This window comes from Panthera tigris, chromosome D2, assembly GCF_018350195.1.
Source record: "Panthera tigris isolate Pti1 chromosome D2, P.tigris_Pti1_mat1.1, whole genome shotgun sequence".
Classification (NCBI taxonomy): Eukaryota; Metazoa; Chordata; class Mammalia; order Carnivora; family Felidae; genus Panthera; species Panthera tigris.
Genome location: NC_056670.1, coordinates 13,880,131 through 14,024,309, shown reverse-complemented (window position 1 = coordinate 14,024,309; position 144,179 = coordinate 13,880,131). Strand labels below are relative to the sequence as shown.

General features: G+C 43.2%; 2 protein-coding genes and 1 pseudogene across 5 annotated transcripts; 1 reads left to right on the top strand and 2 right to left on the bottom strand.

The window, feature by feature from the left end:
* Window positions 1-23,271: 23,271 nt before the first annotated feature.
* Window positions 23,272-24,170, bottom strand: LOC102972377 (annotated as a pseudogene).
* Window positions 24,171-33,340: 9,170 nt separating this feature from the next.
* LOC102971891 (cytochrome c oxidase assembly factor 6 homolog) lies at window positions 33,341-43,067 on the top strand. Of its 3 annotated transcripts, none has more exons than XM_007086025.3 (4): window positions 33,341-33,380; window positions 36,353-36,489; window positions 37,166-37,325; window positions 42,716-43,067. In XM_007086025.3, the coding sequence occupies exons 3-4, from the start codon at window positions 37,182-37,184 to the stop codon at window positions 42,809-42,811; spliced, it is 240 nt and encodes a 79-aa protein (XP_007086087.1). In that variant the 5' UTR covers window positions 33,341-33,380; window positions 36,353-36,489; window positions 37,166-37,181; the 3' UTR covers window positions 42,812-43,067. The 3 variants fall into 3 exon arrangements, with proteins under 3 accessions (XP_007086087.1, XP_042816430.1, XP_042816431.1); XM_042960496.1 differs by lacking the exons at window positions 33,341-33,380; window positions 36,353-36,489 and adding exons at window positions 36,520-36,671; window positions 36,881-37,028; XM_042960497.1 differs by lacking the exons at window positions 33,341-33,380; window positions 36,353-36,489 and adding an exon at window positions 36,520-36,671.
* A 6,828-nt stretch (window positions 43,068-49,895) lies between these two features.
* On the bottom strand, window positions 49,896-139,847 carry TARBP1 (TAR (HIV-1) RNA binding protein 1). Of its 2 annotated transcripts, XM_042960071.1 has the most exons (30): window positions 138,864-139,847; window positions 133,150-133,247; window positions 131,575-131,644; window positions 129,199-129,347; window positions 128,248-128,300; window positions 126,635-126,732; window positions 123,342-123,477; window positions 122,648-122,744; window positions 121,407-121,496; window positions 115,275-115,416; window positions 109,630-109,729; window positions 108,483-108,655; window positions 102,383-102,480; window positions 98,558-98,719; window positions 92,047-92,234; window positions 91,316-91,577; window positions 91,009-91,197; window positions 89,517-89,707; window positions 89,026-89,097; window positions 87,229-87,349; window positions 80,210-80,320; window positions 76,437-76,586; window positions 69,312-69,398; window positions 60,914-61,110; window positions 56,599-56,680; window positions 54,561-54,732; window positions 51,472-51,663; window positions 51,169-51,293; window positions 50,603-50,739; window positions 49,896-50,291 (listed from the first exon to the last, which is right to left on the bottom strand). In XM_042960071.1, exons 1-30 carry the CDS (start codon window positions 139,801-139,803, stop codon window positions 50,123-50,125), a joined length of 4,851 nt encoding a protein of 1,616 aa, XP_042816005.1. In that variant the 5' UTR covers window positions 139,804-139,847; the 3' UTR covers window positions 49,896-50,122. The 2 variants fall into 2 exon arrangements, with proteins under 2 accessions (XP_042816005.1, XP_042816006.1); XM_042960072.1 differs by lacking the exon at window positions 76,437-76,586.
* Between the last annotated feature and the right edge of the window lie 4,332 nt (window positions 139,848-144,179).

The window sequence follows — 144,179 nt, the reverse complement described above, 5'->3', positions numbered from 1 at the left end:
TTTCCTTTCTTGTGGTGTCCTTGTCAGGTTTCAGTATCAGGATAATGTTGGCCTCATAAAATGAGTTTGGAAGTATTCCCTCTACTTTGTGGTTTTCAGTTTTGGGTTTTGGAGGGGGGGTTGTTTTGTTTTTGTTTTGAAGAAGGAAAAGGATTAGTATTAATTTAGTCTGAATGTTTGGTAGAATTCACCAGGGAAGCCGTCTGGTCCTGGATTTTTGTTTGTTGGGAGATTTTTAATGACTCATTCAATCTCCTTACTAGTAATTGGTCTATTAAGATTTCAATTTCTGGGGCACCTGGGTGGCTCAGTCGGTTAAGTGTCTGATCTTGATTTCGGCTCAGGTCACGATATCATCATGGTTTGTGAGTTTGAGCCCCGCATTGGATTCTGCGCTGATGATGCAGAGCCTACTTGGGATTCTCTCTCTGCCTCTTCCCTGCTCTCTCTCTCTCTCTCTCAAAATAAATAAATAAAATGTAACCTTTTAAGATTTCAATTTCTTCATAATTCAGCCTTGGTAAGTTGTATATTTCTAGGAATTCATTCATTTCTTCCACATTGCTTAATTTGTTGATGTATAATTGTTCTTAGAACTCTTATGATCCTTTGTATTTCTGTGGTATTATATCATCGGCTCTTTCATTTTTTATTTTATTTATTTGAGTCCTCTTTTTTTCTTGGTGAGTCTAGCTAAAGATTTTTCAGTTTTGTCTTTACAAAGAACCAGCTCTTGGTTTCATTGATCTTTCCTATTTTCTTTTTTGCCTCTATATTATTTATTTCTGCTCTGCTCTTTGTTATGTATTTCCTTTTACTAATTTTGAGCTTCATTTGTTCTTCTTTCTCTAGTTTCTTGAGATGTAAAATTAGGTTGTTTGAGATTTTTCTTGTTTTTTTTTTATCTTAATTCCAGTATAGTTAACATACAGTGTATATTATCTCCAGGCATACAATATAGTGATTCAATAATTCCATACATCACCTACTGCTCATCACGGCTAGGGCACCCTTAATCACCATCACCTATTTCCCCTATCCACCTCCCTTGTGTTAACCATCAGTTTGATCTCTCTTGTTATGAATCTGTCTGTCTCTCTTTTGTTTTTTCCTTTGCTCTTGTGCTTTGTTTCTTAAATTCCACTTATGAGTAAAATCCTATGGTAGTTTTCTTTCACATCATCTCTATCCATTCATCAACTGAGGGACTCGGGCTGCTTCCATAATTTGCTTATTGTAAATACTGCTGCAATAAACATAAGGGTGCATGTATCCCTTTGAATGAGTATTTTTGTATTTTGGGGGTAAATACCCAGTAGTGTGATTAATGGATCATAGAGTAGTTCTATTTTTAACTTGTAAGGAACCTCCATACCGTTTTCCACAGTGGCTGCACCAGTTTGCATTCCCACCAACAGTGCACAAGGGTTCCTTTTTCTCCATATCCTCACCAATACTTGCTGCTTTTTATGTTGTTGGTTTTAGCCATTCTGACAGGTGTGAGGTGATATCTCATTGTAGTTTTGATTTATATTTCCCTGATGATCAGTGATGTTGAGCATCTTTTCATGTGTCTGTTGGCCATCTGGATGTCTTCTTTGGAGAAATGTCTGTTCATGTCTTCCACTTGTTATTTAAATTGAATTATTTGGTATTTGTTGAGTTATGTCAGTTCCTTATATATTTTTGATACTAACCTTTTATTGGATATGTCATTTGCAAATATCTTCTCCCATTCAGTAGGTTGCCTTTTAGTTTTGTTGGCTGTTTTCTTCACTGTACAGAAGCTTTTTATTTTGATGTAATTCCAATAGTTTACTTTGCTTTTGTTTCTCTTGCTTCCAGAGACATAGCTAGAAAAATGTTGCTATGGCCAATGTCAGAGATGTTACTGCCTGTGCTCTCTTTTAGGATTTTTATGGTTTCATGTCTCACATTTAGGTCTTTAATCCATTTTGAATTTATTTTTATGTATGATGTAAGAAAGTGGTTCAGTTTCTTTCCTTTTTTTTTTTTTTTTTTTTTTGCATGTAGCTGACCAGTTTTTCCCAACACCATTTGTTAAAGAAACTCTCTCTCACTGGATATTCTTTCCTGCTTTGTCAAAGATTAATTGACCATACAATTGTGTGTTTATTTCTGGGCTTTCTATTTTGTTCCACTGGTCTATATGTCTGTTTTTGTGCCAGTACCATACTGTTTTGATTACTACAGCTCTGTAATAGAACTTGAAATCTGGAATTGTGATATGTCCAGCTTTGCCTTTCGTTTTCAAGATTGCTTTGGCTATTTATTGTTTCCATATAAATATTAGAATGGTTTGTTCTAGTTTTGTGAAAAAGTGCTGTTGGTATTTTGATAGGGATTGCATTAAATGTGTAGATTGCTTTGGGTAGTGTAGACACTTCAACAATATTTTTTCTTCCAATCCATGAGCATGGAATGTCTTTCTATTTCTTTCTGTCATCTTCAATTTCTTTCATCAGTGATTTATAATAAGTTTTCAGAGTACAGGTCTTTCATCTCATTGGTTAGGTTTATTTCTAGGTATCTTATTATTTTTGGTGCAGTTGTAAATGGAATTGTTTTCTTAATTTCTCTTTCTGCTGCTTCATTGTTAGTGTGTAGAAATGCAATGAATTTCTGCACATTGACTTTGGATCCTCTGACTTTACTGAACTCATTTATCAGTTCTAGCAGTGTTTTGGTAGAGTCTTCCAGGTTTTCTATCTAGAGTATCATGTCATCTGAAAATAGTGAAGGTTTTACTTCTTCCTTACCAATTTGGGTGCTGTTTATTTCTTTTTGTTGTCTGATTGCTGTGGTTAGGATTTCCAGTACCATAGTGAATAAAAGTGGTGAGAGTGGACATCTTTCTCTTGTTCCTGACTTTAGGGGGAAAGCTCTCAGTTCTTCCCCACTGAGTATGATGTTCACTGTGGGGTTTACATACATGGACTTCATTATGTTGAGGTAGGTTTTAAACCTACTTTGTTTAGGGCTTTTATCATGAATGGATGTTGTGCTTTGTCAAATGCTTTTTCTGTGTCTATTGAAATGATCATATGATTTTTTTGTCCTTTCTCTTATGTATATAATGTATCACATTGATTGATTTGCAAATATTGAACCACCCTTGCCTCCTGGAAATAAATCCCACTTAATAGTGGTGAATGCTTTTTGTAACGTATTGTTTGATTCTGTCTGCTAGTATTTTGTTGAGGATTTTTTCATCCATGTTCATCAGAGATATTGGTCTGTAGTTCTCTTTATTTGGAGTGTTTTTATCTGGTGTTGGTATCAGGGTGATACTGGCCTCATAAAATGAATTTGGAAGTTTTTTCTTCTTCTTCGATTTTTTTTTGGAATAGTTTGAGAAGAATAGGCATTAACTCTTCTTTAAAGTATTTGGTAGAATTTGCCTGTGAAGCCATCTGGTCCTAGACTATTGTTGTTGGGAGATTTTTTTTTAAGTTTTTATTTAAATTCTAGTTAGTTAACATGTAGTGTAATACTGGTTTCAGGAGTAGAATTTAGTGATTCCTCACTTACACATAACAGCCAGTGCTCATCACAAGTGCCCTCCTTAATACTCATCACCCATTTAGTCAGTCCATAGTGATTCAATCTCCTTGCTGGTAATCGGTCTGTTCAGATTTTCTATTTCTTCCTGATTCCGTTTTGGTTGATTACATGTTTCTAGGAATTTATCCATTTCTTCTAGGTTGACTAATTCGTTGGCATATAGTTTTTCATAATGTTCTCTTACAATTATTTGTACTTCTGTGGTGTCGGTTGTTATTTCTCCTCTTTCATTTGTGATTTTGTTTGAGTCCTTTCTCTCGCTCTCGCTCTCGCGCTCTCTCTCTCTCTCTCTCTCATAAATCTAGCTAGAGGTTTATCAATTTTCTTAAGCTTTTCAAAGAACCAGATCCTAGTTTCATTGATCTGTTCTATTGGTTTTTTTAGTTTCTAAATCGTTTATTTCTGCTCTAATCTTTATGATTTCCTTCCATCTGCTGGATTAGAGTTTTGTTTGTTGTTCTTTTTCTAGCTCCTTTAGGTGTAAGGTTAGATTGTTTGAGATTTTTCTTGCTTCTTGAGGTACACATGTACTGCTATAAACTTCCCTCTTAGAACCACTTTTGTGGCATCCCAAAAGTTTTGTACCACTGTATTTTCATTTTCGTTTGTTTCCATGTGCTTTTTTATTTCTTATTTGATTTCTTGGTGGGCCCATTCTTGTTTAGTAACATATTATTTAACCTCCATCTATTTGTGCTCTTTCCAGATCCTTTCCTGTGGTTAACTTCCAGTTTCATAGCATTGTGGTCAGAAAAGATGCATCTTTTTTAATTTGTTGAGGCTTGTTTCATGGCCATTAATTTTTTAATATAATTTATTGTCAAGTCAATATATTAACTAATATACATTGTATACAGTGTGCTCTTGGTTTCAGGGTAGATTCCCATGATTCATTGCTTCCCAGTGCCCATCCCAACAAGTGCCCTCCTCAATGCCCGTCACCCATTTTCCCCTCTCACCCACCACCCTCCCATCACCCCTCAGTTTGTTCTCTGTATTTAAGAGTCTCTTATGGGTTTGCCTCCCTCTCTGTTTGAAACTATTATCTCCCCTTCCCTTCCTGTTAAGTTTCTCAAGTTCTACATATGAGTAAAAACATATGGTATCTGTCTTTCTCTGACTGACTTATTTCACTTAGCATAATACACTCCAGTTCCATCCACGTTGTTGAAAATGGCAGGATTTCATTCTTTCTCATTGCCAAGTAGTATTCCATTGTATATATAAACCACATCTTCTTTACCATTCGTCAGTTGATGGACATTTAGGCTCTTTCTATAATTTGGCTATTATTGAAAGCTCTGCTATAAACACTGGGGTACAAGTGCCCCTATAAATCAGCACTCCTGTATCCTTTGGATAAATTCCTAGTAGTGCTGCTGCTGAGTCATAGGGTAGTTCTATTTTTAATTTTTTGAGGACCCTCCACACTGTTTTCCAGAGCAGCTGCACCAGTTTGCATCAGGGAAATACAAATCAAACCACAATGAGATACCACCTCACACTGGTCAGTGTGGCTAAAATTAACAACTCAGGAAACAACAGATATTGGCAGGGATGTGAAGAAATGGGAACCCTCTTGTACTGTTGGTGGGAATAAGTGATCTATTCAAAAGGATGTTCTATGTACTCTCGAAAAGAATGTGGATTCTGCTGTTTTAGGATGGAATGTTCTGAATATATCTGTTAAATCCATCTGGTCCAGTGTGTCATTCAAAGCCATATTTTCTTATTGATTTTCTGTTTGGATGATCTGTCCATCAGCATAAGTGTGGTGTTAAGGTGGCCCACCATTATTGTATTATTATTGATTAGTTTCTTTATATTTGTTAACTGTTTTATGTATGTGAATGCTTCTGTATTGGGTGCATAAATATTTACAATTGTCATATCCTCTTGTTATATATTCCTTTATTATTATATAGTGTACTTCTTTGTTGCTTTTTACAGACTGTTTTAAAGTTGATTTTGTCTACACCAGCTTTCTTTTGACATCTGTGTTCATGATAAATGTTTCCCCATCCATTCACTGTCAACCTGCAGGTGACTTTAGGTCTGAAATTAGTCTCTTATAGGCAGCATATAGATGGGTGTTGTTTTTTTATCCACTCTGTCACCCTATGTCTTTCTTTTTTAGTTTTGTTAATGTTATTGATTCTTGAGGGATAGAGAGAGACAGAGTATGAGCAGGGGAAGGGCAGAGAGAGAGGGAGACACAGAATCCAAAGCAGGCTCCAGGCTCCGAGCTGTCAGCACAGAGCCCGACACAGGACTCAAACTCACAAACCGCGAGATCATGACCAGAGCTGAAGTCAGACACCTAGCTGACTGAGACACCCAGGTGCCGTACCATATGTCTTTTGATTGGAACATTTAGTCCATTTACTTTCAAAATAATTACTGACAAATATGTATTTATTGCTATTTTGTTACTTGTTTCGTGATTGTTTTAGTAGTTTTCCTCTGGTCCTTTCTTCTCTTTCTCTCTTTCATCTTTTCCTGGTGTTCTTTAGAGATATACTTGGATTCCTTACTCTTTATTTTTTGCATATCTATAATGTGGTTTGATTTGTGGTTTCCATTTGTTTTATATATAACATCTTCTCCATATAGCAGTCTATATTAAACTGATGGTCACTTAATTTTGAGCTCATTCTTTACTCCTCTCCTCTCCATGTTTCAGGTATCATATTTTACATCCTTCAATTTTGTGCTTCTCTTGACTGATTTTTACAAGTATACCTCTTTTCCCCCTTTTATGATGCCTATTTTTCTTACTTTTACTTATGATTTTTGTTTTCCATTCATAGAGTCTCCTTCAACATTTCTTACAGGGCCGGTTTAGTGGCCATTAATATTTTGAATATATTCAACACTTTGAATATATTGTGCCACTCCTTTCTGGCATGCAAAGTTATGGCTGAAAAGTCATCTAATAACCTTATGGGGTTTCCTTCATATGTAACTTTCTTATTTTCTCCCACAACCCTTAAAATTCTTTCTTTGCCATTATTTTTGTCCATTTAAAAAACTATTGCCTTTATGTAAACCTCCTGGGGCTGAATTTGTTGGGGTATCTCTGTGCCTCCTGAATCTGAATCTCTGTTTCCCTCCCCAGATTCAGAAAGTTTTCATCTATTATTTCTTCAAATACATTTTCTGACTCCTGCCTTCTCTGTCTTCTTCTTCTGGGATCCCTATAATGCAAATGTTATTATGCTTGATGATGTCACTGAGTTCTCTAAGTATATTCTCATAATGCAGTATTTGTTTGTCTCTAACCTGTTCAGGTTGATTCTATTCTCCAGGTCATTGCTTCCTGTAGCCTACTATTTATTCCATCTATTATAATTTTTATTTCATTTATTGAGTTGTTAATCTCTGAAATGTTATTTATCTCTTTGTCAAGGGTCTCACTGATATCCTCCACCCTTTTCTGAAGCCCACTGAGACCCTTTATGTCCATTGCTTTAAATTCTCTATCAGGTGTATTACTTATTCCTATTTTGCCTAGGTTTCCTACTGTGATTTTTTCCTCTTCTTTCGTTGAGATATATTCCTCTGTCTCCTCATTTTGCCTGCCTCTCTATATCTGTTTCTGTGTGTCAGGAAAGTCACCTATGTCTTCTGCTCTTGAAACTAGTGGCCTTGGGAAGAAGAGGTCCTGTAGTGCCCTGCGGTGCAGTGTCGCCTGTTCCCCCGAACCTGGCGCTTCAGGGGATGTGTTGCTTACATCCTGCTGTCGTGCCTGCGTTGCTTTTCCTTTCAGTTGCTTTTCCTCCAGATAACCCGCACTGGCCCTCTGCCTGTGCTTGCGCTCTGTGTTGTTAGTGAGACCCAGGCAGGCCGGCTCTGAAGGATGTGACTACAGGAGGGCTCAGAGGCAGGGTGGCAACGTTAGCAAACGTCATTAAATTTGCCAGATCGCCTGAGTTGTGGTGGCCCCTGGGGGCATGATATGCAGCATCAGTGCCTGGCAGCTGAACAGGGTGCATGCATGGCTTTAACAAAATTTGCACCGAGCCCAGGCCCAACGCCAGCAGGCTGAGAGTGGATGGGTCCTCAGCATGGGTGGGGTGCACTGCTAACAGGCTGGGTAGCAAGTGTCTGTGCAGCACTGCCTCCAGCAAGGGGCTCTGTGTTTAGGCCGGGGGTGGGGGAGGAACATGGGGTCTGCTAGCTCCTTTGTTCCCACAGAAGTCCACCAACATGCTCTGAAATCGGTACAAACAGATCTGCCTCTTATTTGCCCCAGGTGTTGTGCAAACTGTCACTTTTTTCTTTCTTCCAAGATTTTATTTAAATACAAGTTATCACATAGTGTAGTGTTGGTTTCAGGAGTAGAATTGAGTGATTCATCACTTACATATAACACCCTGTGCCCATCACAAGTGTTCTCCTTAATGCCCATCACCCATCTGGCCCATTCCCCCACCCACCTCCCCTTCAGCAACCCTCAGTTTGTTTTCTATAGTTAAAGGTCTCATGGGGTGCCTGGGGGCTCAGTTGGTTAAGTGTCCAGCTCTTGATTTCGGCTCAGGTCATAATCTCAGGGTGTGTGGGGTCAAGCCCCATGTTGGATGTCACACTGACAATATGGAGTCTGCTTGTTATTCTCTCTCTCTCTCTCTCTCTCTCTCTCTCTCTCTCCTCTCTGCCTCTCCCCCCAACTCACACACTCGCTCCCTCTCAAAATAAATAAATAAACATGAAAAAGAGTCTCTTATGGTTTGCTTCCCTCTCTGTTTTTGTCTTATTTTATTTTTTCTTCCCTTTCCCTATGCTCGTATGTTTTGTTTCTTAAATTCCACGTATGAGAGAAATCAGATGGTATTTGTTTCTCTGACTTATTTCACTTAGCATCATACACTCTAGTTCCATCCACGTCATTGCAAAGGGCAAGATTTCATTCCTTTTGATGGCTGAGTAATATTCCGGTGTGTGTGTGTGTGTGTGTGTGTGTGTGTGTGTGTGTGTGTGTGTACATATAGCACATCTTCTTTGTCCATTCTTCATCTGGGCTCTTTCCATAATTTGGCTATTGTCAATAGTATTGCTATGAACGTTGGGGTGCATGTGCCCCTTCAAATCAGTATTTTTGTATACTTTGGATAAATAGTGGTGCAATAGCTGGGTTGTAGGGTAGTTCTATTTTTCACTTTTTGAGGAACCTCCATACTCCTTTCCAGAGGCAAATTGTTGCCTCCCCACAGGCTGCTTTCTTCTTAAAGGTGGGGACCCAGCTATCACTCACCCTCCTGTCTTGCCCAGTGCTGAGTCAGCTGACTTTTAAAGCTCCAGGCTCCAAGTCCACTGGTTGTAAAACTCAGGGAGTTCAGCCCCTCTGGTTTTCAAACCCCGTATGGGCTCCCTGGTGTGAGGGGCCATTTCTTTCCCCTCTTCATGCCCCCAGCTCCCTCCCTTCTGAGGGAAGCTCCCAACTACTGTCTCTGCCCTTCCTAACCTGTCAGATGTGGCTTCTTCTCTCTCTTTAGTTGTGGAGTTTGTTGTGCCAGTCGTCAGATCACTTTCTGGTTTATTTACATGAACCTAAGTGATACCTAGTTGTAAACATATGACAAGGTGAGCTTAGGACCCGCCTACTCCACCATCTTCCTAAGCTCCCTTGTTTTGTCTCTTGATGTAGGTATTTATCACTATAAACTCCTCTTAGAACTGCCAAAAGTTTGGTGTTGTATTTCCAATTTCATTTATCTCAAAGTATTTTTTTACTTCTCTTTTGATTGATTTCTTGGTCCATTGGTTATCCACTAGCATGTTGTTGTTCTCCACATACTTGTGAATTTCCCAGTCTTATTGTAATTGATTTCTAGTTTCATACCATTGTGGTTAGAAGAGATGCCTGATACGATTTCAGTCTTCTTAAAATTTTTAAGACTTATTTTGTGGTCTAACATGTCATCTATCCCAGAAAATGCCCCATATGTACTTGAGAAGATGTATACTCTGTTGCATTTGGGTGGAATGTTCTGTATATATCTATTAAGGACATCTGTTCTAAGGTGTCATTTATGGCTGATGTTTCCTTCCTGATTTTCTGTGTGGATGGATTGAAGTAAGTGGGGTATTAAAGTCCCCTACTAAAGTATTGCTGTCTTTTCCTTCTTTTACATCTGTTAATATTTGTTTTATATATTTAGGTACTCTTATGTTGGGTACATAAATAATTCCAAATGTTAAATTCTCCTGTTTGATCCCTGTATCATTATGTAATGGCCTCATTTGCCTGTTATTTACAGTCTTTGTTTTAAAGTCTTATATCAATATAGCTAACCCAGTTTTCTTTTGGTTTCCACTTTCACAAAGTATCTTTTTTCATACCTTCACTTTCAGTCTGTGTGTCTCTCTTATAGGCATCGTGTACATGTGTCTTTTTTTTTTTTAAATCCATTCAGCCACTCTATGTCTTTTGATTAGAGAATTTAATCCATTTACATTTAAAGTGATTATTGAAGCACTCCTGGGTAGCTCAGTCAGTTAAATGTCTTACTTTGGTCCAGGTCATGATCTCACAGTTCATGAGTTCAAGCCCCACATTGGGTTATCAGCACAGAGCCCACATCAGACTCTCTGTCCCCTTCTCTCTGCCTCTCCCCCATTCCTGCTCGCTCACACACACACACACACACACACGCACTCTCTCTCTCTCTCTCTCTCTCTCTCTCTCTCCCAAAAATAAACATTAAAAAAATAAAGTAATTATTGATAGGTATGTAATTATTGTCATTTTGTTAATTGTTTTCTGGCTGTTTTATAGTTCCTCTCTGTTTCTTCCTATTTCTCTTGCTCTCTTCCTTTGTGGTCTCCCCTTTTTAATGTTATGTTTAGATTCCATTTTCTTTGTCTACTGTAGGTTTTTGTTTTGTGGTTATCATGAGACATGTAATACTTATAAGAGTGTGTTTTCAGTTGATAATAACTTAAGTTTTAATGCATTCTAAAGCTCTAAACTTTTATTCTCTTTCTCCCCATATTTTATAATTTTGATGTCACATCTTGCATCTTTTTATCTTGGGTATCCCTTAACTAACTGTTATAGTTACATCTATTTTTACTGTTTTTTTTTTTCTTTTAATCTTTATACTAGATTTATAAATCATTAATGCACTATCTTTACTACTATTTACGTTTACCAGTGATATTTATACTTTCATGTTTTCTTTTTGTTGTTTTTCTCCAGTTTATTTATGTATTTATTTTTTAAATTTTTATTTAATTTATTTAATTTACATCCAAGTTAGTTAGCATATAGTGGCAACAATGATTTCAGGAGTAGATTACTTAATGCCCCTTACCCATTTAGCCCATCCCGTCTCCCACAACCCCTCCAGTAACCCTCTGTCATCCCCAGTGACCCTCCATATTTAAGAGTCTCTTACGTTTTTTCCCCCTTCCCTGTTTTCATATTATTTTTGCTTCCCTTTCCTTATGTTCATCTGTTAATGTTTATTTATTTTTGAGAGAGAGAGAGACAGAGTATGAGTGGGGGAGGGGCAGAGAGAAAGGGAGACACAGAATCTGAAGCAGGCTCCAGGCTCCGCGCTGTCAGCACAGAGCCTGACACAGGGCTCGAACTCAGGAAGGGTAAGATCATGACCTGAGTCAAAGTCGGATGCTTAACTCACTGAGCCACCAGGCGCCCCACTTTCATATGTTTTCTTATTACCAAATAGCACCCTTTCTTTTCAGCTTAAAGAAGTCCCCTTGGCATTTCCTGTAAGGCTGGTTTAGTGGTGATGAGCTCCTTTCACTTTTGCTTGTCTGGAAAGCTCTTTCTTTCTCCTTCATTTCTGAATGATAATTTTGCCTGGTAGAATATTCTTGGTTGAAAGTTATTTTTATTTCAGCATTTTGAGTATATAGTGCCAACCTACTGATCTACAGAGTTTCTGCTGAAACGTCTGCTCATAGCCTTTTGGGGGTTCCCTTTTATGTAGCAAGTTTTTTTTCTTGTTGCTTTTAAGTAAGTTGAGAGATTCTTATGCTCAGGTGACCCACAACAAGAAATGGTCATATCTAACAGGGAGAAAATCAGTAAGGACATAGTTGAACTCAACAATACCATCAATCAATTGACATCTATAGACTACTTCATCCAACAACAGCAGAATACATATTCTTTTCAAGCTCACATGAAGTATTTGCTGAGATAAGCCTCATCTGGACCATGAAACATACCCAAACAAGTTTAAAAGAATATGAATCATCCAATGCCTGTAGTTGGACCACAATGGAATTAGACTAGAAATCAGTAACAGTAAGAAAACTGGAAAATCTCTTAATATGTGGAGATTAAACAAAACACTTGTAAATAATACATGGATCAAAGAAGAAATCTCAGAAGAAATTTTAAAATATTTTATATTAAATGAACACAAAAACAGAATTGAGCAAAATTTATGGAATGCAGCAAAAGCAGTGCATAGAGGGAAAATATCATATTGAATGCAAATACTGAAAAGAAGCACGATCTAAAATCAGTGATCTAAGTTTTCACCTTAGGAAAGTAGAAAAATAAGAGCAAATTAAAATAAGCAGAAAGAAAAAGAATTAGAGTAGAGATCAATAAAATTGAAAATAGAAAATCAACAAAACAAAAATCTGGCTTTTAAAAAAAATAAGTAAATAAACCTCTAGCCAGGCTAACTAAGAAAAAGAGAATTAGGACACTAATTACTATCATCAGCAATAAAAAAGGGGATATTGCCACAGATTCCCTGGAAATTTAAAATTACAATAAAGGAATACTATGAACAACCCTGCCCACAAATTTGGTAATCTGGAGGAAAATGGACCAATTTCTCAAAACACACAATCTGCCAAAACGCACATGCGAAGAAATAGAGAATCTGAATATGCCTATACATATTAAAGGCACTGAAATGATAATTAATAACCATCCAAACCAGAAAGCACCAGGCCCAGATGGGTTCACTAGTGAATTCTACCAAACATTTAAGAAAGAAATGATACCAATTCTCTACAATCTCTTTTGGAGGATAAATACTTTCCAACTCACTGTGAGGTCAATATTATTACTCCTAATACCCAAACCAGGTGAAGACATAAGAAAAGAAGGCTACAGACCAAAATCTTTCATGAACATAGCCTCAAACATCCTTAACAAAATATTAGGAAATTGAATCCAACAATGTATAAAAAGAATTATGCACCATGACCAAGAAGGATTTATCCTAGGTATGCAAAAACATATTCAATGTTTGAAAATCAATCAATGTAATCCATTACATCAACTGTCTGAAAAAAGAAAAAGCATATAGTCATATCAATAGATGCAGAAAATTATTTGACAAAATGTAACAACTATTTATGATAAGAATAGTAGACTAGGAATAGAGGGGAATTTTCTCAACTTGATAAAAGAAAAAAATCATACAGCTAACATTACACTTAATGATGATAAATTCAAATTTTGCCACTAAGATCAGGTACAAGGCAAAGATGTCCCAACTACTCCTTTTCAACATTGTACTGGAAGTCCTTGGTAATGGAGTAAGACAAGAAAAGGAACTACATGATGTACACATTGGTAAGGAAGACCTAAAACTCTGTTCGTAGACAACATGATTGTCTATGTAGAAAATCCAAAAGAATTGACAAACAAACACCACTGGAATACTAATACGTAATTATAGTAAAATTGCAGGATATAAGTTAATAGACAAAAAACAATTGTTTTCCTATATACCAGAAGTAGCAAGTGGAATGTGAAATTAAAACATAATGCGATTTATGGGGCTCCTGGGTGGCTCAGTTGGCTGGGCATCTGACTTTGGCTCATGTCATGATCTTGCAGTGTGTAAGTTCAAGCCCCATGTTGGGCTCTGTGCTGACAGCTCAGAGCCTGGAGCCTGCTTTGGATTCTGTGCCCCCCTCTCTCTTTGCCCCTCCCCCTGTCATGCTCTGTCTCTCTCAAAAATACACATTAAAAATTTTTTTCACACAAAAAAACCCCTAACATAATGCCATTGATATTAGCATCTCCCAAAACTTAATACTTAGGTATAAATCTAATAAAATATGGACAAGATCTACATAAGGAAAACTACAAAACTCAGATGAGTGAAATCAAAGAACTTAATAAATGGAGATATATTTCACGTTCATAGGGTAGGAAGACTCAATATTATCAAGTCATCAGTTCTTCTCAACTTGATCTATAGAGTCAATCTAATTGCAACCAGAATCCCAGCAAGTCATGTCGTAGATGTTGGCAAAATGATTCTAAAGTTTACATGGAGAGGCAAAAAACCCAAAATAGATGACACAATATTGAAGGAGAAAAACGAAGTTGGAGGGCTGATAGTACTTGATTTTAAGACTTAACTATAAAGCTACAAGATCACGTGGCATTGGCAAAAGGGTAGACAAGAAGATCAATGGAACAGAATAGAGAGCTCAGAAATAGATTTATTTATAGAAATACAGTCAACTGATTTTTGTCAAGGACCAAAGGCAATACAGTGGAGCAAAAATAGTCTTTTCAACAAATAGTGTAGGAACGACTGGACATCCATAGGCAAAGAAATAAATCTAGTTACAGACTTTACACAAAAATTAACTCAAAATGGATCATAGATCTAAATGTAAAATGCAAAACTATAAAACTCCTAGGAGATAATATATGAAAAAAATCTAGATAACCTCGGGTATGGTAATGAATTTTTAGATACAATACCAAAAGTACAATCTGTAAAACAAATAATTGATAATCTCGATTTCATTAAATTTAAGAACTTATCTGCAAAAGACAATGTCAAAGAACAGGGAGACAAGCCATGAATTGGGATATAATAATTGTACCAGACACATCTGATAAAGGATTGTTACCCAAAATATACAAAGAACTCCTAAAACTCATTAAAAAAAAAAAAAAAACTAAAAGGACTCAAAGATTTTCATATATACCTCACAAAAGAAGATATACAGTGGCAAATAAGCATACGAAAAGATGTTCCATATCATATGTCATCAGGGAAATGCATATTCAAACAACAGTGAGATACCACTACATGGCTATTAGAATGGCCAAGATCTGGAATACTGACAACATCAAATGTTGGTGAGAAGGTAGAGCAATGGGAACTCTCATCAATGGCTAGTGGGAATGCAAAATGGTATAGCCGCTTTGGAACATAGTTCCACAGTTTCTTACAAAGCTGAACATAAGGCTTACCTTATCATCCAGTCATTGTGCTCTTTGGGTAAGTACCAGACAGTCGAAAGTTGAAACTGTGTGTCCACACAAAAACCTGCACATGGACATTTGTATTGGCTTTATCTGTAATGGCCAAAACATGGAAGCAGCCAAGATGCTGTTCGGTAGGTCAATGGGTAAGCAAACTATGGTCCATCCACACGGTATTATTCAGCACAAAAAGAAATGAGCTATTGGGGTGCCTGGGGGGCTCAGTCGGTTAAGCGACAGACTTCAGCTCAGGTCATGATCTCACAGTTCGTGATTCCGAGCCCCACATCAGGCTCTGTGCTCAGAGCCTGGAGCCTGCTTCGGATTCTGTATCTTCCTGTCTCTCTGCCCCTCCACTGCTCGTGCTCTGTCTCTCTCTGTCTCTCAAAAATAAATAAACGTTAAAAAAAAATTTAAAGAAATGAACTATTAAGCATGAAAAGACATGGGCCTTAAATGGATATTATTATCAAGTGAAGGAAGCCGATCTGAAAAGGCTACGGCTACATACTATATGATTTCAATTGTGTGACATTGTAGAGTAGACAAAACTGTGGAAGCAGTAAAAAGATCAGTGGCTGCCAGGGGTTGGGGGAGAGAGGGATGCATAGGCAGAGCAAGGAGGATTGCTAGGGTAGTGGAAATATTCTGTATGATTTTATAATGATCGATACATGTCATGTGTTTACCCACACCCATAGAATGTAGAAAACCAAGATTGAACCCTAAAGTAAACTGTGGACCTTGAATGATCATTATGTCATCAGTCGTAACCAAAGCACCACTCTGGTTAGTGATGTTGATAATGGGAGAGGCTGGGCATGTGTGGGGGCAGGGTGTAAATGGGAAATCTCTGTACCTTCCTCTCAATTTTGCTGAGAACCTGAAACTGCTCTGAAAAAAGTCTCTCCCCTCCCCTCTCCCCTCTCCCCTCTCCCCTCTCCCCTCTCCCCTCTCCCCTCTCCCCTCTCCCCTCTCCCCTCTCCCCTCTCCCCTCTCCCCTCTCCCCTCTCCCCTCTCCCCCTCCCCCCTCCCCCCTCCCCTCCCCCTCCCCCCTCCCCTCCCCCCTCCCCTCCCCCCTCTCCCCTCTCCCCTCCCCCTCTCTCCCCTCCCCCTCTCCCCTCCCCCTCCCCCTCCCCCCTCCCCTCCCCCCTCCCCTCCCCCCTCCCCCCCTCCCCCCTCCCCTCCTCTCCCCCCTCCCCTCCTCTCCCCCCTCCCCTCCTCTCCCCTCTCCCCTCCTCTCCCCTCTCCCCTCTCTCCCCTCCTCTCCCCTCTCCCCTCCTCTCCCCTATCCCCTCCTCTCCCCTCTCCCCTCTCCAACAAGGAAAGAGATTAGGCTGAACCATACTTCCTCTCCCATCCCAAGTCCTGAAAATGGAGGGTCAGGAGTGTGGAAGAATTCTTGAGAATAGAAACAAGATGGGATTTTACTTATGGAAAGAAAACTAAGCAAATAAAACCGCAACTCAAAACACACTCCAGAGAAAATATAGTCAAGCGTAGAAGCCATCGCTCCTACGTAGCTCCAGAGAAACGCCACACTAGGATGAAAACTAGGCAATGCCTCCTAAGGCAAACAGCTGGGCCAGAGGAAGGCAGGCAGTCACGGCATGTGCCCCTGGGGGTAAGTCCTAGAATGCTTGCTAACCTGAGGGATTAACCTAGCAGGGAAAAACTATATTGGTTTGAGATGGTGACGGGAGCAGAGCTAAGGTAAGCTAACAGGGCCCCCTCAACCCTGACAAGTTGAAGCAGAAATAGAAATGATGCAGCTCTCTCGGGCACACAGTGATTATTCCCTGCAGGAGAAGTTCTGATCCCACATGCAGAATCCCCCCAATCTAAAGAGCCAGGGCACGGGCTAAACCATAATTTAGCAATGACAAACACGAACAGATAGAGTACAAGGTTCACCGAGCATTTATTTAAGCAAACCCGACACTGAAGTCATGAAACCCAGAGGTCAGAAGGACATTCGCAGAAAAAGAATCTATCGAATGAACATAGGAAGTCTTTTTAAAACAAAGCAGGACTAGTATTTTCAGAGGATCGCATAAAATAACAATGGGTTGGTCAGTCACGGGATCCAGCCTTTGACTTTGGGATGCAACCCTAAACATCATCTCTTGTGACTGGGTCCACGTCCTTGAAACAGATCCAAATATGATCCGAAGCCGTATCCGAATGTTATGAAAGCTTTGTGTTGTGCCACTGTTGATATCAGCATGTAGATGCTTTGCTGGGCGGGGAGGACCTGCAGGGCAGAAGCGCTTAGGTTAGAGAAAAAAATAAATTGTCAACTCCTTCTTGTGAGGTACCATAAATGCAATAAATTCTTGTATTACAAAATGTCTTTTCCCAGGAGCGGGGAAAGCCCATTTATTCCCAATTCATGATTTTGAAGACACTCACAATTTAGCGTAATATTCATAACAGTTGCGCTTGGTGACCAAAGAACATTTTCAATGTTAGGCAATTGATAATATTCACAGGTATATGCATAGTGGTCTAGATTTAACACGAGTGAAACATGATACCAACTTGTTACATTGGCAGCGGGGTGAAATTTGGACGCTAAACTTGCAAAAAGCTATAGTATCATAAAAACATTTGACAGGCACCTGGGTGGCTCAGTTGGTTAAGCATCTGACTTTGGCTCAGGTCATGATCTCACCACTCGTGAGTTCGCTCTGTGCTGACAGCTCAGAACCTGGAGCCTGCTTTGGATTCTGTGTCTCCCTCTCTCTCTCTCTGCCTCTTCCCTGCTTGTGCTCTGTCTCTCTCTCTCTCTCTCTCAAAAAAATAAACGCTAAAAAGTTTTTTTGGTAAATATTTAAATTTTGGGGAAATTAAATACAATGTAACTCTTTTCATGACAGTTTTTTGTTTCATAGCCATTGATTATCATTTGCTTCGCCTTTTCAACTTTAATAGATAAGTTTGAGTATTTTAGGATAACTTTACTATGAATGTACTTAAAAATAATTTTAATTTTGGGGCGCCTGGGTGGCGCAGTCGTTAAGTGGCCGACTTCAGCCAGGTCACGATCTCGCGGTCCGTGAGTTCCAGCCCCGCGTCGGGCTCTGTGCTGATAGCTCAGAGCCTGGAGCCTGTTTCCGATTCTGTGTCTCCCTCTCTCTCTGCCCCTCCCCCGTTCATGCTCTGTCTCTCTCTGTCCCAAAAATAAATAAAAAACATTGAAAAAAAAAATTAAAAAAAAATTTTTTTTAATTTTCAGTTCTTTACATGGATTTCAATCTACATTGTTGCAAATGTGTATTTAAATTTTGTACACTTTGAATAAATTACGTTTACTTTTTAACATTGAAGTATAGTTGTTTCAGATGTCTGAGATAGTGATTGGACAATTCTATCTTTACACCATCCCCATCACCTGTCACCACACAAACTTACCATTTATAATGTCCTTACCATCTGTCGCCATACAAAGTGATTACTATATTAGCGACGGCCTTCCCTATGCCATACTTTTCACCCCTGTGCCTTGCGTGTTTTATTACTGGTGGTTTGTATCTCTTAATCCCTTCACCTATTTTGCCCATCCCCCCTCCCCCTCTCCTCTGGCAATCACTAGTTCATCGTATTTGAGTCTTTTTCCAGTTTTGTTTGATTATTCATTTGTTTTTTTTAAATTCCCCACATGAGTGAAATCATATGGGATTTGCCTTTCTCTAACCTGACTATTTTCACTTAGCATAAAACCCTGTAGGCCCATCCATGTTGTCACACATGGCAAGATTTCATTCTTTTTTATGGCTGAGTAATATTCCAGTGTGTGTGTGTGTGTGTGTGTGTGTGCGCGCGCATGTGTGCACATCTTCTTTATCCATTCATCTATCAGTAGACTTTAGTTTGCTCCCTATCTTGTCTGTTGTAAATAATGCTGCAATAAAGGTGAGGGTGCATATATCTTTCCAAATTAGTGTTTTTGGTTTCTTTGGTAAATATCCAGCAGCGGAATCAGTGGATCATATGGTATTTCTATTTTTTAATTTTTTTTGAGGAAACTCCATACTGGTTTCCATAGTGGCTGCACCCTTTACATTCCCACCCATAGCACATGAGAGTTTGTTTCCCACATCCTTGCCAACGCTTGTTATTTCTTGCCTTTTTGATAATAGCCAGTCTGACTGGTTTGAGCTGATATTTTTCTGTGATTTTGTTTTGCATTTCCCCGATGGTTAGTGATGTTGGGCATCTTTTCACATATCTGTTGGTCATCTATATGTCTTCTTTGGAAAAATGAGTATTCAAGTCTTTGGCCAATTTTTAATTGGATTATTTCAGGATCTTTCGGTGTTGAGTTGTCTGAGTTGTTTATGTATTGGATATTAACCCCTTATCATATATGTGATCTTAAAATATCTTCTTGGGTTGGCTCAGTCAGTTAAGTAAGCATCTGACTCTTGATCTCTGCTCAGGTCTTGATCTCACAGTTCATGAATTTGAGCCCTGCATTAGGCTCTGTGCTGCCAGTGCAGGGCCTCCTTGGGATTCTGTCTGTGGTTCTCTCTCTCTCTCTCTCAAAATAAGTAAATAAACTTTAAAAGAAGTGCTTCTTTAAAAAAAAAAAAAGAAAATATCTTCTGCCACTCAGTAGGTTGCCTTTTCATTTTGTTGATGGTTTCCTTTGCTATGCAAATCCTTTTTAGTTTGATTTAATTCCAGTATTTTATTTTAGCTTTTGTTTCCTTTGCCTGAGGAGACATATCAGAAAAATGTTGCTAAGGCTAATGTCTAAAAGATTATTGCCAATATTTGCTTCTAGGATTTTTTTTATGGTTTCAGGTCTCACATTTAGGTCTTTAATTCATTATGAATTTATTTTTTGTGTATGGTGTAAGAAAGTGGTCCAGTTTCATTCTTTTGTGTGTGGCTATCCAGGTTTCCCAACACCATTCATTGAAGAGACTACCTTTTCCTCATTGTATATTCTTGCCTCCTTTGTCATAGATTAATTGACCATATAATTGTGGGTTTATTGCCAAGCTCTCTATTTTGCTCTAGGCCTTCAGTACTGTGTTGAATAAAAGTGGTGAGAGTGGTATCCTTGTATTGGTCCTGATCTTAGAGGAAAAACATTCCGCTTTTCACAGTTGAGAATGACGCTAGCTGTGGCTTTGTCATATATGATGTTGAGATATGTTTTCTCTAAATTCACTTACTTGAGAGTTTTTATCATGAACAAATGTTGAATTTTGTCAGATGCTTTTTCTGCATCTATTGAGATGATCATATGGTTTTTATCTTTCATTTTGTTAATGTGGTGTAGCCTGTTGATTAATTTGAGGATATTTAACTATTCTTGCATTCTTGGAATAAATCCCACTTGACCATGGTGAATCTTTTTAATGTATTGTTGAATTCAGCTTGCTAATATTTTGTTGGGGATTTTTGCATCTATATTCATCAGGGATATTTAACCTGTAATTGTTTTTTGGTTTTTTTGTTTTGCTTTTAGGTGTCTTTATAGTTTTGGTATCAGGGTAATGCTGACCTCATACAATGGATTTGGAAGTTTTCCTTCCTCTTCTATTTTTTGGAATGGTTCGAGAAGGATAGGTATTAACTCTTCTTTAAATATTTGGTAGAATTCACCTGTGAAGCCATCTAGTCCTAGACTTCTATTTGTTGGGATTTTTTTTTTTTTTTTTTTTTGCCAGTTCAATTTCATTACTAGTAATAAGTCTGTTCAGATTTGCTGTTTCTTCTTGATTCAGTCTTGGAAGATTGTGTTTCTAGGAGTTTATCCATTTCTTCTAGGTTGTCCAACTTGTTGGCATATAATTTTTTGTGGTACTGCCTTATAATCCCTTTTATTTTTGTGATGTTGCTGGTTACTGCACCTTTTTCATTTATTTTACTTTATTTTCATTTCTTTTATATTTACTTATTTGAGTCCTCTCTCTCTTTTTCTTGATAAGTTTGTCTAAAAGTTTATCACTTTTGTCACTCTTCAAAGAACCAAGTCATGGTTTCATAGATCCTTTCTGTTGTTTTTTAACCTCTGTTTCACTTATTTCTGCTCTAATCTTTATTATTTTCTTCTTTTTGCTAGCTTTGGACTTGTTCTTTTGCTAGCTCTTTTAGTTGTAATATTAGTTTATTTATTTGAGATTTTTCTTATTTCTCGGGGTAGGCCTGTGTTGCTATATACCTCCCTCTTAGAGCTGCTTTTGCTGCATCCCAAAGACTTTGGACCATTGTGTTTTCATTTTTATTTTTCGCCACATATTTTTAAATTTCCTCTTTGATTTCTTGGTTGACCCATTCATTGTTTATTAGCATATTGTTTATCTTCCATGTATTTGTGTTCTTTCCAGATTTTTTTTTCTTATAATTGATTCCTAGTTTCATGTGGGTGTGGTCAGAAAAGAAACTTGATGTGATTTCAGTTTTCTCAAGTTTATTGAGACTTTTTTGTGGCCTAACATGTGATCTATTTTGGAGAATGTTTCGTATGCAAATGTAAAGAATCTGTATTCTGTTTTGGATAAAGTGTTTTGTATGTATCTGCTAGGTCCATCTGATTTAATGTGTCATTAAAAGCCATTGTTTCCTTGTTGATTTTCTGGCTGGATAATCTATCCATTGATGTAAGTGAGGTGTTAAACTCCTCTACTGTTATTGTATTATTGTTAGTTTCTCCTTTATGTCTGTTAATAATTGTTTTACGTGTTAAGGTGCTTCTATGTTGGGTGTATAGATATTTACAATTGTTATATCATCTTGTCGAATTTTTCCTTTTATCACTATGTAGTGCCCTTTGTCTCTTACTGCAGTCTTTGTTTTAAAGTCTTTTGTCTAACGTAAGTATTATTACCCCAGCTTCTTTTTTTCTTCCATTTGCATGGTATGCTTTTTCCAGCCCTTCATTTTCAGTCTGTACATGTCTTTAGGTGTAAAGCGAGTGTCTTCTAAGCATCACATAGCTGAGTCACCCTGTGTTTCTTTATTAGAACATTTAGTCCATTTACATTTAAGGTAATTGTTGAGATATATATATATATATATATATATATATTGACATTTTGTTAGTTGTTTTCCAGTTGTTTTTGTAGTTCTCTGTTCCTTTCTTTTTATCTTGCTTTCTCTTACTTGATGGCTTTATTTAGTGTTATATTTGGATTCCTTTCTCTTTATTTTTTGCATATCAATTACAGATTTTTAATGTGTGGTTACGATTACGTTCATATATAACATCTTATGTGTATAGCAGTCTATATTAAGTTGATGATTACTTAATTTTGAACACATCCTAAAAGCACTAAAATTTAACCGACCTTCACATTTATGTATAAGATGGCATGTTTTACCTTTTTTTATTTCATGTATCCCTTGATTGATTTTTGTAGATATAATTGATTTTACTACATTTGTGTTGTAACCTTCGTACTGGCTTTATATGTGATTAATCTACTACCTTTATTTATTGTTTGCTTTTACCTATGAATTTTTAAACTTTCATTACTGTTATTCTAGTTATGGTCTTTTCTTTCAAATCAGTGTTCTAACATTTCTTGTAAGGCTGGCTTATTGGTCATGAATTCCCTTTATTTTTGTTTGTCTGGGAAACTCTTTATCTCTCCTTCTATTCTGAATGATAACCTTCCTGGGTAGAGTATTCTTGGTTGTAGGTTTTTTCCTTTTAGCACTTGGAATATATTATGTCATTCCTTCTGGCCTGCAAAGTTTCTGCTGAAAAATCAGCTGATATCCTTATGGGATTTCTTTTCTATGTAACTATTTTCTTTTCTCTTGCTGCTTTAAGAATTCTCTTTATCATTACTTTTTGCCATTTTAATTATCATGTGTGCTGGTATAGAACTCCCTGGATTAATATTGGTAGGGGCTCTCTATGGTTCCTGGATCTAAATATCTGTTTCCTTCCCTAGATTAGGGAAGTTTTCAGATAATATTTCTTCAGATAAGTTTTCTGCCCCCCTTCTCTTTCTCTTCTCCTTCTGGGATCCTTTTAATGTGAATGTTATTGTGCTTGATGATGTCGCTGACTTCCCTTAACCTATTCTCATTTATTTTTATTCTTTTTTTTTCTTTTTGCTGTTCAGCTTGGTTGCTTTCCATTAACCTGTCTTCCAGATCACTGATCCATTCTTCTACCTCCTCTAATCTGCTATTGATTCCCTCCAGTGTTTTTTCTTATTTTGTTATTGAATTCTTTTTTTTTAATTTCAGGTAATTTTTTACTTCTTCAAGTTTATTTATCAGGAGTAACTGAAATAAAAACTGTACTTGAGTCCCATCATCATGGAAATGGCTTTAAGAGAAAACTGGTCAGATGAATATTATTCTCTCCCATTTTCGACCAGTAAATAGTTGCTATTGTTAAATAGCCAACAATCTGTCAAGAATGCTCAAGATATGTTATATAATATTGCATGCCTGTTCACACAGGGGATAAGCTAGGAAATAACCTATGTGAACTTATTGATTTCATCATACAAGACCAGCACAAAAGCACCACCTATGTCTCTGAGGACATTGGACTGTGCACAGTTGACAAAAGCTTTGGCTCCTTCATCCCAAGCAATCTTCCTCCAGCAGTCAAGTGAGCCTGCATACATGATGTCAGTTCATTTGCACCCTGACTACATCATCATATGACGGCGAACAGTGTCAAACAGATAGAATGTCAACCCAGCAGCCACTGTGACAGAATGTGTGATCATCCAGCTGATGAAGATGTGAGTATTGTTGGGATCTGGAAGCATTCCCTTTGCAGTGTCAATAGATACCGAAGTAGGCAACTTGGTAGGTGATGATACCCTACAAAGACACACTAAATGCTTGGCACAGGCCCTTAATCCCATGAGATTTGTAGATCTTAACCAGGCAGCCACTGAGGCCTCTGAATTCCCCTTTAGCTCCAGCTTTGCCACATCAGCTGCTAAACGCATATGGGCAAAATTAAGAGGATACACAGAACACAAGGATATATAACCCCAGCAGCACTACCTGATGCCAGATTCCCTGCAAAGTAGCACCCAAACTGGGTTCTCTTGTCCACACCACCCAGGAAGGTCTGCTTGTGTTTATCTTTGAAGGCAAAGTTGAGAGCCTGGGTAGGAAAGTATCTGATGACATTGGCCAAGTTACCACACCAGGACAGGGCTGCCTGCTCCTTAGGGATATGAGCCATGCAGTCTATAGTGCCCTTGTATTGCTTATCTGTGGTGATTTGCCTACCGGCATGCTGCACCTGCAGCAGCAGCTTGACCTGCTTGATGGGAACTATCGTGGTCTTCGAGATGGCCACGGCCAATTCAGCCACCAGGAAGTCCTTGGCAATGAAGGATACAGCAGCATCTGTCATGCTGAAAGGAAAGAGGAGGGAGGCAACTGCCTGGTTATTGAATTCTTCATCTCTGACTTGTTCTGTTTTATGTTTTCTATCTCTTTGTTGAAGTCCAAGAACTCCACTCTTCTCAAGTCCAGTAAGTGTCTTTATGATCATCACTTTGAATTCTTTATTAGACATATTGCTTATCTTCCTTTCACTTAGCTGTTTGCTGTGATTTTGTCCTGCTCTTTCATTTGGGACATATTCCTCCATATCCTCATTTTGTCTAACTCTCTGTGTGATTCTCTGTATTAGGGAGGCCAGCTTTGTCTCTTGGTCTTGAAAGTAGTGGCCTTGTATAAAAGAGGTACTGTGGTTCCCTGAGCACAATGCCCCCTAGTCACCAGAACCAGATGCTCCAGGGGGCCTCCTATATGCTCTGCATGCATTCTACTGTTGTGCCTGGGCTCCACTTGCCTTCAGCCCAATCTTCTGGAATAACTTGCTTTGCCTTCTTTGGGCCCTTTGGGCAGGGTCTGGTCCGGGCACTATTGAGAGGCATATCTGAGGCCTCTGTGAGCTCCTCAGTGGGTGGGGTCAGAGTTGTGCTAAGTGGTTGCAATTGGCCTTTCTGTTGCAGCTGCAGCTGTACCAACAGCAGGGCTCTCTCCCTGCATGGTCTGCTGAAAGGCTTAGCTGCTGGAACGGCAGATGCACTGGGGTGTGGGGTTATCTCCCCCTCTCCCTCAGACTTTGGAGTAGCACTAGTCCCTGCAGGGGCTGCTTTGGATGGATGACTGGGTGGGTTGGCTGGGAAGGGTCCCCAGGGGAATCCAGGGATAGGTCACGTGTTGCTGGGAATATAGGTGGAGAGTGTTAGGGCTGGTTCCAACCAGCATCTTGCTACCTAGGCTGGGGGAGGGGAAGAGAAAAGGCGCCTACCAGCATTTTTGTTCTTGGAGAAGTCCCCTAACAATCCCTGCCCCTCCAGCACATGCTTTGAGATTAGTAAATAGGTCTTCATGTATACGTATACCCCAGGTGCTTTTCAAGTTGCTGCTTCAGTGCTGTGTTTCAGGCCAGGTGGTTACATATGCTGGCTCTTTAAGGACACAGATTCCATTTCCTACCTCACTCTGACTCTTTTCCAGTTAAGCCTGCTGATTTTTAAAGTACCCAGAGATAAGACCCGCTGGTTTTCAAAGCCAGAAGTTATGGGGACTCACCTTCCCAGAGCAGATCTCCAGTGCCTAGGGTGCCGATGTGGGGTCTGACCCTCTGCTCTCTCGGCTTGTGGTCTCTTACCTGGGGTTTGGTTCCCAGCTGCTTCTCCCCTGCTACCCTTTTCAATGTGGCCTCATCTCCACGATTCACTGTGGAAGGTCTTAACACACTTTCCAGTCTGTTGGGTCTTTGGGTCATTTCCAGAGTTTGTTGCACAAATGTGGCCGTTAGCTCGGTGTGTCTGTGGGATGAGGTCAGCTCAGGATTCTCCTCTGCCATCCTCCTCCATCTCTCATGAAAATACTTATTTAGCAACATAATTTTGCTGAAAAGAAGGCAAGAAAACGCATTTTGTAAAATAAATATATACTTTTGTATAAGTTAGTCAAATACCACTAACCCATTTCTAAGGTCTAAATATTTGTGTCCCCCCCCCCCCCAATTCGTATGTTGAAATCCTAACCCCTCAGGAGGTAGAGCCTCTGGGAGGTGATTAGGTCACAAGGGAGGAGCCTTCCTGAATACTATTCGTGCCCTTATAAAAGAGATCCCACAGAGCTCCTAGCTCCTTCTGCCATGTGGGGGTACGGGAGAAGTCTGACCTGGATGAGGACCCTTACCTGACCCTGCAGGCACCCTGACCTCAGACTTCCAGCCTCCACAACTATGAGAAATGATTTCTGTAGTCTATAAGCCACCTAGTCTGTGGCGTTTTCTTATAGCAGTCTGAACAGATACCCACCAATAGGACTCGCAGATACGCAAGATTTTAATTCATCCATCTTTGACTTTTTGCAACTTTTAGTCATGTAAAAAGTATACCTTTAAATGTACTGTGTAATGTTGCCATGATGAAGCCATACTTATCAAGGTAAAGGATAGAACATATTTTGTTTTCAGCTTGATTCATAATCTTTACTAGCCATATGAACACGGGCTCCCATTTGTTCCAAATTCCTAAAAACAGGCCAGGATAGGCTGCAATAATGTGCAACATATTCATAATCCTTGTGAATGAAAACATATTGCAATCGCCCATTTAAAAACAGATTCTCAGATGAGATTTTAAAATGTCACTGTAGGCTGGGCATAGTAGGTAAAATGAACACAAAATCTTAGGGGAAAAAAGGTAAAAATAAAGGATTGAACAATATATGTACTGAGGAAATGCCACAAAAAAGAAAGATGAGATAATATCAGATAATGTAATATCATTCAAGGCCAGAAATGTTAAACAAGTAAATAGGGACTTCATATTTGTGGAATATAGAATTCTATACACCTAACAAGACAACTGTGAGCTATTAAAATGGTTTAGGAATACAAAAAAGAGAAATAGATAAATACATAATTATAGTGACATACTTTAATATACTTCTCCAAGGAATCAACAAATAATTCATAACAACAGAAATGCATGGGGTTTGAGTGAACAACATAGTGTAAGCTTAGATAATAGATAATGGATTCATAGATATATAAATAGATACATGTATACATATATAGTAGATAGAGTGATGGATTTACCCCGCAGGGGCTATAAATATTACAAACACCCATGGATTCATTTGAGATCTTAAATCAATGCAGCAAGAATGGAATGTTCATACTGGTATAGGACAATGGAATGAAGGAGGTGGGCGCAGATTTCCATTTGGGGAGATCTGATAGGATCTGGTGAGCAAAGACTTGGAGGAAAACAGGTGGTTGGGAGGAAATGTTCCAGGCAGAGGGACTCCAGGGGCCAGCAGGCACAAGGGCTCTAAAGCAGGGAAGTGCTTAGGGAGTTTGAAGAACCATAAGATGGTCCGTAAATCCCTTTGACAGACAGCTCCGGGCCTTTCACGTGTGGGTCTCTCTGCTGCAAATGCCCTCTTTCCCATTCATATCTGGAAAATGTCCACGCACACTTTAAGCTGAGCTCAAAGTTCACGTCCTCTGCGAAGGTCCCCAGCTCTCCCGGGAAAGATGTGTCCCTCTGTCCTTTGCGCTCCCAGCACTTGGCCCGTATGTAGCTCGGTATTTGCATTGATCACCTTGTAGCTTGTGGATTTCATGCCTGACTCCCACCTCCAAACTAGGAACAAAGGAAAGGTAAGGACTCAGCTCTGCTTCCCTGTAGGTCAGGCTTGGTACCTGAGACCTTCAGGAAGTGTTTGTGGATCAAGCAAGGGACGTCCTGTACTAAGCGATGCAAGTCCTCTTTCGGCTACTTGTTTCCTGTCTTGCGTGCAAGTGGCAAGTGTGCTCCTAAGTGCCTTCTGCGGGCAGTGGCAAGGTCTCTGTGCCATGCGGAATAACCGGGAGCTAATCAACCTCTGCTCTGGGTAGAGCTGGGAGGATCAAAGGACAGACGTGAAAGGAGTGGCGAGGGTTAACTGACAGCACAAAATGAATGTGGTGTCCTATCCCCCAGGCTTCTGGAAGGATCTCTGTCAGCTAAGTCTGACAGAATGTACGGGATAGGCTGCTGAGCGGGGAGGAGAAGAGCATCAGGGAGGCAGAGAAGGAGGTGGGTGGAGGGCCGTGAGGGGCCTGAATGAAGGAGCAGAGAGGAATCAGCCTGGCTAGGGTGGCCAGGGGTCGGACTACAGAGACACTGCCCCCTCCCCCCAAGTGGAGTCCAGAAATCAAATAGCTGTTTGTTGTTTGTCAGGGAATGAAGCCACAACATGGCTGCTTCCTCAGGGGGCACAGGGCCAGGTGGCTGGGAGGGAAGATATGGCATTGATACACGAAGCCAGGGGAGCACGCAGAGCTTGGAAGCAACCTGAAGCCAGGACTACGTCTGTGTCACTGAAGCAAACCCAGACCGGTGGCACGGTTGAAGAGATGCCTGCTGATATGTGAGTGGGTGACCGAAAGGGTCAGAATTTGGGCCAGAAAGAGTTGAGATGGGCTCCAGTGATGGAGGGGACCTCATATCCAATGTCCCAGCCAAAGCCAGCCATTTACAATTTTAAGAGACCTGCTTTGCCCCAACTCTGAACAATTATATCCCCTCTTGCTCTGCCTAGAAGGTTCTTCCCTCCTGTAGGAGGCAGGCCAGAAGCACAACCTTTTGTCAAGCACAACTCTGCCCCATACTTAATGTGAGTCTTAGAATTTACGCCTGCCGTCTGTAACTTTGCTGTCCAGCTGCTGGCCGTGTGTGGCTATCGGGCATTTGAAATGTGACTAGTCCAAGTTAAGATGTGTTTAAGTTAATGGGCGCCTGGGTGGCTCAGGTGGTTAAGCGTCCGACTTCGGCTCAGGTCGTGATCTCACAGTCCATGAGTTCCAGCCCCGCGTTGGGCTCTGTGCTGACAGCTCAGAGCCTGGAGCCTGCTTGGGATTCTGTGTCTCCCTCTCTCTCTCTCTCTCTGCCCCTCCCTCAGCTGTGCTCTGTCTCTCTCTCGAAAATAAATAAACATCGAAAAAAAAATTTTTTTAAAGATGTGTTTAAGCTAAAATACATGCTAGATTTAGAAGACGTAGTATGAAGGGCACCTGGGTGGCTCCGTTGAGCATCTGACTCTTGATTTCGGCTCAGGTCATGATCCCAGGGTTGTGGGTTCGAGCCCCATGTCAGGCTCTGTGCTGAGCGTGGAGCCTGCTTGAGATTCTCTCTCCCTCTGCCCCTCCCCTGCTCGTGCTCTCTCTCTCTCAAATAATAAAAATAAAGAAGACTTAGTATGAAAGAAAAGTAAACTACCTGATTAATTACCGGATAAAATGATAATATTTTAAATATATTGGGTTAAAGGAAATATATTACTGCAATTAGTTTCGTCTCTTCCTATTGTACTGTGTTAATGTGGCTACTAGAAACTGTAAAGTTGCAGCCCTATGAAAGGGGGATAATGGAGCTCCTACTTCAGGGGGTGCTTATAGAGAGATTAAATGGGATCATAATTATGAAACGTTTAGCCCAGTGCCTGACAAATGCTCAGAAATGTTTAGCCCAGTGCCTGACAAATGTTTGCCTGAGCAAATGCTCAGAAAAGAGATCACCACGTTATTACTGCAGTATTTCATGGACTCTAATACTCCCATTTTTGTTCCCGCATTTCTGCCTCTTGGACACTTGGATGTGTCCTACAGTTGACAGTAGAGTCCCCAGATCCCAGTTATAAAACATAGTCGTCACCGACTGCCTACCCTTAGCCATCCAAACTTGCGGCGTCAGTGGCTTAGACGAAAATCTGGGAGATCTGAAGGGGGCGCTCTTAACCTCTACCAATCAAAATGTTAAGGGAAGGGGGTGGGCAGAGGGCAACTCCAGCTTGTTGAGCAACATCCCCAAAATAGGAATGAAAACTGGGCGCCTCATACCTACTTACAAAGTGGGCAGCATTGTTCATCACCCTTTTGTGGCTCTGAAAAGTTTTCACAGCCCAGGGAGGCGGGGCGCCTGGGTGGCTCAGTGGGTTAAGTGTCTGAGTCTTGACTTCTGCTCAGGTCGTGATCTCACAGTCGTGAGCTTGAGCCCCGTGTTGGGAGGCTTCCCCAGAGAGAATCAGCTTAAGATTCTCTCTCTCTCCTTTCTTTCTGTCCCTCCCCCATTCTCTCTCTCTTTCTCTCTCTCTAAAAAAACAGCAAACACACAAAAAAACTTTTAAGGGCCAAGAGAAGGGAAGGGGAGAAGATGAGGACTTGCTCAAAGTGCTTAAAAGCATAGGTGGTGAGATTGGTGGAAAAACACATTGGTGACTAGGTCAGAGAGGGACTCCAGGGACTAGAGCTCTCAATATAAAGAAGCTTTAGGAATACAATACCTTAGTCAATTTCTGCTTTTGTTTTCCTTCTTATGTGTGTATGTGATATGATTTTTAAAAATTCATAAATATGCCTAAATAAGTTTACTAAATTTAAGATTAGAACCCTAGTTAAGAAAAAGGAATTGCATTACGGTTTAATTGGGAATGCTTTTTCTTTTCTTAGTGGAACATAAAATAACGGTGCAAATTATTTATAATGAATGCATCTTTGATTTGGTGAAACATGGTATTCTCTTCAAAGGACTTCTCTTCCTTGAAGTCCAAGGTCAAGTGACCTCTCAAATACAACATTAATAACTTATACTTACCTTTTTCTTTGTCCTGTAATACTTCTCTATAATACTACCTATAAAACTTCTTTTTTATGTTTGTTGTTCGTTGTCTCCCTGTTAGAATGCACATTCCACGAGGGCAGGGGTGCTCATCTGTATCGTTCCCTGATGTCTCGCAAGCCCCTAGACCAGCGCCTGGCACACACAGAATAAGCAGACGAGTGAAATCCTTTTGTGTGTCGGGCACTGTTCTGAGTGCTCTGCCGGGATAATTTCATTTAACATTTACAAGCAACCTAAGGTAAGTATGACTATCATTCACATTCTCCGTTGAGGAAACGAACATAGGCAAAGTTCCAGTAACCTGCCCAAGGTCACATAGCTTGTCTTCGGGGGAGGCAGGATTCAAGCCATCTTGGCTCCAGAATCTACACTTTGCTGCCTCTACTACAGCCTATATTTCCCTTCTGGATCGCTTTGGGAGAACTCCTATGTGAGCTCCCACTGTCCTGGGCACAGGCATGCCTCTACCATAGCTCTCACTCCCGTGTGTTAGAGGACAACGTGCCCCCCGTCCCCCACTAGACTGAGCTTCTCGAGGGCTGAGACCTGTCCTCGTTCATCTTTTCCCCCCACAGCCTGGCACTGTGCCTGGCACTGAGCAGGTGCCTAATGTCTATGGAATAAACTGGCTGCGTGAGTACAGAGCAGGAAGCATGACAGAGGATTCATAGGTCCCTGACTGGCAGACGAAAGACTTGTGGAACCAGTGAAAAGGGAAAAACTGTTCTGGAGAGAAGACACCATGGGTCCAGTTTTGAGTTTATTGGACTAATGGAAGGACATACAAGTGGCGATGTCCAGGAGGGACTTGGAAAGAGAAAAGTGGCACAGAGGTTCCCTTAAGACGAAACTGTAGGCTCAACAGATCTTTCTGATAAGAGTGAATCAGCTCGCCAAGGAAAACAGAGCAAAGAAAATGCAAGCACAGGAAAAAATGAAGAAGGAAGAAGGCCAGCGTCTTGGAGAGCAGATCTGTAGTTCACGGGAGGAGAGAGACCAGGGGCTGGCGCAGAGATCGCCGGGAAATTCACAAGGATCTCTGCAGCAACACTCAAGTCAAGGGAGGCTTTCTCCTGTTTGTGTGCCTGCGTAGGTGTCCGTGACACTGGTTGGTACAACAGTGCAGATTATAAATAAAAGTCTGTGGGCAGCAACAGAGAAACAACACATACGCTTTCCGTGCTCCTCCGGGGTCTGTCTGGCCCTGCCCAGCCGTGCTTTGGGGATCGACTTAGCTCAGACTAGAGATACACCCACACGAAGTTTCCTCCGGATGGCAACAGCCAGCACAGCTCTCTTCCACCTGTTCACGCGGACCTCTCTTCGCCCCCTCTCTCCTCCATACACGCGGGGAGACGACACTCCCTTCGTGGCAGGACAACACACGTGAAATCATCTTTTGGCAGCCCCGTTCTCTTCCTTGCCCACAGCCTTCCAGATTTTATGAGGCGAGTCTGGCTTTTGCAGTTCTTAGCCTGTGTCATTTTTGGCTTGTCTTGTCAGCCTCTCAAAGTGTCTCTTTCCTAGTTGTTTTGTGCTCCGTTGGATAAATCGGGCTTTCTCTGTTGGTGAACCACGGACCTCCTTGGAGGTAAGGGTGGGGACCATTACTTTAGTTCATTGAACCTCTTTAGTAATACTTTCCTGACTGGGGGCGCCTGGGGGGGGGGTGGTGCTCAGTCACTTCAGTGTCTGACTCTTGGTATCGGCTCAGGTCACGAACTCACGGTTGTGGGATCGAGCCCTGCGTCGGACTCTGTGTTGACAGCTCAGAACCTGGAGCCTGCTTCAGATTCCGTGTCTCCCTCTTTCTCTACACCTCGCCTGCTCACACTCTGTCTCTATCTCTCAAAACTAAATAAACATTTTTAAAAATTAAGAAATGAAAACTAAAAATTGTGGCATATATCATTCATACAGAAGAGTGAATAAAACATACTTGTACCATTTATTTAAAGAATAATTAGAAAGCAAGCACCCAAGTCCAGAAATAAAACTTTGTCAGCCCTTCAGAAGGCCCCTGTTCACCTCTTCCTTCCGTTAATAGTTTTACTACTCGTCTATGTGTCCCAAACATAGCTCAGTTTTGCCGGTTTTTGAACCTTAGGTAGGTATCTATTCTTTGGTTGACTTGCTTCTCAATACGAGATACATCCTGTTATTGTAAGTGGACTATAAATGCTCCTTTCATTGCTGCATCATGTGTCATAGTATGACTATCCCACGCTTTATCCATTCTATTGTTGATATAAGTTTAGGTTGTATATGGTCTCTAGCTATAACAGACATGTGCGTGTGTAAGTCAGTCTGTAGAAGTGCTGAGCCATAGTGAATGTGTATCTTGAACTTCGCTAGATGGTGCCACACTGTTGTCCAAAGTGATGGCATCGATTTATATAACCATCTGTGTATGAGGATCCTTCTTGCTTCATTCTTCCTAAACTTGTTACTGTCAGATTCTCTAACTAATCACTCTTTGGTCTGGTTGGTGTCTAACAGCATTGCGTTGTGATTTGAAAGTTCAAGTCCGTGGTTACTAACAAGGATATGGGTATTTTATTTTATTGGTCATGTGTATTTCCTCTTGCGTTCTGTGCTTATGTAAGCTTTGGCCTATTTTAAAAACTACATTGTCTCTTTCTTATTGATTTCTAAGTGTTCTTTATATATGCTGGGCACCAATTCTTTGTTTTACAAACTTCTCCCACACCGTGGTTTTGTCTGTTCCACTTGCTTTATGGTATTGTTTGGTAAACAAAAATTCTTCATTTTAATACAAATTTATTGATCTTTTCTTTTATGGCTAAAAATACGTCTTGACCCCTAAGTCATAAAAACATTTTTCCATACAGGCCTATGCATTTTATCTGAAATTCTTGGAGCTGGATGTGTTTTGGAATACAGACTTTTTGGACATTGGAAAGGTACTGTGGAAAATACAATATATATTATTTATGTAACACTCTCAGCAGGAACTGGGAGAGCACCTATAGTCAATAACCAATATTCAAACATTACTATTTCTGCAGCCAAACATGTAATCACCTAAGTACATAAAGAGCCTATATAGGACTATAAAGAGCCTCATGTCACTAAGTCACATTTTCACCTAATGAGTTCCAAATACTTTGGTGTTTCAGAAGTGGGGGATTTTGTAATTAGCACAAAAGTTATGGTAGCCTCATACAGGAAGAATGTAATTATTTCAGAGTTTAGAGGAACTTACTGGTGGAGCTGTGGACCTGGAATTTGTGTGTGAAAATTTTTTACTACTGATTTAAATTATGATTTAGGCAGATTCATATTTCCCACTCTTGAATCAGCCAGCTGTGTTTTGCTTGAATTTGTGCATTTATCTAAATTTTATTTGCATTAAATTGTTTATAACATGTCCTAACTTTTTGGATGTCTATAGTTTTCATTACTGATACCGGTTAACATCCCTTCTTTTATTGTTCAATGCTCTCAGATATTTGTCAATTTTATTAGTCTTTTATTGTGTGAATATTACCATCATGGGCAATTTCAAACCACTAATTTGATGTTAGTGACCATGGAGCTGGGGAGAGGTGTGCACAATTTGCTCTCCTGAGTCAGTACCAACTGTCTCTAGCACACTACTTTTGTTTCCCGTTTCATTTATTCCTGCTCTTAAAATTATTTGTCCTTTACTTTAATTTTTTGTCCTTTTACTTTAAATTTTCTCTCCTTTTTCTAACTCTTGAAAAGGGGTGTTTAGCTAAAAACCTTTTAGCCTTTTTCCTAATATACTTAAGGCTACAAATTTTCCTCTAAGTTCTGTTTTAGCCTCACTCCACAGGCATTGCTGTTGTATTTTATTGTTCAGCTCAAAATATTTTCTAATTACCATTGTGACTCTTTATTTAACTAGGTTTTATATGGACTTGTTACAGTTCTTTAAAAAAATTTTTTTTCATGTTTACTTATTTTTGAGGGAGAGAGAGAGTGCAAGTAGGGGAGGGGCAGAGAGAGAGGGAGACACAGAATCTGAAGAAGGCTCCAGGCTCTGAGCTGTCAGCATAGAGTCTGATGCAGGGCTGGAACTCACAAACCATGAGATCATGACCTGAGCCGAAGTCGGATGCTTAACCGACTGAGCCACCCAGGTGACCCTGGACTTGTTATAGCTCTTTATTGATTTCTAGCCTAATTGTGTCATGGTCAAGAAACACATACCAAATGATTTCAATCTTTAAAATTTGATGAGAGTTGCTTTACAGCTAAGTATGTGGTTGATTTGGGAATCATGCCATGTTTACTTTGGAAAAAATGTACTTTCTGATTTTGGTTGTGTTCAGTGTATATTCATTAAGTCAAGTTTATTAATCATGTTATTCAAATTTTCTATATCCTTATTGACTTTTCTTTTACTTGTCTTATCTTAAAAATCACTGAGAAAGGCTTATTAAAATAACCTAATAGGACTTTATATTTTTTCTTTGTAATTCAGTTAAGTTTCACTTTTATATATTTATTATTAAGTACAAATAACCTTAAATTTTTAAATTTTTTAAAAATTTAAATGTATTTTTTTTTCAACTCACACGTCATCCAAGACCCGTTCTTTTTTCTTTTCATCCTTTTTATATTTCATCAGTCATACTTAGAAGATATTATCTTTATATAAACTATCTTTGATAGACATAGCGTAAAAGAAATGAGTGGCTGCGGTAAAGATAAAGCGTTCCACTATCATCTGAGTCCATTAACTATTACAGAAATACTTCCCATACTGTAGAACATATGTTTGGTAGTACTTAGCTTCACATAGCTGCCCTGAAAATCTGCATATATTTAATTTGGAAAATATCAAACACCTGCATCGAATGCAGAACTGTACATTGTTTATGAGTTTTGTAAGCACTTCAGAACAGGATTAGATGATGCAGGTGGAATATGTTAAGAGAACCAGACAGCAGATGACTGACTGATCTTTATCCATAAACGTGCTTTTAAAGATTCTGCTCAGAGATATTAACTTGTTTATTAGAAAAAGCATACTTTTGAAATATCTGGAGCAGCTCTTTTCATTCTGTTTTAAGATACCTTGGCGTTTGGGGAGTAAAAAGCCACAAGACTAAATCAATATCACAGATATTGATTTTCTCCATTCTCCTGACCAATTTGTGCTACCTTTCCACAAATTTTATATCCAAGTCCACAGATCCTATCTGTAAACTATAATCAGGCTCACATTTTAACTATCACATCTCAGCCGAACGACACTTTGCTTTCACATTCTTTCACTAGATGTCTCCAAATACCAACTAAAAAGACATTTTCTTTGCACAGAAGCAAGCCTCAAGGGTTCAAGGCAAGCTGGTGATGTTGAGAAATGTACCAGGATGAAATCTCAACCAGGGGGCTAGGAGCTCAAAGCCTAGGGTTCGCAGCTTGATGCACTTTTTTGCCAAGTCGTCTGGGTCGTGTCCCTTTCCCTCTCTACCCATCTCTCTTCCCCTCTTTCCTCTCCCCCACCTCCCCTCCCCATCTTTCTCTTTCTCTCTCTCTCCCCCCCCTCTCTCTCTCTCCCTCCCTCCCTCCCTCCCTCTATCATCTCCATCTCTGTCTCTCTACGTATCTCTCTCTAGGAAGCGATGAGTCAGGCTTTTCATCTGTAACACTTTGTCTAGCTCTTATCCCTCAGGGGCAAATTTCCACCCCAAACTGCCTTCTCCCGCAGGGCTGGCGAGTCCAGCCTTCCAGGCGGCGCTGGAGGAAATATACATAGCCATTGATATTTACGAAAGGAGCACAGTTCCTCACAACTTTTAAAAGCTGAGGGGTGGTGGGGGGAGGCTTTACACACCAGTAAGGTTCAGGCCTCTCTGAGCGGTGACAGAGTCACACCCAGCCTCCACCTCCACACCCCCAGGCACCGCCTCCCACAACACCGGAGATCCGGAAGGAAGTAGCTGCAGTACGAGAGAGCGGAGCCGGAAGTCCCGCCTTCCTCGAACCCTGAACGGGATCCCGTAAGGGTCATTCCAAGCTGGAGGGCGGATTCACCGCGTGAGTTGCTTTCTCAGGGTGGGGTGTTCTAACGCCGCTCGAGCCCCAGCGGGCGAGGCGACCCTCCGGCGCCAGGACTCGGCACCGCGCATTCTTCCCCCAGTTTGTTGGGCTGCATGACCCCTGCCTCCCCCCACACCCCCGTCGGTGCCGAAGGGAACCTGGTTCTGGGCGGGTGAGAGGTCAGCGCGTGGTTGGGTCCGGGCGGGCGAGCGAGCGTGGAACGAGGACGCGGCGGTCACCGACTCCGCGCTCCTCGGGCTCCTCTTCTGCAGGCCTGGGTAGCACTCCTGGCCCTTGCGGGGTGATTTTGTCCCCGTGCACTTGTTTGTGCAGAAGTTTGGTTCCATCGGCAACCTTGTAAACTAGGCACTGCTACCCCGTTTCACAGATGGGCAGCAGGTCCTAGAGGATAAATGATCTCCCCTAAGTGACAGCCCCGTGCCAGAGCCGTACTTCTAACTCGGGCTTCCCGAGACCAGGCTGTCACCCAGCAGTGGATGCGGTTCCATGGAGTAGGAGCTAAGCTTCAAAAGCAGGTGTTCTCATGGGATCGTTAATTTAGAACTGATTGATGTCAGTTGCATCATTAAAAAGAGGAGGTGGGAGGGAACTGCGGCGTTATCTGTGAATCGACCAGTTCCTCGTTAATGTCACATGTTATTTCGGCCGACAGCTGGAGCCCACTGGGAATGGCGGCCCCTTCTATGAAAGAAAGGCAGGCTTGCTGGGGAGCCCGGGATGAGTACTGGAAGTGTTTAGATGAGAACACAGAGGACGCTTCTCAGTGCAAGAAGTTAAGAAGCTCTTTTGAATCGAGTTGTCCCCAACAGTGGGTAAGGCACACTCGGATGCGTTTCTCTCCGCTGTTAAAATGCATAGAGCTTACAGGGTGAGTGGTCGATGACGAAATGAAGCCCTGTCCGAGGCGTGTCACGTCTAGTTTCTGTGAGCAGCAGAGAGACCTCTGGTAATCCAGGCGTGTTTTGTGCACTTACATCAGGGAGGCATTTGGGAGATGTTACCTGACACTTTAAAGATCACTGAAAACAAACGTACAGACAGTAACCAAAAATTGTGACCCACTACATGGGTAGGTTTCTCCAGGATCTTAAAGAGTCTTGAATCTTGGGCAAGGGTCGGCAAATTCATGGGCCTAGAGCTACTGTCGGAAATAAAGCATTCCCTGTCGCCCACCCCAAATCATAGGGCCATAAACCCAAAATGCTCTGAGAATGGTTTAGAAAATAGAAGAGGATGCCCTTATGATGGCTTCTGCCACCCTCCGCCCCAGATGCCTCCCCGACAGGCCTTTCCCTGCTCTGTACTGCCTGCCCTTCTGGGAGTGGGTGGAGAGGGGAACTAACATTGAGCTCAGCAAATGGTCCTAAGTGGTGGGCACTCCTGTATCCGCATCCTTTCAGATGGGCGGTTTGCAATGTGTCCAGAGGAGGCATCTGAAGCTTGGGGTATTGAAATAACTTACTCTATTCGTCCGTCAGTGGCAGAACTGCAGTTCGAAGTCAGGCCCCGCTGGCCCATGGCAGATTTGAACCTGAATTTGTCTGTGCTTTTTCACTCCCATCGTGCTGCTGTAGAGTGTGCTAGGTAGCGTGCGAACAGATCATCCTAGAGATGAGACGTGCTTTTAGGGTCTTTGCCACATTTTTAGATGAGGAGCGGGAGGCGTGCGGGAGACCAGGTGGAGGGTCGGGGCGGGGGGGTCCTACCGGAGGGCTGGGCAGGGAGTGAGGCAGTCCGAGAACCTGCTTTAGATGAGCTCCTGGTCAGATCAGCATCATGCCATGTACCTCATGGGATTCCCATGGAGAGTCGATGTCTAACTTGACACACAAACAGAAACCTGATAAATGTGGGGCTTTGTGATCAGATTGCATCATGATTTAGGCAAAAAAAAAAAAAAAAAAGTTATACCTCCCTGGTTTGCCCACTAGCCAGATGCACTGTGAACTCCCTGGTTTAACTAGCAGGTGGGAGTTTGGGCTGATCAAACCCGATTCCTGGAAGGCCCTGATCCCTTTGCTGCCTGTGCTGCCCCCCTTCCCACCGGGCCCTCCGCCCCGTGGTCACAAGGGGTTGCTGAGAACAGGGCAGGACTAGCCCTCCCCCCACCCAGGCGGGTCACAGCTGGGGTGTTGGTTCCGTTCTTGCCCCACCCCCGCATTTTCTCAGGAGAATTTTGTCACTAGACCGGTCTTTTGACAAGTGTTGCCCTGATTTTCCACTCAGATTACGTCTTAATCATGTGGACGTTTGCTGAACAGCCATGTCCCAGACCTCACCTCCAATTTGCTGAATGTCTGGAAATAGAACCCGAGCTTTTCAGACTGGCTGTGGTTCTACAGGTGATTCTGACAGTAACCACCCTTGGGAATCACGGTCTTAGCCCCTGGCAAAGTCGCACTACAGTCCTATTTTTATCCTTTCTCCATGGAAACCCACTGCTTTCTCTCCAACCCAGGGTTTGGCAGACCCTCTCCTTCCCCTACCTTCAGGGCACCTTCTGTTCTCTGCATCATAACGGGTTTTGTGTTGGTTTTTGGTTTTCGTTTGTTTTTACTGCCAGCCAGTTGCTTCTTCATTCTGTGTCCCTTCCATTCTGACCCTGGCTGAATGTTGCAGCCCGAGGGCCAGCCCTCTCCCCAGGTTCCTGTGTCCCGGTCACTCCTCTTATTTACTGAGGAAGGGCTCTGAGCATCTCAGATGTGTTCCTCCTAGCAGCTGTCACCTAGTTTTGCAGACAGGGACCCCGGGCACATTGAAAGGAAATCACCTGTAAGCGCGGAGCCTGGATTTGAGCCCAGGAGTCTGAGTCCAGACCCCACGCTTTCCCCTTCTCCACACGCTGCCGCTTGTGCTTGCCCCGCGACACCGAGATGCCTGAAAGTAGCCTGCACGAGCCTCCTGCTGTTCTTGAACCTCGGTCCTAAGTTTCCGGTCCGTTGAAACGCAAGAGCCCCTTCTCCCTGGGCGCCTTTAGGGTTCACTGCCCTAGTTCCCCCTGCATGTGTAGCAGCCACGCCTTTTGGAACGCCTGCCTACGCGTGTTAAGGTGTGCCCGCTCTCCCGGGGCAGGCTGGTCTTAGTTGGTGCCCGATCTGCAGCTCCAGCTCCGGAGGCACCTGTCGAGCAGTCTAGTTAGATGTTCACAAGCACCAACCTTGCCCTCTGCGTACACAGGACTGAACTCGTCCCCATCCTGTACCCAGCAGGCCTCTCCTCCCGTGCCCCTCACCTCGGTGATGGCCACCTGCATCGACACAGGCCCGGAGAGCAGGGCGTCAGCCTTCACTGCGGGGCGTACTGAAGGAGCATCCTCAGGATGGCAGCGGGACAACACAACGGCCCTGCTGTTTAAGGAACAGCAAGGAGGGAGTAGCGGAGGTCAGGGTCGGAGAGGTGACCGGAGGCCAGGGGCCGTGGCATTTACTCTGAGTGCTGCGAGAAGCCGTTGGAAAGCTTGGAGTTTGGCAGTGAGGCGGCATGAGGAAGGGAGAGGGAGCCAGTGACAAGGTGGCGAGTGGGTTATTGGCGTCTGGGTCTCACAGAGAAAGGGAAGAGCTGGTGGTTGGAGAGCAGGATGCTCAGAATTGGGACTGCGGAAAAGCTGGATTTATTGGGAAGGCCGAGGCCTACACTTTGGTCCTGGGAGGAAGGTTGGGGGACAAGGTCACGGATGAGGTCAAGGAGCCGGGAGGCCTGGGCCACGGAAGGACTGACCTCGCAGACGCTGCCCCCCCCCCCCCCAGCATTAGGACGGGAGTGTTGGTGGAGAGAATGAGCGTAGCCTGCAAAGCCAACCCCAATGCAGGAGGGTGGTGGGTAGTGCAGCAAAATATTGGAATTGACTTCTGCAGCCTTTGACCGTGGTGGCCACTTTCCTGGTTAAAACGGTCTGATTCTGCAGTGCGGTGCTCTTTCTCAGCCACCTCCCGCCTCACCGGAGCGCTCTGTGCAGGTATCAGCTGTTGCAGCCTTACCCCAGTAGCCAGAGTCTAGAAACGGAAAGATGTTTTCCAGAGCGGTGTGGGAGAAGGCAGGGGGGGTACGTGGGCAGGGAGGGGTCAGAAATGCAAGTATCGTTTGGGTCCATCCTGGGTGAGACATTTTTTTTATGAGCTTTATTTTTCATTCAGTCTCGTGAGTACTTGTGTGTCTCTTTTACACTGTAGGACCTAAGGCTTAGAAAGGTGAAGTGACTTGTCCAAGATCAGCTGAGGTCAAGTACGAAAAGGACCTTTGTTACCTAAGAAGCGTGGCAAACAGCTGAAATGCTGTCACCACAACGAATTACTCTTCCCTCTTGCTTTGTGGCTTTTAATGGCGCTCGTCAGCCTAACGTGTGTAACAGGCCCGTGTAAAGTCTCCTGTCGGTTCAGCAGAGGAAGGAGCAGGGATGAGATCCATCATTCTGGCATCATCCGAGAGACCCGATCCCATTATCAATTTCAGATACTGTCTTTTTCGTATAAACCTTTGATACGTTGTAGAAATTCCAGAGCGTTGGCGTTCGCACTGCTGTCCCCTATCTCATGTAGTGGCTTAGAGGATGCTAGCATTTCGCGTACACGGTCCTTCTCGGTAACTGCTCGTTGGCTTACTGGCTTGGAGAGAGAGAGCGCGTGCGCCGTGTCGAGGATCCTGGACTGTGAACCGAGGAGGGGAAGGCCTGGGAAGAGAGCGGTTCGGGCAGAGGGTGGAGCACAGAGGCCTGGAAGTAGAGTGCGCAAGAAAGAAGCGCGTCTAGGAGCTGGAGGGGCTCTGTTGGGCCGGCATTTCCGGGACTGGTGGCACATTCAGGGAGGACAGAGACCAAGCCACGAATGGCCTTGTCTGTCTTGCTGAGGAGTTTGGATGTGGACCTTTAAGCGCAGGGATACCCGGAAGGACCTTCCAGCAAGGGATGGGACCAGCTGTGGGCTGGGGAGAGATCATGCCTGGCAGCAGCACGACAGACGGATCAAGGAGGGTCAAGAACCCAGTTCGGGAGCTGTTGGGACAATCCGAGCTAGAAGGGAGGGCCTGTGCTGTAGCGACGAGGAGGGGGCGGGATCGAAGTGTGGGGGTGCGTATGGGCGCATCCACTGAAGTGTTAGAGGACAGACGCGTTTGAAGCGGCGGCTGGGACCGAGGTGTTAGTAGGACGTCTACGTGGAATTGTCGGTTAAGTGGTTGGCAATGTGACATGTTACAAAGATCTGTTAACTTGCCACAGATGTCCAGACCCTGTCCACTTCTTCCTGTGGGATCTTTAATAAAGAACACCTGTCCCAGCCACCAGGGGTGAATCTGTAGTCTGACAGATATATTAACACATAACCGGGGAGGGAGGCCACATATCAGAGGAACTGTGGGCACCTCACCAACCGGAGGAAAGGAGTCCTCCCCAGGCATAGGGGCAGGATGGAATACAGGCAAAATTGAAATGAAACAGGGCTGCATCTAAACAGGTCATTGTCAGCTCCGGACTGAGAAGGGGACCAAGGGTCCTGTTTTCTTAAAGATGAACATCGTGTTCAGAAATCCCTTGAGATCCTGCCCCTGGGTTGGAAATGAAGGCTGCTGCTTTGTGTTAGATTGCCTTAGATCCTCCAGGCAAAGGTAAGAGGTTTCAGTTTTACTGATAGAACCACTAACAGCAAATTTCTGATAGTCTCTGGTTGCAGAGGACAAGGTTTCTTAGTGAGGCAGAAAGCAGTAGTCCCGTAGCGGGTCTGTCAGGACGTTCTGTGGCTGCGGTGTCCTGGGGAGAAATGGTTTGTGTCTCTCATTCCAGCTGGAGATAGGTTTACATTCTCAGTCTGATTTTCACTTAGGATTTAATTCTTAAATCATTTAGTGGAGCCTAAGGAGGGCTTTTATCAAAAGAACTAGTGTTGTTTATTCTGACAGTGAAGACGTGTAGTATTCTGCCTTTGCCTGGTCTGCAGAGCAGCTCAGATATAGACACGGAGAGTTTTGTGGTTGACCTTGATTTTCTGCTGGAATTTTACTGTTTCAGGATATGGGGCTTTAAGATACTTCAAATTCCCTAGGCAAGAGGAGGATGTAAATAAGAGGACGTCTTTGGATGGTAAAATTTCAATAAATTTCAATAAATGATTCTAGAATGCAAATCACTTATACCACTTACTCAACTAAATCTGTGCGTTTGTTTCTTCTAAACTGCAAAAGTTTCCCTTAACTTCACTTTTTTTCTCAACAGATAAAATATTTTGATAAAAGAAGAGACTACTTAAAGTTCAAAGAAAAATTTGAAGCAGGACAATTCCAGCCTTCAAAACCAACTGTGAAGTCCTAGGCTATTCCTGAACTTGTCAGAAGGGTTGAAACGATTCTCTCTCCAAGCCTCCGCTGACCGCGGCAATGATGGGACTCACCATCGGTACTTGTTCCACACGCAAATGGTCAAGTAACAGATTCCATCATTCACACTATGAAGAGTCGAAATGGTATGAAGTATGCTTAGTTTTAATGTAGTCAGACATCTATATTTTAAGAAAAATTAAAGCCTATTATAAAAACCCATGTACTCTTGTTTGTTTTGGTTGGAGCGTCATGACAGACACAAATACAGGCAGACCTTGGAGATGGCGCACGTTCGGTTCCAGACCATTCGATAAGGCAAAGAGCACAACTAAGCAAGTCAGATGAATGATTGCTCAGGGTACATAAAAGTTACGTTTACACTATACTGAAGTCTTAAGTGTACAAGAGCATTATGTCTAAAAAAACAATGCACGTACTTTAAAAAAGATAACCATCATTTGAGCTTTCAGTGGGCTGTACTTTTTTTTTCCCTGCTGGTGGAGGGGCTGGTCTTAATGTGGACGGCTGATCAGGGTGGTGGCATTCTCTTAAAAGTAATGAAGTCTGCCCCGGGTTGACTCTTCCTTTTACAAGCGATTTCCCGTAATATCTTAATGCTGTTTGATAGCATCTTACACACAGTACCGCTTCTTCCACGTTGGGTGTCCATCCTCTCAAACCCTGCTGCTGCTTTATCAACTAAGTTTCTGTAATATTCTATCGCTGTTTGTTAGCATTTCAAGAAACTCGACAGCATCTTCACCACGGGTGGATTCCGCCTCACGAAACCACTTGGCTCGTCCGTAAGAAGCACCTGCTCGTCTGGTCAAGTTTTAACATGAGATTGCAGCCGTTCGTTCAGTCCCGTCTTCGGGCTCCGCTTCTGATTTCCGTTCTCTCGCTGTTTCCACCACATCTGCAGCAACGCCCTCCCCTGAAGTCCTGAACCCCTCACAGTCATCCGGGAGGGCTGGAGTCAACTTCTTCTAAACTCCGTTAATGATGTTCACCTCTTCCCAGGAGTCATGAATATTCTTCATGGCATCTAGAGGGGTGAGTCCTCTTCCAGGTGTGCTTTGCCCAAATCTTTCAGAGGGGTTCACTATTTCCGGCAGCTCTAGTGTGTTTCTTAAGATTTGGGAGCTGAAATTTCGTGATCCACGGGCTGCAGAATGGATGCTGTGTTAGCAGGCATGCAAACCACAATCTGGGTGCATCTCCAGAGCTCATAGGTGACCCGGTGTATTGCCAATTAGTAATATCGTGAAAGGAAACTTTTTGAGTAGGTTTAAAACCTGCAGTAAAACCATGTTGTAGACAGATGTGTTGTCATCCAGGCTCTGTTCCATTTATTCCATTTATACACATCCATGTATGTGTTCCATACAGCACAGGACTTTATTTTATTATTATTTTTTACTTTATTTGATTTTAGAGAGTGGGGGAGAGGGAGAGAGAGAATCCCAAGCAGGCTCCATGCTCAGCACAGAGGCTGATCCCATAACCCTGGGACCATGACCTGAGCTGAAATCAAAAGTCAGATGCTCAACCGACTGAGCCACCCAGGCGCCCCAGCACAGGCTTTTAGTTAAAGGCACTGCATTTAAAGCTGCGTTAGCCCCTAACGAGACAAGCAGCCTGTGCTTCGAAGCCAGGCACTGATTCCTGCTCCCTAGCTAGAGAAATCGTAGATGGCCTCTTCTTCCAATAGAAGTTAGGCAGTTCTGCCTACACTGACAATCTGTCATTGAGTGTAGCCGCCTTCACTGATCTTGGTAGGTCTGGATAACTTGCTACCTCACTTTATACTTTGAGGTTATAAAGACGGCTTTTCTCCTTCAACCACATGAACCAGCCTCTGTGTGCTTCAAACTTTTCCTTCGCAGCTTCCTCACCTCTCTTGGCCTTCATAATACGGAAGAATTAGGGCCTTGTTCTGCATTAGGCTTCAGTTTCAGGGAACGTCGTAGCTGGTTTGATACTCCCTGCACACCGCTCAGATTTCCTCCATATCAGCGGTAAGGCTGTTTCGCTTTCTTATCCATGTGTTCACTGGAGCAGCACTTTTTAACTTCCTTCAAGGGTTCCTCTTTGCAGTCACAACTTGGCTGTTTGGCAAAAGAGACCCAGCTTTTGGCCTGTCTTGCTTGGCTTTGGACATGTCTTCCTCACCAGGCCCAATCATTTCTGATTTAAGGTGAGATGTAGGATTCTTCCTTTCGCTGGGAGACACTGTAGGGTTATTAACTGGCCTAATTTCAGTGTTGTTCATTCGTTCTTAATAGCCAGTCAGTGGAACAGTCAGAACACACACAGCTTTAAGTTTGCCACCTTCTATGGACACCCTCACGGTGCCCCAGAACAATTACAGTAGTAACGCCAAAGATCACGGATCACCGTAACAAATATAATAATGGAAACGTTTGAAATACTATGAGAATTACTAAAATGTGACACAGAGACATGGAATCAATGGGGTTGGCAACGTGACATCAATAGACTTGCTCAACAGAGTTGCCATAAACCTCCGACGTCTAAAAAAAATGCAGTACCTGAAAAGTGCAATAGAACGAAGTATACCTCTATAGTTCAGATAGTGAAGAAAGTCGGCTGGTGTGTGTCCTGGGAATAAGCATTTTAATATAGGCACAAAATAATGAAGACTGGAAGAAAAAAGTCGAACTTAAAACATAGAGGTAAAATAACAAAGACCATCTATTAAAAAAAACCCTACAGCTAATATCATACTTAATGTAGGAAGATAATACATGCTTCTTCCCTAAAATCAGCCGTAGGGTAAGGAAGTCCCTTCTCATGTCTGTTCCACATTGTGCTGGATTCCTAGCTGCTTCAAAGACAAAAAAGAAAGAGAAAGCATACAAATTGGGAAGGAAGAAATGAAACCGGCTCTACGAACCTAAGACACAACTGACAAATGTGGTAAGTTCACCGTCTTACGTGGGCATGCTTAACTGCTCCCCAAGACAATTTCAATAGTGATGGCAAAGATCACGGATTGCAGATCACCGTAATAAACATTTTGAGAAAGCGTGAAATATTACAAGAATTACGAAAACGTGACAGACACAAAGTGAACCAGTGCATTGGAAATACGATGCCTAAAGTCTTGCTGAACACAAACTTTAGTTTGTGGCAATGATGGTGTCTCTATAGAAAGTCTCAACTGACCAAAAAGCTCCTAGAACCGAGCGAATCTTAGACGGCAAGAAACAAGGTCAGTATACGCAAGAAAATCCTATTCCTGTAGACCAACAATGAATAATTGGAAGTTAAAATAAAAAACATACCATTTATAGTAGCACTAAAAAAATTAAAATACTTGACATAAATCTGCGTATAGGACTGTATCTGAGAACTACAAAGCCCAAACTATTTGAAGTCAGAGAAGATCTAATTAGATATACTGTAGTCAAGATTTAGAAAACTCGTCTTAATTTTCTCAATACTCTTAAATTCTCCCAATTGTTCAACACAACCCTAATCAAAATCCTAAGCTTTTTTGTGTAATTATTGACAAAAGCTGATACTAAAATTCGCATGGAAAGGCAAAGGACCTAAGATAGCCAAAGTAATTTTGAGAAGAAAAAAAGTTTGATGATTCATGTTACGTGATTTCAAGGCTTATTATAAAGGTACGGTTATCAAAACTGGTATTGGCAAAGGACTCCCACTGAACTCAGTGGAACAGAAGAGTCCAGAGAGACACCCACACAAATAAAGTGAACTGAATTTGAGCAAAGTTGCAAGGCAGTTCAGTGGAGAAAGAAGAATGTCAACATGTGGTGCTGGAGAAAGTGTCCTCCCACACACAACAAAGCGAACCTTGACACCACACATCTTACTAAAAACAAACTCAAAATGGATCATAGACCTAAATGTAAGATACAAAACTACAGAATTCCTAGAAGAAAATACAGAGGAATTCTGCATTTTCATTTTTATGTAATGACATCACAAGCAAGTTTTGTAAAAGCTGAAACTGTATAAAAACTAAAAATGCTGCGTGAAAGATACTATTAAGAAAACAAAAAGATAAAATTACACGACTGGGGAAAAAAATATCTACAAATCACACAAAAAATTTGTACACAGAATAAAGTTTTCCAACTCTTGACAAAAATAAATCACCCACCCAAGCGTTAAAAAATGGGCAGATTATGTGAATATTGTTGCGTATCTACTCATAGTGTTGAATATAACATTAGGAAAAGAAGCTCCATGTTAGTAGAGTAATGCAAATTAAAACGAGGATGATCTCTCACACCTATTAGAATGGCTTAAAATTAAAAAGCTGATGGTATCAAGTGCAGATGACACGACCGAACAGAAACTCGTAGTCACTGCTGAGGGGAATGCAAAACAATAAAACCCCTCCGGAAAAGTTTGGAATTTCTTATAAAGTTAAGCATCTGCTTACCTTATGAGCCACCAATCACACTCCTAGGCAGTTCACCAAATGAACTGAAAACAAAACCTGTGTTTATAGCAGCTTCACTTATAATTGCCCAAAACTGGAAACAACCCAGATTCCTACAACAGAGCAGAAAAACAGGTATACCACTCAGCCATAAGAAGGACTGAACTTCTGAGTCTCACAGCAACAGGCACGAACCTTCCATGCATTTTTCTATGGGTAAAAAGCCAGACCCAAAAGGCTATGTGTTATATGCTTCCATTTACAGGATTCTGGGAAAGGTTAAAATTAGCACAGAAAACAGATGAGTGGTTGGGAATGGGGAAAAGGGTCTTCTCTGGCCCTGTGGTGGGGGATTCGTGAGTATGCACTCGTCAAAGCCCAAAGAACTGTGCACGCTAAAAAGTGACTCTGTATGCACGTTAAAATCAGCCAGGATTTTGGAGGGATTCCGGTTTGGAAGGTAGATAATGACAAATGAGTCTACTCGTATTAGAAACATGCCATATACTCACTGGAAGGGATGGCTAAGAGAGGAGCTGACCCATGTGACTTTGAAAAATGGTGATCTGACTGGATCCTGTAAGGCTCAAGACAAAAAGAACTTACAGAAATTGCGAAATTTCACAGGTTCCGGGTTAGCGACTCTCAAAGTACAATAATGAGAAGCATGTGCAAGTCAGAAAAAGCAGTTAAAAATAAGCTGTGTCAGAATTAACCTTGTAGAGCCGGACTGGTGTCCGAGAGCTCTAAGAATTCATGTTTACATTCAGACGTAGATGTTGTATTTCTGTGCACGTGTTGCAAACGCCTAGATTCCTTAGCTCCAGCCGCCGGCAGGGCCTGCAGGGATACTCGGGCAGCAACGGGCACATCTGGAACCAGTGGTCCTTGGAGAAATGTCTGATTCTAGAACCAGGGTGGAGAAATAAAAGGGCCTGGAGCACTGTGTACTGCCAGAGAGTAAGGAAGGTTTAAGAAAAGAAAAAAGAATGGAAGAATGGGAACAGGTCAAAAGGACAGGAGCCAGCCATCCACGCTGATCTAAACAAATGACTGCATAAGAAGGGACTAGTCTTCCTTATAGCAGAATCCCAGGTCATGGATGTAGAAGAAGTGAGGGAGACGGACTCTCGCCGTGAGAACACGGCAGGCAGTACCCACTGACAAGTACTAAAATGAGTGGGCAACACACTCAGGAGCCACCTATCAGCATAGCCTCCCAGGTATCTCTCCCACAGTATTAATTACCATGGTCGTTTTAATAGGTGCCCCCAGCAGAGGTTGAAGCTTATCTTCTACCCTTGAGCGTAGACTAGGCTTAGTGACCCCACTTCTAACAAAGAGACCACGGGAAGCAAAAAACAGCAACTTCACTGAGGAGAACACGGCAAACGTTGCCTTCAACAAATGACCAAGGTGACGGTCGTGCTGTGATGTGAGAACAAGGGCACATCATCCCTGCGGTGTCCTTCCTGAAACCCCAGACGCCTCAGTCCATGAGAAGACGCTAGACCCAAATTATGAGACATTTACAAAATACCTGACCAGTACTCCTCAAAAGTGTCAAGGTCAGGAAAGACAAGGAAAGATGGAGACCCCATCACAGATCACAAGACACTAAGGAGACTTGAAACCCTAAAGCGATGTAGCGTCCTGGAGTGGCTCCTGGGACAGAAAAGAGACATCAGTGGGCAAGTAAGAAATCTGAATACAGGTCAGATTTGTAGTCTGCAGTTAGTGAACGGCACCGTTACCAAAGTTAATTTCATAGTTTGGATAAATGTCCACAGTTGGAGAAGATTCTACTACAGGCATCTGGGCGTTTCTGCAAAACAAAAATTATTTTAATAAACCCACAGAAGGAAACATATATACTGGTAACAGATTCTGAAATTTAGATATTATTAAAAAGGACCCAGACATGGCTGAAGTTCATTGCTGGATGGTGATAAATGATCACCATTAAATACTGAGGTAATTGCAGTATCAAACAAGAGAGAGATCAGAACAAGAGAGAGAGAAAATCAGCCTTCTTGGGCTCCATTCTCACTCTTGGTGATGATGTGCAAGAAAAATTCACGGTCTTTGGGTGGAGAGAGTGGGGAGGGGCAGAGAGAGAGGAAGGAGGGCGGGGCAGAGAGAGAGAATCCTAAGCAGGCTCCGTGCTGCCAGTGCAGAGCCCAATGCGGGGCCTCAAACTCAAGAACTGTGAGATCATGACCTGAGCCGAAATCAAGAGTCACATGCTTAACCAACTGAGCCACCCAGGCGCCCCAGAATACTGTGAACTCTGTGACCAGAAGTAGTATATGAAAAATTTCCCAGAACTTCCTATGAATGATAATGGCCTGTTATCTGAGTATTACGCATTCAGGAGGGGAGCTGGCTCAACATACTGCGAGCAGGTTCCCTCCCTGGGAATAAGGCGACAAAAAAGCAGCAAACAGAGGCTCAGGACTCCTCTCCTGTGCAGGACCTTGGCCTCCACCCCACTGTGCTTCCCGAGGACGTTCGGGGGTGGTGTTTACAGATAAGAGCCGCTGTCATTCTGCCTTAGTCCCATCACTGTCCACATTTCCGACAATGCTAGCCCCTAGGAAAGAAATAAATCTTAAGACACGTTGTTTTATTTCCCAATTGCTTAAAATATTTTATTAAAAACAATGCAATTTAGCTAAAAATATTTATTAAAGGGGACGATATATAGTAATGTATTTAAGGCACATGAAGAAGTTTTGGCATTAAGTTGCAAGAAAAGGAATACAAATTATCCCAGTAAATTTCAGACTCTATTACATTAGCACACGTAGTTTTTAGAAAACGTTTCAAGAGCACCAGTAATCCATCCCCGATAAGGCACAAGCTTCATGACTCGGTGTCCCCATGCTTGAGCAGCTGCTGTCTGGTATACTCCCAGATCAGCAGCGCCCCACTCACATGGACGTTGAGTGAGCGGATAATACCCTGCTGAGGGATTTCCACGCAAACATCCAGCTGCTGGATCAGGTTTGCTGGAATTCCTTCACGCTCGTTTCTGATGAAGAAAAATGAGAGAAGAAAGGTTAGTTTTTGTGTAAGACACTAATTTTTTCTTAGCTATCATGAACGTCAGCATAGAGCCAGATTAACAAAACGAAGTCTGTGGCCCCGGGAAACAACATGGACATTTTAGGGTTGATCTCTGTTCACCTGACCATCCCAAACAGGTGACAGAAAACAAAAACCAGGGGTCTTTCCATAAGCAGGACACGTGAGAAGTCCTGATGTGGGTATAACATCAGGAGTCTCGGTGAATCCTAAGATTTCCGAAGCATTTTCCAGACTGACCGCAACGCATCTTCTTACCCCAACAGGAGCAGAGACCGCTCAGGAAAGCTGTACTGGGTTAGGTCTACACTTCTGGCGGTTTGTTCCACACCGATGACGGTGTAACCTTCCGCTTTCTTCTGTTGCAGAAAATCGATTAGCTGAGGTGGTCTTACCTTAAAGTGAGTTTTAAAACAGAAGAGTAGTAAATTATTCATTTATAGCCTTGTCTGGAGTAAAATCAATTTCATAAAAGTTTTTTTGAAACTCTTAAGTCTTTTTACAAGGAAAAGGAATTATACGCCATAGAAAAGAATTCTCCCCAGCATCATATATATTTATAAAAGTATTCCTAAGAGTGAGTTGCAACTCACAGGACATATGTTACTGAAAAGAATTCTATGTTATTGAGGATCTCTAAAAATACCACAATGTGAAAGATAATTTGGACTAGGAGAACAGGGGGGGCTGTATTTTAAGTTTATTTTAGGCTGTTGAAGGCTGGACAACTGTAAAATACTCCAAAAGGACGGACCCCTGAAGATAGAGGGCTATGAAAGATTTTAGTGAAGAAATATTTTAATAATAAGTTACTTTCTACCCACCTCCACTAAAGGAAGCCACTGCTCGGCCGAAACACTCAGGCACTGAAACTGCTTGTCTCGGGTGCACTGCAGGCTGCCTACTGTGAGCGCCGAGGCCCCGAACACCTCGCAGGTGCGGCACAGTCCTGCAGAACGGGCCGCATTACTGTTTCGCACGGTGCCGCGCTCACTGTGGCCCACATATCCCTCCAAAGCTCCCAAGGACGGTTAAATGTGGAAAAGCCAGGCAAAGTGGCATGGGACTGACTGTAGGTTTTCAGGATCCAGAGATTTTAAGCAACCCCCCTGGAAAACTAATTTTACCTCCTAAATTAGTTGGCTTATCGATGAGTGAGGCCACTACAATCAGTCTGCTAATCGACTTTCCAAGTTTGGCAACACGATCCTGAAACACGAGCTCCAGATCTAAATCCGGAACGTTATTTTTCCACGGGATAATCTTCTTCTGAACATCAGTCCACTCTGACTGGTCATCTGCTTCACCTGAGTTAGAACCTGGGAGGGAAAAAGAAAATAATCCCGTATCTAAAAATCTATTTATTTAAATACACACTTTTTTTTTTTTTTAAGAGTTTAAAATGATAGTTTAGGATGAGATTCATTAACTAAAGAACTTTACTTGGATTGGGACACAACTGCCATTTTCAGTAGTAATTTTAAATGTTCCAATTCAACTCTAACAACCAATACTACATTTCATGAAAATTTAAGATGCACTGTTGTTTACGTTTTAGCATATGCAAACTTAGGAAGCATATTAGTATCCACAGGGTCTCATAGTTTGGTAAGATTTTCACATTTTTTCTTAGAGGTCCATAAAATAATGGTGTATCTTAAAAACAACAGAGTATTAGTATGGAATTTTCTGTAGAAATAGTGTATTCCTGAAAACAAATAGTCTTTATCTTAAATTATTGGACAAGTACTTGGGCGAACTTTTCTAAAACAAAGGATATTCTCCGAAGCGATGCACCGAGTACACAGAATGTTGTTGACCTCTCTCGTGCAGTGTTGTGAGCTGTAGTGCAGGACTGAGACTATCCTTCCAGGCTCTTCCTCAACTGCTCCACTCAACAGTGTTCACTGAACCATCAAGGAGCACTTAGCTCACGGGGATGGAAGAGACACACAAATACTAGAACACGGTACGACACTGAGGGTAGGTAATGTCTGCTGGGGGAGGGAGGGAGGCGCAGAGACCCAGGAAGACTCAAGGGAAATAAGAGTTCGCAAACAGAGAGGGGGAAGGGCAGCACTGACTGTGGGGACGGCGTGTGCATGGGCACAGGACGTGGAACGAAGATGACGGGCAGTGGCAGGACTTTGGTATAAGCTCACAGCCTGCCAGGATGGAACGAGGTGGCTCAGACCATGCGAAGAGCATGAAAAGCATGTAGACAATGATAAAGAATTTACAGGTGGGAGCCATTAGAGGCTGTTAAGAAGGGGGAGAACAGTACTGGTTTTGTGTTTTGGGAAAAACCCCTCATAAAAGTGAGGTGGAAGATCAGCTGGAGCCTTTGTACCAATCCAGGCAAAGACAGAGACAGTCTAAATTAAGGCAAGAGCAGCCAGATCTGGGAGGCAGAATTACCACGATTCAGTAACAGATCAATGTGGCTGGCACGAGGGAAAAGAATGACCTCTGTGATGATCCAGTGACACCCGTAATAGAAAGCGTTTATAGAGGAGGCAAGATTGGGCAAAGAGGGAAATCCAATTTGTGTATGCTGAGTTTAAGGAGTTTATGGTGTATCTGGGTGTAAATGTCCAGCAGGCTCAGGAAAGAGGCCACAGAGAGATACAGATTAGAAGTTCTGCTAACTGGCAGTGGTTCTGCATTGTGGAAATTAATAAAAATGTTCAGGGAGAGCGTGCAGAATAAGGAGACCAGGCCCATGAAAACATTCAGGGGATACGAACACCTAGTCCTGCCACACATACCGCACTGTGATACCCTTCTCCTTACCACACACCAAACAAAACAGACACAGACCTCCTCAGCCTTTTTCCAACCAAACAACACCTGATTTCTCAGCTCCGCTCTGTGGCCCAGCTCAAAACAGCTGCCCACATACGTCGTCCTTGTCTCTCCTCTGTCTCTGCTCAGCCTGCCCTGGCGGGGCCGTCCCCACTACACGGATGAACTAGCTTTTGTTGCCATCTTTTGCCCCCAAATCTCCCTGACTGATGTCCTGCTTTGGGAAAGCCCTTCCTCCAGATCTCTGCTCGACCTGCTCTCCCTTCACATGGGTCTCTGCTCATTGTCAACTCCTGAGAAACGTCTCCTTGATCCTCTGTCACTATCTCTATCTGCTCTGCTCTCATGGTACTGTTTTCATAGGAACGTAAGCTCCTCGAGGGCAGGGACTTGGTCTATATCTAGCACACAGGAGGCAATCGCTAAATCTCTGTTGAAGGAATAAATAAACTTAAGGTGGTAGGTCGAAAAATGTATTCACGAACCATCTAGATAAAAAAATTCTCCAGGCATAGTGACTTAAAATCTAAGGGTGGCACCCCAGTATCTGTACTTTAACAGGCTATCCAAGGGATTCTTGAAAACATTAGCATTTTAGAGAAGTACAGATCTAAGGAACAAAGAGGGGAGCTCCTGAAGGGGCTCAGAAGAGTCAGACTGAGGAGGAAAATCATAGCAAGACGCTAGCAAATACATGCCCCATAAAGGGCAGTCCTTAGACTTTGTGGAGGAGGCGAAAAGACCACTTCTGATTTTCTGAAAGAAGCTTCAGTGGTCGTGGGTCAGGGAGGGCCAGAGCAAGCAGCGGCACTGTGACAAGCGTGGGGACTGTGGACCGTGGCTCCAGTCACTCAGATCAGCTGTGGTGTAAGAAGAGGTGGCATTGGTCCTTGGATGGGAGGAAGAGGAGGAGATGAGCAATGAAGGAAATGAGAAAACGGCCCCAGGGAAGCAGTAAGTGTAACAGAAAGTTGGGAAGACAGGAGAAAGAAGGCCGAACAAACGGGTGAGGTCCAACCAGTCCCCACAAGGGACTAGAATCAAGGGCTCTGCTTTACTCCTAAATGGGCCAAGAAGTGAGATTTCATAATTTGGCCCTTTCTAAAATCTATACTTTTACAGGAATATATATAATGGGAGAGTGATAAACAGTAATAATATTTCAAAAAAAAGAAAAGCTACTAGCCTGATATAATAACGCAATCAGGCTCTCTTGGCTTTTTAGAGCAAAGCTAACAAATTAAAATTGCTAGTTAGTTATACCACGTTTTTTCACAGTCTTTTCTCTAAGCCATCAAGCAGAGTTCACTTCAGTGAAAAGTGGTCTTATCAACTATGTGTTCTCAGTAACTGAACTGAGTAAGCTGAACCAAGTCAACAAGGGGAGGGAAAAATAAAATTTTTTTTTTACCTATGTCCTGCTGAGCCCAGTCACCTGGTTTCCGTTCACAAAGCTGAGTTGGAGAAAGATACCACTGAAATCCTGAGTCTAAAGGAATGTCCGTGAATCTGGTAAATTTACCAATGGCAATCCATTCATCTTCAACAAGGCCTGAGAGGCGTGGAAGGATGTAAAATATGGTCTGAAAAGAGAATGGTAAAATCTCAAATTTTTTTCCTTCAAAAATAACAAAGGAATACATGGTAACATGTCTACAATACAACTTTTACTTACTCTCACTGATGTATTCTCCCAAACTACCACAACGATCCTATTATGTACTTTCATGTACATTTTCTCTTGTAGCAACGCTCTCGACATATTTCTCATCTACTCTAAAGAATCAGGGGATTCATTTAGGAAAGCCTTGAGGGCAGGCACATCTTCCACCCTGGTACTTCTGTGTAATAAACCACTCTGTGCTTGATAAAAGCAAAAAGTGTTCAGTAGGATTGAGCAATACTCATGGTGGCAACATTTAGATAAGTGCTATTTATTGATAACCGAACACCTCCATAAGCGGTCAAAGTCAAGCTCTCTTGATGCCAAATCTTTACTCTTGTTACCACGAGACACATTTGGAATCTAAACTTTGCATTGGCCGTAGATTGGCTGTGACGTTAGGCAAACCACTTAGGCTTTCTTGGCTTCAACTTCCTCATTTGTAAAATGAGGATAAAATCAGGTTCAAATGGCACATCGAGGTGTCTATAAACTGCACGTTATGACACCACTGAACATGGTAATTATTTAGTCATTACATAAACTATCCCCCTTTCCTTTCTTTACCTACGAAAAGAAACAGAACCAGAGAATCATCAAAGGAGAAAAGGCACACACAAAACAGAAGCACGAGTAACAGGCTATGTAAAAATGAAATGACGAACACCTAACAACGCGAAGCCTTCATGCTGGCCCTACTTGTATGAATTTAAACTGGCGTGAGGACCGCCCCACGGTGTCCACGGAGTAGAAACCAAGTACAGTCCAAATGCAGAAAGAGGCGGAATTTGTGAGCCGCTGTGTTATTTACACATACAAGTACAGCTCCTATCGTTCACGGGGTACAGAATACACAGAAAGGAGGCGGTGAGGAGTCGGACAGGGAGGAAGGAAAGAGGGAAGAGGGACTTACTCCTGCTGCAGAACTGAATAGAGAGTGCTGACTTAACACTAGAGAGCTAGTAAGAGTCCTTCAGAAAGATGTCAAACAAAGCATTCTGGGCACTAAAGAACACAGAACAGAGCATGTTAAAATAATTGAAAAATCCTACATTTTTTGCGACGAAGCAACAGAAGCGCACATTAATATTCTGGAGCGAATATCTCACAATATAAAGATTAATATTCTTTTAAAGGCCAGCTTATTAGTAACCGATCCCCCCAACTGCATATGCACAGCAGCTCAAGTTACTGTGGAAAAACCCTAGGTCACCTGTTTTAAATTCAAAGGCAGAACACTGGAGAAAGTGACACGATTGTATTACACACATTTTAATAATCTGTATATTAAGTTCACTCACATGCTAATTGTAATAAACGTGTTTTATGATTCTTAAAATTAAGTGAACACCTTTGGATACAACGAATGCAGGGGTGTGTGTGTGCTAGTCACCCAGCATCGGGAAAATGCGAGTGACAAAGGGACAGATCTTTTTGCTTTCACAAACAGCTTCATCACAGCAAAATCTCACCTGCACAAACGTTCTCACCCATCTCCTTTTAATGTCAGAACAGATTTCTGTTTAGAGTTAAATATTCCCCCTTCCAGTATTTACAAGCCTGAGAAATAGAAAGTGACGGTGACTCGCCAATTTTCACTGCCTATGAGCGAAATGCGAACGAGAGTCATCTACACAAAGTGGCAAAGTTAAACTTAGGACTTTACGCCATGAGGGTGATGCTGTAAGGGGGAAAAATTCACCTCACCCTCCAAGAACTGTGGCAGAAAGGGAGCGCCAGGATTAAAGACACGGTAGGGAATTTACAAACGACACTCTCCACTCACCTCCAGACAATAATCCTTAAGTGGGTGAAATGTTTCAAAAAAGAAATGCTCTTGGATGCGTTGCCAGTTCTTCTTGGCATTCCTAAGGAGTAAAGATACGGTGTGAGGTCCAGACAAGTAAGAGAACTCTGGTGGGGGGCGGAGAGGGGGAATCAATCAGATAATCCTAGGGAGTGCAGAGGTTAGAATGCGCGGAAAATCTTGGGAATTTTATCCTAAGATTTATACACCCCCTGCCTACCTCCCAGATCAACGTACGTCACACAAACTGACACTGAATTTGACATTTTGAAATGAAAGTCAAAGAAATGACTGTTTCACAGTCCCACAACAATGACTCAACAGGACCCGAAGCCAGGTCTCCGCGCTTAAAAATACAGGGATCATTCCCATAGATGGTGCAGAGGCCTGCGCTCCATCAACGCTGATGGGATGCGGAAATGGCTGTCCGCTGGCAGTGACGGGGAGCCCTCACAGAAGCAGCCTGTGACATGTAGCACTTACGTGCTCGGGGCAAAAGAGCTCTAAAAGGGAACCGTGTGAGAAACCTGTCCTTAAAGAGGACAGTCCTCAAGTTCCCACCTGGCAGTAAGCGCTTTTTCTACCGCGAAGATTCACAACGCATGCCAAACCACCAGTGCTCCTAAACCACACAGACAGAATAGGGAAGGTTTTAAAGTCTTAACACATCTGCCACATTTTCAAAGGCAAAGGGGTAGGGATAGAACTCATAACCCAGCTGGTGGCAGGTTGCAGTGTGAATTCGTGATCAACAGCCCATAAGCCAAGTAGTTTCGAGGCTCCCACGCTGGCCTGGCCGGTGTGCCTTCCTTACCCCTCAGAGCCCCCACCCCGCCACCCGCTCTGACAGCCGAGCCTCCGGGCACTGCGGGGAGAGGAGAGAGTTCTCACATCCCGCACCTCCTACCACCTGCCTGCTTGGCTCCCCACCCCAGGAGTCTCCTAGACCCGGGCCCCTGAACTGTCCCCTCCAGGCTCCTCTAGCCTGGTCAAAGGGCTCCGTGTCTTATCTTAAAAAAAGAACCGTACTGAAGCGCCATCAGGTGGGGCTGGAGAGCTAGCCTGAGGCCCACCACATAAGGGGACACCCATGCACAAGGGGATTCCTTTGGGGGGCAGGGAGCCGGGACGGGGGGGAAGGAGATGGTCTTGCCTTTATCTGACACCTTTCTGCACTGTTCAGCTTCCTAACCACAAATCCTTATTTAAAAACAACTAAAGTGGGGCACCTGGGTGGGTCAGTCGGTTGAGCGTCCAATTTCGGCTCGGGTCATGATCTCACAGCTGGTGAGTTTGAGCCCGTCATCTGGCTCTGTGCTGACAGCTTAGAGCCAGAGCCTGCTTGCTTCCGATTCTGTGTCTCCCTCTCTCTCTGCCCCTCCCCTGCTTGCATTCTCTGTCTCTCTCAAAAATAAATAAACATTAAATTTTTTTTTAATAAAAAAAACTGATGTTACCAAAGATAAAATACAAGCCCTCCTTGACACCACATCCTCTACAGCTGTTCTATGACAGTTCACAGAAGAGTTTTGGGAGAGAATTATCCTCTCAACATGGCTGTGTTTTTACCTTCCTCATTGTCTTTTAAAGACATGATGTATTTCAAATATGCAAGTGAAGAAACTAAGCTAATAGGCAGCAATGAGCCCATCACTGGATTTAACATACTATATTGTCCCAACCACTCCTAATCCATTTTAATTTGGTTTCTGCCCCACCAGTGAGGCTACTGAAATGGCTCCCCCTAAATCCAGCGGGTGCTTTTAGGCTCTCATTTAACTTACCTCAAACCTGTCCATTTCTCTACCCCCCAGTAACCTAACACATGACTTCCTCCCATTCTTTTTTTTTTCTTCTAGTTTATTTATTGTGGGAGAGAGAGAGAGAGAGAACGTGAGCAGGAGAGGGGCAAAGAGAGGGAGAGAGAGAATCCCAAGCAGGTTCCACGCTGTCAGCACAGAGCCTGACATGGGGCTCAATCCCACGGCCCTGGGATCTTGACCTGGGCCCGAATCAAGAGTCAGACACTTAACCGACGGAGCCACCCAGGTGCCTCTCCTCCCATTCTCTCCTGCAGTCCCCTGATCTGTTCTTCACACTTTAAAAAATGCAAAAGCAAACCCAGTGATGTCATTCCTGAGTTTAAATAATTCACTCAACAGAAGCCCAACCGGCCTGGCCTCTGCCCCTCGCTTCCTGCACGCGCACTGACCTTGGGCAGACCAGCCCTGTTCAGGGCTCTGAGTGCACCGTGCACACCAGCACACCAGCTTCGGGGCTGCCCAGACATCACTGTCCTCCATTCCTCCATAATGGAAACATCATGTGACTTAGAAAGGCCTCCCCTCACCCACCCAGCCTGGAGAGGCCGCATTTTCTCATCACGATCCTTCCTTTTCCACTGGGGTACCTGCCATGATTTAATTTATTATTTGTATGAGTGTTTACTTGATGTCCCATCCACCTGACTGGGAGCCACACGGAGATGAGAACTGTGTCCACCTGTCCTGCTACTGATGCCCCACAACTCAGCCTGCATTGGTCACAGAACCGATTCTGCCATGTATCAGAAGAGCAGAGATGGTCCGATGCCCAGGGTTCCTTATTCTTATTGGTTAAATCTTCTACCTGGTACGAGGATTTTAAAAAGAATTAAGTTACTTTGTAGAAGAGTGTTTTACTGCTTAAGAAAGGAGCCGACCCAACTGTTTTTAGAAATCAAAACACAGCTGCCCAGGAACTCTGACCAAGATCAACCACCAACCCAAACATCCCAAGAGCAGATGATAAAGCCCTGGTTTCATCATAGAGAAAACCGTAAATGGACAAATGCCTATCCGCACGTAAAATGTATTCATTTCCCTCAAACTTCCTTCCCCTAGGGGAAGGTGGTGTGCTCCCACCCACCCACCCACCCACCGAGGGGAAAGGAGACCTGCAGGACTGCCCGAGAAAGAGGAGGGATTAGAGCTGCCACAACATACCTGGAAAGGTAGGAACTCTAAGCACTGCTTGGTCAGCTACTAATTTTAATGATCAGTCTTTGTCGTGACCAGAATTTCTATACAACGAACTGTGTACAATGTGTCAGAGGTGACCGGCGCCTTCCTTTGCACTTTTGTCCCTCACCTGTGAACCTGCCCTGTGTCCCCAACCTAATTCTCTCTTCTGGTTTTTCCCTGTTGTGTCTCACGCAATTATATTTTAGTATTTGTATTTGCTGAATTGAGTGTCTTCCTCCTGAGACGCCAAAAGCTCCCTCACCCACTCAATCACCTAAATGCCTCTTTTCAACCAATGTATGGGAAGTAAAAGCAGGCAGAAGGGCTATCGGGTACTTTGCGGCCACAGGAGTACCTCAGTCCTGGCCCCACACGAAGCTTCGTAAGGACTCAGTCTTATTTACACCATCTGTTAGCTTGATGGTCAAACAAAGACCCCCCCCCCATATGTTACTGGTTTTCCAAACACTATTTCATGTGCTTAACATGCTGCCTCAAACCTTTATCTGTCTGTTTATAAGAATTTGTGACTATTTTTGAGCTTCTGAAAGAAACTTTTTATGTATTGACTGATATTTCCTGGGTCTCTGGAAGTTATAAAAATCCTGGCGTTCTTGGATAGTGATAATCAATGATAATCAATGATAATGAGGAAACAATAAAACAACAACACTCCCTTAGAGCCGGGGAAACAAGTTCAGATACCAGGAGACAGGATACTCGAGCCTGCCTTTGTGCACTGAATTGAACAGGGCTGGGTGTGGGAGAAGCGGCCTGTATAGAATACTGAGCCGGGTGGCCCCCCTCCCCCATCCTGTACCAGTGGCATTTTATCTGTTCAATACTGAGCCTCTGTGCAGGATTTTGTTTGGGAAATAGAGACACTCGCTTAAAAAAAGGAAAAGAGAAAAGCTTCCATCTTTAATTAGTACACCTGGGCAGTTGGGAGCACGTCTTTAAAGCCAGATTGTTCTGCTTCCCAGCGCTTCTTTGACAACAGAGGATGGGGACATTCAGCTCTACTGAAAAGGAATATCTAAAGGTATGTAAAACATTACTGTAAAATAAAGGATCAAGGATAAGAAAACAACAATGACAAAAAAGGCTGAGATGGAGCTGACCACAATGAGAAGTGTGACGAAACGAGGCATCCCACAGTGCTCTGCCCACGCCTCACCTTATCCGAGCTCCGATATCCACGCATGGAGTGATGACAGGCTAACGAGACAGAGGCACCTCCTCGTCCCCTCTGCTCTACTGGAAGTAAAGTGAAGGGGAGGCGGTCTGCTTACCCTGCTCCAGGCATGTTTTCCACTTGACTAAGACTGGACTCAATAACAGAAGTCAAAGCGTCAAATTCTTCAACGTGCCATGTCTTACACATGCTCCAGATTTTCTTAAGGGCCACTAACGCGTACAGGCGGATACTAAAATTGTGACTGAAGCACCACTGCAGGACGATGATAAAGGCTTGCTTCAGAATTGGTTTCTGAAAAGAAAGGGCAAAGATTCTTCAAATGTAAACCCGGGCCCTTGACTGTAGAACCACAAAGCAGACAGAAGATGATCTGATTTTGCCGGTTCTGCATTAGCGGGGCTCCTCAGACACACCCAGAATGCTGGGGTTCGGGTCTCCTCGAGGGAGAATTTCCTCACAGCTCCAGGTTCCGCTTACAACGCGGCTGCGGTACATCCTCCCCGCACTCCAGCACCAGCGGTACCATGGACAGCACCTCCACGCCAACCCTTACTTTCCCACAATACATCCTCCCCACACTCCAGCACCTGAGGTACTGTGGACAGCACCTCCACGCCAACCCTTGCTTTCCCACAATGGGTGAACGACAGCCCCCATCACGTATGACCTTTCCCTGGGCTGGAAAAGTCAGAATGTTCTCTAAGAGCCCCACTTCTGGTGCACTCCAAAGTGCTTCTGGAGCAAGGCATCTCACACAACGTTCTTTTCCTCCTCGTCTTTGATGTGAATGACTGTTTCCCCAATGGTACTGTTGGACTCGTGGCACTGAGTGGTGGCAGGAAAATTAAAAGGTGGGGAGAAATGTAACAAAGCAGTTTAAACTTCCCTGTAGTCTTTTCCTGTGAATTCACAGACTGTTCTATCTTCACAGCCTGCAGACTTCATGCAATGCCAGTCCCTGATTTCCAAAACCACACAGTTCCACAGATATCGAAAGGCCACAGAAGCGACGTAGATTAACGTGGAAACCAGATGGACTGAAACTTTTAATAAAATATCAGGAGTTACCCTCGCTGCTTCTACCATGTGGATCATCTGTAAAGGTTTGCAAAGCTGCACCTAGCCAAGAGTCCTGAGGTTTCTACTGAAACAACTGTGCTCACAGAAGACTTTTACCAATACGCGGGCATGGTTAACAGCTCACTTCAATTTCCCAAAGCTCCTCAGAGAAGGACAAAATACAGATATATATGATCCTCTTATTTCATTCCTTTATTCAAAATATGGTCAACAGCTATCAAAGGTCACTGTACTGCCAGTATCACATGGACACTGTTGGGATATGTGAAAGTACACACACACGAAACCGTAATACGTAAACGACCCTCTCTGTGTGATGAGCAACCAACAAAGACCATGTTTACGTAGAGCAAAGTGCGGTAACTAGTCAGATGGGGTCCAGCAAAAAGGCATCATGTAGGTTCCCCAACATGGCGCTTGAACTCACGACCCTGAGATCAAAGCCTGAGCTGAGATCAAGGGTTGGATGCTTAACCGACTGAGCCACCCAGGCACCCCAAGGACGAACGAGTTTTAAGAAGAGGAGCAAGGGAGCTGAGGGGCACACCACATGTGCAGCCGAGAAAACCAGGACATGCGGTGTAAATATATTTACTTGGCCAGGAGGAAGATGAAGAGAAGTATCTGGGCGCCAAAGGAAAGAGGCAACTTCCAAATGATACATGATTGGGTATTTAGTTGTATTTTACAAGTTGAAAACCAAGGCAGGTTATCCAAGACAACCAAAACACCATGAGGAGTGAATTTAAAAATTAAAAGAGGGGAAAGAGAATGTTGATTATTAATTACTAATATATTACAGTCCTTTACAATTTTACGAAGCATACACACATGAGCGCCTAACCATGAACACTACTGCTGGTGTTACGTAACCCTGGTGTTTGTAACACGCGCAGCTTCAAACGTGGGTCTTACTATCCACGAGCTCCACATCAGACAACTCGTGTGAAGATGACGTGTACCAGAACAGCATCAGCACAAGGCCCGGCATCCCAGACACGACACGTCCAACACCGAACTCCTGACTTCTCCCACAACCTATGTGGGGTCCTACTGCCTCCACGCCGCCTCCCTTATTCCATGCCAATTGCTCTGACCTCCCAGGCAGGATGAGACCACTCACCTACGGCCCGCACCTGCTGTTTGTTCCCTTGTCCTGGAAAGTGTCCCAGACCCTCGTGTGGCTTGCTCACTCACTGCTTTTGGGTACACGTTCAGGATCACCTCCTTGGGCAGGTCTCCCCTGAACCCACCTCCTGAAATAGCCGTCCTGCCCCAGACACCCAATCTTCAGCCCCTTGTTCTGCTTTTTTCTTCAAAGCCTGTGTCACCACCTGACAGTATCATGTCTATTTGTCATCTCTCCCCGCACCAGAATGATGGTAGAGATGGTTCTGTTCACTGCAGAATCCCCAGGGCCTGGAACAACCCACCAGGACACACAGAAGGCACAGGACAAACACTGGAGGGGGGAGGGGAGGAAGAATTGCTCCAAAGTACCCCTCTGACGGGGCCTGCGGCCAGCTGCCTGCACTATACACCCCTACTCCAAGGTCTGGCTTCTCCCGGCTCCCTCAGAGTTTTCTCCCCTCCCCTCTCATCCCTTCCCCTGCAGCTTCCAAGCCCTCCTCCCAGGCATGGCCTCCAGCCCCTCACTAACCTTTCTCTCCCACCTCCCTAAGTCATGAGAAAGTCTGCGCCTGTTCCAGTCCTCAGCGTGACTTCTGGACCGTCACTTCTCCAACGTCAAAGAAAAAGCCACGGCTTTTTCTACCCAGAGCCACGGCCCACACCTTGTCACAGAACCTGTAACTGTTCTCTTTTCTAAAATCTGAAAATCAGGTATTCCTACCGCTGACCCAAAGCACCTGTCTGCAGTCTCTCTCCTGGCCACCCCTCCTCTTTGCCTCCTGTACTCATGGAATTCATCCGAGTCACAACCTCCTTGTCGCTGAACACTATGGATAAAGCCCTTATCTTTCCTGACCTTTCCAGGGCACCCCACCCTCTTGACCTTTCTCTCCTTGAGAAGACCTCTTCCGATGACCCTTAGAACACCCCATTCTTAAGGCTGCCCCCCTCGTCCTCTTCCTGTTTCTTCTCAATCTCTTCCTCTCCTGTCCCGTAAATGCTGGTGCACCTCTGGGCTCTGTGCTCGGCTTCCTCATTTTCTCAGGCTACACACACACACAGTCTGCATTTGTTTCCATGGCTTCAGTCCATTCACGGTTCCCAAGCTTGTGAGTCACAGCTCCTTTTCTTCTTTTAACCGACACGTTCCTGAGATCACTGTAGATGCACGTGCAGTCATAAGAAATGATAGAGAGACCCCCTGTGCCCCGTACGCTTTGCCCAGCTCCCCCTCCTGGTAACATGTGGCAAATCATAGTACGGTGTCACAACCAGGATGCCGTCACTGACATCACCCATGAATGTAACCTGGATCTCCTCAGTTTTACTGGAATTCGTTTGTGTGTGTGGTGTGTCTGTGTTCGGTCCTACACCATTTTATCACACGTGTGGGTTCACATCCACCATCACGGTCACGATACTCAACAGTTCCGATGTGCAAGGATCCCTCCTGTTGTCCTTTTGTAACCACCCACCTCCTTCCTACGCTCCTCTCCCCACACCCATTTTTTATACAACTGGCACAGGGTTTTGAAAACTACTTGAATTCGGGGGTGCCTGGGTGGTTCAGTGTCCCACTTCGGCTCAGCTCATGATCTCCTGGTTCGTGAGGTCGAGCCCCACATGGGGCTCTGTGCTGTCGCCGCAGAGCCCGCTTCAGATACTCTGTCTCCCTCTCGGTGCCCCTCCCCAACTTGCGTTCTCTCAAAAACACACATTAAAAAATATGTATTTGCATTTTAATCTGTCCGAGGTGAGCTTCTGGCGGCCAGTTTGGCAGAAATGGGTCTTCACCACGGAATCACTGAGGCACCGAAGAAATGGGCGCTCCGCTCTCTGCTGCACCACTAAGCTGGGGGTTACCTGGAGCCCTGGCTACAGGACAGTTTCAAAATAGAGGTTTTTGTGTTTCGGGCGCTACAGCCCAGGGCTCACCAGACACAGAATGTGGTGAACCCCGGCCCACGGCTCCCCGTATCTTCAGCAGGGACACTAGGGCACCCCGGTTCACCTGCAGCCCCTCAACACCCTCCGAGATACACTGGCAACAGCACCCATCTATCCAACACACCGCCCCTCCTGGTCTCGCAGCTGTGGTCCCAAAGCCAGTGACAGCTTCTGAGCTATAGTTCCTATTCAGAGACCTACACGCGGCTGCTGCCTGCCATGCCTATGGGACACCCTGCGGGTGACACACTCATAATCCCATCCACTCATCGCCACCCTCCCCCCATCCTGGTCTACTCTCCTACTACTGCCCTGTTCCAGTGAAAGTCACCACCACCCCTGCCAGCCCAGGTCACTTCCCTGCTTCCCTCCACCAAAGCCATCCTCCAAACTCTGGCGTTTCTCGCTAGCACGTACCCGTCACGTCTATCCACCCGCGACCTCCATGCCACATCCCAGCACCGCTCGAAGCATGAAGGTAGCTTCCCAGAGGTTTCCGGTTTTACCCCCGTGACCGAACCAATCCTACACACCGCACTCACAACACCAAGTCTGCTCATGTCACGTTTCTGCTGGAAGTTCGGCAGCATCTCCCCAGCGCCCTCTGGATAAAGTCCAAATTCCTCCCATACGGAGTATTTACTGTACGTCTACACCACCGTTGAGTTACTTGACCGAGTTCACACACCACATAGGAGGTGGAGCCAAGATCCAATCACAGGGCCCATTCACTCAAGCACTGGGCTCACCTCCTCCACCTGCCTGACAAGGGCCCTTCCGTGCTGGGCCCTGCCCCCCCTGCAGCCCCACCTCCACCTCCACCCCAGCCAGTGTCTTCCGGACCCCGACTGCACCAGGCTCCCCTGCACTAGCCTGTTCCCCTCCCTGCCGTGCAGACCTCTGCGCTCAGCTACGAGACTTGGGAGGTCTCGCCCGCACCCCGCAGTCTCGTGCACGCCGCGCTGGTCTGCACAGATCTGCGTCTTGCCTCCCCAAACCTCCACGGTCTAGTGTTGTGCTTCGTTACAAGAAGCACTAAAACATATTCTGAATGAATGAATGAATGAATGAGAAAAACGGAAGCCTTGATCCCAAACTCTGACAGGTATCAGGAAGGACTAAGGACAACCATGACAGGAGAGAAAGTACCTTCTGTGTTATTTAATCCTCACAAACATCCCGCCAAGTAGATAGTACTGTGTCCACTTTACCTAATAGGAAACCCGAAGGGATCGAGTCCAAACGCCTGCCTTCCCTTCCCAGTTTCTTATGGCTCCTCTATAACCTTAATCCTCACTCCAGGCTTTGTTCAGATTCCCTTAGTCTTCACTGATGTGCCTGTCCTGATCCCGATTGCACCCCGGACACCACGGTACATCTAGTGGTCGTGTCCCCTTACCCTCCTCCCTCCTCTGGGCTGTGACAGCTTCTCAAAGTTTGGTTTTTGACGATCTTGTCAGTTCTGAGGAGCAGTGGGCAGGGATTTTGTGGCATGTTGCTCGGCTGGGCTTTGGGGAATGTTCTTAAAACCTCATGATGAGGCCAGGGTCATGGTGTTTTGGGAGGAAAACCACAGAGGCCATTTTCATCCCATCCTATCAAGGGCACAGACTGTCGTACGACGGACCGCTGTCGTGGGTGCCCCCGCTGCAAGGTCACTTTCCCTTCCACGCTCTAGTCTTCGGAAGGGCATCACCAGGGCAGCCCGCGCTTAAGGACTGGGCGGGTTATGCGCCCCCTCCTTGCGGTCAGTGTCCATGTAAGTTATCTGGACTCTACACATCTGTCTTTCCCATTTGTTTATTTAGTCAGTCATTTATTTCTATCAGTATGAACTCATAGGTATTAAGTTTATGTTTTGGTTGTAATCCAGTATGACTCTACTGTGTTGCTGATCTCAGTGTTAGCAACTGGGAGCGCCTGTGCCCCTCTGCGGACCCACCCCGTGTCAGTGTGTGTGGCAAGCACTTCTTTTCTGGTACTACAAGATGCTCCAGATTTGCCTTGTGTATTGTCTGCCCCAGTTCTAGAATCAGCGGTTTCTCCAAGAAGCCCTGGTTCCTTGTGTGAGACAATGATACTAGAAACCAAGATCTGGGAGTGAGGTACAGATTACTCGTGAGTGCGAAACAAAAATCCAGTAGAATTCTCAACAGGGAAAGGAATGCTTTTATGAACACTGCTCAAGATCCACTGGCATTGCCTGTGACCATTCGCCTTGGCCAAGACTGAGCTACACACCGTTCACACTGGAACACCAGCAACGCCACCTCGTATTAGCCGACGAGGTTTGGACACACCGCACAAGAAGGCAGGACGACACAACGATGTGTGTACTGGAGAAAGGGGTTTTTTATTTTTCCCCCCTCTGCTTTTAATTTCCATAGAACATTTAGGGTTCTGACCTCTGTCCTGTTTGATGGTAGTTCCGAATCTTCTCGGACTACTTAGCACAGACCCATAAGGTTAAGTGCACATATTTCCATACCTTGTGGAAAATGGGAAGTTTTGAGACTGTTTCCGAGAGGTCTTTAAACAAAAACACATCTGTCAATTAAAAATGGACTTTACAACAGACACTGTGAGGGGTGTGGAAACAGACTAACAAAAGTAAACTAGTCTGGTCTTTACTTAGATGTCTCAATTTAGATTTTTTTTTTTTTTTAAATAGAGAGAGAGCACAAGCAGCGGGGAGGGGCAGAGGGAGAGAAAGAATCCAAGCAGGCTCCACACCCAGCACAGAGCCCGACATGGAGCTTGATCCCTGGGATGACCCTGGGATCATGACCCTGGGATCGTGACCCGGGCCAAAAATCACATGTTGAACGGTCAACCAACTGAGCAACCCAGGCGCCCCGAAATGATTATTCTAGTCCGCTAATCAGCATTCCTTCTTTTGGATGCTTAAACGTAAAAAATAAACCTATAATATGTAATATACACCAGGTGCAAACAGGGCTGGGTGGAAAAATAGCCTGTTATTTATAACAGACCTAGCAGGAGATCTTCTAAGATGAATTCATTTTCAGAACTTGCCTGAACGATTCTTGAGCTATTCCAGCCACCCTGCCACAGGACAGTCCCTTGTCTGTCTTACCTCTCGTGGTAGATTGCAAGCACATCTCTTTCCTGCACATATTTAAAATAGAAAGATAACATGTGATGTTATTCGATGCTCGAGCTTGCCTGATCTCTCCAGAAGGTGTTAACACGAGTTTTTACGTGACTGTAACTCACACACTGCCATCTGGCTGACAGACATTGTAAGACACGAGCAATTTTAAGATCATCATGATCTGAGGAGTTAAAATGTGGTGGGGGAAAAGGATGTCAGTCTTAGAACTGATGAAACAGGTTAACAACTGAATTTGATTGCTACCACTGTGTAAGCAGTGTAAAGACAAGAACACAAGAACACTCTGAGAAATTCCAGGAAGCCCTTTCCCCCCGTACTTTTCTTCCACTTTTAACACCAAACAATACTCCTTGTTCGACATACTCAGTTTTCTCGAGTTCACATCTCAGTGTGCTCTTTCCTGTGGGTTCAATAATGCAGAATCTTGCTCTAAATCTTACTGGCAGGTTTTCCTGAATTCTTACCGGCGTTGCCAAATTGATTAACCAGAATTAGCGACGCTCTCTACTGGTCTGTGGGGTACAGCGCTACGGAGACGGCTCAAAGCCTGAGAAAGACGAAAGACTGGCCTCACGCTCCCAACGATGATGACCACAGCTCAACAGCCTTCATGCAAGCTCCTCTGCATGAGCACATGCTCGATAACTATGTCAGTCAAGGAACAGTTAAAGATGCAATAAGAGAATTCCTACCTAAATAATAGTATGTAAATACCGGCATAAAATTGATGACCTATCACTAGAAATTGCCCATTACTTGTCTGCAGATTTAATACAGGCTCAGGCATCCCTCGGTGTGTATGTGTGCAGGTGGGTAACACCTGCCTGCGTATCTGTGTCATACGTGTGCACACTAACGGAGTAGTACAAGGGGAGAGAAGTAGCAAAAATCACAAGAAATACTTACGTTAAAAAAAAATAGTACGGGGTGCCTGGGTGGCTCAGTCAGTTTAGCGTCCGGTTTGGGCTCAGGTCATGATCTCACGGTTCGTGAGTTCGAGCCCTGCACTGGGCTCACTGCTCTCAGCACAGAGCCACCTTTGGATCCTCTGTCCCCCTCTCTCTACCCCTCCCCTGCTCGCTTGCTCTCTCTCAAAAATAAATAAACATTAAAAATATTTTTAAAAATTAGTCCAAATCTATACAATTCTATTTTGATAGACTGCTCAAACTCCTCTTACAGGCACATTTAAACTCACCTTTTCTGGAACATTTTGCGTAATGATGTCCAAATGTGACAAAACTGATAAAAATGTACAAATGCTTGTTTTAAGATTTTCTTCACCCTGGAAAAAAGTCAGATAAATAAAATAGTCATTCAAGGCTCACCGTGGCGTTGTGGGGCCCAGAACAGAGGCGGGATGTGAGGTGGCCGGGCCTGGGTGGGGATCTAGGATGAAAGGAAATAGCTTCCTAGAGCCGAATGCCAACACAACACTCAGCAGACACCACAAGGTTACAAAGGAATTTAACTGTGAAGTAAGCGGTATGGCCAAGGACACACTCACCTCAGAAGAGACGTGGGCAGCACGGGGAGGGCAGGAAGGAAAAAGAACTCATGAGAAGTAAACATGATGCACTAAGTCTGAGGTGATGGGGAGGCAGAGAGATGGGGGGAGGGGGGTGGATGGTAGCAACAGGCTCAAAAGTAAGACAGGACCTTGCAGATGACTTTAGAGCCAGGACAAAAAGCTACATAAGAGTGTTCAACTGGGGTTCAGAAACCTTCCCAATAACAGGGATTTGGAAGAACACAACATTCCAGTAATAATAAGCTGATGAACCCCAGACAGACTGGAAAGGAAAGAGACTACAGACCCTACAGTCCAGAAATTGCTCCAAAGGCAAACAAGATGATTAACCTCTTTATGCACCTGGCAGTTACTGGTCTTCCGTGTGCCAGGGATAATGCCAGAAATCAGGGGAAGCAAAATTAGATAAGGTTCCTGCCTTCAGGGACCTTCGTCTATTGGGGAAGAAGGACAAAATCACCCAATAAAGTAAAATCCCCATTATAACAAGCACTATTTATGTGCTACAAAGACCTCTAATCAGGGGATCTCCAAACCACTCTTCCTTTAAGAAATGACACCAAGGACATGTAGGTGGAGATCTAAAGGAAGAGAAACAGTTCTGTAGATGAAGACGAGAGAGGGCAGTTCCGGTAGAGGGCACAGCTCATGCAAATAGCCTGAGAGCCAAAGGACATGTGACAGAAAAGGTCAGAGTGACACTCGGTCCCATCTGTAGCTGCCAGTGACCCCGGCTCCCCTGTGCCCATGCCCTAACGCAGGCCCCGCCCACCGTCTGAGGCTCGGTCGCACCATCTGCTTTGGCCTGTGCGTCATCAGCGAGCAGGATGCAAGCGGAAGCTGGGGAAGCACATGCACGCCACGACACGTCCTCCTGGGTTGCTCGTTCTGGGAGCCCCGAGCCACCACAGAAAGAGGTCCAGCCACCCTCGCCGGTCAGAAGAAGCCCGTTAGAAGTTCTAGCCCCAGCAGGCACCACATGGAGCAGAAGTGCCCAGCCAGGCCCATGTGACCCAGAATCGTGAAAAATAAAACACTGTTGCCTACACTCATGTGTCCTGGACTGTTCTAGCAACAGAAAACGGGAGACTGTCAGTAGAAGTGTAAGAGCACCTGAGACCCGCAGGCCATTCTGAAGACTCTTGGTCTTTATTCCAAGAGCAATGTTTGAAGCAAGTGGGTAACCTGACCAAATTTTCATTCTGAAAAGACTGCTCTGGCTTCAGCATGGAGAATGGATTCAAACGGAGGCAAGAATGGACGCAGGTGGCCCAGCGAAAGAAGCACTGCACTGGGTCACGGCGGCCTGGACCGAGACAGAATGCTAGAGACAGAAGGGAGGCAAAGGAGAAACCCTTGGGACGGAAGGGCCACAGGAGCTGGTCACGGATCAAGGTTTCTGTTCTGTGCAACTCTATGGAGGGTAGTGCTGTTCACATAGTTGGAAGATCAAGTGTGGGGAAAATTTGAGGCACATGGTGTCAGACATCCAAGTTCCAGATGATCTACAAACATTCAAGGAGAATGTCTGGAGCAGGGTGGGCTGACTTCTTCTGTAAAGGACCAAACAGTGGTCCTAAAAACGTGGTTTTGTGGGCCGCACAGACTCTGTTACAACCGCTGAACTCTGTCATTTGGCACAAATGTGGCCACAGACAGTATGTAAATAAATGGGCAAGGCTGTGTTCCAGTAAAACCATGAGGCCGAACTTGGCTGTAGTTTGCCAACCCCTGATTTAGCACTTAGGGGAAGGTGTCTGGAATCAATACAAATTAGCCATTACATCAGATAAGTGAAACTGTACCTTAGATACACCTGAAACTAGAAAACAAGGAAAAATGAAGGGGGGTTTAAAAAAAAAAAAAAAAGGCCCAGCCTTGAGAAGCACAGACATTTAATGGTTGCATGGGAAGGGAAAGGCTGGAAAGGACACAGGAAAGAGGAAACAGAGGGACGAGAGGAACCTGGAGAGCGTGTCAATGAACCGAAACCAAGGAAGTCATCGAGAGCGTGGATGGGGCCAAAAGAAGAAAGAGCAGGGTGACGACAGACTCTGGACAGTGTCCTCTGCAAAGCGACAGCACTGGACTGCAGGGTCAGCGGGAGGAAGTGGGAAACCCAGCTGTGGAATACGGATGCCCCCTGCAGGAGGTCTGACTACAACACAGGAGTGAGACAGGGGGACCACAGGGGAGGGGCGGGTGGTGCAGTGCAGACATCCATAAACAATGGAGGAGACGTGAGAACATGGAAAGCAATGGAAACCATTTGGTTAAGAAGGAGAGACTGAGTACAGAAGACAGACTGAAAACAGAAGGTTCCTGAGAAGGCAGGGGAAAAGGAGCCAGAGAAAAAGCAGAAGAATGATCTTCAACCAAGATTCAGGTCCTTTATGATACAAGGAGGGAAGAAGTCTCAGATGGATACGGACACAGGCAAATGTGTACCGCTGTGGAGAAGGTAAAGGTATCCCTGTGTGAAGACTTCTGTTTTCTCTAAAAAATAAAAGTTGAGGTCCTTGGCTTCCAATACAACAACAGGTTAGACGGCACGTCATCTCCGGTGGGGTAAACCAACGTCCACCAATGGACCAGCTCCATGGCATGGCTACGGTGCAGCTGTGGGCCGCTCAACCTCCTTTATTCTTATTTTCCAGCTTTCTGGGCATTCTGTCCCTTCCTGATTCAATCAACAGTTGCTTTATTTGCTTACAAGGAATACCCCTGACTGATATCCAGAGAAAGACACCTGAAGACAAGATACAAGGTCTGAAAGCTCTTTATGAAGAGAGAGACTGAACTAAGTGGAAAAACGTCACAGAACTGCTGGCATTGCTGGGGCTACAGGAGAGACAGGATGTGTCAGAAGGACACCAGAGCCAACCTGCCTTTCCTGAGACTTCCTGAGGCAGAGCCTCCCCACCAGAGAGCAGACAAAGTAGACGACGTTAATAAAGCAGCAGACAGGGGAAGCAATTGAAGGGAAAATGATGGAGTGTTTTTCTTAGTTCCACGTACACAAAAAGGGGAAGGAGGAGCCAGACGGGGAATCTCACAACAGCGAAAAAGAACGCAGCTTCAGAAATTAAATGGAGTTTGAATTAAAGCTATGTCATTTCTTACTGGTGTGACAAGTCAATCTCTCTGAACTTCAGTGTCTTCCTAAGTAAATTGTAAGAAAAAGAAACAAAACAAAAAAAAAAAAGAAAAGAAAAGAAAAGCCCGACAGATCTTTCAGGCTGAAGGAGCAGGATGAAGGAGCCCCTGGCTTTAGGGACACGTGGGTTTCAAGCGAGGAGACTGGGAGAAAAGAACGAGAGAAAGGAGATCGATATCAGGGAAAGGTGCTATCATCAGGCCAGGTTTACACGTGGATCGGAAGTGACCCTGTGAGAAAGCCCGGCCGGTGGCTGGAGGGGCAGGGAGCCACACACATGGGTTTAGAGAGCAGGGTGCAGAAAGAGAAGCACCAGGGGCTGAATAAGGATTCTTCTTGTTCTCATACTGAGAGATTTCAGTTTATTCCAAACAATGTGGACGGGGCGTTCTTGTATAGATCTCTTCTCTTCTTTATTAACAAATGTTTGTATTTGAGTACAGCTGACACATCACATTACATTAGTTTCAGGGATTAAAGTTCCTAGTGACTCCACGTGTTTATACATTATGCTTTGCTCACCACGAGTGTAGGATTCTTAAGATAAAACCAAGCGTGAGGGTTGAGGGAAGGAAAGGGAACACATCAAAGAAACAGGGAAGCCATCCATCAACCTGACAGGGAAGGGGCCACATGGTTCACTGCAGCGGACGTCAGCTGTAGAGAAAGCAGGTGCCAGCACGAAACGTAAGGAAGACGGAGACAGAGAAAAAGGCGGTCTGGAGCTGCGTATGAAATCCTCAGTATAGGATTTCTGAAAACGTCGTTGACCACAGTCATTTACGTAAAGGAAGAGAGGAGGGCAAAGTTCACACATCCGAAAGTGTAATTCAGGCATGCCTGGGAAACACCACAGGCTTCAGGCTTGGTTCTGGACCATCCCAACAAAGCAAGTATCACAATAACAGGAGTCAAGCAACTTTTTTGGTTCCCAGTGCATATAAAGGTGACATTTACTAGACTCCATCTACACCAGACTATAGTAGACTATGAAGTGTTTGGTAGCCATTATGCCTAAAAATGCAATGTGCATACTTTAATTAAAAAATACTTCACTGCTGGGGCGCCTGGGTGGCTCAGTTGGTTAAGCGTCTGACTTCAACTCAGGTCACGATCTCGCAGTCCATGAGTTTGAGCCCCGCGTCGAGCTCTGGGCTGACGGCTCAGAGCCTCGAGCCTGCTTCCGATTCTGTGTCTCCCTCTCTCTCTGCCCCTCCCCCGTTCATGCTCTGTCTCTCTCTGTCTCAAAAATAAATAAACGTTAAAAAAAAATTAAAAAAAAAAAAACTTCACTGCTGAAAAATGCTAACCATCACCTGGGCTTTTGGCGAAAGCCAAAAATCACCATAGATCACCATAATAAATGTGATAATGAAAAAGTCTAAAATATGGTGAGGATTACCAAAATGCAAACACAGAGCCCCACTGTGACTAAGTGCTGTTGGAAAAATGGCACCAGGAGACGTGCTGGATGCAGGGTTACCACAAACCTTGCGTTTGTCTGGATCACGGTGTCTGTGCAACGTAACAAAGCAAATCACAACAAAATGAGGGGTGGCTGCAGTAAGGGAAAGATGGCACTAAGACAATGGCTGGACAGAAGAAAAGTCAACAGAAGAAGAATGAAGAATGAAGTCCCCCTAAAATACAAATAAGGATGGGGACAGATGTGACAAAGACAACAATTTCTTCCCCTGAAACAGAAAGGAAGAGTCATAGGGTAGATCTATTTTTAATTTTTTGAGGAACCTCCACACTGTAAAAATTAAAAATAGATCTACCCTATGACCCAGCAGTAGCACTGCTAAGAACTTACCCAAGGGATCCAGGAGTGCTGATGCATAGGGGCACTTGTACCCCAATGTTTATAGCAGCATTTTCAACAGTGGCCAAATTATGGAAAGAGCCTAAATGTCTGTCAACTGATGAATGGATAGAGAAGTTGTGGTTTATATACACAATGGAGAACTACGTGGCAATGAGAAGGAATGAAATATGGCCTTTTGTAGCAACATGGATGGAACTGGAGAGTGTATGCTAAGTGAAATAAGTCATACAGAGAAAAACAGATACCATATGTTTTCACTCTAAGCGGATCCTGAGAAACTTAACAGAAGACCATGGGGGAGGGGAAGGAAAAAAAAAAAAGGTTAGAGAGAGAGGGAGCCAAAACATAAGAGACTCTTAAGAACTGAGAACAAACTGAGGGTTGATGGGGGGTGGAAGGGAGGGGAGGGTGGGTGATAGGCACTGAGGAGGGCACCTGTTGGGATGAGCACTGGGTGTTGTATGGAAACCAATTTGACAATAAATTTCATATTAAATAAATAAATAAATAAAATAGAACAATTATAACTGGACTGTAATAAAAGTTATATGAATGTGGTCTCTCCCCCCGCCTCCCAAAAAAAAAGAAACAGAAAGGAAGAGACAGAAAGATACGTTGAGGAAGAAAGTCATCTCCATTTTCACACAAAGCAGAAAGCAAGGTCATTTGTATTAAGAAAAGGAAGTTGCTTTGGGGAACCAACGAAAACCATTCAGGGCAAGTATTTAGAACTGATGTTTAGAAAGAGTTCATTATTTGCCAGGAGACTGCAATTGTAAACCCTATCACTTATCCGTGCCTTAAAAATGATTTGCAAGATACAAGAAATGTCAGGCTGAGAGGAATGGGGTGGGGGTGGGGGTGGGGGATGAGGGTAGAGGTGAAGTAAGAATGGAAATCAGCGGATATTTGTTCTCAGCTGGTGAGGGGGCTCCCTCCCAGTCTCTCCACTTGGCTTGTGTGGAACTTCCCTACTAAAAAACTCTTTTAAAATGTAAAGACTGCATTTAATTCCTCTATGTTCTTATTTTTTTTTATGTTTGTTTATTTTTTTTTTTCAACTTTTTTTTTTTTTTTTTTTTTTTGGGACAGAGAGAGACAGAGCATGAACGGGGGAGGGGCAGAGAGAGAGAGGGAGACACAGAATCGGAAACAGGCTCCAGGCTCCGAGCCATCAGCCCAGAGCCCGACGCGGGGCTCGAACTCACAGACCGCGAGATCGTGACCTGGCTGAAGTCGGACGCTTAACCGACTGCGCCACCCAGGCGCCCCTATGTTTGTTTATTTTTGAGAGAGAGAAAGAGAGAGACAGAGCATGAGTGGGGGAGGGGCAGAGACAGAGAGGGAGACACAGAGTCCAAAACAGGCTCCAGGCTCCAAGCTGTCAGCACAGAGCCCAACATGAGCCTCGAACTCAGGAGCTGTGAGATCGTGACCTGAGCCGAAGTCAGACGCTCAACTGACTGAGCCACCCAGGCACCCCTCACTGTTCTTATTTCTAAAAACAAACACAGACATTGCTTGGTGAATAAGGATAGAGAAGGCACCCATTTCTCTTGACTTCCCAGTAACATAAGCCTTTTCCATCTTTACTTTGTGGGAACAGAAGACTGATAACTCAGGAGGAATGCCAGGGATCTCTGTCTCTTCATTTAATTCAGATTTTGCAAAACAGAACACAGGAAGTCAATACATCAGGCACAGGACAACTGACAGGCAAAAACACAACTATTAAAATGAAACAAATCTCCCAGCATAGCCAAAATATTTGAATTTCAAAAATTATGAAAAAATCTCTTTTACTTACATAAGAAAAACAATCCCAGAACTTCGGAAGAAACTGAGGAAATTTATGAAGAATCAATATGATAATCCATTCTATAAAATATTTTATGGATGCTTGATTATTGATGAAACCAGCACGGAAAATCTTGTCAATAATTCTATTCAAGAAATTCTGAGAAAAATAAAGTTCATAAATTAAATGGTTATGTTATGGTGATTAACTGTTTTATTTTACTGAGATATAATTGATACATAACACTCAAGTTTAAAGTGTACATCATGTCGATTTGATACACTCATGAGCTGCAATATGATTGCCACCACGGCATGACCAAGGTGGGAACAATTAAGATACAGTCTTGTAGCAACTTCCAAAATGACTATTGGGGCACCTGGGTGGCTCAGTCAGTTAAACGTCTGACTTTGGCTCAGGTCATGATCTCATAGCTCGTGAGTTCAAGCCCTGCATCAGGCTCTGTGCTGACAGCTCAGAGCCGGGGGCCTGCTTCAGATTCTGCGTCTCCCCCTGTCTCTGCCCCTCCCCAGCTCAAGCTCTCTCTCTCTCTCTCCTTCAAAAATAAATAAACATTAAAAAAAATTTACAAAGAAAAAGGCTATTAATTCGAACTTAAATAGTCACCATTAAAAAAAAATAACTTCAAGGGTTTTTTTTGTTTTTGTTTTTGTTTTTTAAATTAAGCTCTACACCCAATGTGGGGGCTTGAACTCACAACCCTGAGATCAAGAGTTGCATGCCTGGGGAGCCTGGGTGGCTCAGTCAGTTAAGCGTCTGACTTCGGTTCGTGAGTTCAAGCCCCACGTCAGGCTTTGTGCTGACAGCTCAGAGCCTGCAGCCTGCTTTGGATTCTGTGTCCCTCTCTCTGCCCCTCCACAGCTTGTGCTTTCTTTCTCTCTCTCAAAAATGAATAACTAAACATTTAAAAGGAGTCGCATGTTGGGGCACCTGGATGGCTCAGTCGGTTGAACATCCGACTCTTGATCTCGGCTCAGGTCAGGATCTCACAGGAACAGGAGTCTGAGCCTGTTTAAAATACTGTACATATTACAGCTCAACACTAAAATGCATTTAAAAAGAAACACTAGAAATGTTTGACTAGGGTAACTGAGAATATTTTGTCTTGGCACAGAAGGGCCCCGAGGACGAGGGGAGTGTTGGGGAGAGGTGGGGGGCACGACAGAGCAGGTGGGCTTGTCAGGAAGAACTCCAGCATGTCTGTTAGGGAGCAGCCACTGCTGAGAATTTTAAGTTCTTGTACCTTGTGGTTGCACTTAACTTTCACACCCATCGTGCAAGGCAGGCCACATGTATTCCCCTGTTGCCCAGCTGGGCACTGGAGTTCAGGGAGGTGGGTGTGAGTTTGAGCCCCACGTTGGGCTCTGTGGTGATGTCACAGAGCCTGCTTGGGATTCTGTCTCTTCTTCTCTCTGACCCTCCCCTGCCTCTGCATGCATGTTCTCTCTCAAAATGAATAAATAAACTTAAAAAAATAAATAAAAAATAAAAATAAAAAGGGCTGCATGCTTTACCGACTGGAACCCTGAAACAGCTTAAAATTTTAAGTAATTATCAGATCTACAATTCTCTAAACAGCAAACCTAAAAACTGTTTACTGAATCATAATGATAAGGTACTTTCCTGGGTACTTTATAATTTGCTTGGACATAAAGTCTATGAGGAAGGTTATTGCTCTGTATTTTCATAGGGAAAAGAAAAGATTCAGAAAAGTTAAATATTTTTTCAAAACCTGGCAGGTGGCAGAATTCAGATTCAAACCAGCATCCATCAAGATGTCAGGGCTTAAAACTTGGAACAGGAAGGACTGATGCCAGAGTCCGCAGGAGGCAAACGAGACCCAGGAGAAGCAGGTCCGGGGCTCCTTTCTCCCTTTGGACTGCACATCACCTGCCCTTACAGCCTCCCCAGTTCTTCTGGCCAAGACCTTGAGCTCCCACATCATCCTCGCTCGCCCCAGCCTTCTTTTCAAAATTGTACTTCCATTTGGGTAAGGGACCATACCTAAGTAGCAGGTAAAAATATGTACACATACATACTTCGGTAACATATAAACACATTTATGATGTATACTTCTTTATTTTAAAGAAGAATCTATCTTCAAAACATTTCTAATTGGCAGAAGAGGAGCAGACAAGCTCATTTGTGGGCCCTGAGACAGCTCCGTAAAATCCGGCTTGGAGTCGGGTAGAGCCGGCTGTGAAATTCCACCCCCATCATTCAGCCGCCGCGTTATCGTGCAGGCAGGTCACCCGCCTCCCTGAACTCCAGGGCCCTGCTAGGCAACAGGGGCACACGCATGGCCTGCCTTGCACGATGGGTGTGAAAGTTAAGTGCAACCACAAGGTACAAGAATTTAAAATTCTCAGCAGTGGCTGCTCCCTCACAGACATGCTGAAGTTCTTCCTGACAAGCCCACCTGCTCTGTCGTGCCCCCCACTTCTCCCCAACACTCCCCTCATCCTCGGGGCCCTTCTGTGCCAAGACAAAAAAAACATTCTCAGTTAACCTAGTCAAACATTTCTAGTGTTTCTTTTTAAATGCATTTTAGTGTTTAACTATAATACGTACGGTATTTTAAAAATCAGATAACATGAAGAGGCCTATGATGAAAATCAGCAGCCCCCACACATCTGCTAAGATTCCTCCCCAGAAAGGACACTTTTAGCCATTTCCTCTTACATTTATCCAAACAATTTACTTGGACATACTTCTGTACTTATAGTTACTTAAGTGTTTATCTCTCACAGATAGAAGGCTTCATAAGTTGTATTAAAAAGGAGTTTGCTATGTTTTTAAAACTCTCTGAAACATTTAAAAGACTTCAGGAGGGAAGACGGGGTGTCTGGTGGCTCAGTGGGTTAAGCATCCAACTTCGGCTCAGGTCATGATCTCGCGGTCCGTGGGTTTGAGCCCCATTATCGGGCTCTGTGTTGACAGCTCAGAGCCTGGAACCTGCTTCAGATTCTGTGTCTCCCTCTCTCTCTGCCCCTCCCCTGCTTGCATTCTCTCTCTCACTCACTCAAAAATAAATAAACATTAAAAAAAAAAAAAAAAAAAAGACCTTAGGAGGGAAGAACAGTAAACTCTGAGATCAGAGGAAAACTTTTTGCATTCAAAAATGCTTTTTAAAATTGTGTGAGATATACCTAACTTTCCAATAATGACCTATTTTCTTAACAGGAATCCTAAGCAAAGATGATCAGAGAAATCAGATTCCATTCACTCTTCCTCAGGGAAGAGAAAAGTAACTGGACAAAGACTGTTGTAATAGATGAAGATCTTGGCCTTGCCTTAGCTGGTTTATATGATCACAGAATTCATGAAATTAAGGGGGGAAAATCAGCCATGGGAAATGACTATCTCATCCAAAACAACAGCACTCCAAAGTAACTTAGCTGTGGGAAACGAGAAGTGAGCGGACCTATATTTTCTAATCAAATGGCACACCAGACATTAAACAGTTACGATGTTATTTACATTAGGTAAGAAAAAAAGAAGAAAAAACATTAAGTAGTGCCATGTAAACTAGTTTCCAATTTATTTCTACGATGCCTAATTGCCTTAGGATTCTTTCCACTAAACAAAAACAGAAACAAAAACAAAATAACAAAACAAATGAATAACTTCAATTTTAAGAACTGAAGAATAAATTTTAAGATTACTTTCTCAGTATTAAAACAGCACATGACAGTTTTTACTATTTTTTGTTCCGTATCAAAATATCATGCTTAAAGGTACCGATGGAATATAAATTATACCTGATCAAACCTGGGGAAAATCACCAGTAGCGCCTGCCATATTCGGTTCTTCACTCTGTGCTGTTGAGAATTCACATAGTATCGGGTTCTGGACTTGGACACCAACTCATCCTGGGGTGGGGAGAGGACAAGGATCACATTACCCACGGAATTTGTGATCAGTGAGAACAAAACCAATGACAACTTCAAATTTAAAAGGTGTCAACAGTGCAGAGGCGCTCATGACCCCTCCCCAAAGGCAGAAAGGAAGGTAAGTAAAGACGCTTTCTTATGAACACTTGATTTCCCTTCAACACCATGAATTTAGTTGCTTTTGTTAATTTATCTGCTTTTCAAGTTAGAAAAGGGATCATAAAACTGCAGTTGGCACAAAAAGTATTTGGAAATATCTGTCTGTGCCTTTGTGGCCACTTTAATGTGGAGATACGGGGTCACGGGGGTGAGGAGAGATGGAGACAGTTGACACGTTTTACGATGCACCAATATACGCGCTTCTCAGCTGCTGCCTCGGTGTCCTGTGGAAGTTTGCGGTAATGGTATCTGCAATTTGATGTGAACACCATCAAGGGAGGGCAGTGCGGTCCACGCCTTCAGCAGACACCAGAGAGTGGCAGCAGGGGGACTCTTCCATTTCTTGCTTGTGATGGTCCGTGCTGTCTAAATTCAGCCAACTGCCAGGCTGACTTTTGTTCTACAACTACTAGTGCTTAGCTGCTGAGTTATGATTGCAATAAAGAGCGTGCTAACATTTTCATGGGGCGCCTGGGTGGCTCGGTCGGTTAAGCGTCCGACTTCAGCTCAGGTCATAATCTCACAGTTTGTGGGTTCGAGCCCCGTGTAGGGCTCTGTGCTGACGGCTCAGAGCCCCCTCTCTCTGCCCCTTTCCTGCTCACACTCTGTCTCTCTCAAGAATAAACATTAAAAAATTTTTTAAAAAAGTGTGATAACATTTTCAAATGTCCTAGCAATGAAAAAGTAGGTCATCTGCTATCTCCAAACCCAGTCATCGAATGTAGACAATCCTCATCTACTTGATAAATTCTGTGATCTTTCTTCACTGATCCCATCCTATGCATGTCAATATGTATACAATTTCATGACAATAGCTAAGTTAACGTAGAGTTTAATGCCTCCTGAGGATGGTTAAGATCTCACAGCCTCCTCTCTTGCCATGATTTCTTTGGGGACGTTTTCTTCTGAAAGAGGTGATTCAGGTTTCACGTCCTACTCAGCCCGGATGCAGCTAAGAATGGAACCATCACTAGGGCGATCACACAGCACGCTGGAGCATCACTGGCCCAGTACACTTGCCACCGGGGCCTCACTGGAGTCACCGTCCTCACTTGGAAGTGCTAACATTCCCTCTTCGGCTCAAAATTTCCTGTCCTTTCACTTGTTCCACTCAATGAACTCTTTTATTCGGAAACATTTTTCTTTTCTCTGCCAGTCCGTCAATCTCTCTAGTTTCTTGCGCCTCCTGACCCACCCTGGGCCCAAGAACAATCTCTACGCTATCTTCAAGAGCACATTCAATTTCTTTCACTACACCCTCAAACCCATTTGCAAATTCCCTACTTTTGAAACAACCCAGTGGTCTTATGTAATCTGATCCTACTTTCAAGTTGCCAGGCACTGCTGAAGAAAAGAAAAATCATCTGCTCCAACCGACTTCATCGAAAGCATGTATTCTGGGCCCTGACCGCCACTAGACCGGTGGTCTCCAAGTCTACAGAGTTTCAGGATCACCTTGAGGGCTCCTTCGAACAGACTGCTGGCCCACCCCCAGAGCTTCTGATTCAGCAGAAGGTGGATGGAGCCCTGGAATCTGCATTTCTAACATGTTCCCTGGTGATTAAAGCTGCCAGTCCAGAGAACACACTTTCAGAATGATTCCACTCATAAATGGAATCGAAAAAAACCAAACCAAAACAAACAAACAAACAGCAGAATGAGAACTCCAAATACAGAGAACTGATGGCTCCCAGAGGGAATGGGGGTGGGGGGCTTGGTGAAACGGGTGAAGGGGAGAGGGAAATACAGGCTTCCAGTTATGGCATAAGTTGTGGAATAAGAAGCAGACCATAAGAATAGCCAATGACATGGTAAGAGTGATGGAGCAGGACAGGTCACAGCTACACTTGTGGTGAACACAGCATAACGTAGAAACCTATCCAATCACTAAGTTGTACACCTGACGCTAATCTAACATCGTGCCAACTACACCCAATTAAGAAAGAATTACTGTGTTCGACCATCATTTTGCTTTTCTCAAGTCTTGTCCCATTCCTATTTCCACAAAAACAAGTTAAAATCTTTCCTACTTTCCCCAAAGCCTTGAACCCGGTCCGGTTTTTTTACTCTGACCATGTGATCTTTCCCACTTCAACAATCCTCCTTCAACCTTCCTCACTCAACTTTCTGTCTCCAGCCTTCATCTTCTCGTATGCGAGGAAGAAAGGTCTTTGGGTTTCCTTCCGAGATTCATCAAATCAGTTTTTTAAAAGTACAATTCTTGCGTTTTGTGCGGGTCCGCTACCCCTTCACTCTACTGCAAACCGGCCCTACCCAGTGGGCTTCCGAAATCTCAGAAATGCCTCCCAGCTTCTCTCCTCGGCGCCCGACCTGCTCTCAGCTACGGTGGATGCCACTGGTAACAGCCCCTAGACACAGCTTGTGGTGGAAAAGAAGAGGCTCTGAGTTTGAACTCGTGCTCTGAGATTAAAGGTTATAATCATGGACAAATTCATAGAGGTTTCTATGCCAAATTTTCTACAGATGAGGTTTTTCTTTTTTCTTTTTTTAATGTTTATTTTTGAGAGAGAGAGAGACAAAGCATGAGGGGGAGGGGTACCGAGAGAGGGGGACAGAGGACCTGAAGCGGGCTCTGAGCTGACAGCAATGAGCAAGATGCAGGGCTTAAACTCACAAACCATGAGATCATGACCTGAGCTGAAGTCAACGTTTAACCAACTGACCCACCCAGACGCCCCCTGTAGACAAGAGTTTTAAATGAGATCAGTCAAGAACACTAGCAACACCAGGCCAACACCATCTAATTCTGCTTCTATTCTCCTTTCTCAGACCTCTTTTTCATGATCTTTCTCTGGTTCTTTTTCCTATCAACATACTTCAAATGTCAGTGTTTTCTAAATTCCCATTTTTAGCCTCCTCCTAGACGTTCTTGTCTTCAAAGTTTCAGCTATCACCAGGTAGGATGGCTTCCATCTCTTTCCTAAATATCATACTCCTGTCTGTTACTGGGTAATTTCACATGGAGGCCCCAACGCAACTCAAATGTCATATACCCAACACTAAGTTACATTCTCAGATTTTCTCGTTCACCTGACCGAAATTGGGATAAGGGACTGAAACACATCAATATGTTTAAGTTAAAAAAAAATAATAATAAAAAACAAAACAAAACAAAAAACATCACTGATCACCATTAGAAGAAACTAGAATACACTAGGAAGCTAATTTAATTCATTATTTTGAAAACTGGTAAGTAACAGGAAAAAAGCAAGCGTTTATCCTGCCTTTCCTATAGGAAACATACCTCAGGGTATCTAAATACTTCATATTTGGGTACACAGGAACTTCAGCCAGTAAATGAAAAAGGAATAAAATAATTAGAGTATCACCATTTTGGGGCGTCTGGGTGGCTCAGCCGGTTAAGCGGCCGACTTCGGCTCAGGTCATGATCTCCTGGTCCGTGAGTTCAAGCCCCGCTTCGGGCTCTGTGCTGACAGCTCAGAGCCTGGAGCCTGTTTCAGATTCTGTGTCTCCCTCTCTCTGACCCTCCCCCGTTCATGAGCTGTCTCTCCCTGTCTCAAAAATAAATAAACGTTAAAAAAAAAAAAATTTAGAGTATCACCATTTTGAAAGAATTAATGGAATGAGACAATTCATCAATGACTAACATCCCAAAAGAAGAGACAGCCAAATACTCTAAGCTTCCTGATGGATGTACACTCTGCTCCACCTCTACCCCCAAAAGGAAAATCAAACCTAAATCTGATCAAGGCTCTAGATCTCAATACCATCTTGTATGAAGCGATCAGAAAAACATCGTAAATGGCACCACAGAAATTCAAACAGCAAAATCCAGTTTGTGGAAGTCTCTACAATGAAAACAATCCGCTTTCTGCCAAAAATACATTCAAGTTTAAAAAGAATGAGGAGGGGTATCTGTGGATGAAAGGACATTAGAGACATCTCAACCAACCGAAGGAACGGACCTTATTTGAGGTCATGTTTCAACCAAACTGACAAAAATGTAAAGCAATCAGGTAGATTTAAACACTGACTGGATTATTTGATAATACTAAGGAATTATGAATTCAGGTGTGAAAATGGTATTGTGGGTGTGGCTAAAAAAAGAATTCTCATCTTTTTGAGATACATACTGAAATATTTAGAAATGAAACTCACGTCTGGGATTGGCTTCAAAATGATGTGTGCTGGGGGGAATGTCAGACCGGACAAGACTGTCCATCGCTGATAACTGGGCCAGGAACTGATCACTTTGGAAGCTACTTTGACAAAATCTTTGCAAGTTCCCAGTAAAAGGTAAGCAGAGAGCTACCCACACAGGCCTCAGTAAAGCCTAAAGAACTAGAAGAAGAAAGAGTGGGCTGCAAAGGCCAGGCGCTCAGTAGCCGCTTGCCCACGGGGTGGCCAGGCCGCCGCGAGCCTGGAGCCAGGCAGCGGGGGCCCGACGCACTCACGGCGTCTCTTTCCAAAGCAGGTCTTCCGTGGCGCCAGGCGGCCCTTGAAGATCTGCCCAGGCGGCCACCACGTCCTCTTGCTCCGGTTCACTCTATCCGTCCATGCACTCGAAACTATGTGCGTGTCCACACACGTGCGTGTCACCTACGATGACACGTTAGACTTAGACACACAGTTGTCTAAGCAGTGACACGGCGGTGTGGAATTCCACCCTCTGTGGCTCCGGCACTTTAACCACGACCGTGTATTAATTCTAACCGAGATCTTCGCTACAACTTCAACCTCCACCTCGGTTTTCAAACGCCAACCGTGTTTCTGCGTCTTCCCTCTAGAAACGACCCTGCCTCCTGGCTCAGAACACAAGCGCGTCAGGCGTTCCCTCCTTTCACACAGACTCAGCGCCGCCCCCCTGCTCTGTTCCCCAGCTCGGAGGACGCGGTGTCCCTCCGGACTACAGCTACCCAGCCCACCCCGGTCTGAGTACGATCCTTTTCCACTGTCTCTAGGATTATTCTTTCATTTTTTATTTTCAAATTACCTTTTTCATGTATTATTTGCTCTGCTCAGTTTTCTTCACCTTCGAAAAACAACTCCTGGGCCTGAGCAAGTGTCTAACATAACTTTTTTGTCTTTACTTTTCCAGCTCTTAAATAAAGCTAATCCTTCTGTTGGACATTAGGGCCAACAGACTATTCAAGGATTTTTTTAAAAATATAGTTCGTGTGCCATAAAAATCACCATTTTAAAGTGTCCAATTCAGTGGGTTTGTGTGTATTCACAAAGCTGTGCAACCATCACCACTGTTTATTCCAGAACATTCTCATCACTCTGAAGAGAAGTCCTGTGCCCATTAGCATTCGCTTCCCGATCTCTCACCCTGACACTGCAGCCACTCATCTATTCTGTCCCTACAGTTTTCCCCATCCTGGACACTTCATATAAATGGAATCGCACGGTATGTGGCCCTTTATGAGGGGCTTCTTTTCACCTAGGACAACGACTTCAAGGTCCACCAACGTGAACCTTCTAAGAGCCAGCCTGGTGGATGCGAAGTGGCTACTCGAGGACTTCACCTGTGTGACCACCCTGGCCTCTCCACTACTATCATCCGCCCGCCCCCCACCCCGATCATTTCCTTCAACATACAAACAACCCCTGACCCACGCCCTCCTCCAGACACCATCCCGTTACCCCCTCTCATCAGAGCGAACTCAAGAGTGCCTCTGCTCATCTCCACTGGCTCCACAACCATTTTCTTCTCAGCCCTTCCATCGAGGCTTCTTATTCTCACCATCCCAGTCAAAGGTCTTTGGAGAGGCGGCCAATGACGGCCTTCTTGCCGAATCCCACGGACGACGGGCATCCTCGTGTCCCTCCACGCCTCCAGCCAGCACTTCCCTCGTGTGGCCTGGGGACCCCAGCCTCTCCCGGAGTCCTCCAGCCTCACTGACAATGCGCCCAGAGTTCCGTCCAATGTCACCTATCAGAGAGACCCTCTCTGACCCTCCAAATAGCTGTCCCTTGTCCTTATTCTGCTTTTCTTTGAAACACTCTTATATCTCATATCACGTATCAGTGTTCACTATGATACATCTGTGTGTTCTATCTGACGGAGTATCCTGCAACTCTAAAGTCTACTCATCCTTCAGGAAACCAGTAAAACACTATTTCCTCAGAGACATGCCCACCGATTCCAACAGTGCAAAGAAGGGAATTTTTACATTAAAAAAGCCCCACTTCCTAGATTGTACCTGACGCTGATCTGCTATGTGCGGAACATAAATGCATGATGAACACTGTTATTTCAGTACAAGTGGCTTAAGTGGGTGCTATGGCCATCAGTTATAACCCAGCTTGGCCCAGAGGTGACAAAGCAGACCGGGACTCCATCTATCTCAGCCTCAAATTCAGAAGAGAGCATTAGATTTAACTTTACTCCTTTTATCTTCTTCCTAGATTTATAAATGATTTGGCAAACAACAAAAAAATCAGTTCTTCAAATCACGCCACTTCCTAAATTTTTTACCTTTTTATTCCATTTCTTATATAAAGCAATGTATGGATATATGACTCTAAACATAACCGTTTTTGACTGGTACTAGGAAATACACTGAGCAAAGTGTAGACAGTACAGGGAAAATCTTCTTCTCTAAAACCAAACAATTGGACAATCGCTAATGTTTAACTAAAAACGTGTTTTTTTCTTGATAAAAAATATTCAGAATACTACCGTGTTGACATAGTTAGCTATCAAGAACAAAGATTTAAAGTATAAAATAAGGCATATTTACTTTATCTAATAGCTTGATTGCAAGATCTTCCACAAACAACTTATGAGACATATTTGAGCCATCTAATAAACACAGGAATTTGACAGCACAAATTCTCACATAATGGTCTTCTCTCTTAGTACTAAAAAAACGTAAAATGACAAACTATGTTAATACATTTTCAAAACAGAAAAATAGGTCACGTATTCGTTTCAAAATATCAAAACCTTCCAAAGATTTCTAAAATTAAGGAGCTCCGTACTTGATGACAATGCTTTTTTGTAGTTTAGGATAATGCAAGATGACAAATGGATATATCAAAAAGAGAGCCTGTACTGAAGGTCCGAATGAGCACAAATTCACCCAGACTTCTGGTAAAACAGTGCACACACCACCCATCCTGGGTCAGTCAGATCTCTGTGGACAGAACAGATCACAGCTCATGAAATGGTTCCTTAAAGACGACCACGGACACCTGTTTGCTGGGGGCCATGAACGCACATCAAACACCCGATCACTTGTCTTTACTGTGCACACAGTGTATGCACGTTCTCCGAGTGCTGGGCAGACTTGGGAGCAGTGCACGCTCTGAGCAACCTGTATGTTCAGTATCCACATGTGGGAAGATCAGTTAAGTGACATTGTCAATACATGTTTCCAAAGCTCATTAGAGCTGTTATAACGTCGGCAAATGTCACTTTAACAACAAAACATTCGTCTAGTAGAGACCAAAGTATTTGAAACCATCAAATAAAAAATTTCACTTTTATTGCTACTTTCAACCAGCCAAGAAAACAAAAAATCAGTTAATCAATTAACAATGAAAAATGTATTAAGTATAAGAGTGGCAAGTGATTTAAAAAACAGCTATAACTTTTGGAATAATTAACACTGTGATACCTATATGCAATTATCATTTGTGCATTTTTTATGAACATCTAAACACACATTTTTGAAAATTACGTGAAAAAAAATTTTTTAAAAGGCTACTTGACAAGCTCTAAAAAAATTAATTCAGAGGTTAGATAAGAATGGTCTTACCCTAGAAATCAAAACTTTAGGGCCTATTCCAGAAGTAATTTTATTTTTATGTGTAGTATGTTGACTTGTTAAATGGTAAGTTGTGACCAAAACTAAGAGAATACTATGTGTATGTTGATGACCACCCCTCCACCTAAAAAAGAAAAGGGATTGGGGTTTTGTGATCCCCGTAGTCACTTTCTTATTTATACTGGATTTTGCAGTAAAATGTGTTTTTCTCCAAGAAAATTCTCATTTATTCCCGTCAAGAATGTGATATTGGGGCACGTGGGTGGTTCAGTCACTTAAGCATCCGACTTCGGCTCAGGTCATGATCTCATGGTTCGTGGGTTCAAGCCCCGCGTCGGGCTCTGTGCTGGCAACTCAGAGCCTGGAGCCTGCTTCAGATTCTGTGTCTCCTTCTGTTTGTCCCACCCCCACTCATGCTCTGTCTCTCTCAAAAATAAACATTAAAAAAAAAAATTAAAAAAAAAAAGAATGTGATAACATTGTAAAAAGATGTCTTCCAATGTCATTTGCTATAATTTCTTCTCACTTTTTCTTCATCTTCAAAACATTTTTTGAGCTTATCAAATTTTAGTAAAAAGTTTTACATCTAGAGAAAATATATTAGCTAGGGAATGTAATTTCTAACATGCTTTTGAAGGCTCTTTCACTATCTTATAGATATCACTGGAAAACACTTATTAAATGTAACAAACACAAGATGTCTCTCATCTGATGTTAAATTTTGAATATTCCATTTATATCAAGATATGGAAAATCCACCATACTTACTTTTCTATAACAGTGTTGGCTGCACAATCATGGCCAAGATTTTCTATGTAGGTCTGCACATCCTGAATAAGTCTTCCCATAAAAAATATTTGACAAAGAACAGGTTTTAGACAGGAAAATATTAAAACCCCAAATTTAAAGTTAACTAATACTTTATATCTGTCTAATTGAAAGCCTCAAAGTAGGGGCACCTGGGTGGCTCCGTCAGTTGAGCGTCTGACTCTTGATTTTAGCTCAGGTCATGACCTCACGGTTGATGAGTTCGAGCCCCACATCAGGCTCCATGTTGACAGTGTGGAGCCTGCTTGAGATATTCTCTCTCTCTCTCTCTCTCTCTCTCTCTCTCTCTGCCCCTCCCCCTCTCTCACTCTCTGAAAATAAACTTAAAAAATAAATAAAATAAAAATTTGAAATCCTCAAGATAAAGACATAATCCTACTCAAGTAGGTACTTAATAGAAATGAAGACAGGTTGAAAATGGTGTCTTTTACCTTTGATCACGCCTAAACACAGTTCCAAATATACAGGCCTCAAGGACAAGTTCGCTGTAATTTTTAGCAGTTGATAAAGACACTTGGGACACATTTGAAGCAGAAACTATCCAAGATTTGCAGCAATAACTTATCAGTGTATTGAAGACTCCAGTTTTTATAGCAGACATTTCAATTATCTTGTACATAATCTGGAATGAAACACAATGGTCATTTTATTCTTTGACCCATTTAGGTTAAAAAAAAAAGTGTTGCTAAAACAACTTGTTTGATGGCTTCCAATGACAGTTTCAACCTAACCACAGAGGATAAAAAGTTAAAAATTCTTTATCGTTAAAAGTTTTGCAAGATGATTGATAATCACAGAATGCTTATTTTTCATTCCTCGGTAATAAAACTAAATGCAATTTCACATAGTGATATTCTCCCCAGACTCTCCAAAAGAAAAAACTGCCCAAAGTAATAGAATGGAAGGGAGAAAAATCTCTCACCCTTTATATTTTCAGTTTCCTTTGCATTTTGTCACCGCCTCCCTCCCTTCTCTGAGGCAGCAAAGACCCTGGTCTCTAGGTGTGTGCTGTGGGACAGGCAAGGACAGAGAGGCAGTGTAGCGACAGCAGCGTCATAAAAGGACTTCATTTTCCATTTCCCCCCTGGATAACAAGGTCTACACGAGTTCCTAGACATGACGTCCTTCCACCACGATACGTCCCCTACCATGTATCAGTGGTTGGAAACGCCAATGCCTTCAGGAACCAGGAAGACCTTTTGATTACGGTTATATTCAGAGACTTGTTCCTTTATACAAGAAAAGCAACAGCATAAATGTGGTGACAGAGTGCACCTGCCGTCTGCCATTGGTCTCCAGGATGGTCAAGGACTGGTTGTGGAGAAATGCAAGGGGCGTGCCCTATCTGGACGGGCAGCTCCTAGGAGTGGCCAGGTCATCCAATTCTCCAGCATTCCAAGAGAAGGGAAACAGACTTTCATGCAAATTGCCTAATTCTTAAAAGTTGGCAACTAATTAAAAAAACTTTTTAAGCATTATATGAATCAAAGTAAGTTTCTGTGGCACGTGTGGTTCACAGGCTACCCTTTTGCACATCTCTTCCATTTAACAGGTTCTGTTCTTACTCATGACACTGAAGAAGGTTCAAAAATACATACTGACTGAATGAATACATAACAGCAAATCTAATACGTAATTACAAACAGAACTCTCTTCTTCCTCACGTGCTACAGGTCACACAAATTAAAAAAACAAAAAGTTACCTCCTTTTAACCTAAAGTAGTCAAATTCATAGAAACAAAGTAGAACGGTGGTTGCCGGGGGAGGGAGAGAAGGGGAGCTGTTTAATGAGTACAGAGTTCCAGTTCAAGTTCAAAAAGTTCTGGAGACCTGTTCCAACATGACCATACTTTACTGAACTCGAAAAATGTAAGAAGGTACATTTTACATTATGCATTTTTACTCCAATGTAAAAAAAGTTACCTCTTTTATTTTGAAGTATGCCTGGCCCTTGATTTTTGCAGCAGTGGTAAGAACTTTGGTATCAAAAACAAATTGAACAAAAGCTTTTAAATTAGACCAGAATATCAGCTGAGTGTTGCTTAAAGCAGATATAATTTTCCAAGCCATGTCAAAGGACTCCACACAGAGTGATTCAGAGGAGGTCAAAAGCTGGTAGGAAAAAAAAAAAGAAAGAAAGAAAAAAAAGAAATACGTAATTATCTCTTAATTTCAGAAACTGATCTCTGTTCTGTAGTTATTCTTCACTTCAGGTCTCACTTTCTCTCACCTTGGGAACCAAAATTTTCATGCAGTGGAACACGGGCAGGACCTGATCCGAAGGCAGGACCGTGAGGGCTTCGAGAGCGGCCTGCAGGGTCCTTACTGGCATTTGGACGGCAGGTAGGATGGGTTCCAGAACTTCACCCTCTGAGGTTGGTATCAGGGTGTGATATTTCTTCAGCAAGAAAGAGAGGCAGACCCACTGATCATGGATATATTGTGCAACTATTTTCCCCCATCCTTGGGAAGACGAGGATTCTTCGCAAAGACTGAAACAAAAGATCAAGTCACTGCCCCAGGCCTCCGCCAGTCTGTGTCGGCTTCTCCTGCATGTAGTGAACTATCCTCACGGGGGGGGGGGGGGGGGGGGGGGGGGGGGGGGGGGGGGGGGGGGGGGAGAAATTCAACAGTCATTATTAAATAGCCCGTCTACCGAAAAGCAAGGGAACCACATAAACCTCAGTTTTCTAACTCTGAAGGTGGGTGTTTTCATTCACTTTAAGGGGATTCACCGAGAACCGCGTGCAGTCGGGTCAGTGGGTTTCCGGTAACACAGACGAGTAACGCGAGAACACGGGCTCAGCCTGAACGCAGCCTCATCTCCGAATCCCCATCCCCGATAAATAAGGTTGGGCCATCGCTCATTATCTCAATGACTAAAAACAAAACTGAAACTGTAAACGGGAGCAGAAAGACGCCCTTCGTGTAGCAGCTGTCCTCCAGGGTGCACACACCTACCTGCTCTCCTCCTCTGCGTGGGGCTTCTGCAGCGTGTGATTGAGCGGGAGAGCGGAGAGGAACCTCTCCGTGGGCCCAGCCTCCAGAGAGCCGAGCTGCACTTCCGGCGTCCGGTCGGTGGCCTCACACACCGTGGCCAAGGCAGCCATGCTAATGACCCTCTGGACCTGCGTGCCCAGCGTGGGCTCCTGAGGGGGAAACGGAACAATCTTATTTCACGTAGGCCGGTCCCACCCAGGCAGGACCCGAGAGCCCAGCCTACGGACGCCTCACACCCTCCCGTCCCCCTCCCTGCGACCGCCCATCAGTGAGAACAAGGGGGAACCCGACACCGCCCGTCAGGTTCGTTCGCTTCGCCACTTCCGTACGGATGGGCGGTGAACAAATGTAAGGGGGCAATAAAAATTCAGCAGTTCCGACTAAGAAGACAACTGGATCGCTTCGATTTGGGGGGTGGGTCCCTGGAAGCAGTCCCGTGACGGATGAGCCGCACACAGAGCCCGTGAGTATACGTGAAGCAGCACTTCTCCTTCTTTTTCCTACCCACGTACGCATTCGGACACATTTCTACGGGGGAGTCTCGCTTTCACTGTCTGGCTGGAGTGTGTGAAGGGAAACAAGGCTCCAGGCGTACATGCAAATAATTCCTCCGCTCAGCTGTTAGCTGTCTCGGGAGAGGGGACACAGCACAGCGACCAGGAGCTACTCATGAACCACCGGGAAGAGGTCTGAATCCCGGCTCTGAACTCAATACCGGCCTGCCTGTGGACACGGCACACCTTAGCTTTCTCACCTGTAAAATGGGGACAATAATAGAATCCACCCTTCAGTGTTACTGTGACGGTTAAACAGATGGGAGGATTTCACAGGTAGCGCTTGATGCTCTACGGGCAGGAGCGCAAAGGAAGGAAACCAACACGGCCTGGCGTCGCACTGAGACGGGAAACCCATTACCACCACCACAGAAGCCAGGAGTGCAGGCCAGAACCCAACACACGGAAAACAGCTGCATCGAGAGTCTGAAAGAGGGCTCCCCAATACTACCAGCCCGAGAGGACCTCTCTGCTACTCATTCCGTTCCTCCCCCCCCCAACCCCCCGTAAAATAAATCCACTATCTCTACGGATAAATTGTGCGTAGCGACACTGTCACCACAAGAAGTAAAATTCAGTGTTACTTTTAGTCAGTATGGTCCCTGTTAACCTTAACATAGTTCAGTGAATTACTAAAACAAGCCACCTTTTAAGAATCACTGTGATAGGGTTCATGATTTTGGTCTACATTCAAAGCTCACAAAGTCCTCTGACGGCACGAATGCATTAATACATACTGGACAGGATGCTGAAGTACTAATCAGGCTTCCTTATCATTTTCTTTCGGGACAGTTCTTAAAAACAACTTTAAAAACTACATTATTAAAGCAATCATGTACATTCTCTGTTTTAATTAGCAGCCTGGACTTTCCGTGTGCCAGACGCTGTTCAAAAGTCTTAGCATGTATGAGCTCACTTTAACTCTCATGATCAACTCTGTAACCCTCATTTTGCAGTGGTGGTAAAGGAGGCACAGAGACGTTAAGTAACTTCCTCAAGGTCACACAGCTAGCAAGGTTAAACACAGGATCCACATCTAGGAAGTCTAACCCCAAAGCCTGTGCTCATAACCACTACGCCTTTTTATGCCATGTTGGTTCTTTTTTTTTTTTTTATGAAATTTATTGTCAAATTGGTTTCCATACAACACTCAGTGCTCATCCCAACAGGTGCCCTCAAACCCATCACCCACCCACCCCTCCCTCCCACCTCCCATAAACCCTGTTTGTTCTCAGTTTTTAGGAGTCTCTTATGTTTTGGCTCCCTCCCTCTCTAACCATTTTTTTTTCTTCCCTCCCCCATGGTCTTCTGTTAAGTTTCTCAGGATCCACATAGGAATGAAAACATATGGAATCTGTCCTCTGTATGACTTATTTCACTTAGCATCACACTCTCCAGTTCCATCCACGTTGCTACAAAAGGCCATATTTCATTCTTTCTCATTGCCACGTAGTACTCCATTGTGTATATAAACCACAATTTCTGTATCCATTCATCCGTTGATGGACATTTAGGCTCTTTCCATCATTTGGCTATTGTTGAAAATGCTGCTATAAACATTGGGGTACAAGTGCCCCTATGCATCAGCACTCGTGTATCCCTTGGGTAAATTCCTAGCAGTGCTATTGCTGGGTCATAGGGTAGGTCTATTCTTAATTTTTTGAGGAACCTCCACACTGTTTTCCAGAGCAGCTGCACCAGTTTGCATTCCCACCAAGAGTACAAGAGGGTTCCCGTTTCTCCACATCCTCTCCAGCATCTTAGTCTCCTGTTTTGTTCATTTTAGCTACTCTGACTGGCGTGAGGGGATATCTTAGTGTGGTTTTGATTTGTATTTCCCTGATGAGGAGTGACATCGAGCATCTTTTTTTATTTTTATTTTTTTTTAACGTTTATTTATTTTTGAGACAGAGAGAGCATGAACAGGGGAGGGGCAGAGAGAGAGGGAGATACAGAATCTGAAACGGGCTCCAGGCTCTGAGCTGTCAGCACAGAGCCCGACGCGGGGCTCGAACTCACAGACCGTGAGATCATGACCTGAGCCGAAGTCGGATGCTTAACCGACCGAGCCACCCAGGCGCCCCATCGAGCATCTTTTAATGTGCCTGTTGGCCATCTGGATGTCTTCTTTAGAGAAGTGTCTATTCATGTTTTCTGCCCATTTCTTCACTGGATTATTTGTTTTTCAGGTGTGGAGTTTGGTGAGCTCTTTATAGATTTTGGATACTAGCCCTTTGTCCAATATGTCATTTGCAAATATCGTTTCCCATTCTGTTGGTTGCCTTTTAGTTTTGTTGATTGTTTCCTTTGCTGTGCAGAAGCTTTTTATCTTCATGAGGTCCCAATAGTTCATTTTGGCTTTTAATTCCCTTGCCTTTGGGGATGTGTCAAGTAAGAAATTGCTGTGGCTGAGGTCAGACAGGTTTTTTCCTGCTTTGTCCTCTAGGGTTTTGATGGTTTCCTGTCTCACATTTAGATCCTTTATCCATTTTGAATTTATTTTTGTGAATGATGTAAGAAAGTGGTCTAGTTTCATCCTTCTGCATATTGCTGTCCAGTTCTCCCAGCACCATTTGTTAAAGAGATTGTCTTTTTTCCATTGGATATTCTTTCCTGCTTTGTCAAAGATTAGTTGGCCATACGTTTGTGGGTCTACTTCTAGGGTTTCTATTCTATTCCATTGGTCTATGTGTCTGTTTTTGTGCCAATATCATGCTGTCTTGATGGTTACAGCTTTGTAGTAGAGGCTAAAGTCTGGGATTGTGATGCCTCCTGCTTTGGTCTTCTTCTTTAAAATTACTTTGGCTATTCGGGGCCTTTGTGGTTCCATATGAATTTTAGGATTGCTTGTTCTAGCTTCGAGAAGAATGCTGGTGCAATTTTGATTGGGATTGCACTGAATGTGTAGATAGCTTTGGGTAGTATTGACATTTTAACAATATTTATTCTTCCAACCCATGAGCACGGAATGTTTTTCCATTTCTTTATATCTTCTTCAATTTCCCTCATAAGCTTTCTATAGTTTTCAGCATACAGATCTTTTACATCTTTGGTCAGCTTTATTCCTAGGTATTTTATGATTCTTGGTGCAATTGTGAATGGGATCAGTTTCTTTATTTGTCTTTCTGTTGCTTCATTATTAGTGTATAAGAATGCAACTGATTTCTGTACATTGATTTTGTATCCTGTGACTTTGCTGAATTCATGTATCAGTTCTGGCAGACTTTTGGTGGAGTCTATCGGGTTTTCCATGTATAATATCATGTCATCTGCAAAAAGTGAAAGCTTAACTTCATCTTTGCCAATTTTGATGCCTTTGATTTCCTTTTGTTGTCTGATTGCTGATGCTAGAACCTTCAACACTATGTTAAACAACAGCGGTGAGAGTGGACATCCCTGTAGTGTTCCTGATCTCAGGGAGCAAGCTCTCAGTTTTTCCCCATTGAGGATGATATTAGCTGTGGGCTTTTCATAATGCCTACTTATGATGTTTAAGTATGTTCCTTCTATCCCGACTTTCTTGAGGGTTTTCATTAAGAAACAATGCTGGGGCGCCTGGGTGGCGCAGTCGGTTAAGCGTCCGACTTCAGCCAGGTCACGATCTCGCGGTCCGTGAGTTCGAGCCCCGCGTCAGGCTCTGGGCTGATGGCTCGGAGCCTGGAGCCTGTTTCCGATTCTGTGTCTCCCTCTCTCTCTGCCCCTCCCCCGTTCATGCTCTGTCTCTCTCTGTCCCAAAAATAAATAAAAAACGTTGAAAAAAAAAAAATTAAAAAAAAAAAAAAAAAAAAGAAACGATGCTGAATTTTGTCAAATGCTTTTTCTGCATCGATTGACAGGATCATATGGTTCTTATCTTTTCTTTTATTAATGTGATGTATCACATTGATTGATTTGCAAATGTTGAACCAGCCCTGCAGCCCAAGAATGAATCCCACTTGATCATGGTGAATGATTATTTTTATACGCTTTTGAATTCGATTTGCTAGTATCTTATTGAGAATTTTTGCATCCATATTCATCAGGGATATTGGCCAGGGATATTCTCTTTTTTTACTGGGTCTCTGGTTTAGGAATCAAAGTAATGCTGGCTTCATAGAATAAGTCTGGAAGTTTTTCTTCCCTTTCTATTTTTTGGAATAGCTTGAGAAGGATAGGTATTATCTCTGCTTTAAATGTCTGGTAGAATTCCCCTGGGAAGCCATCTGGTCCTGGACTGATAAGAATACGGTAATTGCAGGGGACTTTAATACTCCGCTTACAACATTGGATAGATCATCTAGACACAGGATCAATAAAGAAACAAGGGCCCTGAATGATACACTGGATCAGATGCACTTGATAGATATATTCAGAACTCTGCATCACAAAGCAACAGAATATACTTTCTTCTCGAGTGCACATGGAACCTTCTCCAAGATAGATCACATACTGGGTCACAAAACAGCCCTTCATAAGTATACAAGAATTGAGATCATACCATGCATACTTTCAGACCACAATGCAATGAAGCTTGAAATCAACCACAAGAAAAAGTCTGGAAAACCTCCAAAAGCATGGAGGTTAAAGAACACCCTATTAAAGAATGAATGGGTCAACCAGGCAATTAGAGAAGAAATTAAAAAATATATGGAAACAAATGAAAATGAAAATACAACAATCCAAATGCTTTGGGATGCGGCGAAGGCAGTCTTGAGAGGAAACTACATTGCAATCCAGGCCTATCTCAAGATACAAGAAAAATCCTAAATACAAAATCTAACAGCACACCTAAAGGAAACAGAAACAGGACAGCAAAGACACCCCAAACCCAGCAGAAGAAGAGAAATAATAAAGATCAGAGCAGAAATAAACAATATAGAATCTAAAAAACTGTAGAGCAGATCAATGAAACCAAGAGTTGGTTTTTTGTAAAAATAAACAAAATTGATAAGCCTCTAGCCAGGCTTCTCAAAAAGAAAAGGGAGATGACCCAAATAGATAAAATCATGAATGAAAATGGGATTATTATAACCAATCCCTCAGAAATACAAGCAATTATCAGGGGATACTATGAAAAATTATATGCCAACAAACTAGACCACCTGGAAGAAATGGACAAATTCCTAAACACCCACACACTTCCAAAACTCAAACAGGAAGAAATAGAAAGCTTGAACAGACCCATAACCAGTGAAGAAATTGAATCAGTTTTATGCCATGTTTAAGAAAAGCTTATAGGTACTAAAATCTAGAGGAAAATACACATACACATAAGTTATTCCCAAAACAAGAAAGACAAATACTACAATGGAGGCATAAAGAATAGGTAAATAAATGAGTCACTGACCCAAGTTGGGCCCTATAAGGACCAGGCAGATTACTGACAAGCATTGTCAGTGGAAGGAGCGGACAGAAAGCCTAGATGGGGAAGGATGTGGCGTGTGCTTGTCATCCGTGAAGCTCTACGAGGTGGCCTAGCGTGACTACAGCAAAATGGTACTGGTTGGGGGAGGAGTAGAGGGGGAACAGTGTAAGACCAGGGCAGACGATGGGGTCGAGAGGCAAGGATGGGGGATGCTGGATGTGTTAGTACACGTTATATGTCATATATCAGATATTATGTAATATGTCACATACCATATATTGTATACATTGAGACACATTAACGTGTCCCTTACTGGTTGGTATGGAGGCAAAGACTCAGTGCAAATCCACAATCTGTATCTAAATGGTCTTAAGACTGAAGTCACCACGCCTTTGTTATATACCTAATATTAGGACAGGAGTCCCAGTCTTCATCAAATATTATGAACAAAGGATACTATGTTAAAGTTAAATTTCAGCGGACACTTTTCATGTCAGAATATTGTATGATAATCAAATACGTATTCTACATACGCCTCATTCAACCGAACTATACACCCTGAATCAAGGATTACCTGTCCATGGTCCATCTCTTGAAGATGCCGAATGGATGCGTTTTTCAAAGGAGAAATAACTCTCCAAATGGGGTTGCCTCGTTTCCACCCAACCTTCGAATGGAGATTTATAAGCTCAGTTAATACCGTCAGGTATAAATGGCAACGCTCCAGATCGGAAACCTAAGACAGACAACAAAACACGTTAACACGCAGGGCTCGTGGTTTTCATCAACCTGTGAGAGTTCAGACAGAAAATAAATTACCTTATTTAAACGCAGTAAAACAAGATACTAATAAGAGAAAACAAGCCATCTCCTCCAAGAGGCCCTCCATAATCTCCCCGAGCAGAGCTGAAGACTTCCTTCCCTGTGCTGACACAGCGACCGCACTCAACGCGACTGCAGCACACGTCACCATTTACTCCTCTTGTGGCGCTCTGATCACGAGACCCTGGAAGGCAGAGACTGTGTCCTACCAACTCGTGCGTGCCAGGGCCAACACGTCATAAATAATGACAACCAGAACAAGGAAACTGCCTTTGTTTCAGGCAGATTGCGACACTCTGTTCTCACTAGGAAGGCTGCGGTCCCACCTCCCTAAGACGATGACTGAGTTGCAGAGAGGACACGCGGCTCACCCAGCACCTCAGGGCTGGTGTGTAGCAGAGGTGGAACTGAGCGCCTTGTATCTGAGACTCGTAGACACGTGCTTCAGTCCAGCTCTACCACCCACCGGCCCCGTGATCTAACCTCCGCAGGCCTGATCCCTCATCCACAAAATGCGGAGGGTAACGTCCACCCGTCACGGGGGTTCTGAAACAACTGAAAGTACGCTAAGTGGAGGAGCCCCGAATGGCGGGCCTGATGATTACTACCGTGCTCTTTACGGATGATATCCTCGGAGGCCTTCCACCACACCAGGAAGCACAGAGTTCATCCATTTAATCAGTTTTTACTGAGCAGCCACCACATGTGAGGCACTCCAAGGGCCGGGCCCCCGGGGCAGACGGGAAGGAACAGCTGCAGGAGCTGGTGGAGACCGGACACTGGGGTGAGACTGAGGGACAGAGTGCCAGGGAGGATTCTTAGAAACTGGCCGGATGGTGGTACATTCACTGAGAAGGGAACGGTGAGGGCTTCAGTTCTGAACGGCTGAAGTGTGACAGATGCAACTGGGCCATCAAAGAGCGCTAGGGTGACGGGGCAGTAGGCTGGGGAAAGCAGCTGGCGGTGAAGACGGAGAGGTAGGGTCCCTGGCACCACCAAAGCTGGGGGTGCAGCCTAGAGGGCCTCCCTCAACAGAGGAGCGTGAGAAAATAAGGGCCCGGGCCACCCTTACAAAAGCGCCGACGTTCAGGGGTGCCGGGGTGGCTCAGTGGGTTGAGCGTCCGACTTCAGCTCAGGTCATGATCTCATGGTTCACAGGTTCAAGCCCTGTGTTGGGCTCTGTGCTGACAGCTCAGAGCCTAGAGCCTGCTTCGGATTCTGTGTGTGTGTCTCTCTCTCTCTGCCCCTCCCCCACTCGTGCGCACGCTCTCTCTCTCTCTCTCAAAACAAAACAGAACAAAACAAAAAACACTAAAAGTGCTGACGTTCAAGTCTATGTAGTAGAGAACGGACGTTCAAACAGAAGTGGGGGTGACAGCAGAGCGATGGGGCCACAACCAGGACAGGAAGGTGTCACAGATGCTGAGGACGCCTGGTGTTTCCAGGGGGGAGTGGTTGATGTGTCCAGCGGGGCTGAGGAGTCGAGGAAACTAGGACTTGAAAAGCACCCATTCGGTTTATGACAACTTTAGAGACAGCTGTTTCCGTGTGACAGAAGAGGCAGAAATCAGAGAACAGAGTGGCAGGGCGTGTTTATAAACAAGCTGATGAAGAGAGGAAAACTGAAGGGACCGTGGAATTGAAAGGGTCTTTAAGATGAGGGGCTCTTAAGTTGTTTCAGTGCTCATGAAAAAAAAATCCAAGAGACAAGGAGAGGCTGAAAATACGAGAGAGAGAGAGAGAGACAGAGAGAGAGAGAGAGACAGAGAGACAGAGACAGAGAGACAGACAGAGAGAGGAGGGAGGGAGGGGAGAGAGCGAGAGGGAGGGAGGGAGAGAGGGGATGGACAACCGTAAGGTTCTTGAACGGATGGAACAGTGCAGACCGCTGTGCTCTACAGGAACCCGGGAAGGCGGGAGATGGGTTCAGGTGTGGCAGCTGCTGGTCCCACGTTGGGGGGATGCAGTGTTCCCCGGGGGGGGTGCAGTGTGCCTGAGTGGGGGCAGTGCGCCGGAGCAGCCTGCAGCCGAGCGAGGGTCCTCCCTCGCTCCGATTCCACGGCCTCACGTAGGCAACTCGAAATCAGCCATGGAAACTGATGTGATACTACGAACCTGTCTTTTTTTTCCCTGAAAGCCGGTTGTTAAATAAAATCACATTAATCCTTCCCCCTTTTTCTTTTAAAAGTTTGTTTATTCTGAGAGACAGAGACAATGCAAGTGGGGGAGGGGCAGAGAGAGCAAGAGAGACCGCGAGAACGAGAGAGAGAGAGAATCCCAAGTGGGCTTTGTGCTGACAGCCCAGAGCCCGACTTAGGGCTTGAACTCATGAAACCACAAGATCGTGACCTGAGTGGAAATCAAGAGTCTGATGCTTAACCAACTGAGCCACCCGGGCGCCCCTAGTCCTTCCCCATTTAAAGCTATTTTTAGCTTTAAATTCCAAACAAACCAAAACAGTTATGTTCTGTAACGGGTACATGGAGGCTCATTATACTTCTTTTGTGTATGTCTGAAAATTTCCCTAATAGAAAGATAATGTAATACTGGTGGTAATAAAGTGACATTGACGCAAAACAAACCCAAAGAGTTACTTCTTTATGAACCGCCCTCTTCGGAACATATGCGTAGCAATGCCACTATGAGCAACTGCTTAATAAGAAGAAAGCTAAACACTCCCCCCCCCCCCCACTCCAACGGGCTTTTTCTCCATATATCTTTGCCTTCCTGTCGTTAACAATTCAGGTCTTGCAGCATAAAACTTGCCTTTTTTGTATTTTCACACTTGCCCATGAGGCTTTCAAATGTACTTAAGTGAGTATTCTAAAGAAAAGGTGAAATAAGCATATTTTCACGCTTTGTTCACAATCTATTGATTCTAAACCCTTAACATTCATCCCTAGAGATTTCAACCAAAAAAAAAAAAATGAAGAATAAGCATTCCTACATGAATTGGCATTTTCAAAATATTCTTGAAGAAAAAGGGAAATTACTTTCTTTCCTTTTTTTTAATTCCAGCATAGTTAACATACAGTGTTATATTAGTTTCGGGTGTTATTTTTCTCAGCTGTCCTAGAAGAAACAGTCTGTGGAGAATAGAGACAGAGCAGGTAAGGAGGACGCTTACCTCAGAACTGACTGCTTTCTACTCTGTGTTTCAGAATCACTTGCAGAGCTTTGGAAACATACATGGACTATTACCTGGTCCCACCCCAAACATCCCAAATCAGAATCTCTGGATCCTACGAACCAAATACACACCGAATATGCTAAATATTCCAGATATGTTGCACCATGCAAAACTCCCTAGCCCCTGGAAGTAGATGTATTATCTCCATCTTGCAGATGAGGAAACTAAGGCTCAGAAAAGCTACATAACTTTCCCAAGGACTTGGTTATGACTCAGATGGAATGAAAGTAAGGAGGAGACTCCGAAGCTTGTGTTTTTTTCTGCTTCCAAAGGTGTCTTCTCCAGAAACCATCACATTAGTTTTCTCGATTTAATACAGTGCCTGCCAGTAAGTAATCACTCAAATGTTGACGAAAAGAATGAAAAGTGACTCCTAGGAATACTTACACTGCTCAGTTCATTCATGGTAAGCCGTCGGAGAATAAATTCAGAAATGCTCTCTGCAGTAGACATGACAAAGTTCTGAAGAAGAGTAAACACCTCATCTGTACAGGAAAAAAAGTGTGCAGCTGAATGACAGATGTTAAGTTCCTCGGTACAAGAAAAATGCCAGATTTTCTAGTAAAAGTACATCTATGTTAAGCACGTGAGTGAATCACTAACCAAAACTGAATTCCAATAAAACAACAGTCATTAGTATTATGGGGAAATCTTCAATTCACCTTAAAACTCATTTAGGAGTTTTAGTTCTGGATAAGATGGAACAGGGACACACCAGCCTCTCTCACTATAAAACCCAGACTGAATAACTGAGCAGCTATGTGGAGACTCTACAAGGTAGAAAGTAGTGGGAGGATTCAGAAAGCAGTAACACCACACACAGTGACCTGGGTCTTCCTGCAGACTGGAACCACGTGCAGGAGCAGTCAAGAAAGCAGGCAGCCTGATGGGCCCTAACTTTCTCATCAGAGAATGAAAAGGGGGGAACCCCAGAGGAGCAGACAATGAGTCCTTAGGAGATTCCTGAGAGAGAGGTACTCAGGTAAATAGCCCCAGAAAGTGGTCTGTGAACTGCTGGGCTCCCCCCGAGCTGCCCTGCGTGGACCGGCTACTAAGCAGCATCCCAAAGACTTTCGGAACTCAACTAACAGAGAGACAGCTGCCCACGTCCCAGACTGGCCACTGGGAGGATCACATGTCAAGGTCAAGACCACACCACAAAGGATCGGAAAACAAAAGTGACAGCAGAACGAACGTGCACAGAAGATGGGACATCGGGAATTGGGGCTGAACCTGAAGCTGACTGTCATCGACACAAGAATATCAACATTCTCCACAGGATGTAACCAAGACCCAGAGTCTCCTAACACGATATTCAAAATCTCTAGGATACGATCCAAAACAAGAGGGCACATGAAGCATCAGGAAGTTCCTACCCCACGAGGGAAAAGACAATCTACAAAAGCCAACAAGACGATGCAGACTCTAGAATAATCTGACAAAGACTCCCAAGCAGCTAATGATAAAATGCTTCAACAATCAATCAATACACCCTCTGGAAACTTATGGGAAAATAGAAAGTCTCAGCAAAGAAATGTAAGATATACACAAAAACCAAATAGGAATTTTGTAGTTGAAAAGTACAATTACTGTAATTTTAAAAACTCACTGGATGGGAACAATAACAGAAAGGAGATGCAAGAAAAAAGAGTTTGTGAACTTGAAAACAGACCAACAAAATAAAATAAATCATATGCAATATGATAGAGTATAAACAAACTGCTGAAACTAAAGACAAAGAAACAACCTTGAAAGCAGAGAAAAACAGTGTTATTACCTACGCAAAGAACACTTGGGATTACCAGAGAATTCTAATGGCAGCCAGAAGCAAATGCAGTATTTTTAAATTGCTAAAAGACCCGTCAAACCAGAATTTTATATCCAGTAAAATATTCCTCAAAAGGTGAAATAAAGACACTCTCAGATGAAAAAAAAACTAAGAATTCACTGGCAGCAAACCTGTTCCAAAAGAAATGCTAAAAGCTGTTTTTCAAACACAAAGTATATGATGCCCCAGGAAAACACGGGGCATCAGGGATGAAAGAAAAGCAAAAGAAACCACAAACATCTAGGTAAATACAATAGGCTACTCTCTTGAAATCTTTAAAATCTCTTTGATGGTTAAAAGCAAAAATTCTAACATTGTCTGGCAGTTTTCAGTAAATGCAGATAGAAGACAACTATAATACATGGGGGAGAAAGGGGCAAAGGGAGTCCATAAGGTGGTCAAGTTTCTACATTCATTTCAAGCAGTAAAACATTAATTCTAAACAGACTGTTAGGTATGCACACTGTAATCCCTATAGCAATCACACACAAACACACACACAAAGCTTTAGATGTTTAGTAAAAAACACAATGGGTAAATTAAAATGGAATATGAAGTAATGTTCAAACTGCCCAAAACAAGCCAAAAGAGGGAAAGACGGAAATGAAAAATGGGAATAAACAGAACACAAAAAATAAAATGACAGACCTAAACCCAAACATATATGTAATTACATTAAATGCGAATAGTCTACACCAACTAAAAGACAGTGTCAGAATGGCCAAAAAATCATGACATATGCTGTCTGTAAGAAATTCACTTCAAATCTAAGGATGTGAATAGAATAAAAGTAAAAAAGCCAGGGAATAATACTATGCAAATTCTAATCCGAAGGAAGTAGGAGTGGTTATATCACTACCAGGCAAACTAGACTTCAGAGTAGAGGAAATAACCAGGGATAAAAAGGGGTATTACATATTGAGGAAAGAGTCAACTCACCAAGAAAACACACTCTTCTCAACATGAACACATAGGCACCTAACAACAGAACTGCAAAATACAGGACGCCAAACCAACAGAACTAGAAAGGAAAAGAGGCAAACTCAAACTCAGACCTGGGGACTCCAGCACTCCCCTCTCAGTAACAGAGGAAACAGACACATCAAGTATATAAAATTGAGATGCACCATATAAGTCTTGGATCTGACATTTATAGGACACTCCACCCACCAACGGCAGAATACACATTTTTTCCAGGTACACGTGGAACAGTAGCTAAGACAGACCACACCCTAGATCATAAAACAAACCTCAATGAAGTTGTAAAAACTGAAAAGTGTACAAAGTATGCTCGCTGCCTAGAATAGAGTAAAAATAACAGAAAGATGATAAGAAAACCTCCAAACACATTTCTAAGTGATTCATGAGTAAAAGAGAGAGTCTCAAGAAAAGTTAGAAAATACTTTGCACTGATGGGGCGCCTGGGTGGCGCAGTCGGTTAAGCGTCCGACTTCAGCCAGGTCACGATCTCTCGGTCCGTGAGTTCGAGCCCCGCGTCAGGCTCTGGGCTGATGGCTCGGAGCCTGGAGCCTGTTTCCGATTCTGTGTCTCCCTCTCTCTCTGCCCCTCCCCCGTTCATGCTCTGTGTCTCTCTGTCCCAAAAATAAATAAAAAACGTTGAAAAAAAAAAATTAAAAAAAAAAAAAAAAAGAAAATACTTTGCACTGAAATACAACACACCAAAAGTTTTGGGATGCAGTTAAAGCAAAACTTAAAAAAAAAAATTATAGCATGAGAGGTCATTTTCAAAAAGACCTAAAATCTACAACCTAAACTTCCACCTTAATTTTTTTTAAATAGGCAAAATAAACTAAAAGCAAGCAGACAGAAGCAAACAAAAAACAGGAAGGAAATTGGAAAAAAAAAATCAACAGGGGCGCCTGGGTGGCTCAGCTAGTTGAGCGTCCAACTCTTGGATTTTGGCTCAGGTCATGATCTCACAGTTTTTGAGTTGGAGCCCCACGTCGGGCTCCGTGCTGATAGTGTGGAGCCTGCGTGGGATTCTGTCTCCTTCTCTCTCTGCCCCTCTCCCACTTGCTTCCACTTGATGCTTAACTGACTGAGCCACCCACGGGCCCCAAATTTAAAAAATTTTAAACACGGGGCACCTCAGTGCTCAGTCAGTTGGGTGTCCAATTCCTTGATTTCAGCTCCGGTCATGATCCCAGGGTCATGAGATTGAGCCCCGCATTGGGCTCTACACTGACACTGAGGAGCCTGCTTGGGATTCTCTCTCCCTCTCTCTCTGCCCTTCCCCCACTTGCACTCGCTCTCCCTCTCTCCAAAACAAATAAACAAACTTTAAATAAATGATTTAAAACACAATTCAGTCAAAGTTGCCCCAAAGAGCATACTGCCAAGCCTCAATCCCAGCAGCTCACAGTAAGTCTACCTGGGTATTTCTGACTTTACCCTTATTTCTTCACTGCCCCTGGTACTGGTAATTAATTCCCAGACTGGTTCCTCATTTATAAAATGGAAATAACTCTTTTCTATTTTCCTCTTCCTTCATAAAAGAAATCTTTCAGGATTAAGGTCTAGTTACAGTTAACGAAGCTTGATATGGTTTACCAGTCAAATGGAAGCCAACGGCTATCAAAATCAGACAGTATTTCCCTGGCTCTTCCTTGGTGACGTAAAGAGAGATATGCCTGAGGTACAACAGGAACACTGACATTCTGCGGGAAAGAATATAAAGCGTGTACACATTTAGGGACGCAAAGCTGGAAAGAAAGACACTTTTCACGACCTTATAAAGCTGAATGTGCACGTACCCTAGGAACCAGTACACAACGCTGGAGAGAGACACACACAGGCCCACAAGACATGCAGACACCTGTTGGTGGCAGCACACATGTGACAGTCATAGCTACACTCCAACGTCCAGCACTAGGAAAGCGCATAAATAGTGGTGCCATCATACGAAAGATTACACAACGGGGAAAGTGACGAAGTCTAACAAAGGATGTGGAGGAAGCTTAGAAACACGTGAAGTGGCCAAAGTTACAGAAGACTTCCTACGGTGAAGTGACATTTCTGTAAAGCTCAAAAGCAGGAAAACTGGACAGTACGTTGTTGAGGAATATCTACAGATGAAATAAACCCATTTTTTAAAGTGCACGGAAGTGATAAAGACAAAAGTCAAAATTAGGAGGCAAACAGAGGGGACTGGGGGGTAACAGGTAACATCGTTCTTAGCTTGGGTAGTAAGCTCACAGGTGTTTGATTATCGGGCATCGTAACTTACATATAACATCACACACTCGTGTGTGTGTCAAATACCACAGTTTTCCAAATGGTGCCTATGACCCAGTCCTGCACTTGAAAGCACTGACCTTAGTACAAACAGTCAACACATGTCAAAGGAACCCAAATTTATGGCCTTAGCGAGTTGAAAAGCTTATAAAAAGTTACCATTACATGCGTCCAGCACCTGATTCTCCTGCCAGTATCAAAAATATCAGAATTTGGAAACTGGCTTTAAAAGTTCACAGGCACACGTTAAAATATAATCCCATTAGTGTTTTCCTCAGGCTTAGCCTCACAGCAGCGCTTCTCTAGGATTTTCACACAGCAAATTTCTAAAATTTCTAAACGGTGAGAACGGATTGGGAATCAAGGCTCATCCATGAATATTCTTGTCTCTAGTGTCTGTGGTTTCCAGCTACTATTCTGCGTGTATCTTTGTTTAAGGAGAGACGAACTCAACGTTTCCATTACCACCACACTTTCTGTATGAATTATTTTCTACTTAAAAGGTACTTAGAGGGGCGCCTGCGTGCCTCAGTCGGTTAAGCGGCCGACTTCAGCTCAGGTCATGATCTCACCATCCGTGAGTTCGAGCCCCGCGTCGAGCTCTGTGCTGACAGCTCAGAGCCTGGAGCCTCTTCGGATTCTGTGTCTCCCTCTCTCTGAGCCTCCCCCATTCATGCTCTGTCTCTCTCTGTCTCAAAAATAAATGTTAAAAAAAAAAATTAAAAAAAAAAAAAAGGTACTTAGAGGGGCACCTGGGTGGCTCAGTCAGTTCAGCATCTGACTTCGGCTCAGGTCATGATTTCATGGTTCATGGGTTCAAGCCCTGCATTTGGCTCTGTGCTGACAGCTCAGAGCCTGGAGCCTGCTTCAGATTCTGTGTCTCCCTCTCTCTCTGCCCCCTGTCCCTGCTCGTGCTCTCTCTCTCTCTCTCTCTCTGAAAAATAAAGATTAAAAAAAAAAAAAAAGGTACTGTCGAGACCAATGTATTTGAAAACAACTCTTTATAAAATGACTACCATTCTCACGCTTTAGCTTAATTTCTGCAACATCTATCATAGTGGCCATGAGAAAGGGATCTTGCTGTAACATATATGAAATAGGGATCATTTTCATGGTCTGGAAATCAATGACTGAGCATAAATGGGAAAAAAAAAAAAAGACAAGCAAAGAAGATCAGGTTGTAAAATCAACAGTAACTGGCACATATGTAAAGGCTATGTTTCAGCTCCATGAGGGCAGGGGGCTTGTACCTTCACTGCTGGATCCCCAGTACCACCGGGAAATAGTCGATATCTGCTGAATGCATAAAGTAATCCTCTTATTTCAAAGAGGCAGGAATGTCCTCTCATTCCAAACACCAACAATATACCAAGCAAGACACCAACAGAAACTATTTGTCCTCACCATCTTGGGTACTGGAACCTTTCAACATGCAAGTGTGCAATAACTTCACCAGCAACTGCAGGCATCTGTCAGTTTTCAGCAAGGGCATGTAGGCATTTGTGCCCAACTTCATAAGGGATTCCAGAAGAGGATCTAAGAATATCCTTAATACATTCTGTGTTCTCCGCTTTTCACTAGATATTAAAAGACATGCCCAAATCAAGCATTTCAAAACCATGAAGAAATTCGTTTCCATCTATAACTTGCGGAACTGGTTATATAACTAATGGATTCAGTTAGACAGAATTAGTCTTATAGATGATGCAGACACGTAGCACCTGTTAGGACTGACCTCTCCCTCCGGCCTCTTCGCTGACCTCTCCAGTCTGTGCTTTCTCAGGGAGTACAGCATTGCACTCACAAAGAAAGCACAGGGAAGAACGTTCCACACTCAACTTTAAGCACAAGTATAAAGGGAATCCTACACCCAATTCATTCGGAAATTAACATGCTGAGACCCTGCTACAATAATTTAAAAACAAAACAAAACAAACATATGCTAGCCAAGGAAATGAGATGTTAACAAAAAATACAAAGAATTAAGGATTTATAAAAAAAAACATCATAATCAACTTTAGTACTAAAGCTTTGTCTAGAAAAGAGATTTGATGTGAATCGAATTAACTGCATATCATGCAAACACACTAGCAAGTGGAAGTTGCTTTCTGCAACAATCATAATCTGGTGAGAACCGATCTGCGCACATTTTCAAAATATAAATGAGACTGCTTTATCTTTATTACATTAATAAAAAGTACACGTTTTACAAATGTGTTGGGTTTGACCAACCCAGTAAATTTCTTTACCCAATCATATGCGAGAATCTTAAAATCTGTTCTAATATTCTTATATAAAACCAGTGATTACTGTATATAGTGTTTCTGACCTTCTCGAACAGCTGAACTTACTAACCTAAAAGCCTAATAAGGCCCTATTCATATTAATTTATTGTTAATTTTAGGCATTTCTTTAGTGTACTGACAATGCTCTAGTTTCTTCTTTTAATACCCTGTGATCAACTCCATACAAATAATCATGGAAAAGTCTGAACAGGTACCATAAATTTGATTAGCCTTTTTTTTTTTTTTTTTAGCTTGGAAACACTTACCTGTATTGAGACTTCATTCCTTCCACATCTACAGCCAACAAGACCATCATTGCAACAAGCTTGGCTTCAAACCAGTCAGGCATAAAGCAGTTTTCTCCTGCTTGAATAATAATAGTCAAGGTTTGCAAAGTGTTAACAAAATCCTTCAAAGATGAGGTTTCAAAACAAAACAGCCAAATGATTATGTCTTATCAATATCAGATTATAAGAGCTGAGATGAAATGCAGGACAACACCTTACAGTATAGCTCATCGTTATACGTGTTTAAATACAAACAAACAGGGGCACCTGAGTGGCTCAGTGAGCTAAGCATCCCACTTCAGCTCAGGTCATGATCTCACAGTTCGTGTGTTCGAGCCCTGCATCGGGCTCTGTGCTGACAGCTTAGAGCCTGGAGCCTGCTTCAGATTCTGTGTCTCCCTCTCTCTCTCTCTGCCCCTCTCCTGCTCACGCTCTCTCTCTCTCTCTCTCAAAAATAAACATTAAAAAACAAATAAAACAAAACCAATGCCTTCTGCAGCACACAGATAAAGGAGCTGACCTAGGTGCTGAAGACACAATGGCTCCTGTGCTAACGGAATCTACGTTGCCTTAGAGGAGAAAAACATTCGTCAAAGAACAATGAAATGTAAAATGACAACTGTAGTGACTGGTATAAAATGTCACGAGGGAAGTGCACACTAGGAGGCTATGCCCTCCTCTCTCTGGGCAGTAAAGAGAAAGTCCCTTGAAGAACGAGTAGGCTGAGCACAAAGGCTGGGAAAGAGTACAGTAGTTGAAGGGATGCAAGGCCTTCCTAAGTTAGGAAGAGCACATCAAGGGTCTTCTGAAGCAAGCCGTGTTCCAGGAGATAGAGGGGCGCCCATGCAGCAGGGACTCACAAGTGCGAGAGTGCCAAAGATGAGGTTGCAGAAACAGCCAGGGAAGAGACCAGAAGACTGAGCAGGCCATGCAAAGAATTCCTGTCTTGACCCTAAAGGCAAGGGAAGCCACTGGAGGTTAAAGTGAAGGCATATAAAACAAAGGGAGGAAACATCTGTAGATCCAAATTAGTAGTTTGAACAGATTTCTCCAGGCACAATGTGGGAGACAGACTGTAGGGGAAGCAAGAGGAGATTCAAGTGGATGGGTTAAGAGACAATTCTAGTATCAGTTGAGAGAAGAAAATTCCCTAAAATGTAACCAGGAGGAGCATGGAATAGGTATGGACACAAAGGCTCTGGAGCTTCAGACGTGCGTCTGAACCCGAGTCCTGTGCTCGTTAGCTGTGGGACCCTGGAATAACTAACTGCTTATCCTCTCAGAAAACTTAGGTCTATGCTGAAACTAACCTAACACTGTGTGTCAACTACACTTTAAAAAAAGAAAAAAAGTTTAGGTCACCTTCTATGAAATCAAGCTAACAAATAAGACTTTCCTTGGGTTTATTATAAAAATACATGCAAAGTTTCTAGAATAAGTTTTGGAAGAGAGAACATGGTTAACAGATAAAATGAGTATTTCCCATCTCTGAAAGCCAGTTAAATTAAAATAAGGCATGAAGAGAAGATTTCTTCTTTATTCATGGTATATTACTATAGTGAGGTCACACTTTTCACCTCAATTTCCAAGAAAATTTTTGGCAAGAGATCTAGTTTTCCAGCCCAGGAGTTTAAATACTTAAACCATTTTCTTAAACACTCTAATATATTTTGGGGATAATTTATTTTGATACAAATTTATTGGAATAGTACAGAAGATGGACAACAGTAAAAACATGCTTGCATGTAGGAGAACTCAGTTAAAAAATACAACAAAAGGAAAAACTTTGTTAGATATTTTAAAAAATCTTATAAATGGCACTTAGTTGCTGTCAATAAAAAATCTTGTCATATTTATTAAAAAAAATCCCAATGTTGGTGCTATCTAGAAAAATTAAGTAAGCCACATTTATCAGTGTAAAGATGAGTTATTCAAACTTATTCTCTGCAACATTTTTTCTCATTAATGCTTTACATCCCACATTTACACTGAAAATTCATTTATAAATACAGACTAAAATGAAATCAAATGCCAATATGCTCTTCAGTTCCCTCTATGCTTTTTGTTTTTTGGTTTTTTTTAGTTCCCTCTATTTTGAAGAGCATTCATATAATCAGATACCCTTGACCTCACAGGAGGTGGAGGGGGTGGGGGTGCTATTTAAGAAGGAAACCTTTCCAAATCACAGTGGCCCTTAAGCGTCTTCTCCACTTACACAGCATGTGAGCAGGAAGCCTTTGTATGTAAATACTACACGTTTTGGTATGAACAGCACATGCTGGGTCCTCAAAGTGGCTACCCTGACAGTTCTCACTTCCTCCGGCAAAATACCAAGAGCACAGTTCTAGAAGCACAGACCCTGTCTGAAATCTTGAGCAATTTTTCACCTTGGATACCAAAAGGGAAGGTTGTAAATGAGAAGTTTAGTGGATTTTTAATGCCTTCTGCTGTCAAGGAATTCACAGTACGAGGCCAGTAATAACTGGGCGCCTTACTCTTCCAGAGGAAGGCACACCTTTGCAGGGAATTTTGCGGCAGGTTGCTTCCTGAGTACTTTGTCACCATACTAAGCAGATCCATGCTTCAGTGCAGTGGGTCTCAAACTTCAAGATAACTGGAGACTTTATTAATACAGAGGGTCAGCTCCTACCCAGAGTTTGATTCAACAGGTTTGGGATAGAGCTGGAGAATTTGTATTTCTAAACAGTTTCCAGGTGATGTTGGCATGGCTGGTCTGGAAACCATACTCTGCAAACAACTGGCAGAGAATTCCTATTTATGCTCCGTTTTCTCTCCCTGGAGCTAGAAAAATGGAGGCAACAGTGGTTTTAAGGAAACAAAAGAATCGCTGGCTATTATTAATCACCTTAATGCAACTTAGCCCTGAATCACCAGTCAAACCTTGCCACCGTGGATTTTAAAAACGGAGTGCAATTCTAGAAAATGCAAACTAATCCAATGTCTTGAGAGCACATCAGGGCTCGTCTGTGCTTGGAGGAGAAAGAGGTAGAAGCAGGAGGTAAGAATTATAAAGGGGTGCGAAAACACTTTTGAGCCTGACAGTTATGTTCGTCACACCTTGCTATGCTGGTGGTTTCATATATACATAGGTCAAAACCCATCACACCCTACAGCTTACGTATGAGCAGCTTAACATACATCGATTATACCTCAAAGCTGTTTTTATCATTTGTTGTACAACTATAATATACTACTTTGGGGTTATTCCATAGTTCTACATTTCTTAGTTACATTTCTTTTTTTTTTTAATTTTTTTTTTTTTAACGTTTATTTTTGAGACAGAGAGAGACAGAACATGAACGGGGGAGGGGCAGAGAGAGAGGGAGACACAAAATCGGAAGCAGGCTCCAGGCTCTGAGCCATCAGCCCAGAGCCCAACGCGGGGCTCGAACCCACAGACCGTGAGATCGTGACCTGAGCTGAAGTCGGACGCTTAACCGACTGAGCCACCCAGGCGCCCCTCTTAGTTACATTTCAAGTAGGCACATTAACCTCAAAATCTTCACCTATCAAATATCCTTTCTGAGGACCGCTTGATTTCAGTATAAATTTCTTCAAATGTATTTCACATTCTGGTTAATCTTAGCACATCCAAGTTCTGACAAGCCTTTGGTGCTATTTCCAAACTGTTGCACTTTCGGTAATTTCTGATCTTTAACATTTTTGTCTGTTTGTAGGTGATGCTGGTTCTGTGTAGTTTTTGTTGTTGCTTTGTCCTATTGTCTTAGGTATCGTGTGAACAACAGAGCGTGTGTGTGTGTGTGTGTACCTCATATCCATCCTTACCTCTTCCCATTCTTTCTTGAGCTCCATGTCATAAATACACAGATGAAAGATACACAGATATACAAATACACAGATGGATAGTTGCCTGCCTACTTTCTGCTCCCCGGACGCAAGTTCATCCAAGCCTTGTGGGATGCTCCTTCCCTCTTTTCACCTTAATTTCTATTCACACGTCAGACGTCACCCACCTGGTGACGTCCCGCTACCTCTGCTGGTCTACCTGTTCTAAACAGACAACTGCTCGTACAGGCTCCCCGTCCCAGTGCTTATGGCTTTCAAGGCACTGTGCTAGGATTATCTATCTTACTTATCAACTTCCTTGCTAGATGATGCTCCTTCTGAGGGCAAGGAATACAGCTTTTATCTCTGTAATTCCGATGCCTGGCACATAGAAAACAAGTGATATGTGCTTGCTGAATCAATAGTATGAAAGCTACCTGTACTAACTATATACCAAAAGCCAAAGAAAAAGCTACTTTAGATGTAGAACCTGACTGAAAATAGTGTTTTGGCCAATGAGTTTTTATATAAAAATGAATGTGAATATTATATGTATCTTACGTTCAGAAACTCAAGATAAATATCGTTTGCTTTGGAATTTATTGATTTGGCCTCAGAATTGCCCAGTAGCTGTCAATTAAACTTCATAAAGGCACTTAGCCAAGGGCATTAAAAATCAAACAAACAAAAATATTAAAACAAACACAAATGCTTCCTTTGCACTTGAAATCAAGTTTTAATTTTTTTAAAAACTTAAAATAGCATGTTATATATATTAAATAGTATATTTTAAGTTCTAGAAATATTAAAGAAATTCTAAAAATATCGTTTCATCCGATTTTGAGTATCTAATCAGATCTGACACTGTTATATACTCTAAATTATAAAACAAGTTCTATAGATATTTCAGGGAGCTTAACGTGTGTTTCCTGCAGTAGGAACTAAAATGTATTTACTTTTGTAGGCCTAACAAAAGAATCCTCCAAGTAACCGCACAGAATTATTAGACGTAGAATAAAATACAAAAGAGAAATATTCTACGAAGGAAGAAGAGATGAACTCACATATTTTGGAAGGATAATTATCTGATCGTTTAAAACCTATTCCATGGTCAGAGAAATCAGTACATGAACACAACTTAGTCTGAGACAACGCTAGGAAATTTAAGACACATTCAATTCAAAGATGTAATTTACCCAAATTATCCCTAACGACTTTAATGAAGAAGCATTAGAAATGTAAGAAGAATCCTAATTAATGAATCTGCTAATAGTTCTTCCCTTATGTAGTCTTCCACATTTCCCCAAAGAAGTTGGAAAATTGATATCGGCTAAGTATCTGGTAAAAAGAAAAAAAACTAACAAAACCACCCTTTCAAACATAACTTTTCTCTAAAACTACTTTTCAAAATCAGTTCATATTACATGTGATGTCTTGAAAACAAACACATAAAAGCTACCCATATTTATCTACAAATATTTCCACTTACAGAGGCTCTAAAAACACATAGGTGGTATGGAGCCTGTGAAGATTCAGTAATTATAGAATAAATTTGTGTCCAATTCCTACTTTGGCAACCTACTAGTTTCTTAAAACATACAAAAATAGTTTGAAAACCTCAAGTCCTAGAACAGATAAAGTACAAGTAGGAAACGTATTTTTACTTTCCATTATTCACATCTGGCTGAAAATAGGAGTTGGATACCAGTAAACCACGCATTTCTTCGTTAAGCGTGTATCTTGATCTGAAAAACTAGTTAAAAGTCCTTTGAAGACAATTTGGTGATACCAATCCATATAAATGATTTCAGACTTACTTTCCAAAGCAGGTGACTTCACATACTCTTGAACTAGGTTCTTCACGTAAGCATTTAGAGAGGACGTCTCAGGAAGTCCAACGCAACTACAATCTGAGGCTCTCCTAAAACAGTTTTCATTAACACGCAACCAATCACAGAGCTAGGAAGAAAAAATAGTTATTATTTTATTTTAAAAACCTACCTGAAAAAAGGGTTTCTAATTGCCCTAAGCCAATTTTCTTTCTTCCACAATAAACTGAATTTAAATAACTGAACACAACAAAGTAATAAAATATTTAGTCATGATGGAGTTCTACAGATAATAGTGCAGACAAAAAAAAATGTGTATATCTATATATATGTAGGTATCTGTGTATATACACATGTGGGTGTTTCAACCTCCCTCAGAGAGTGCGTAAACTTCATTAACAGGCAAGAATTTTTAAAGAACGGCGGCACCTGGGTGGCTTGGTGCGTTAAGCGTGCAACTCTTGATCTTGGCTCGGGTCATGATCTCACAGCTTGTAAGATTGAGCCTCGCATAGGGCTCTACACTGACACCATGGAGCCAATTGGGATTCATTCTCATTTTCTCTCTCTCTCTCTCTCTCTCTCTCTCTCTCTCTCTCTCTCTCTCTCTCTCCCCCTCTGCCCCTCCCACGCTCACAGGCCAACAGGCACGCCCACACTCTCTCTCTCCCAAAACAAACTTAAAAAAAATTTTTTTTAAGTACCTAATATATAGTACACATTTTGATAGGGTCTTCTAAAGAACATCTCTGTGAAAAGTGACACATTACGTAAAACAAATTACAACCTTAAAATTCATTCCAACTTCACATACAAAAATAAAGATATGTTTGAGAGAATGCAGAATGTATTAAGTTGTAATTAAAGTTCCCACCTTCCTGACAAGGCTACTTTCTATCATACGTACCTTTTGAAATGTATGAATTAAAAAGAGAAATACTAGTCCTTTCCCATTACATCTTTTGGAAGATGTACAAAACTACAAGTCACAGAATTCAACTTTGATCATGCATAATTGTGAATTCTGTTTTGAAATCTAATTATGTTCTAGGTTTTCCTTTTACAGCACACCTCTTACTGTACACATTCAACATACGAATTTTTTTTTTAATTTTTTTTTTTTAACGTTTATTTATTTTTGAGACAGAGAGAGACAGAGCATGAACAGGGGAGGGGCAGAGAGAGAGGGAGACACAGAATCTGAAACGGGCTCCAGGCTCTGAGCTGTCAGCACAGAGCCCGACGCGGGGCTCGAACTCACGGACCGTGAGATCGTGACCTGAGCCGAAGTCAGACACTTAACCGACTGAACCAACCAGGTGCCCCACAACATACGAATTTAAATACGAAGTCAATCATTATGAAATAAGTCTTTCTAAAAAATAAGAATTTTCTTAGAATTTTCTCCTTATTGAGGTCATCCAAAATTACATGCAAGGAGACCGTGATGCATCACCTGACCAAAGACAAACTTCATGAATGAATGAATCAGTCAAGACTAAAACCAACATCCCATAGGTGCCAATGAATGAGCAGTTCAGAAACACCAATGTGTAGGTCTTTATTATCAAGTCAGAGAACTGTAAAATCTCACAGGGAGGCCAGTGAGGATACTGATCTCTCAACAGAATATACTTTTTCTTTATATTCCTCTCACACTGGTCAGGCTACGTTTCTTAATTACTGCTGTAAAACGTGTGAGGTTTTCCAAATCTTGCATTTCCCACAAGCGGCATCCTACTATGACAAAATAACCGACAGACAAGTAAACTCAAATTCATATCTGCTTCTTCCTTCCATCAAATGTCACAAGACTCAGAATGTTGTCTTCTTCAAAGAGTTTTCATGTCAGAATTATGATTTAAAATGGCATCTACCTAGCAGTCTCTGGGAGACAGGTTCCCTTGATTTCCCATTAAAATACAAGTCTCAAACGTTTATTTGGATACTGTCAAGGAAACGAGAAGATGCCACAGACTGGGAGGAAACTATTTGCAAAAGACACATTTCTGGTAAAGGATTGGTATCCAAAATAGACAAAGAACTTGCCGTTACGAAAACAAATAACCCGATTTTTACAAATAGGCAGAGATCTGAACAAACGCCTCATCAAAGAAGATACACAAAGAGCAAACAGCATATGAAAAGACGTTCAGCATCACATCACTAGAGAACTGCAAATTGAAAAACAAGATACCACCACACGCCTCACAGAATGGCTAACGTTCAAACCACTGACAACACCAAACGCTGAGAAGGATGTGGGGCAACAGAAGTCTCCTTCGCCGCTCGTGGGAATGCAAAATGGTACACCCACTTCGGAAGACAATTTGGGCTCTCCTTAAAAAACTGAACATTCTCTTAACATAATCCACAGCAACTGTGCCTTTTGGTATGCACTCAAATGAGTTAAAACGTTATGTCCATATAAAAACCTGTATGTTAATGTTTAGAGCAGCTTTATTCGTAATTGCCAGAATTTAAAAACAACCGAGGTGTCTTTCGGGAGGTGAATGAATGAATGAGCAGTGGTATATCAGACAATGGAATGTTATTCAGTGATAGGAAGATGCGAGCTATCAAGCCATGAAAAGACATGCATATTTCTTAGTGAAAGACGCTAATCGGAAAAGGCTTCACAGCACAGGATTCCAGTTAGAGGCCATTCCGGAAAAGGCAGAACGATGGATGCAGAGAAAGTATCAGTGGTTGCCCAGGGTTTGGGGCTGGGGGGGAGAGAAGAAAGGGACAAGTAGGTGGAGCACAGGGGATTTTTAGGGCAGTGAGACTCATCGGTGTGATAGGGTAATGGTATTCGTGTCATTACACACTTACCAAAGTCCATGAAATATACAAAACAAAGAGTGAACCCCAATGTAAACTATGGACATTAGTTAATAATCATGTATCGATACTGGCTCGCCAATCATAACAAATATATCCCATTAACGCAAGATGTTAATAATAGAGAGGGAGGAGGAGGGGACTGGTGAGGAGGTGTAGGGACCTCTCTGCACCTTCTGTTCAGTTTCTCTGTGAACCTAATGCTGCCCTTGAATTTTAAAAATTACTTAGGTTGAGCTATAGGGAAATGCCATTTCCACAGGTTAAAACTGACTGAATATCAATGATTTTACGTGATTCAACATAATAGAGATTGCTACTGCAATGAGGACACTACCCCATATGCACTATAGCCAGAACTAAGCTAAGGTACATATATACATATTTGCTTCTATTTTTAAACAGAAAGAATCAAAGTTCGGGTTCAGATAAACCACCAGCCTGTAAGCTTTGTGAGGACAGCGGCCATGTGTATCTTGCTGACCACGAATTCCCAAAACTTAGCACGGAGTCCAGTGTGTGCAAAGTGTGCACACGAGAGTCTTCAGTAAACCAAGACATTAAGGGATAAGCAAACAGACCAAAAGAAAGTTAAAAAGAAGGAAAAAGATGAAGACATAGGAATGACTCAGAGAATGGAGAAAATAAGTGGAACTAATTAAGAAATCTAAGGGGGGCTCCTTGCTGACAAATAAAACAAGCATCCGGCTGGTCAGAGGGGAAAGGACAAAAATGGTAGAGTGTGTCAGACTTAGTGTGGATCAAGCATAGTCTGAAACATTTTCACACGCATTTTCTCACTGAAACCTTACCATTCATACCGTGTCCCGAGATAAATTTCAGATGGATCCACCACAATTTACAAACTGTACACATCAATGCCATGAAGTGACCTCATTTGAATACTTGAACAAAGCTGAATATTTGAACAAACAAAAAGCAAAGTACAGACACACTTACTGGGCATCTGGAGAAATTTAAACACCGAATATTTGAAATCAAGAAATTATCATGAACATTTTTAGGTATGATAAGAGCCTATTTCAGCCCTTTTTTAAAAAAATTTTTTAATGATTTATTCATTTTTTGAGAGAGAGAGAGAGAGAGAGAGAAACAGGGTGTGAGTCAAGTAGGGACAGAGAGAGAGGGAAACACAGAATCCAAAGCAGGATCCAGGTTCTGAGCTGTCAGCACAGAGCCTGACACGGGGCTCGAACCCATGAACCACGACATCATGACCTGAGCCAAAGTCGGACGCTTAACCGACTGAGCCATCGAGGTGCCCCTATTTAGCCCCTTTTAAAGTCTTTATCTTTTAGCAGCACATACTTCTAGATGAAATGATAAGATCTGACACAGAAGTCCAACAAAAAGAACTGATTAAATAAATTCTAAAAGATTTAATCACCTGAAATTTTAAATATCACATGGTGGAAGATTATTTAGCAACATGTTAAAATGCTCAAACGTACGTGAAGATGAAAAATAAAATTCGGAACAGCATAATTGTAACTTTGTTTAGAAAATCACACATATTAATATTTATTTTATCTTATTTTATTTTATCTTATTTTATTTTTAAGTAGGCTCCATGCCCAGCATGGGACCCAGTACAAGGGCTTGAACTCACAACACTGGGAGCAAGACCTGAACTGAGATCAAGTCGGACGCTTAACCGACTGAACCACCCAGGCCCCCCTACTATGTTATTATATGTATATGAGGTGAGAAAGCAAGACTGAGAATACATACACTGAAAACATTAATAATTAAGGCAAAAATTATGGATTTAATTTGGTTGCAGGCATTACAGGTTATTTTTATTTTCTTTATATGCTTCTGTATTTTTCAGATTCCACCTAATTAGATGCAGTGTGATCAAGAAAATACGATGAAATTCTAATTTTTAAAGGCCCCGATTTTCTCCTCCTTCTTCATTCCATTACCCTACTCTATGCCCTCGTGATTTCACACCTAAATTATTTTAACATGGTTCAAGTTGATTTCTCTTGTTTCTGAGCATACATAGACAAACTTGCTTTCTAAAATAAATTAATCACATCCCTGCCCTCGGTAATCTCAGTAATTGGGAGAAATATAATTCTTTTTTTAAAAAGCTCCCTGTCCTCAAAAACTGCAGAACTGTGGGGCACTTGGGTGGCTCGTCGGTTAAGCGTCCGACTTCGGCTCAGGTCATGATCTCACGGTCCGTGAGTTCGAGCCCCGCGTCAGGCTCTGTGCTGACAGCTCAGAGCCTGGAGCCTGTTTCAGATTCTGTGTCTCCCTCTCTCTCTGCTCCTCCTCTGTTCATGCTCTGTCTCTCTCTGTCTCAAAAATAAATAAACGTTAAAAAAAAAAATTAAAAAAAAAAACTGCAGAACTGTATAAGATTAGAATTCAACCAGCTAGACCCATCATATGAGCTGACGTGAGTAGTGTGGATGGAGTCCCATGGTTTCAGACAAAGCAAAGAGGAGGAAGCAGACCAATGAAGACCGCACGGACAAAAGGAGCACCGTGAGGCCACAGTGGCACCCCGAGGCTGCCAAGGCTGTCGCGGGTGAGGCAGTACTAGTTAAGGGTCTCCACAAGAGCAAGGGTGGCAGAAAAGGAAAGGCATTGAGGATTTCATGGTGGGTTCGATGCATAAAGTCAGGAAGAATCAGGAATTACCAAAACGTGAGACTTGGGCAAATGGGTAGATGGAACTGCCATTAACGAACAGAACAAAAACCAAAAGAGGAGGTCTGTGTTCCTGTTTTTGAGTTATCGTGACTCCTAATACATCTCATCCAGACTCGAGATCTGCCCACGAGCCCTACCTTCTCTTCTAAGTAAGTCTGTCTCTATCCCCAACATTCTCCTGTCTCCCCATAAGAATCCTAGCTGCACTGTTAGGTCCATTCAAAGCAAATATACAATCTTTTAAAAGCTCTGTTGGTAGGGGCGCCTGGGTGGCTCAGTCAATTAAGCAACCGACTTCAGCTCGGGTCATGATCTCACGGTCCGTGAGTTCGAGCCCTGCGTCAGGCTCTGGGCTGATAGCTCAGAGCCTGGAACCTGCTTCAGATTCTGTGTCTCCCTCTCTCTCTACCCTGCCCCACTCGGACTCTATCTCTCTCAAAAAAAAAAACATTAAAAAAAAAAGAAAAAGGAAACCTCTATTGGTAGATAATAAAGCCATCACTGTATGTTACGTAAGAAACTAGTAGTGAATTAGAACAAAATTTTTATAACATTTCAAAGACCTTATCATTAAATTATTTTCAATCTCACCTCTGTCCACAATGAGGTTCCTCGTCCTAAGGACTCCTCTTGTCTCAGACACATGAGAAAAGTTGAAATATCAGAGAGTGACACCTTCTCCTATAAGATGGCGGGGAGGGGGGAGTCAGGGAGAAGGTGTCAGGGCAGTTAAAAAAAAAAATCACTCATTTAAAAATTTTTAATCAAATAAAATGAAATTTAATCAAATAAAAAGTAGAATACTACTAGCTAAATCAAAAGAAAGCTATCTTTTTAAAAAGAAAATACTCAACCTTAGAAATGAAGATACTGACTACAAACGTTACATCATTATATAAAGTCAATGATTATTTTATACATCTATTTTCCTTACAGTCAAGGCTACTACCTTAAAGACAAGATGGTCACAGTCTAAAAGCAAAACAAAAACATTCTATAAGAAATTACTTAAGTCGAAAAGTGATGCTTCCTTTTCTAAGCCCTGCTTTATGAAACGACACCCTGCCTTATGAAAACCACCTAAGTCTTTTCATTCTCTTAAGACTGTACATCTTGAATTAAGATACCTTGCTCTAGGCCAGGAGTCAGCAAAACCACTCGCAGCTGTTTTGTAAATAAAGTTTTAGTGGTACAGAGTCCCTTTATTTATAAACTGTCTATGGCTGCTTTTAAGTTGTAACAGATACATACAGAACCTTAAAAAATGGGACTTTTTCTGGCCCTTCACGGGAAAAGTTTGCTAACCCCTATTTTTAGCAATCGTAGTGGTGTGGCTCTGTAAAAAACAAAGATACCCTACACTCCTTGAAGGTGGATTTACAGGAAGATGTGAAGAGGAAACCCCTCTCCCCCCAGTGAAATCACCCGAAACAGGTTTAATCCATTACTCCAGCAACAAGCTGTAACAACATGCGAAATGTTGTCTACCAGGGAAGAGACTTATGGCCCCGGGTTTTTACTGGGAGCTGATCACACAGCCATCTCTCCAGAGCACCTACCGAAACCCCAGACTCCGAGAAGGAGGAGGTGTTCAGTATAGACGACTGTGTGTGTAAACACCTGAGGCACAGTACATCGCTCTTACCAGTGAGGATAGGGGGAAACCTCCTGAAATCCAAGTTCCCAGCCACGAGCGAGGGCCGGGCTGACCTTATGAGCAGGGCTTTCTAATGACAGCACCACAGGCCTGCTATGTTGACACTTTTCTGCACACCTGCTCATGGAGAAAGACTTGTAAATTGAAGTATCATGAGTAAAGAAGACAAACTTACCACGTCTACCAAATTCATGGCTGTCTGAAGAAGGTAGCACTGAGCCGCCCCTCTCAAGAGAATCTGATGGGTGATCATAGTACACTGAAGAACATCCCTGACGTCAAAAAACAAAAACAATGCGTTTCCATGTTCTCAAAGACAATTCTGATAACGCGTAAATATTGACGAGCTGATTTCTAGTATCTATGATTCCCACTGCAGAAAGTCACTGTCAGTGCAACTTCAAGGCTATTATTTTCCATGAGGTCTCTACTAGAACTCAATTTACTATGAAACACGCCTCTTTCAAAGACTATAAATGACACTTTTCAAATAAGAAGTTTACGGTTTTTGAAATACTTTACAATCAATATTACCGTCTGATATTTTAGTCCTAGTTTCCTACATTATCAATGTAATTGAAGAGAACCTTACTGGCCTTGTTTCAAAATCATCAAAATCCAATAGCATGTATCATGGCACAAACTTACATCAGTAATTCATAAAAACAAAGTAAGCTCAACCACATACACAGATTTTTTTTTTTACTACTTAATATAAAAATTAAGGGCTCAGAAGTACCAAGGCCAGTATTAACCAAAACCACTCACGATAGATGAAAGCAGAGGGGAAAACAAAATTTACTGACGGACAGTTATGGCAGATAACCATATGTGAACAGACAAACGTACGTGAGCAGAAAGTAAATTACCTGAGAGCAAGAAGAGCTTCGATACCCAGGGCCTTACATCGTGGGACATTTGCCAAAGCCTTTGACAGAAACAAAATGGGAATGGCACACCAATGTCTACTTGACATCTTCTGAATACACTTTAATAGGAAACTGCCTGAAAGAAAAAGTTGTAAAATATCACTGTTGCCAATAAGCACCTGGAAAGCTTCTCAACGTCAGCAGTCATTAGGTATGAAAATGCACATCAAAAACCATGAGACAGAACTTCACGCCCACGAGGAGGGCTACAATCAAAAGGATAAACAGTAACAAGTGCTGACACAGACACAGAGAAATTGCAACCCTCCCACACTGCTGGTGGGAGTGCACAACGGTGCAGCCAGTATGGAAAAGCTGGGTAGCTCTACCATGAGTTAGACGGAGAATTACCATAGGAGCCAACAATTCCTCTCCTGGGCATATACTCAAAAGAACTGAAGGCATACGTTAATACAAGAATGTGTATGTGAATATGCACAGAAGAGTTATTCATAATATTCAAAAGGGGAACCAGGGCACCCGGGTGGCTTAGTTCGTTAAGCATCTGACTCTCGATCTCGGCTCAGGTCATGATCTCAGGGTTCGTGAGTTCAATACTGAGTGGGGCCTCCGTGCTGACAGCGTGGAGCCTGCCTGGGATTCTCTTTCTCCTTCTCTCTGTGCCCCTGCCCTGCTTGTGCTCACTCGCCTTCTCAAAAATAAATAAGTAAACTTAAAAAACAAAAGTGGAACCAATCCAGATGTCTACCAACTGATAAAAGGATAAATAAAATGTGAGATATCTATACAGTACAGTATTACTCAGGCACAAAAAAGAATGAAATATTGATACATGGGTCACCATTGCATGACCCATCATGGATTAATCTAAAAATTATGCTAAATGAAAGAAACCAGACATAAAATAAAAGGCCACATACTGTATGATTCCATTTATATGAAATGTCTAGAATCGGCAAACCTGTAGAGAAAGGAGATTAGTGGCTGACAGGAACTGAAAGGAGATTAGTGGAAACTGATTGATGATGGGCATAGAGTTTCTTTCTGGGGGTGATAAAAATATTCTGGAATTAGAAGTAATGGTTGTACAACTTTGTGAATGTACTAAAAAATAAATGAATTGAACACTTTAAAAGGGTTTTATGGTATGTGAATTTTAGCTCAACAAACCTGTTGGAAAAAAATCAATGTTATTTCAAATTGCATTCCTATAAGTATTCTACTCTATTGTAAAGATTCTGATAACCATGCAGCTATAGTGTAAAAAAAAAAAAAAAAATAATAAGCTTAAGGTAAAAGATCAACTTGTTACTGTTAAAAGCCATTCTTCTGTTGGAGATATTAAAGAAAAACAGGGTAAGAACGGGTCTAATCAGGGCGCCTGGGTGGCTCAGTCGGTTTAAGCATCTGACTTCGGCTCAGGTCATCATCCCAGTTTGTGGGTTCAAGCCCCACATCAGGCTCTGTGCTGACAGCTCAGGGTCTGGAGCCTGCTTTGGATTCTGTGTCTCCCTCTCTCTCTGCCCCTCCTCTGCTCACAGTCTGTCTCTTAAAAATAAATAAACATTAGAAAAAAATTTAAAAAAAAAAGACATTTCATAGCTTTCAAAAAAAAAAAAAGAATGGATCTAATCACTATTTATTTTTCTATTTTGAGATACAAACATCAGGCGCTCTGTCCTGCCTTCTCTGCTAATATGTGATTTCTTAAAGGACCCTTAAGTCATGCAATTAGCATAAATGTCTGTTTCCTCTGATCATCCCGATAGAATGACTTAAGAAATCCTTGGAAGCTGCTGAAAGGAACTTGTGTTTCATGTTTTACTTATAAAATAATACTTTATACTACTTATTTATAAAATATCATGCATTTTGTATCTTCCAAAGTATCTAGCACAAAACTAGATACATTTAAGATACTCACTGGAAATTGTTGACTAAAAAACTACCAAGTAAAACCTGAGTAAACAAACACTTTACTTGCCCTCTTGTGGGACTAATTAAATTCCCCCTTTTGCCTAACACCTCACTCACAGCACAGAAGATGGCGATGGCCACGCTTCCATTTCACATTCATTCGACATGCTTACAGGTATCCTCTGCATGCTGGCTACGGCCACAGACAGCAGGCACTGAAACCCCGGGGGCGCTGACCCCCACGCCCTCCCTCGCTCGGCGCTGATCTGGGATGTGCCAATGTGGTCGGCACAGTAATCTCCGTATGGCTGACTTCGGGCAAACAACAGAGCGTCTGAGAGCTACCTTCTCCAGGAGCGGATTTTTTACAAAAGCAATCAAACTAATCAATTTTCCATAAATCTGAAGTTGAGATATACAGATCATCTTTTCCCTTTTCTCCTGACTTTTAAGTAGATATTACCATTGGTCATTTGTTTCACTATACTTGCAGATGAAATACAAAAGGAAACGTGCATATATTTCATACCCAGGTTCACTTTACAAGCCACAAAGCCACGAGTGAAAAGGACCCAGGAAGTAGAGTTAAGTCTTTCTGCTCAGCAAACAAAAGAACACTGGTTTTGATCTTTGCTTATCAACTTAACTCCTCAGAAAGGAAAATAAAACCCCAATGTGAACGGGTATTTCTAAGATATAAGGTCTTACATAAAACAACTGTATGTTTCTGTGACCTTTTAAGTTCCTATCTATAGATGGGCAGTTTTGCCACAATGGATAGTCTGTTTACAACTTTTTCCTAAACCCAGGCTTCTCTTTCTTCAAACAATTTTACTGATTTTTAGAAAACGAATAGAGAAAACTAGAAAAGACAGCCAACTGCAGCACCCATTCTAAAATTACTTCTATGTTGGGGCGCCTGGGGTGGCTCAGTTGGTTAAGCGTCCAACTTTGGCTCAGGTCATGATCTCACGGTTCATAGGTTTGGGCCCTGTGTCGAGTTCTGTGCTGACAGCCTGGAGCCTGCTTCGGATTGTTTCCCCCTCTGTCTGCCCCTCCCCCACTCGTGCTTGCTCTCTCGCTCTCTCAAATATAAACAAAAAAATTTTTTTAATTACTTCCACTTTACTCATGCCAATGCTAGTAATTACGTATTATATATAAAGGCAAAAGTGTGCACTCAATTACAATAAACACCTGTATAATTCTGACAAAATAGGTAAATTCCGAAACAAGGAAATTACTTTGATAATATTGATTATAATAGTCATAGGATAGTGCTTATCACCAATATACTAAGAAAATTTTTTAAGCCTTAAAGCTAATAAATTAAAAAACTCTTTGCCAACACATACTCTTTATTTCTTCTGGAAGAAGAGAAATATAAGTGACTAAAAACTTCTGTAATTTCAGTCCCAATGGAGAACCACTTCCTATCAGCTGGCCTGGGGACCTATAGACAAATGAGGGAAAGAAACAAATATTTAAAATTTACAAATAAGGATACTGAAACTAGATGAACCATGGCTCAAAAGTCTTTCAACAACAAACATCTTTTTCTGAACCTGCATTTTATTTTTCAGTGAAATTTTGAAGCTCCTTCTGATTACAGAAACATCAGGGTCTTCTAGGAAAACGGACATGGGTTAATAACGTAACATACTAAGTAGCCGCGAATTTCCTTTTTGCGATAATTTCCCTGACACGCATATATGAATCTTGCTAAACAGCGTCAGTTTTTAAAAAGTCTAAAAATGATCATTTTCAATTATACTTCATTGTTTCCAACATATAATCCAATGATTTCAAATCTTTAAGTATTAAATAAAAGAAATAACATTCCCAGAAAAACATATATGGGTAATTAATTACTTCTGCAAGAGCATTTAACTATTCGCGTCTACTAAAGTCGTGGTTTTTTTCTGCTATATGCTTCCGTCAGGGACATTATCTGTTAATTGAACACATTAGGGTGGGCGAAAACTGAAGGCATTTCGTAATAAATGTGTCTGCCGGCTCCTTTAGAGGCACCAAGTAGGTTTTACTGCTCTCCAGCTGTCTAATTGCTTCACAGAACTATTCAACAGTAATGAGTTATCTGAAAACTAATTGGCAAATCAAGCATTGCTATGTTCTTTTGATATTTATTAAATGGGATTAAATATTAACAGCAGCACAAACTAACTTAAACATCTCAAAGAGACTGGCAGTGGGTGTTTTTCTGTTTAGAGGTACACCGAACAGAAGACCTGCAAGTATAAATTTACTTCATCGATGTTGGAAAGACAACGTAAGTTCAAAAGCAAGGGGAAATTCTGAAGGTATAATTCAAGAGTACAGATAATGCTGAAAAACTGAGGCCATCGTACAATGACAAACTTTTCTCTGTCTGACTTTTCAAAGTGGAGAGGGGGCAGGAAGTGATATATTCTGGACAATGGCAGCCGCTGTCAGATTTGGAAACGGCAAGGTTAGTGAGCCCTGTGGTATCAGATTGGCATCGGAGGTGCTGCTGTGAACTCCTGGCTTTTCACGTGGATGGAGAGGCAAATGGACAGACAGACTGACAGACCGACCCTGAAAAGGACACAGATGGGTAAGTCCGCCCAGCAGACAGAGCTGCTGGTTAGTCAAAGTCACTATAATTTGCAAAAGGGCAGAAAACAGAGCAAGGGGAAGAAAGTAAATAAACTCTGTGACCTATACTTTCCAGAAGCCCAAGAGTGGAAGGGTTCAAGGTAAGAAATAAGAGAAAAAGAAGGAACACTTGATACGCTAATAGAAAGAGAACAAGAAGAACCACAAACACAGAGGGACGTTGTAACAAGAAAACGTTTCATGTCTCTTCAGCAACACGTAAGATGTACCAAATGCATTAAACTGCCTGGTCCTATTTCACAAACACGTTAAATTTATACATCAAGTACATATTCCTACATTGCTGCTAGGTTACATACTGCCTGTTTACCTGCTGTATAGAGAGCTCTCTGAAAGTGCATCCATTAATGGTCCAATAATAAACTAAAAAAAAAAAGAAAAAAGAAAAAAAGTAATCAATGTTAAGCTACAGCTGCAACTTTGAAAAGTCAGCTTTGCCCTAACTGCATATCCCAGTAGCAGATGCAGACGAGCTGGTCTATGCAAAGCTGATCTCTTACCCTGCAGGCTAATTCCATGCTAACCTCGGAGGGTCCCTTAAGTCCATTGCCACAACAAATACAGAATTTTCCCACCTGATAAAAACTTAGGAAGAGCGTTCATATAGGGCCAGGAAGGAAGAAACAAACCCCAAGAAGAAATACACGATGGAAAATAAGCACAGTTACAGAGGAAAAAAACAAAAAAGATACTCAAGAGAAAATGTAGGCTCCTATGCCTGGAAAATAAAATGGGGGGAAAATTATATTTTCAAAAATATTACCCGACATAGGGCCAAAAAAGCAAGAGTCTAGGAAGCGCAGGGAGGACAGGAGAATGTGGAAAATGAGACATCTCAAAACATGACAGCAGGTCCTCAATTAGGAAAGTTTACTAGGGTGTCTCCAAATAAGGGGTAAATCACTGTGCACCCAGTGATCACGTGACTCACCGGCACCGTAAGACTTAAATCACGGCTATAATTCTCAGTCTCCGCTTTGTGTGATTTCTGATCAATGGACGTATAGATGCTAATAAATACAGCTCAAAAGGCGATCTCTGCTTAATACAATAGCTAACACTAATTCAGGGATTCAGAACTGTGGAAGCAGCATCGTTATGCAAATCTATAAAGTGTTACTCGCTATGTGAGAGCCCCAATATACAGATTTTTTGAAGATCACTTATGATGCAACAAATGCCTTTTCCTCTCATCTCTTGACAAAGGGAGCGGGGGCGGGGGGGGGGTGGTGGTGGGGTGGTGGGGAGAAGCTGTCAGTACCTCAGAAAATTCTGGCGAAAACGGAAGAACCTTTGTCTCATATAGCTCCAAAAAATGGAGAACACCTTCTTTGGTCAGGATTTTATTTTCGCTTTCAAACATTCTTTTATAAATACACATATGCCAGGATGGGTGAAAGAGCCAATTTCCTGTGGAAATAAACACCTGATGTTGTTGACAGCTGATTCTCACATTATGTCGTGCCACACAGACTATAGATTCATAAATAAACACATTTACACACAGATACGTTAACTTCATTAGGACACTACAGCAATGAGTTTTTAAATCATATCCAAGGGTGCTCACCGAGTGACCAAAAGGACTTCAGTCTTCAGTGTTCCATGATCAGATAGTTTCACTTACAGAGACCACAGGCAACTTTACCACCTCTACGGTGCACAGGGTTGGGACTTTAGATTTGGGGCCATTTCAAACAATCCCTGTCACCCTTCTTCAGCCCATTTTTCACACAGAAACCTGAAACTGTCCCTCCTCCACTTAAAACCCTTGAGTGGCTTCTCATACGTGGAATAAAATCTTAACGGGGCACCTGGGTGACTCAGTCGACTCTTGATTTTGGCTCAGGTCATTATCTCTCGGTTCGTGAGATCGAGGCCCGTGTCGGGCTCTGCGCTGAGTGTGCAGCCTGCTTAGGACTCTCTCTCTCTCTCTCTCTCTCTCTCTCTCTCTCTCTGCTGCTCTCTCCTGTTCCCATCTCAGGGCTTCTGTACACAGTGTCGCCTCAACTCTGAAGTTGGACGTCCTTTCTCAGGTAGGCCTTCCCTGCCCCGCTCACTATATACTCCATTTCAGTCCTTTGTTTGGTACCTTTACAGAACTTATCACGAGACTTTTTTTTCACGGAAAAGAGACAAAAGTTAAATCAAAAATAGTACATCTGTCTCACCGCTTTTTTCCTAGCACTTAGCATATACTGGACACTAAGGAATTTCTGTTAAATATATAAATGAGGGCAAAAACACACAAAAAAATGGAATAAATATGTACCTTAGAGATTTTTTTTTAAACTCTTTTGAAATATTCTTTAATGCTTCTAGGAAAAAAATTATTCAGCATTTTTAACTCCTGGCATTCTAGAAATAAATTGGTCCATTATTTGTAATTTACGCCAAGACGCTTGTTCAATGCTTTGGCAATGGTAATTTTTCAAAATCTGTCACTGCTATTTGATTTGGCTTGCCAAGAGCTGTGGGCAAAACATGGTAATAAGAGAATCATTTTAATAGTAAATGCATAAGTGAAATCACAACGGGATTCAATTAAATTCTAGCCCCAGGTGACTACAGATTCTTTCGCTCCGTGAAAAATCCCAGTGTATCCAAAAACAACTACAGCGCTTGGCTGAATAAAAGCTCAACTCCTAAGAGGTCAAACTATCAAAGTTGTAATTATCTAGAGAAGGCACTAAAACCCATTTACCTAGGTTAATTCTCACGGGTAAACACGATAATGTAACAGTTTATCATTCATATGCATACTAACCACTGTCAGCCTGCATTTAGCGGTTTTGTTGACTCAAACTTCATTTCATAAAATAATTTCAGGAAGCTCCGCTTCCTTCTGTGTCTCCTAAAAGCCTCTCAAAATACAGTACTAGGGAAGGGCTTAAAAAACCGTTTTCCAAATTCTGTCTTGGAATCTTCCTAAGAAGTCCAAGTGACAGAGTAGTAATTGAACCCCCCCAAAAAGTAACCAACAAACAATGAAACGGATCTGGAGAATAAGAATGGAGAGCAGTTAAAATAGATAACACCAAGGAGCTATTATTAAAAACGTAGACCACACCGACATCAAAACATTACTGAAGAGCCCTTATCTTTTAAGCCTATACGCTGAAATAATTATAGACAACATGATACGCTGTCTTGGGGTGGCTTCGCAGTCCCCGGTGGGGAAGCAGCAGGACAGGTTGAGAGAGGATACAAGGCACCGGTTGGCCACATGTTGATCACTGTCCGAAGCTGGGAGAGGGGGTTCATCTTACACGCTATTCTCCTCCTTCTGTGAGGGTTGAAGTGTGCCGTCACCAAAAGTTTACAGAGTTAACCATACCTCCGACTCACAGAAAACTCTGCAGTCATTTAAAATTATGTTCTCAAAAACTATTTACGGATATAGGTAAACGCGTCTGGACACAAGCCTAAGTGAGACAAACGTTATGATCAATCAGTCCAGAGGCGTGGGTCTGGAACGTTAACAGCCGTTCTCTTGGTGGCAGCAGATTCACATCATCCTCCTTACACTTTTAAAGTTTTTCCCAACTCTCTGTAATGAGTAAGAGGCAGGCATACAAACGAGGAGGAAAAAAGAAACTCTAAATGTCACAAGAATCAAAATAAAAGTAATCATTACCATTTTCCTTGGACACCGCATATTCAAACAGACTGTTGAGCTTTGGTAAAACTGGCTTTATAACATGGATCTGAAAACAAAAACACAACACCATATGAAATAAAAATTCACCTTTGAAAACTTCGAGGTGAACTTGAAAAAAGAAAATGAATCTGCTTTTCATCCGTTTATAGAACAGTAGCCCTTCTGTTTTTTTTCCCCGTAGAAAAACTATGCAGAAGGTGCCAGATTCTTCCAGTTGTTAAATCATATGAATTCTGGTGTATGAGACCGAGTGCGGCAAGGCTAACGATCACAGCCTAGGAGAGAGTAACAGGACCGTCACATTTGTACAGTGAGAATCATAAACCACGTCATGTAATCCTCAGCTGTGCTGGAAAACAGGCAGAGCTGGTAATACCAACAGATTACAAAAAAGGGAAAAAATATTCTCTCTAGTCGCTCAAGTTGTTCAAGGCCATACATTTAGAAGTAGGGCCAGTTCAGAGTTCAGTGTTCAACTACTTAGACTACGGTAGGTAAATCAGAGTTTCTAAACAAATTATGGGGATCTTATGTATATACTGATTAAGGAAAACCATAAAAGTTGATTTGAACTTGGAAATGCTTTTTTTTAACGGTTATTTCTTTTTTGAGAGGGAGAGAAAGTGCAAGCAAATGTGAGAGGAGCAGAGAGAGGGGGAGACAGAGGATCTGAATCAAAGCAGCCTCCACATGAAGAGCGGCGAGCCTGAGGCGGGGCTCGAACTCACAAACCAGGAGATCATGACCTGAGCCGAAATTGGATGCTCAAACAACTGATCCACCCAGATGCCCCGAATTTAGAAATTGAGTGGTGCCTGGGTGGCTTAGTCAGTTAAGTATCCAACTCTTGATCTTGGCTCAGGTCATGATCTCACAGTTCAGGATTGGCCCTTGGGGCTCCATGCCCATAGCCCGGAGCCAGCTTGGGATTTTCTCTCTCTCTCTCTGTCTCTGCCCCTCCCACACACATGCACAATCTCTCCCTCTCTGAGAGATTCCTCTCACCTTAAAAATTCCATGATTCTACAAAAACTAACTCAAAGTTAACTGAAAATGACTTTTCAAGTTTCCACTTGCATGACTAGGTACACACAGATATAAGAACTAAAACAAGAAAAAAGGAAGGAAGGAAGGAAGGAAGGAAGGAAGGAAGGAAGAAAGGAAGGGAGACCGGCCTACAAAATTAAAGGGCAATTATTTATTTAACAACAATTCATCTCAGAATCACCTTAAGTAACATTTTCCTCAGTGTGTATTTCTTTGGAGATTATTCAGAACACTGAGAAAGTAAAAACTAACACTTTAGAAGGAAATGTCAAGGGAAGAATAAACAAGGCTAAAAGTCTCTGAGTCACAATTTAAGTCGATTAAAAATACGCTTTAATTTCCTGAGTTAACAGTTTTAAATTGCATTTATGCCAGAGAACAAAGGGCACTTGTATCCCATTATGCTTTATCCAAATTCGTCTTTTCTGCACTTTTACAAAACATTTGAAAAAAAAAATTAAAACTGCATCTACATAGGATTTGTTAAAATATGAAAACACCCACCTGATTTCCTTCTAGAGTTTCCATTATTAAAATATAGTTTTCCCAAAACTTGAGAAGTTCATCCTTTTTCTTCTCGGACCACCAAAACAGACTCGGGCCTGATGTGGTTTAAAAAGGAAAATTAGTTCCTCCTTTTGCGTATTTCTTAGGTTTCTTAATGACAGTCATTTTTAAAATCCTGCCACTGTTACCAGACACTGTATCCTCTAATAATGCAGGGTACCACTGTATCAAAGCCCAGAGAGGAAGCTCGGGCTAACAAGAATCTCAAAAGGAGTTGTGTTTTTTGTTTTTTTTTCTTTCCTTTGCTTTTAAATAAGATTACTGTTTTGGAGTTCTGGGTAAGAGTCATAAACCCCGCTTTCTCTCCCTGAGAGCCTCGCTGTAGCAGCCAAAGATTTTTCAGAGGCAAAAGCCCAGAAGTGTGGAGAAAACAGGGAAGCAGACAACAGCAGTGAAGCTTAGTTTGAAAAATTAGAGAAAAACTAAGCAGACTCAAGAAAAGTTGAGTATTAAGTACCCACGGGGAAAGCCAAGAAAAAAATTGATTTCTACTTTAAAAATTTCCCCAGACCTAAGGAATTGCCGGCAAAAGCTAACTCTGTAAGTAGAAGCAAAAACCGAGGATAAACTAAAAGAGGATGTGTTCAGTGTGTTTAAGTAACAGAGCCTTGGTGCCCCTTCCTGTGCTCTGAGCCAGAAAAAGCTTGGAAGTGATTCTCCAGAGAAGGTAAAACTGTGGGTCTCTGGAGGGAGAGGCACTGGACTCTGCTGAGGTCAGGAGTGAGTGCCGTATGAAGCCGGGAATTAAGTGACCATGGAAGCACCCGGGTGCTGAGATCCCCCTCTACCTGCCCCTTCTACCACATGAGCCCCTCAGGTCCCAGAGTGCTGACCAGGACTTCACTATGCAGCAGCAGACTAGAAGGTCTCCGTGGAATCTGGCCAGCCCAAGAGGAAAGACCTGTCATGGGAGATCACCTTGCAGTGAAGTTCATGCAGGCTCTGCTCATGTGCTTAGAGACTTAAACTTGGTTTTTGGCTCCTTATTCTTAAATAGAAACAGGTATCTAAGGATCACCAGATGTCTGCGGGAACGTGCACATTAAAGATCAAGACCAAACAAACAGAGGAGATTTGGAGAAAACACAACTAGGGGGAACAAGATAAACCTCAGGCTGCCGTAAGAAAAGGATACGATTAATAAGGGTGCATTGTAAGAACAAGAAAGATCGCGTGAGAATAAAAATTTGATAGCAAAAAACAAGCAGCACAGAGAAAGGACCAGACATCATGCTGAGAGAGTCACCCAAGAAATAGAACAAAGAGACAAAATCATAGGAAACAGGAGAGAAGATGCTTTGCTAACCAGTCCAGGAGCTTCAATATCCAACATGAGAACAGAAATAAGAAAGGAAGGAAGGAAGGAAGGAAGGAAATAAAGTAATTCAGGAGAAGTTCCCAGAACTGAAGAACATGATTTCCAGATTGACTAGGTTCACCAGTGGCCAGCACAGGGATGAAAACTGACCCAAGCCAAAACTGTGAAATTTCAGAATGATGGGGGCACAGTCCCTACTTCCACGGAGAAGAAACACAGCACATATAAATAAACATGATTCAGAATGATTTCAGACTGCGCAAGAGCAACAATGAAAGCTCTAGCTTCGAAGACAATAGATCAATGCCTTCAAAATTTTGAATGGAAACGTTTTCCAGGCTAGAATCCTACCCCTGGTCAAACTATAAATCAAATGTGATGGGAAAACAAAGGCATTTAGACATGCTTGGTCTTAGCTTTCACTTAGGATATAGAAAGCCACAGAAGAACATTCCTGCCATACTGACAAAGGGAAAAAGCTGGACAACACACAGAATCTTGAACTCCTGAAACGTAAGGCTGTCGAGGAACCCGGTGATCTGAACTCCAAAGAGCAGAAAGTCTCTCCAAGAACAGACAGGACACGCAAACTGACCTACCTCTGGCCAAGTGCAGGAAGAGGTGGTCACCAAAAAGTAGTTTAAAAAAAACAACGAGGGGCACCTGAATGGCTCAGTCAGTTAAGGATCCAACTCTTGAGTTCGGGTCAGGTCATGATCTCGCTGCTCGTGGGATCAAGCCCCACGTACACTCTGCGCTGACATCACGGAGCCTGCTTGGGATTCTCTCTCTCTCTCTCTCTCTCTCTCTCTCTCTCTCTCTCAAAATAAATAAAGGAACTTGAAAAATAGAGAGGCAAAGAAACAACGAACGTTTGGGGAGTTTCTCAAGGCCAGGTGTGGGCTAGTTTAACAGCCTAGCACCTGGAGAACCGCAAAGGGAATCCACAACCATTCACCAGCTCAGTTCCCTTAGGCCTCCTCCAGCTGTTCTGAGAAAGACTGTGGGAAAGGCAAGAAGAGACTTTGCAGCATAAGCATGCGGGCCCCCCCCCAGGTTCGAAGGGGCAGCAAGACTAACTGGAGAAGCCCATCCTAGCCCTCCAAGGGTACAAGACGGTGGTCAGCTGCCTAAGCCTGTCTGCGCCCTGGACCCCCCCTCACACCAGAGGCTACACCTGTCTGCCCCTGGGGAAAGCCTCGCACGTCCCCATGCCTGCCACAGTCCTGATACCAGGCAAAAGCTGGCCGCCCTGAAGGATGGACAGAAACCTGCACCGACAGGAGGAGACCGTCTCATGCCCAGAGTCCTGCACTGGGACTGGTAGCAGGTCTGCTGCTGGGAGAGGGCAGGAAACCAGCAGCCAAGACAGCAGATACAAGCAGAACGAAGCCACCCAAGGACAGGGTAAGGGAACTCTAAACCCTCCACTAAGTGGGAGGCAGAGGTGTGCTAGTTTCGGCAGCACACAGACTAAAAAGGGTAGGAGACAGAGGTTATTGGCCACGGGGGTGGGGGCAGAGATGGCATAGAAAGCTGGAACCCTGAGGTTCAGGCACATGGGGCCTAAGAAGAGGCTGGCGCAGAAGATATGAAAAGTCCCACCCCCTTCACCCTCCACCTCCAGCCTTGCACCGAGGGACAAACATCAGCGGTCTACCCCTGAGGGAAGGACCCCAGCTGTGGTGTTAGCATCAAGGGCCTCAGAAAAACAAGTACACTGACCAAACCCCTGGGTACTCCCGACTTCCCACTGAACGTAAGCCAGCAATAATCCACAACCACAGCAACAACAAGATCCAAATACACACTAGTGTGACTCAACCCCCAGCACTAATGGCCTAACAGAGGAGCGGCCTTCTCTATGCATAAATATTTACTTCAGTCTCTACTGAAGAGAGTGACCCCACCGCCAAGAAATAAAACAAAAACCCAAACCAAACTTAGAAATGGCCCATGCATACACACATGACTAGGACGAGTAAGTTGAAGATGTTAAAGGACCTAGTGGAGAAGGCAGCGAGCATGTATGAACAGATGGGGATTCCCAGTGAACGGAAGTGTCAGATAGGAATGATGGAAATAAAAACATATCAGACACAACGGATTCTTTGATGGATTCATCAGATATGCTCTTAAAAATTTCGATCTCCGGGGGGCCCCTGGGTGGCTCAGTCGGGTAAGCTTCCGACTTCAGCTCAGGTCATGATCTCACGGTTTGTGAGTTCAAGCCCTGCATCGGGCTCTGTGCTGACAGCTCAGAGCCTGGAGCCTGTTTCAGATTCTGTGTCTCCCTCTCTCTCTGACCCTCCCCCGTTCATGCTCTGTCTCTCTCTGTCTCAAAAATAAATGTTAAAAAATTTTTAAAAAAATTTCGATCTCTGGAAAATGCTGTACATCAAAACAAGTGAGTAAATCAAAAAGGGGGAAGGTAAGAACCCCAGGAAACAAGAGTTCCAAGACAGGACTCAGGTGAAGGCAGATCTAAGAATGGCAAGCTGGGCACCAGGCTGAACTTCTACAGGCATCTAACAGAAATGATCAAGAAATGATCAAGAAATCCAAGGGGTGCCTGGGGGGCTCAGTCAGTTAAGCGTGGTCTTGCAGTTCGTTGCTTCAAGCCTAGTATCGGGCTCTGTGCTGATGGCTCAGAGCCTGGAGCCTGCTTTGGTTGCTGTCTCCCTCTCTCACTCTCTACCCCTGCCCTGCTCACGCTGTCTCGGTCTCTCTCAAAAATGAATAAACATTAAAAAAAAAAAAAAAAAAAAAAAGTGTCAAAGAAATCTAAGAGAAAAACCAGGAAAATTTTGTACAAGAAAAACTGAGACAACTAGCTCAAAATCTGAGGCTGAATTAGTGATACAGAGAGAACCAGATTTTTAATGACGTAATTACAGGAAAAACTTGCAAGAAGGAAAAAAAAATCGTAGCTTACTACATAGACCACCTGTGAACAATACTTTCAGTCATACCTTTACAATGTTGAATTCACATTTAACCAAAAGGTAACTATGACAATGGATGCTGCTTTACCCAGATCATTGGAAGACACAGAGGTAAGTACCAAAATAATCCATTAAAAGGGCACAAGACGTTGTTTTCTGAAATGGAAACTAGAAGCGGGAGAGCAGAGAAAAACTATTGCTTATCTTTAAAACTCTGCAGAATGATTCTTTAAAATAAATGGCTTTAATTTCGGTATTTTTAAAGTCTTCTCCAGGGGCATCTGAGTGGCTCAGTTGGTTGAGCATCTGACTTAGCTCAGGTTACGATCTCACCATTTGTGACTCTGAGCCCCACATCGAGCTCGCTGTCAGCGCAGAGCCTGCTTCGGATCCTGCTTCAGCTCCTGTCTCCCTCTCTCTCTCTCTGCCCAGCCCCTCCTTGAGCTCTCTCTCAAAAACAAATAGAATATTTTTTAAAAAAAAGTCCTCTCCAGTGAAAACTCTAATTAGATGATCACCAATTCGTGGCCTGTCAAAATATTTACTATCTAATGTTTTAGACAAACAGGAAAATCTACTCGCAACTTCAACCGAACAAAAATCCTTTACCAGTAATAGGCAGCTAGAGCTGACAAAGTAGAAATTTTCTGTCTACTGAGACAATGTTGAATCAATCTATTTCCGGTCTTGGAGACCTCAAAAAGATGACCGAAGGGCACGTCCACCCATTTCAGTGAACAAACCAATTAACAGTAAGTACCAAATGGAAGGGAGTCCTGGTTATTTCAACTACTCTTGTAGGAAGCCCAGGCTCAAAAGGTTTTTAAAAAAAAATTTTTTTTTACTTAAAATCAACAGCAAAAATACCCTCAAAAGGTCGACTTAAGGACTACACATTTAACCAACTTCAGTAACTCCCGGACAGAGAATCGCCAAGAGAAACTTTCAAAGAGTGTGACGATTTCGGGTTCAGAGTTCTAACACTCAAACCTCAATGCACTGGTCAGGGCAGGGAAATAATTTTTCTTTCAGTCTGATGGCAGCGAACCCTTCCTCGCTGTTAGGATGGACCTACCACGAGATCGCGCAAACGTGGTCTGTAAAATCCTGAAGGGGCTCAGTCCTGTTCCTAATTATTCCACGGACGCAGGGCTCCGCCCCGCTCTGGGTCAGAAAGGTTAAGAAACGCTGACTGTTGTCAGCTGCAGTGATTGGTGACACTTGGAGCACATCCTCTCGAGGTGAGGCTCCCTCCCAAGGTGTCCGGGCTTTAAGGTCAAGGGAAGGCACATCGGGCACGGAGGGCGGAGAGCTGGGTTTCCGAAGCGGGGGGCCTCCCCCCAGCGGAAAGCCAAGCGGGGTGGGGCCGGGGGCAAAGAGGCAAGTACCGTTTCCTTCCTGGGGGCCGCAGGCGCAGCGGGCCCCCAGCTCCGCCGACACCTCCACCGCCCTCTGCAGCAGGTAGCGCGCTCGCTTGCGCGTCAGGGCGTCCTGGGCCTGGGCCAGCCCCGCCTGCACCGTCCTCCAGAAGCGCCAGCAGCGCCGCGCGTCCGGGCCCTCCTCGCGCGTGCGCGGGTCGCGGTCGGCGCCGGGCTCCGGCAGCAGCCTCTCGGCCAGGGCGCTCAGCACCAGCAGCCGCGGCCCGACGCGGCCCGGCCCCGGGGGCGCCCCGGCCGCGCCCAGCCCGTCCCACACGGCCCGCAGCGCCGCCCCGCCGCACTGGCCCAGCGCCGGCAGCAGCCGCCCGGCCGCCAGCGCCGCCGCGTCCTCCGCGGGCCCGGCCTCGCCCCCGTCCCCGTCGGCGGCCAGCGCCAGGGCGAGGGCCGCCTGCGCCACCCGCTCCAGCAGCGGCCCGTCCTCGCGGGGCCGCAGGCAGGGCCCGACGGCCGCCAGCACCTCCACGGCCGCCTCGGCGCCGGGCGCGGGCCCCCCGGCGAGCAGGTCGCGCAGCGCCTCCTCGGCCAGGGCGGCCGCCAGCTGCGAGCCCCCGGCGAGGCGGGCGCACGAACGCAAGGCGGCGCCCGCCGCCCTCAGCACGCGCCGGCGGTGGCGGGCCGGCGGGCCGGGGTCCGAGCCGCCCGCGGGGCGCCCGCGCAGGCCCCGCAGCAGCGGCACCAGGTACCCCGCGGCGACCTCGCGCGCCGCCTCCGGGAGCGCGCCCGCGCCCCTGCCGCCGCCGCCGCGCGCCTCCTCGTCTTCGAGTCGCTGCAGCAGAAAGCACAGCGTCTCCACGCGCTCCGCGGACGCCTCCCCGCGGCACAGCGCTCCGAGCAGGACCCGGGGGTCCCGGCTCTGCGACAGCAACGCTTCCGCGAGCACCCACTCCATTTGCCCCCGCGCGCGCCGCCGACACCCGGCGCCCAAATGAGCGGCCGGCGTGCGCGAGTGCGTGCGCGTGCGCGGCTGGCCCGGGCTCACGCCTGCCCGGAGGGGGCCCTCAGCCCGCCCAGGTCCGGCCCTGCGCGCTCTGGGGCTCCCCCCAGCAGCACCGCCTGCAACCCGATCCCTCTCGCCCCTCCCTTACTATTTTGTAGTGAAAGAAAGCCCTCTTTAAACGTCACTGTCGTCAGGGCATCAGCTCCATCAATTCCTAATTGGAGATGGGCCTGCCCCAGGGCCCTAAATCAAGCAGGCGTGCCTGCGACCGTGGGCCAGAAGCACACCTCGGTGTACTTCAGTCTCCTAGAAGCTCGTTTGCAAAAAGGCGCAGGTTGACACCGCTCACAAAGAGACTGACGCAGTGGGTCTGAAATGGGTTCCGGACACCTGCAAAAAACCAAACCAAACCAAAAAGCCGTAAAATGAAAACTGAGAATGATTCAGAGGCCCTGAAAAGTACTACAGCTATGTGTTAGGGACAGGGCAGAAAACGATGCCAACGCCAGCCTTTGCGGTAAATGCCCAAGCTGATGTAACATGCAGATGTTTCCACATAGTGCTTGTGCTCCAACGAGCGATCTCAAAAATTGCCCATCTGTGTATTTTCTGTGCATCTAGAGCTACCCGCAAAAACAGAAAACCGCACCTTAGCATGTACCTTACTGGTTTGGTTCCTGGCTTAATCCTAGGCAAACGATCTATCACATGGGTTTTCTTTGCCTTCTAACCATAAAGATCTCTCTGGCAGTCAATGGGGGAGGACACAAGCCCATGTTCAAAGAGCTTGACGTGTATTAAACATAATTGATGAGGTAGAAAGTTATTTGAAGTTAGTTTTTTTGTATATAATTTTGAGTTATTTTTACATTTCTGATTTTCCATAATTTGAAGTTACCGGACATCCTATATGCAAGATTTTTTCTGTATTTCAGACTCATTCAGTTTTCCGTTAATAGAATGCATAAATGGTTCTGTTGTAAACCCACTAAGAATGTGTCAGTAAATATCAATTGCCTTCGACATATCACATGCCAGTAAATATCAATTTCCCTCAATCTACACTTTTCATATACCTAGCAAACAAAAATGAGCAAAACTCTTGAGCAGACACTTAACCGCAAATGTAGACCTCTGAAAAGGTGTTCAATATTGGCTGCTAAAGAAATTCAAATTAGACCATCAAAGAGATACCACTTCATACCCATCAGGATGGCTAAATTTTAAAGGCGGAAAAGAGCAAGGACGTGGAACAATTGGAACTCCCATACATTACTGGTGGGCGTGTAAATGGGACAATCACTTTGGAAAGCTGTTTCTAATGAAGTTAAAATGTACCTCCTTGATGACTCGGCCATTGCACCCCTAGGTATTTGCCTGAAGTAAATGAAAACATACCCCAACAAAAATGCTTGTGCATGAACGTTTTTGCCAACCTTAGTCATTACCAAAAGTTTATGACAACCTAAATGTCCATCGATGGAAGAACAGATGAGCAAACTGTGACCTACTCATATAACAATGCTATTCAGCAATACAGAATGAATTACGAATCCGTGCAACAACATGGCTAAATCTCAGAACCCTCATGCTGAACAAAAGAAGCCAGAGAATAAAGTTTACATACGGTCTGATTCCAGGTATAAGAAATTCAAGAACAGACAAAAGTAATCTTTTGGGTAGAAATGAGAATGGTAGTTACCTGTAGGGAGTGGAGATTAAAACAGGACACAAGGGAGCTTTCTAAGGTGGTGGAAGTATTTTATCTTGATTAGGGTGCTGGTTACACCAGGTTTCACACTTGTCAAAGCTCCTTGAATTGAATCCCCAAGATCTATGCATTTCACTGCATGTAAGTTTTACCTCAGGTTTTTTTTTTAAGTTTATTTATTTTGAGAGTTTATTTAGTTATTTTGAGAGAGAGCACACGCGAGAGCAGGGGAGAGACAGAGAGAGAGAGAGAGAGGGGATGAGAGAGAATTCCAAGCAGGCTCTGTGCTGTCAGAGCCCTGTGTAGGGGCTCGAACTCACAAACCGTGAGATCATGACCTGAGCCGAGATCAAGAGTCGGTTGCTTAACCGACTGAGCCACCCAGGTACCCCTACCTCAGTTTTTAAAAATGACTTACTGGGGCGCCTGGGTGCCTCAGTCGGTTAGGCAACCGACTCTTGGTTTCGGCTCAGGTCATGATCTCACAGTTTGTGGGTCATGAGATCGAGCCCCCATTCTGGCTTAGCAGTGACAGCATGGAGCTTGCTTGGGATTCTGTCTCTCTCTTTTCTCTCTGCCCCTTTCCCACTTGAGCGCGCTCTCTCTCTCTCTCTCTCTCAAAATAAATAAATTTTAAAAACAACCTTTAAAAAAATGACTTATTAAAAATACACTCGTAAGTTGGCCTGTGTATTCATTCCCTATTACCTACAGAATAACGCCCAACTTTAGAGCACACTGGTGGCTTCTTGGGCATCCAGTGAAAGCCAACCAGCCTCATAACCTAATTTTCCCTACTCTGCCCATGGTTCCAGACACATGGAACTCCTCTGTTGCCACATGTTTGTACTACTTATTCTCTCTGCCCGAATTATCTCCCCCACTCACCGCTTCCCTGGCTCATCAAGGAGGGCAGGGGTCTCCTCACCACAAAAGCCGCCTCTTCTGTCCTTGTGGTACTTCACGGTTGAGGACTTCCTTTTCCTGAAACACTGTTTTTCTCTGGTTCTCATGACCTAACTTCTTCCTCCTCTTTGCTTTTCTCGACTTTTCCAGCTGTTTCGTCTCCACCTCTTTGGAGGAAGACTCCTCTTTCTCTTCCTGGCCTGTTTCCAGGGTTACATCTTCAGGCCTCTGTTCTTCTCACTTTATAAGTTTTCCCTGAATAACGTCACTAAAACTAAAGTGAGCTCCCATTTACATGCTAACAATTCGGGGGGAAAAATCTATATCCCCCACCCAGATCTCTCTCCTGAGCTCCAAACCTGTCTATCCACTGCCTACCAGACATCTCCTTTGGCTTACTACCAGGGCATCAGTCTCAGTTTCCACTTTTTCAGACTTCAGCCTATTATCCTCATTCCCCAGCATCCTTACTTCTCGCCAGGTATCTCCCATCTAGGGGAATGGCCATTTTCAGTCAGCTGCCCAAGTCAAAAACTCTGGGACCCTGTAGACTTCTCACTCCTTTCCTTGACTGCCACATATGATCACTGCTCAAATCTATCCGTGGATCTTTCTAAATCTCTAGTGTCCCCGCCTCTCTGTCCCCGACTAATAACCTGAGTTTTTGACTGATGTCATTTCTTACTAAGATAACAGCGACAACCTCCTACCCGCATCACCCTCCACTCCAGTACATACTCCATGTTGCTACCATGATGATCTTCCTAAAATCAAACCATCGGGTGCCTATAGCCCTTTTGAGATACAGTTCAAATGTCATCTCTCCAGAAAGTCATTTCTTAATACCTCACTCCCACCAACAACACCCACCCCACCTAAGTAGGTGACCCTCTTCCAAATTCCCAAAACACCCTGGCACATCCACAGCATTTGTCATGCAGTGATATCATCGCAGGCTCACTTTTCTGCCCACTTCCCCACCATGAGCAATTGGTGGGGAGGAGGAATGGAGTTATGTCTTTAATCACATTAATCTGGCTCCTTGCATCTCTCGCTGTAATGCGCTCCAGAAATGCTCACTGACTGACTAGCCATCTCCAACTCCTCCACGAGGACCCAAATTCCAAGGCATCTCCGGAAAGCTGTTCCCAATGCCCAGTTCTGTACTATCCAAATCTTCCATTTCGTAATAATAATTTGTCCATTATCCTTACGATGAAGAACACATAGTAACATTTTTATGTATGTGTTGTTGCATTTAACTCTCAAAACAACTCATAAATGAGGCGCTATTATTTTTCTCACTTTACAGAAAAGTAAACCAAGAATGGGCGAGGTTAAGTGACTTGCCCAATGTCACGCAACAAAAAAGCAGCAGAGGGGACTCGAACCCGTGCCCGCTGCTACGTTACCTCTAAAACATCAAGAAAGAAAAGTCTACGATTAGTATGTGAGGTTTACTGCCTCATAATCTCTGCACTCCCCGTGTCTAGCAGAGAGTAGCCACTCGGTAAATTTACTGTCATACGAATGGATGAATATGTATGTTTCCACCACAGTTTACGAGCCCCTTAAGAATTAGGATTTTGCTTCAATTCATTTTGTATCCTACACAGCAAACACAGTACCAGAAGTATGGTAGCTCTCCGGTAAATGTTTGAAACTGGATAAACAAGAATTCACGGGCCCCGGGTGGCTCAGTCGGTTAAGC

What these genes read in the sequence shown, in the direction of transcription:
- TARBP1 (XM_042960071.1), bottom strand. Translation starts at nt 139,803, where the DNA reads ATGGAGTGGGTGCTCGCGGAAGCGTTGCTGTCGCAGAGCCGGGACCCC. An exon ending in TTTTCCCCAGGTTTGATCAG is followed by an intron (nt 76,587 to 80,209) that starts GTATAATTTATA and finishes TATTTTTCTCAG; the next exon opens with AATTTCTTGAATAGAATTAT. An exon ending in CTGGGCTCAGCAGGACATAG is followed by an intron (nt 51,664 to 54,560) that starts GTAAAAAAAAAA and finishes TTTCCCTCCCAG; the next exon opens with GTTCTAACTCAGGTGAAGCA.
- LOC102971891 (XM_007086025.3), top strand. Translation starts at nt 37,182, where the DNA reads ATGGCGGCCCCTTCTATGAAAGAAAGGCAGGCTTGCTGGGGAGCCCGG. An exon ending in CGAGTTGTCCCCAACAGTGG is followed by an intron (nt 37,326 to 42,715) that starts GTAAGGCACACT and finishes TTTTCTCAACAG; the next exon opens with ATAAAATATTTTGATAAAAG.